This window comes from Thrips palmi, unplaced genomic scaffold (genome assembly GCF_012932325.1).
Source record: "Thrips palmi isolate BJ-2018 unplaced genomic scaffold, TpBJ-2018v1 HiC_scaffold_4, whole genome shotgun sequence".
NCBI lineage: Eukaryota > Metazoa > Arthropoda > Insecta > Thysanoptera > Thripidae > Thrips > Thrips palmi.
In genome coordinates, this window is record NW_023144631.1 from 5,667,962 (window position 1) to 5,802,319 (window position 134,358).

At 62.7% G+C, this 134,358-nt stretch overlaps 11 protein-coding genes across 11 annotated transcripts in view; 7 read left to right on the forward strand and 4 right to left on the reverse strand.

Annotated features, from left to right (window-relative positions):
• Window positions 1–34,026: 34,026 nt before the first annotated feature.
• LOC117649552 (C3 and PZP-like alpha-2-macroglobulin domain-containing protein 8) lies at window positions 34,027–50,389 on the forward strand. The gene is made up of 23 exons (XM_034392437.1): window positions 34,027–34,136; window positions 39,943–40,149; window positions 40,401–40,526; window positions 40,634–40,968; window positions 41,039–41,496; window positions 42,325–42,442; window positions 42,517–42,875; window positions 42,952–43,183; window positions 43,255–43,405; window positions 43,476–43,634; window positions 43,747–43,953; window positions 44,029–44,242; window positions 44,362–44,652; window positions 44,882–45,067; window positions 45,193–45,358; window positions 45,613–45,913; window positions 45,992–46,122; window positions 46,198–46,562; window positions 46,649–46,811; window positions 46,893–47,103; window positions 47,389–47,910; window positions 50,080–50,161; window positions 50,263–50,389. The coding sequence occupies exons 3-23, from the start codon at window positions 40,433–40,435 to the stop codon at window positions 50,387–50,389; spliced, it is 4,872 nt and encodes a 1,623-aa protein (XP_034248328.1). The 5' UTR covers window positions 34,027–34,136; window positions 39,943–40,149; window positions 40,401–40,432.
• A 973-nt stretch (window positions 50,390–51,362) lies between these two features.
• LOC117649376 (urea transporter 1-like) lies at window positions 51,363–53,978 on the forward strand. Its single transcript, XM_034392071.1, is given in 10 exon segments — window positions 51,363–51,407; window positions 51,535–51,674; window positions 51,676–51,850; window positions 52,051–52,196; window positions 52,446–52,632; window positions 52,706–52,930; window positions 52,998–53,145; window positions 53,214–53,401; window positions 53,594–53,749; window positions 53,855–53,978. Coding segments are annotated over 10 exon segments (1,455 nt in total). The 5' UTR covers window positions 51,363–51,377; the 3' UTR covers window positions 53,915–53,978.
• An 18-nt stretch (window positions 53,979–53,996) lies between these two features.
• On the reverse strand, window positions 53,997–56,402 carry LOC117649553 (facilitated trehalose transporter Tret1-like). The gene is made up of 5 exons (XM_034392439.1): window positions 56,175–56,402; window positions 55,773–55,949; window positions 55,050–55,415; window positions 54,622–54,804; window positions 53,997–54,548 (listed from the first exon to the last, which is right to left on the reverse strand). Exons 1-5 carry the CDS (start codon window positions 56,400–56,402, stop codon window positions 54,111–54,113), a joined length of 1,392 nt encoding a protein of 463 aa, XP_034248330.1. The 3' UTR covers window positions 53,997–54,110.
• Window positions 56,403–60,844: 4,442 nt separating this feature from the next.
• On the forward strand, window positions 60,845–63,044 carry LOC117649424 (ornithine decarboxylase 2-like). The gene is made up of 5 exons (XM_034392210.1): window positions 60,845–60,944; window positions 61,035–61,326; window positions 61,419–62,144; window positions 62,227–62,438; window positions 62,515–63,044. The coding sequence occupies exons 2-5, from the start codon at window positions 61,060–61,062 to the stop codon at window positions 62,741–62,743; spliced, it is 1,434 nt and encodes a 477-aa protein (XP_034248101.1). The 5' UTR covers window positions 60,845–60,944; window positions 61,035–61,059; the 3' UTR covers window positions 62,744–63,044.
• A 66-nt stretch (window positions 63,045–63,110) lies between these two features.
• LOC117649425 (28S ribosomal protein S10, mitochondrial) lies at window positions 63,111–64,498 on the forward strand. Its single transcript, XM_034392211.1, has 5 exons — window positions 63,111–63,268; window positions 63,575–63,739; window positions 63,818–63,996; window positions 64,077–64,278; window positions 64,356–64,498. The coding sequence occupies exons 1-5, from the start codon at window positions 63,254–63,256 to the stop codon at window positions 64,410–64,412; spliced, it is 618 nt and encodes a 205-aa protein (XP_034248102.1). The 5' UTR covers window positions 63,111–63,253; the 3' UTR covers window positions 64,413–64,498.
• LOC117649423 (RNA polymerase II-associated factor 1 homolog) lies at window positions 64,438–67,736 on the reverse strand. The gene is made up of 10 exons (XM_034392209.1): window positions 67,372–67,736; window positions 67,157–67,249; window positions 66,886–67,074; window positions 66,670–66,805; window positions 66,435–66,578; window positions 66,212–66,315; window positions 65,878–66,123; window positions 65,588–65,769; window positions 65,387–65,506; window positions 64,438–65,308 (listed from the first exon to the last, which is right to left on the reverse strand). Exons 1-10 carry the CDS (start codon window positions 67,440–67,442, stop codon window positions 64,860–64,862), a joined length of 1,734 nt encoding a protein of 577 aa, XP_034248100.1. The 5' UTR covers window positions 67,443–67,736; the 3' UTR covers window positions 64,438–64,859.
• Window positions 67,737–70,071: 2,335 nt separating this feature from the next.
• LOC117649221 (serpin H1-like) lies at window positions 70,072–72,656 on the forward strand. Its single transcript, XM_034391757.1, has 6 exons — window positions 70,072–70,163; window positions 70,263–70,564; window positions 70,641–71,546; window positions 71,714–71,905; window positions 71,987–72,134; window positions 72,255–72,656. The coding sequence occupies exons 1-6, from the start codon at window positions 70,145–70,147 to the stop codon at window positions 72,482–72,484; spliced, it is 1,797 nt and encodes a 598-aa protein (XP_034247648.1). The 5' UTR covers window positions 70,072–70,144; the 3' UTR covers window positions 72,485–72,656.
• Window positions 72,657–79,999: 7,343 nt separating this feature from the next.
• Window positions 80,000–105,602, forward strand: LOC117649555 (neurogenic protein big brain-like). Its single transcript, XM_034392441.1, has 6 exons — window positions 80,000–80,592; window positions 81,603–81,729; window positions 99,930–100,134; window positions 102,858–103,488; window positions 103,581–104,276; window positions 105,493–105,602. The coding sequence occupies exons 1-6, from the start codon at window positions 80,247–80,249 to the stop codon at window positions 105,600–105,602; spliced, it is 2,115 nt and encodes a 704-aa protein (XP_034248332.1). The 5' UTR covers window positions 80,000–80,246.
• Window positions 105,603–105,817: 215 nt separating this feature from the next.
• On the reverse strand, window positions 105,818–108,428 carry LOC117649418 (serine--pyruvate aminotransferase, mitochondrial-like). The gene is made up of 7 exons (XM_034392200.1): window positions 108,300–108,428; window positions 107,587–107,917; window positions 107,306–107,498; window positions 106,831–107,152; window positions 106,658–106,750; window positions 106,336–106,584; window positions 105,818–106,253 (listed from the first exon to the last, which is right to left on the reverse strand). Exons 2-7 carry the CDS (start codon window positions 107,755–107,757, stop codon window positions 106,103–106,105), a joined length of 1,179 nt encoding a protein of 392 aa, XP_034248091.1. The 5' UTR covers window positions 107,758–107,917; window positions 108,300–108,428; the 3' UTR covers window positions 105,818–106,102.
• Window positions 108,429–108,528: 100 nt separating this feature from the next.
• LOC117649419 (serine--pyruvate aminotransferase, mitochondrial-like) lies at window positions 108,529–111,093 on the reverse strand. The gene is made up of 6 exons (XM_034392201.1): window positions 110,860–111,093; window positions 110,583–110,775; window positions 109,976–110,297; window positions 109,766–109,861; window positions 109,443–109,691; window positions 108,529–109,353 (listed from the first exon to the last, which is right to left on the reverse strand). Exons 1-6 carry the CDS (start codon window positions 111,019–111,021, stop codon window positions 109,197–109,199), a joined length of 1,179 nt encoding a protein of 392 aa, XP_034248092.1. The 5' UTR covers window positions 111,022–111,093; the 3' UTR covers window positions 108,529–109,196.
• A 20,955-nt stretch (window positions 111,094–132,048) lies between these two features.
• LOC117649556 (protein EARLY FLOWERING 5-like) overlaps window positions 132,049–134,358 on the forward strand; it is a 2,976-nt gene continuing 666 nt past the window's right edge. Inside the window, exon 1 of the mRNA XM_034392442.1 lies at window positions 132,049–132,701. Coding sequence (XP_034248333.1) covers window positions 132,151–132,701 — 551 coding nt within the window. The 5' untranslated portion in view covers window positions 132,049–132,150. The remainder of the gene's footprint in view (window positions 132,702–134,358) is intronic.

Below are 134,358 nucleotides of genomic sequence, written 5' to 3' on the forward strand. Positions count from 1 at the left end.
TGGCGGCCCGCCGGGGTGCGAGGGAGACGGAGCGACGACGCTCTGATCACTGTTCGGAATCAAACTGCTCCTCTCCACGTCCTCGCCAGCCGTGCCGTGCCGTGCCGTGCCGCGCCGTGCCGTGCCGTGCCGTGCCTGCGAGCGTGTTGCCGGCGCCCCGGCCGTGTTTCGAGAAACTTCTGGCATCGGCACGCGCGCCTCCGCCGTGCTCTGGCGCCGACAGCAGACTTGATCCTCCCAGCAAAGGGTGATTTTAGGAAAAATTTCCACCCCGGAACGACGATTGGATTTCGGGTTCCAACGGCGGCGGCACAGTCAAGGCCGAGGGCTGCAGGGCTGCTGGGGCGGCACCGCGATGGATCGCTCCCCTGATGACTTTTGAGCGGGGAGGGGAGGGGAGGGGAGGGGGGTCGCCGCCAGCGCGCCAGCCACAGTCCCCGCAAAAAGTGCGCGCGGCCTGCGGGCAGCCTCATCCCGAACCGCCGTCGCTCCGTCTCTCTCGCACTCACGGGCAGGGCCGGGCAGGGCCGGCAGGGCCGTGCGAGAGACAGAGCGCACTGCTGCTGCCCCGCTGCTGCTGGCCGCCCCCAAGGACGTCGGCCTCACCTGCCACTGTGGAACCTCGCTAGCCAATCCGGAGGCGGGAGGGGGAGGGGGAGGGGGTTCATTTAGAGTTAGAAAGGGCCGAGCCGATCGTGCCGCGCACGTGTCCCACTCCGGACCTTTTTTTTTGCCTCTTTGCCGTCGGGGAAAGGCAAAGGGGCAATGAGGTTGTTTAAAAGCGTCACGACCGCAGAGGGCGGGGCGGGGCGGGGCGGGGCGGGGCGGGGCATTTCACACGCGGCTCTGTGTGCGTCGCTTGCCCCGGCCTTTTTATTTAAAGTGACCATAGAGAGGCGAGCGTTGAACCGGGCGCGGAGTGCCGGAAGGAAAGTGAGGCAAGCCGCGATGGTTCCGAATGGTTCCGAACAGGGTGCTTTCGTCGCTCTGCCTCCCTCGCACCCCTACGGAACGCTCCGTGACAGCGAGAGAGACAGAGTGACGCCGCGAGCGAGAAGGCCCAGGGATGGTCAACAGAGTGGCTGGGGAGCGCGGCCGACGACGAAATGGACGGAATGGGCGTGTTCGGAGGCAGCAGTGCAAATATGGAGCGAGCCGGGCAAATACTTGGGCGGGGAGGGCGGCGAGGCCTAATCTCGAATCCACTCCGCGTCGCGAAAAGGGCGGGAAAGGGCCGCCGGTTTGAATGCCTCGCCGAGACGCCGAGGTGTCCAAATCAGAGGCGCGGTACAGCCCTCCATTCAGGGCCCGTACGTCATTCTCTGTCACTCCGACTAAACTTCTTTTCTTTTCGCCCGTCTTCTCCCTCACTTGTCCGCCATTCGTCTGCGTCGAGGCTCCTTGTCTCAACTTCGAGCTCTGCCGGGCTCTGCCGGGCTCTGCGGGGCTCGGCCGGGCTCTGCCGATCAAGGGAAGTGGTGCCTTCTCACTCGCACTCGCAGGGCTGCCTGGCAATGCCTGGGGCTCCGCGTCGCCCCGACGTGTCGCGCGGCTGAGCGCGGCCAACTCGGAATGGAATAGGGATTTGGGGCGATACAAAGAGGGAGGATAGCGCGTTGCTCGGTGCGTTCCGTACGCGCAGCGCTTCGCCTGGAGTTTCCCATGTTTGGGCGGTTTCACGGTTTTTTTTTATTTTATTTTTTTGTACGAACGGGTAGCTGCGGCTGCTGCGCTGTTGCCAAGTTTTCCGAGGGGGGCGTTGAATATTTTCGCTCCTTCCATGCCCTCCGCAACTGTTTGTGTAATGATAAATACGTGAAATAAAAAGGGGCCACCCTTTTTTTTCGGCAGTGTGTGTGCGTGTGTGGGAATTCGCGGGCAGGGCGCACCTGTTTTCTTTTTGATTCGCCGAAGCGATAGAGCTCTGCGGCAGTTAGAGGCTGAGCCGGGTGAGCCGAGCCGAGCCGAGCCGAGCCGAGCCGAGCCGAGCCGAGCCGAGCCGAGCCGAGCCGAGCGGCGCAGCGCGTCTTCGTCTTTCGGCATGCGATCCGAGTTAAGATGGATCGCCCCCATTCCTCGGTCTGGAGATAAATAGCGAGATTGGAAGCGTCGGCGCGGAAAGGGAGAGTCTGCCGCGCAGGCAGCGCGCCGCCCCCGAGCGTCCTTCTCTCTCGCTCTCCTGGGCCGCGCCGTCCGGGTGCGAGAGAGACAGGCCGAGAGGCCGGTCGGTCAGGAGCAGGAGGGGGCCGGACGGGCATTGTATTGCTCGCTTATGGCCCTCGTGGAGCGCGCCTCCCCCTCCCACCGTGTAATCGCATTCCTGTAGGTGCTAAAAAAACGCTCTTCAAGTGTTTTAGTTGTTTCGGGCGCCGCCATGTTTCTCGGTGCCGCTCCTTCCTCCTCCTTATTTTAAAACTCTTGCTGCTGTTTCGGGGCGTTGCTCTTCGAGTCCCTCGCTGCTTGCTTCCTCCTCGGGAATGCTCTGGTTGTTTTTGTTGTTGTTACTTTGCTCCGCGCTTTTCGCCTCCGATTTTTATTTCCCTGCTATATAAAAACAACAAATGGGGGCGCAGGCGGTTGCCGTTCTGTTGAGGATCCTATCAAAGATTGCCGCGTGAAAATATTTGTGAACCGGCTGATGCGTCCTAGAGATAAGCCCGGGAAAACAAGGCACGCATTCGCTGTTTGCGTAGTGGGGCGTGGCAGGCGGGGCGGGGTGGGGCGGGGCGGGGCGTGTCCCCCTGGCGAATCTTCGGTCGTTATTGTGACATCAGGCGGCCCTCGGTCCTTGGCGGTCCTTGGTCCTCGGTGGACGCGAGGCTGCGCGACGCTGGACGCACGGCCGCAGGGCGGGGTGAAATGGTCTGTATAGCCGCACTTACGTCCAGGGCTGCCCGGGGCTTCGCGGGGCTGCGCGGGCACCACACTGCCAGAGACAGCAGAGGACAAAGTGTGGCTGCCCTCGGCCCTCTCTCTGTCCTACAGGATAAACCTTTCATCTTTGGGGAAATAATTCAAGCTCGCTAAAACCGACGTTGTGAATTCGTTGTCGAGGGCCGGCGGGCCGGCGCGGCGAACCCTTGCCTTGCCGCTGTCAAGCGACATGGCGGAGCAGAGGCAGGCGGAGCAGGCCAAGGTGTGCGGGGCCGCGCTGGGCGGTGGCCGTCGGCCGTCGGGTTTGTGGCCGGCCTGTGACAGCTGAATGCCCCGCCGCGCCATTAACCCGAAAGGAAGGCATTACGAGCCGTCTCTCTCGCGCTCGCGGGGCGTGCCGTCGGGGTGCGACAGAGACAGAGCGGCGGTGCACTGTCGGGAGTCGCTTCGCCGGGCCATCCTCACGACGGCCACCGCCGTGCCGCCACCGGGTTATAGTGTGCCGGTGGCGGTGTGCGGCTCATGACTGTCGGGATGCGACGTCCCGACGTCCTGCCCCGCGGCCTACACGTCGAGCGTCGTGTGGCCGTGTGGCGCCGCGTGCGCACAAAGCTCCCCGCCGTACGTAGCCCCCGGCCCCGCCGGCCTTTGGGTTTGACACGGCCGCGCCGCGCCGCACTGGCTCTCGTTGGTCTTTCCCCGCCGCTGGCGCCGCACTGCGCCGTCGACTCCTCCTGGAATTAACGGCCCCGGAATTTCAACTAAAATTCCGGCCCCGTCGGTGCCGTCGGTGTCCGCAGCATTCTTCCCTCGGCGGCCTTGCCTGGTGCGCCGCCGCGCCGCCCTGGAGGCCGTCTCCGTCTCGTCTCGCTGCGCGCTGCGCCTCGAGGCGCCTGCGAGACGCGGGGTGGGCCGGCCCGCCGCACACGCGTGTCGACGGGCTGCCTACCTGCCGGGCGCCCTCCGCCTGCCGCCACGATTTATGGCCCACGCTCCTCGCGGCGAATGATTGAGATTTCGTCCCCGAATTTATCGCGTAGTACAGCTGTCTGCTCGGTGCCGCCTCGCATGACGTGCCGATGGGAGACGCGGCGCGCGGCGTCCCCGAAGGCGGCCCCGAAGGTGGCCCCCGAAGGCCCGACGCACACGCGCGAAGCGGCGCCGGCACCGCCCCGGGGGAAATCTGCCATGAAAAAGGCGGCCCGGTCTCGGAGTCTCGGCCCGGCGGCCCGGCGGCGCTCCAAAGCAGGTACTAGATGGACTGGATGCGCGCCGTGCCGCTCCGCGGGCGTGGAGTAGCGCCGTTCGGAATACGACTGTCACAATGATGGAATTCCGCCTCCGCCGCTGTAGGCCTCGCTGCCGTCCTCGGTGGCGTCCTCTGCCGAGGTCAGCACCGCCGGGCCCCGCCAATGATGGATGTGGCGCAGAGGCCTCGACCGCCTCGGCCCGCGGGGGCGGCCCCGAGGAGGAGGCCGTGCCAGTGCCACGCCGTGCCCCGCCGTGCGCGGTGATTCGGGCCCGACCCGCCGCCCGCCCCGTCTCACCTGACGCAGTGCCGAGCTCGCCGGGCACGCCGTGTCAGACCCCCAGACCGCGGAGCCCCGGGCGACAGGCGCCTCACGCGCTGAGTGCCGATGCGAGGCCTTGTGTCGAACCGCGCGTAGCAGAAAAACAAAAGGAACCCAACAGTTGGTACCATTTGGTACCACTTTTTCGAGTAACATTTGGTCTTTTTCGAGTACCATTTGGTCTTTTTCGAGTACTACTCGGTACTTTTCGAGTACCACTAGGTACTTTTTCGAGTACCACTGTCCTGTACCTTACTTGGTATTTTTTCCAGTGCCACTTGATATTTTCACACTGGCTCAGACAGAAAGCATCACGGCTGACTCCTGCGCCCGAGGCAAATCGTGTGTCACGACCTCGTCCGAAATAATTTTCTGCAGCGGGCGGGGTGGCGAGGCCTGGCGGGGCCCAAGCCCGGCGGGGCCGAGGCCTGGGAGAGGCAGAGGGGGTGGGAAGCAATTGTGCTTATCACAATCAGGGGGCAAAACATGATCTCGGACGAGCAGCAGCTCCCGCCCGGCCCCCCGCGGCCCCCGCGGCCCCGACCCCGGCCGATGGGCGCTCGCTTAGCTAATGACTTGGAATCGTGCGTGTCCCTGGGAGAGTTTCTTCCCCTCCCCTCCCTCCCCCTTCGCCCTCGCACGTCCTTTTGTTACTGCTGGCAGTGTGCATTGTGATTTGCCCAGGCGCCTACATAATTGAATGATAATGCGCCCAGGGAAGGGTGCGGCTCGGCTCGGCACGGCAAGGCACGGCACGGCAATCATGGCGGAATCGCGCTCGCAAGTTAGGTTAGGTTAGGTTCATCTGAACCGCAACGAACAGTCGACACAACACGACTTTATTATTTCCCAAGTCTATTCCGGCTGAGTACATTGTGTTTTTGTTTGTCTGGTGGGCTCCTTATGCCGCTCGTGTGTGTGGGTGTGTATGGTCTTGTAATGCGCATGTGTGCGTAGTTTGCTGAAGTTGGACCCGCCGACGGGGCCACCACTACACTGCGCAGCCCGGCGCAGCCAGTTCAGTCACACACAAACCTTCCCCTCGGCCTCGACGGCGGCGGGGCGGCGGGGCGGCGGACTACTGGGCCGGGACTGGCGCGGACCCTCGCCGAAATAAACAACTTAGAGTTTCTCAAACGGATTGCACTTGCGGGAGGCTTTAGTGCCTCTAAGAGGCCGGCCAACCCAGTCGGGGCGAAGGCGAAGGGTCTGCTGCTCAGAGGCCGAGGATTTGCGTTCGAACCTCTCAAACAACAACAGTAGCAACAACAACAGCAGCAGCAACAACAGCAATTGCAAAACGTGGATTTCTTCTTTTCCACGCGTCTCATGGGTGTATCGTCGCCCCTAATCTCCTTAGCCCTCGGATTATCCCTCCTCTGCAGATTAGCACCGTGTAGGGCAAGGGCTTTGCCGCCCGCGTCCCTTCCTGTAGGGCTGTAGGGCTGTAGGGCTGTAGGCCTGCCCCTGAGGCAGTGTAGGCTGCAGGGCGGCAGCCCGCGCGGTATGCGTTACAATGGTTACAACCGGGGCCGAGCCGGACCGAGCCGAGCCGGGCCGCCAGACGCCGCTGGGCTGGGTCGCGTGGTATGGCTGTGCGCTGCGCGCCGTCTGCTGCTGGCTTGATTTACAGTGCCTCGCTGACTTGTGGGGTCCGACGGTGGCGGGGCGGGGTGGGGCGGGGCAGCAAGTGGCTCGGAGGGGCGCGAGGCGAGGCCCGGGTTCACCTGGTGCTGTCAGTGCGCATCCAGCTAGTCAAGTCCCTCGGCCAATTTCCCGTCGGACCTCGCCTTCCGCCGTGCCGTGCCGTGCCGTGCCGTGCCGTGCCGCGACTCCCGCTGGGCCCACTCCCGGCCCGGCCCCAATCGCAGAGCCAGCGGGACTATGGCCCTGGCATGGCAATGTCTTGGCGGCCTCAACTTCGATACTCGCTCCGCTCCGGCCCCGCTCCGGATGCAGCAGGGCCGGGCCGTCGCCCTGAAAGGTCTGAAGCCTCCGAGTACCAGCCGAGTCATTCACTTCATTCAAGTCTTGCTTTTAGGACTTGGTCTTGTCCGCTTTCTGCTGCTCTCGACTGCTGCGCTGCGGGGGGTGGGGGAATGGAGGTGGGAGTCCCAGCCATTAATGCAGGCCTAGGCCACCTCTGTCTCTTTCGCACTCGTGGGCCAGCCCGTCCGGGTGCGAGAGAGACAGAGCACCGCTGGGAACGCTCCTTCCCAAGCCAGACCAGAGGACCGCCCTGCTGCGCCGGCAGGAAGTCCCCGGAGGTCCTGCAGGCGTTCACCTTATAGAAGTCCCTGGCCGACATATTGGCGCCGGTGGCGGGGCGGGGCGGGGCGTGGCGGGGCGGCGCACGTCCCGGCAGAGATCTATTCCCTTCGAACACGCGCGCGCTGCGAGGGAAACATTTCTCTGTCAAAAATTTAATACTCGCGTCGCACGTGCCCTGGCATGGCACTGGCATGGCCCTGGCGCGCACCGCGACGACTCGACTGCACGTGCCGAACATCCATCGACACGACTACCAACACACGCACACACACGCGCAGCACTCCGACACACTTGAGACCTTGGAGACACAGTCGGCGAAAAATACGCCCGGACACTGTTAACTTCCTCCGGCAGCCGTTCCCCTTAGCTACGGAGGCTTCGTTTTCTTCGCATCACTACAGTGACCACTTCTCTGAGGGTTTTAAGTGAAGATTTGAAGAGTGTTTGTTGGTGTTTGAGAAGCGCCCTGCAGTGCAGAGTGATTCCAAAATGCAGTGTACACACCCCTATGGTGCCACATGCGTGTGACAGAGACACAAAACGTGTCCTCTCGGAATCAGGCGGCCAGACAAAGCCGGACGGCGTCTCGCCCCAAATCCATCCAAATCCGGGCCGCCGTCGCAGCTTCGCGCTTCGCAGATTGAACAGCGGCTCGGATCAGCAGACGCTGTCTATGCCGTATAAAACCGCAATTTATATGGAAAACACCGTCAAGCTTTTCCCAGGCGGCCGCCGCGGCGCCGGTGCGAGGCGCGACAGCGCCTCAGCAGTGGTCGCGGGTTCGACTCCCGGCGACATCCTTTGTGGTGTTTTGATTTTTTTTTCAAGTTTTACCAGTTTACAGCAACGAGCTAGACATGGGAGCGACCCAAGACTCTTCTACTGCTTCTCGTTCCCCTGGTTGTGTCCGACGGGCAGGTGCAGGACGGCCTGCCCGGTCCGCCGGACGCTGATGCAGTCCATGTAGTCCCGGGTGATGCCGGGCTGTTGTGCGGCCCGAGGCAATGCTGGCTTGCTGATATTAATTGCGGGGGACCGCTGGGGCGTGACTGACGCGGGCGTGGTGGCGCGGGGAGGGGCGGGGCGAGGTGGTTCTAGCAGTCTGGCAATTGGTTATACGGTTGACAAGGCGGCAGTTTGCATGCGCGCTGACCCTGCCACCGCGCCGCAGCAGGCACTGACGCCGGCCTGCAAACCACCACGGCCCGCCTCGCCTCCTCCATGCGGTGCTCCTGCTGCCCAAGGAGTCCATCCCGCAGGACTAGAGACACACCTCGTGATGAATGTGGGGCACACAGCACACCGTCATGTCGGAGGGGAGGCCCGAGCTCCACACCATCCACACCCCGCGCGCAGCCTGGGCGCAGCCCCTGACAACTTAATTGGATGCCGTTATCCTCCAGAACTAGAGTCCTACTGGAGGGGATCTCTGCCGGTTCCCATTGCAGCCCGGCGGAGCAGAGCCCGGCAGAGGGAGAGCGAGCTCCCCTAGCTCTCCCGAATTTAGATATTGATCGTGGCGTTTGGAGGCGGCTTACCTGTCGACGCTGCGGCCGGGCCGTCCCAGGCAGGCCACGCCAGGCCACGCCAAGCCAGGCCGTGCGCGCTATGGATGCACGCCGTTTTGCTGGGGATTATAAATGGACGTGCGGGGCCCCGGGCCGTGGCTCCGGGCTGCAGAGTCCTGCCAGTGTCCGTGTTCCGTGTTCAGCTATCGGCCGCGGCCGCACTATTGACAGGACACGCGTCTGACACTGAGGGACGAGGACACGCCGCGGGCTACACACACACACGCACGCACGTACACGACGTGCCAGTGGGGACATTTTTCTCGGCACGCCCGCCTGGGGTTGCCGCTGGAGTTAGTTGGCGGCGGCGGCGGCGGTTTTCTGGTTTTATTGGTTTTGTTGCAAGGCGCCGCCTGCGTACGACTTTGAAGTGGCGTCTGCTTTTACTAGGGTATAAAACGGAAACAAGCGGCCCGGAAAATGCCGGAAGACCCAAGAACGCGACGCCCCCTCTTTTTGCGCACCAGATTTCCCGCCTTATTTTTCCATTGTTTACATGTATTTTTTGTCGCTGTAAGCCATGAATTGGCGATGAGAGTACGTCGGGCTGGAGGGGTTTGGGAAAGAAGGGGCCCGCTGCTAATCGCACCTATTTTCCCCCTTTTTTCCTTTCTCTGCCCTTGTTGTTTATTTCTTTCCACTCAGTTTTGTTCTTTGCCTCCCTTTCGTTGTTTTTTTTGCGTTCCATTTCGTACGCGCGCCGGCTTGGCCTGGGAACTGGATGTGCCATTCGAATCGCTACGCAAGGGCGGTGACTGTTTTTATTCTATTTTGTTTTATTTGATTTCGCCTCCCGTTTTCCTTTTTTTTTCAACAGAGGGGGTCTGATTTCAGGGTATTGGGAGGAGCAGAACAGGAGTAGAGGGGGCTGGGGGAGGTAATTTGATCTGGCTTAAAAAATTTATACTCGTTTCTCTTTTTACGGTAAAACATTTATAAATCCATTTAAAGCGCGGCGCAATCGACGCAATCCACGGGAATACTGACACGAATGTGCGAATCGCATCGCAGCGACCGGAGCGCCCGGCATGACGTGTCTCCCTAGTGAGGACGACCTTGTCTCGTTTTGCAGTGCAGGCGAGCATGAGTCCGGTCCGAAATGGCATACGATCATGTGTGGTCTAGCCCTTAATGGTAATGCGGAGTAGGCACCCTCGACACCGCCGTGCGTGGCGGGACTGCCTACGCTGCCATTACCATTAAGGGCTAGACCACACATGATGTATGCCATTTCGGGCCCGACACATGCCCGCCTGCACTGCAAAACGAGACATGGCCATCCTTACTAAGGTGACACTTTATCCTGGCGGAGAAGAACCACCGACGGCTACGACTCCCACTCGCAGTATGGCCAGTCAGGGTGAAGGAGTACATCCCCCTCGAAGGGGGTTATGCAGGCCGCCACCCCGGAACAGCCTCTGCGAGCACAACCGGTTCCGGTGCCGACCGCAGGGGTCAACAACTGGAGTATGTTTTATTTATTTATTCATTTTTACATTTTCTTTTTGTAATTCTCAAATCCTCGTTAAAGCGATAACTCGGGCCACATCTGGCGCGCTGAGCTGCGGAGAGTGTCGCTCCGCCAAACGGAGTCGTCCTTATTTCTGCCGCGAGAGACAAAGAGAGCGCAGCGGCAGGGAGAAAAAGTGAAAAGGCGAAAAAAATAAATTGTGGTAGCGGCTGGCGGGCGCGGCCGGCCGGTCGCTTGCTTGCTCGAGTTAAATAAATTGGGGAGGCATGCAGCACCAGTCATGAGATGCAAACAACGGAACGAGCGGAGAGATTAAATGGATGGAGACGTCGTGGAGGGCCCTTCCGCTCCCCAGACCCTTCGCCCAGCCCTCTCCCGACGCCAAGCCCTCCAAGGGCTCCAAGGGCCCCAGCCACGCGGCGACGCGGCGGACAATGTACTCTTATTGACTTTGCGGGCCGGGTTGGCCGGCCTGGGCCATGCTGTATGGGGTTATCATTCACTCACTGTTCGAGTTGCTCCTCTCCCCTCACTCATTCCGCCTGTTTAATCAAAAGCGTGTCTTTCCTTTCTCATCCGGTCCTTCTTGCTTTCTCATAGCAGCGGAAGGGCCCAACCTTGCCCGGGCCCCGAGGCCCCCTCACTCATCTGTCCGCCTGGTCCAGGCCAAAGACCCCCTCCCCCTCCCCCCTCCCCACCGCGCGGCCAGTGAGGCGCACAAATTTCGAGCCATGCATTTTAAGCGACCTTTACTGTCTCTGCGGCAATCTTGCCGCGTCGCATCGCGTCGCATCGCGTCCCGCCCCGTCCGCACTCTCGGTAGGCGTGCCTGGATAGCCCGGGACGGCCTGGACCTTCCCAATGGCGCCGAGCCCGGCCTTTGTACCAGCGTTATCAGCTGCAGCTATCACCCCCTCCTCCCCCCCCCCCTCCGCTCCGCCCATCTGTCCTCCAGCGCGGAGCCCCGGGCCCCGTAGGGCAAGCAGTAGGGCCCCGGCCGCACCGGCCACTCGGCCCGACGCTTTCCCGCGCGTGCTACACTTCAACGTACCGAGTGTGTGCGCCAACACACGCGCGCGCGCGCACACACACACACACACACACACACACCTACACACACACACACACACACACCTTACAAAAGGCGCGTCGCGCTTCCTCCCTTTTGCGGTTTTTCCCGTTTTTCGTTTCTTTCTTATCATCATTTTTATCGCGATGGCTCCCGCGTTGTATTTCAGCGACGAGATAGCAGCGGCGCCGCCGCCCGGTGTCTTGGAGGCTAAAGCGGCTACCCTTATTGTTGTCTCTCTCGCACCTCCAGGGCAGTGCAGCGTGGAGAGTTCCTCTCATTGCTTTCTGGCCAGCGTATCCAACCCCTGCTCCAGCCTCGGAAGACTCCAGCAGGCACTCACACACACTCACACACACACAGACGGGCCGCAAACAGGCGGATTGATGTTTTGGACGCATTGGTAATCACGTGCTGGAGCCGTGCAGACCGCACCGGCAGCAGACGGCTCGTAGGCACGCAGGGCCGGCGTACGTAGGGTGTGCGCGAAAACAGGAGCGTGAGTGTGTGTGCGTGCGTGAGGGGGCTTGCACTCATTTTCTCTCTCGCCTTTCTTCCCCGCCTTTCACCGCGAGCTGCATACACCGGGCTTATCTCCCTCGGCGCGTTGCGCCTCAATCCAACGCCACTCGCGCCTCACCACGCCGTGGAGGCCCCGGTGCAGGTGCAGCAGTGACTCGGACCACATGTGCCTCAAGAAGTTTCCACCGCCATAAAACCCGTCCGCCTTCGTGCACTCTCTTTTTCCCCCGGACCGACCCCGCGACGGGGGTTGAACCGCACGCGAACGCGCGCACACACTCGCAAACAAAAACGAAGGCGGGGTATAAAAATGCGGTATTTACGAGGACCGAGCGCGGTGAGAGGTGAGGTGGGATCTTGCGTGTTTGTGTTTGCGAGGGAGGGGCGGGCGGGGCAGCTCTGCTCTGCCGGTCAGAGGCTGCATTAACACAGTGGAGGAACTGGAGAACATATGCACGGAGCTGCCAACAAACACACACACACATGCATACACACGCGCGCGCGCTCGCGCATTGCTTGTTATACCTCAGCCCTCTCATCACGCCATAATAATTTATCGTGGGCCTCTTCGTACCTTTTCCCACCTTTCTCTGCATATCTCTCTCCGCGCCCTGCTCCGCCGCGGGGTGCTCCTCCCCCCCCCCCTTCTCTCTCTCTCTCTCTCTCTCTCTCTCTCTCTCTCTCTCTCTCTCTCTCTCTCTCTCTCTCTCTCTCTCTCTCTCTCTCTCTCTCTCTCTCTTTCTCTCTCTCTCTCCCGGGCAGGCCGACTGGTGCCACTCTGGCCTGCCGGCGCTCGATCCGTCGGCCGCGCGGGGACGCCGTCAAAATTGTTGGCTAAACAGATGCGGTGTCGACCGGCTGGAAAAGTGGCGTCGCGGCACAGGCGTGGCTGAGGCTGCTCCAGGCGGTGCCGGCCGCGTCGCCGCGTCACGTGGCCGCGGCCGCTGCAGCGTCGAAGCAGCGCCTCCCGACGGCAAGGCACAGCGGCAGGAGGGTGTGCTGCGGCGCGGAAGGCCATTTCCATCACCTGTTCTTACGCTCTGTGGCTCATTGGGGGTCGGGGCGATGAAATCGCTTTCCTGGGGGTGTCTTCGCCCCTGGCCGCCGTAGCCGCCGCCCTCGCCCTCCAGTGGGGCGTCGCGTGGCCCCCCTCCCTGCCCGCCCCTGCAATCGACACGGCCCAGCACATTCCGACGCCCACAGAACACTCCCAACTCCATCAGGCTGCCTGGGACCTGGACCTGGACCCGGGCCGCGCTGGGCCCCGGCGGCAGCCCCGGCACCAGGCCTACGCAAACTCCCGCCCCGCCCCGCCCCGCCGCGCCGCCGCCGGCCCCTGGTGAGAGAAAATTGACTGGGCGAATGTAAATTTCGCGTTGATTAATAAACGTCGCGAATGGAACGCGCTCGTGGAAATGAATGTTTGTGGACGGCGGCGACGAGTCCGGATAGCGACGGGGGGTCCCAGACCGGGGAGTGTTTACCTGGTGTAGTAGCGTATATTATCCCAGCAAAATACAGTTTGGGATGCAAAAATGGCCGGGGCGCAATCGGCTTTCCGTTCGCGGTAACTATCAGCTCTTTTTTCCTGTGGCTGTTGTTGCTGTTGTTCCAGGAAGGGGTCCTGGACCCTGGACCCGGCGGAGGCACTGCGAGTTACCGTACTAATAGACTTTGGGCCCTTCCTTGGAGCCCTGCAGGCTGGTCCCTGTCTCTCTCGCAACCTCCCGAAACGCCCTCGGAGTGCGAGAGAGACACCCCTGCTGGGAATCAGCAAGCAGGCCCAGACCCAGCCAAGCCCCTTACTAGCCGCGTGCCTGGCCCGAGAAGTTCTCTCCGTGTTCCCTTCGTTCGAAGCCAGGCAGGGCGGCCAGGCAGGGCTTGCGGCCAGAGGCGTCCCATTAGGACAGCCATCCCATTCATCGTCGTATCTCCGACCTTTATTCGAACCAGCAAACGTGTGCCATTGTTTGAGAGGCCGTGGGTCTGTGGCTCCGGGGCGGCGGCCAGGTCAGCTCAGCCATCAGGCCCAGTCCGAAGATGCGCTGTCTCTCTCTCTTCCCCTGCGTGCCGCATGCGGCCCGCCTTCAGTGCGAGCGAGACAGAGCGACGAAAGCGCTGTCCGGAGTGAGACGCAACCGCAGCACGCCATCGCCACGTTCGGCTTCTTCTCCTCATTGCCTTTTTTCGCTCGTTCCTCGGCTGCTCTCCTTCAGAACCAATTCCACCCAGACCGCGGGGCGGAACCTGCCACTATCATTTTCGCTTGCGAACAATGTTAGCATTCGCAATGACCGACAATGGTGAAAGAAGGTTCGGAGAGGTGCTGTGGGAGTGCCTTGTGTCCGTCCGTCTGTCCGCCATCCTAGCTGCCTGTCTGGCTGCCTGCCTGGCTGCCTGGTTGCCTGCCTGCCTGGCTCCGCGGCCGTCCCAGGGGAGGCCGTGTTCGATGTGATTGCGGGCGACACGTGGAGACGTCCTGTCCGCAGGGCTGCCACCGAGGCTGCCACCGAGGCTGCCACCAAGGCTGCCACCAAGGCTGCCACCGAGGCTGCCACCGAGGCTGCCACCAAGGCTGCCACCAAGGCTGCCACCAAGGCTGCCACCAAGGCTGCCACCAAGGCTGCCACCGAGGCTGCCACCAAGGCTGCCACCAAGGCTGCCACCAAGGCTGCCACCAAGGCTGCCACCAAGGCTGCCACCAAGGCTGCCACCAAGGCTGCCACCAAGGCTGCCACCAAGGCTGCCACCAAGGCTGCCACCAGGCTGCCACCAAGGCTGCCACCAAGGCTGCCATTACCACTGCCGGGGAAGACGAGTTTGCGGTTGTCAAACTCACTGCAGCCCACGGCCTCGGCCTTGGAGCGCCCTCGGCGTGGAGCCCTGTTCCCTGGGGTCGACGCCCCGTCGGGGCCCTGTCCCGGGGCTCCGTGGTCGCACTTTGGGACCGCGCCGAAAGCGTGCAGTGTGACAGACAGTGTTTGAGTTTCCCTTTTTTTTTTCGGGAAGAGCTTCGGCCACATGCACCGTAACGACGCTCTGCCAATTTTACCACTGCGTCTGTCTTCTTCGTAAAGCCACATCCCTATATCCGTCTGAAACGCGGAGCCATCATCCCTAGTTTTCGCATTCACCGCGTTGAACCTGACTGTGATTTCTGTGTGTGTGTCCGCGCCCTAACGCGTGCGTTCCGTTTGTTGCAGGTGAGTACCTCCTACTCCTCGTCGGCGCTGCCAGGGGGCTGCCAGGACGCGTCCCGAGTCCTGGGAGGGAGTCCTGGGAGGGTGTCCTGGGGCTCTTGGCTGTTGAGTGGCGCGTGAATATGCATCAGGCGGCCCGCTCAATCAGGGCGCCGTTTTCGTCCTCATTCTCGCGTAGGCTTACGACACTCGCGGCGGTAATAACACGAGTGGGTCAGTGTGCGTGCGTCCGTGCGTGTGTGGGTGTGGGTGTGGGTGTGAGCGCGAGCGCGCGCGTTTGGCATAAATTTTGCAAATTTATTCGCCCTCCGTACGGCCGTAGTGGCGCTCGCTTTAATGAATATAGATCGCTCGTCAAAGTTGGCGCTGCCATGCGTGAGTGTGTGTGTGTGTGTGTGTGTGTGTGTGTGTGGTGTGCGCGCGCGCGCGCGCGCGCGCGTTGCATACGCTGGCTTAACAAGCTGACAGTGTGGTGGGGTGTCGTCATCTATGTGCTTCTCGCTGCCAGCCCTAACATGAGCTCGATGGTAGCAGAGGTCGAATTATTTATAATTTTTCCACATCGCACAAGAGCTGCTGCTTGAGAGCCATGATTTACTACCGACATCCCTTTGCCGCGGCCCTTCACTTTATTTAAATTAGAACGCTTCTTTTCCCCACTTCTTCTTGCTTTTTGTTTTCCAAATATTTGTTCTTGTGATTTTGTTTGAATTTATGTTGAGCCCAGCCTGAGTAATGGCCGCGTCCGTTTGACAGCGGAAAACTGTAGCCCGGTGTTATCATTTGTATTGTCAGCAACAACTTTCTTTCGGCCGCATGATAAACACGAGGCGCGATGGGGGCGAACAGGCAACACGCGGCGGGGCGGCCTTGGAACACCTTGGAACGCCTTGGAACGCCTTGGAACGCCTTGGATCGCTTTGAAACGCCTTGGATCGCTTTGAAACGCCTTGAAACGCCCGGGAACGACCCGCTAATAATATATATCGCGGCCCGGTGAAAAATGGCGTGTCAATTTTCCGCCGCGTCATAATATCTTATTCCCGCTCGCCTTTTAATCTTTTTCTGTTGTAACTTTTTTACTTGCGTCTGCCCGCCCACTGGATGAAAACATCTCGGAGCCGGTCTACAGCAGACTGAGCCCTTCTGAGAGTGTGAGAGAGACCGCGACTTGGCTTCGCCTTCTGCCGGCGGCGGCAGATAATTTGGGCGACAGGTGGCGCTGCTGCGTCGGCGTGCTCGTCTCGGCCTAATAATGACGCATTACGGGATGAATCGGGGCGCCGCATTCAAACAACAAACAACAACAACAACATCGTGGCGGTCGTGAATTATGTAAACAGGAGGAACCGTGGCTAAAGGCTAAAGGGAGGGAGCGAGGCTTGTGAGTATGTGAGTATGTGTGTGTGTGTGTGTGTGTGCGCGCGCGCGTGTGTGTGTGTGTGTGTGTGCGCGCACGCGCGCCCCCATCGTGCACTTTGACCTGCATCAGGGTAAGCGTTCAAGCAGGGGGCTCTTGGCTTCAGATCTGTGCGCTTGTGAGTGTGTGAGCGCGCACGAGAGAGAGACTGAGTTTCTGTTTATTGAGAGGAGGCTGCTGGCGCGGGGGATGGGGCTTTGCCGGCAGTGGCGGCGGTGGGAGAGGTTGACATTTTCGAATGCTCTCCGCCTAGGCCTTGATCATCACCAGAGAGATCCAGAGGTCGCCGCCAAACCGCTCCTGGCTGAGACGGCTGCTTGTGCTTGCTCTGTCCCCCCGCCGCGGAGAGATCGGTTTAGGGCGGGCCGGCGGGGGCGGCGGGGGCGGCGGGGGCGGCGGGGAGGTGAGGTGAGCGTGATATTGGCCCGGCGAGGCTGCCTGCACTGGTGTCTGCCCCTCGCTGCCGCCCCTACCGGCCCCGCCCCCAGCTCGGCGTCGAGGCCGTCGAGGTTAGCGGGGTTTGCCTTTGCCCTCCGCGGATTGGGGCATCGGGGCAACCCGCGGGGCAACCCGAGGAGAGGCGCTCTCACGATGCGCTTTCACCGCCTTATCGCCATTAACGCCGCATTCGCGAACTAGCGCGTCCGAGCGCGTCGCCCTGTCTCTCTCGCACGCTGGCGGGCCGCCCCGTGAGTGCGAGAGAGACGCACCGACGGAAGCGCCGTTTGGAATGAGCCTGCGGGATCCCGAGGCCACCGCCACGGCCACCGCCATGGCGCGCCAACCACAACAAGTGATGCGCTCCAGATGTGGTTGCCATGGCAACTTCCTGCCCTTAATGCGGGGCTTTCGCGCCGCGCGCCTTATTGGCAGTGTACCCCGCTGGAGCTGGAGAAGCAGGCCGGGCGGCGCGTCCACTGTAAGCCGTCACGATGCATATTTGAAACCGGTATATTTTTGAGCTCGGTGGAAAGAGCGGTCGTGAAATATTTGCCGATAACGGATGTAGGTCACCGTCCATCAGTCACTGACTCTTCTCCTGCCGAGGGGTTGGCTTGGCGTGAGCCTAGCGCTGCCGGACGCAGCAGGGGGCTGCGGTGTTGTGTTTCGCCGGAAAACAGCCGCGCCTTGACGGACAGCCTCACAGTGGGCAGGAAGACCGTGTAGACGGCCAAAATCCTTGACGCGTTTTGAGCTCCGATGTCGCTGAACAGGGCTGGAACCGAACGTGTGACCCCACCGATAGATTCCTCGTGCGGATAGCAATCCATGGCCACACGTTCGGTTCGAGTCCCATTTTGCGACTTTGGAGCTCAAAACGCGTCTAGAATTTCGGCCGCCTCTACTCTGGCCCACTCTATAGAGTGTAGTGGCGCGAGATGCTACGCGGCGCTGTTATTGCGCTGATTAAAGCGCTTCGCTCGGCGCACTTGAAATGCCTTTGGTGGCGGAGACTGGCGCTGTTCCTCAGCCACCAAGTTTCTTTCGGCCCGCATCGGTGGCACTGTTCTGCCAACGAAGCGGATCGGGGTGCACTGCGGAGCGAATTTGATCTAGGGACCAATATCAGGGGTAACTTTGTGAACCAAGACAGCGAGCGCTCTGTGTACCAACTGCGGAAGGTTTTAGAGCTTGCTTCTGTTGTTTTTTGGATGTGCTGCCTGTCCATGTGCGATCTCTGGGCGTCTCATGGCCGTCGTCCCGTGCTCACCGGACGTCGTGGTGGCGGGGCGGGGCGGGATGGGGCACAGTATTGTCCCTACTCGGCCGCCGTCTAATGGCAGCCCGTTACCCGAGCCCCGCGCCTCCTCGCCACTTGAGTATCGCGTCGCAATCCCTATCGTAAAATCGAGCGGCCCGTCTCCGGTGGCGTCTGGGACAACAACAACAGTGGGGAAGTCTGGAACCGGAGCCGATATAGGCGGCCCCCGCGTCGCCCTCCAGGCGCCCTCCAGGACCCCGCCAAGACCCCGTCCACGACCCTCGACCCGGAGCCCCCACCACTATTGGCCGCTGTGTTTGGGTTTGGACCCGCAAAGTGAGTTTGGCTCAAAGGGCTCAAAGGGCGGCCGGCCGCGGCAGGCCGGGCTATGTCGTCGTGTGTCGGCGTGTCGCCGTGTCCGCGGCCGTGTTTAATATCGCCACTCGGGCCGACGTACGTCTGACCCGCCCCACCCCGCTCCGGCCCTGCTTTGTCGTCCGGTCCGGCCCGGCCAGTCTCCGTGGCTTTTCTTTCCATATTTCTGGCCCCCCAATCTCCGGTTCTCAACGCAGCCAGCCCCAGCGTGCTCCGCCTCGAGATCTAGAGAGCTGGCCGCCCCGACCTGTCCGCCACGGAAAAGCACTGTCAAGGCAATGCCGTGCCTGTGGCGTGCGGTGGGGCTGGCCTCTAAGGCTGGCCGCGGGCCCCTTTATTCACGGCGCCACTCCGCGACACACGGCTCGTGCGTCACGTTCGCGGAGCACTGCAGGCAAGGCAGACTGATGCCGAAAGTGTCGCTCCGTCTCTCTCACTTCCACGTGGTGTCCCGCACGGGTGCGAGAGAGACAGAGCGACGAAAACGACTCTCGCGGAATCAGTCAGCCGCGGAAAGCGCGAGCAGCTCACGGAGCACTCGCCAGCTCCCAGTGCAGCGGGCTCAACAAAACGCAGGGCGGACAACACAACAGATCGGACCAAAGCAGACAAGTGTTCGTTCCTCGAATCCGGGCAGCGGGCGAAACAATTTGTCCCCGCCGGCGGAATGGTCATGGACTCGGCGTCGCGCTGCAGCCCCGCCTCCGCCTCCGCCTCCCCGCCACTGCAAAATGCACTGCCAGCCGATTGCTGGCGCTCCTATCTCCACGGCCGGCGACGGACGAGCGCGGCACGCGGCACACGCAGCCCTCGCCAACTGACGCCACCCAAATTGGGTCCTATCGTTCGGATTATGGCCGCTCTAAATGGGCTGCGCGGTGACTCCGACCTGGTCTCCGGTTGTGTGTGTGTGTGCGTGGTGTGTGTGTGTGTGCGCGCGTTGGCGCGAGCGTTTACTAGTGTGCACTTGGTGTGTGCATTCGGGAGCCGGGTGTGTGTACGTGTGTGTTTGATGTAATGTGAACCAGGCGTAATGGGTGTGTGCGTGGTGTTGCCGCGGCAGTGTGGTGCCGGATTAATCAGCGCGTGGAGGTTCCGCGGAGAGCCGCGAGCGTGTATCAAGCGGCCCGGCGATTGCGCGCTAAAAAGGCCAAGCGGTGGGGATCTACCCCCCGCTCTCCCGCCCGCAAACCCCCAGGGAAGTGCCAGCTCGGTGTAAAACGATTGGTAGCATCGAGTGTATTGAGTGGAGATATCAGTTTGGTATCGAGCCCGGCGTGCCGTTGCGGGAACGGCGCTCTCGGTGGTGCCCAGGGCGATGCGGCTGGAGCCTCTGCTGGAGCCGCTGGAGCCGCACGCCCTTCCAGACCTCCCAGACCTGCCTAACCGAAGCGGCGCAGCGCCTTGGAATCTCTCCAGCGATTTTGATGTGTGTGGAACCCCCTCGGGGCTCGCGGGCGGGCGGGGCGGGGCGGGGCGGGGCGGGGCGGGGCACCCCTCTGCCGGTGCGGTGGGCCGCGGTGGGTCCCGCCCCGCCCTGTGCTCCAGAGAAATAAAACATTTTAGCGGGAAGGCGTAGAGCAGTGGGAGGAGGGGGTGGGGGCGTTCATGCTTGGCGGGGCCTAGAACCCTCATCGCCCAGCACGTCAGGATTGTGTGCTGGTATCGGCAAGCCGGGGGAGGGAGTTTCAGCCCTGGGCCGAGCCCTGGGCTGCCTGACTGCGGTCTCCGCGCGTGTGTGAGTGTGCGTGCGTGTGTACTAATACCACATAACTGGGGCAAGTCTGTTTGTTCAACTACGCGCCGTTTGTTTTTCTGACGGGGAAACCTGAGAAGCCTGAGAGTGGCCGGGGGCTGCCGGGAGGGCGCAGCGGACTTGGCGAGTCGAGCCAGCCGCCGCGGGTCTTCCTCGACTAGACTTGGACCACGCCACTGGAAGGCACATTCCGAAAAACGCTTTGGTCGCTCTGTCTGTCTCACACTCGTGGGGCGTGCGGCGTCCGGCTGGAGGTCGAGCGAGACAGAGCAGCTCAGCCCGGCCAGGCAGGCGAGGCTGGCGAAGGCTTCCGGGCAGACGTGTTCCTGAGCAGCATTCCAGGGGCATTCCAGGTAATGATAGGGAGGGAGGGGGGGGGTACAAGTCGACGGCGCGTCAGAGCAGGCAGGGCAGCGCGGAGCAGAGCGTCGGAGCGGCCCGATATCCAACCCTCCGGCCTCGGCCTCCACATACCGGGCTCGCACCCCTCAGTGCGTGCTCGCCTCGCGCGTGTGTGTGTGTTTCTGTGTGTTGGTGTATGTGTATCTGTGTTTCTGTGTTTCTGTGTGTCGGTGTGTGTGTATGTATATTGTTCACTCGGCTCTAGTTCGCACCTTTGACTTCATTTTTTCACTTCGCCGTGGTCGCGGCCCCCTCCTGTTGGTTTTCCTTTCTTTTCTTTCCTTTCCCTCCTCCCTCTGTCCGGTTTGGTGTGCGCCGCGCTGCGCGCTGCCACTGCCCCACTGCTCCAACAGGGTGGCTAACTTGTTAGCCCTGCCATACATGTAACGCCAGCGCGCGCGCCAACTGGACAAATATTTGGACTACTCAATTTCGCGGTCAGTTGGCACAGCCTGGCCGCCCCTACAGTGCTCCGCCGGTCTGTCTCCCTCGCACCCTCACGGGACGCCCCGCGCGAGTGCGACGAGGACAGAGCGGCATTGGTCGGACGGGACCAGCCATCCCCCGGCGCGCCGCTGCCCGCCCCTGTCGTCCACCTCCCAGCTCTTTCTCGTGAAAATGTTATCCCGCCGCTTGAAAACATTATTCAAGTCGACCTCGGCCCTTGGCCTCGGCCTTGGCGTTGGCGGAGTGCTTGGCGTCGGAGGCCCAGCGCCTGTCACGGAGAGCGTAGGCAGGCCCGCAGCGCTCGCGCGTCTGGCGGCCCGGCCCGCCCGCCAGGCGTTTGCTCTGGTCGGAGCCTCGCGAACGGGCAGAGTAAGGGAGACGATGCGATGACGACGGAGAAAAAGAGACAGACAGCATATGCGGCCGCAGAAGACGCGCGCCTGTGTCTGTGGGTGTGTGCATGTGTGTGTGTCTTGGGCGGATCGGCGCCTCGAGCACGCCGTCGTGAGCACGCCGTCGTGAGCACGCCGTCGTGAACCGCTCAAGTCGAAGCACCGCGACAGTCAATCGGTATCTGTCTGATCGTACTCCCCAGCCAGTCTCTCGCTCACAGACACTCACACTCACACACACAATTCTCTCTCTCTCTCTCTCTCTCTCTCTCCTCTCTCTCTCTCTCTCTCTCTCTCTCTCTCACACACACACACACACACACACAACCGGCGCTGCTACCGCGATGAGCTGTGCTGCCTGGCTCCGCGGCTCCGCCTGGCAGACGGGGAGAATGCTCCCTTTATATGTAAACACTTGGACTCAAGCGGCCGGAAGACCGAGCCGCATTGGCAGACATTGGCAGACATGGCGGAGCGGCGGAGCAGTCCTTGCGCAATCACATCTTTACGACCCAATGCCTCTGCCCCTTTTCCGGCCAGTTATCATGCGCAGTGTGCCTTTTCACTGAGTGTGTATGTGTATGGGCGTGTGTGTGTGTGTGTGTGTGGCGGAGGCGCTGGCAAAAGCACGGCCTGGTGGACACGGTACTGGACCACAGTCGTCTCGGCGGAGTGGAGGTGGTGGGGGGCGGCGCGGGCGGCGCGGTCCGCAGCAAACACAATCCACTCAACTCTGTTTGCGCCGTGTTCTCCTCTACCTGCGGCCGGCCCTCCTTGGAGTACGGCGGCACGGCGGCGGCCTCGACGCCGGCCTCGGCTTTCCGAGTGTCGCCGCCCAGGCATGTATATGTACGGCCTGGGCTCGGCTGGCTCGGACACCGCCACCACCAGGGGCTGTGCGACCCTGCCTCTCGCGGTGCGCTCTGCATTTCGGACTGAATAAACAATGGGACGGAGCTGGAAGGCCGTCCAGCAGACGAGGCTGGCAGCCAAGGCGAGCTGCGGGACGCAAACGTCTTGAATTTTCCCCCGCTGTTTGTTGCGACCGGAAGCGTTGCCCGTGGCGACGCGGGTTCGACAAATGTCATCTTAATTTCAAATTGTGTCGGGGACTTGTTTGCCTGGCGCCCCCTGGCGGGGGACGCGCCGGGAGCCAGCACGCGCCTCGTTGGGCAGCATGGGGCTGTCCGGCGACCGTGGCGCGCCGTGGCGGCAATCCCAAGGACTTCGGCGGCCCTCTGCGGGGGGCGGCGAAAACCCGGGACGTTCTGGAAATCCGGATACCGCCTTACAGCGCGCCGTGCGCCGTGCGGCGCCGTGTCGTTGCGTTGACCCCTGCGGTGAGGCCGGAGGGACTGAAGGGGGCTGACGCGGCTGACGAGGGCCGCTTCGACGCGGGCCTCTTTGAATTAATCAGACATTGAATGAGGGGCTGATTGAGCGACAAGGGGTCGCCGTCGGTACACTGGTGGTGGCCCCAGTCAGCCTGCCAGCCAGCCAGCCAGCCAGCCAGCCGGACGAAATGAACTTAACCCCCCGCGCGCAGTTATTTTCCCCGCCTTTGCTTCCCGACGGCCAAGTTGGAGGGGCCGGGGACGGGCGGTGCAGCACGTCGGCGTCGCCGTGGTGGCGGACCTCCAGCCAATGGTGATTAGCAGGCGGCGGCCGAAGGGTTTCTAATTGAATGAGGGAGGGATCAGGCCGACGGCCAGCGGGGTGCTGGAGCGGCTGGGGCGGCTGGAGCGGCTGGAGCGGCTGGAGCGGCTGGAGCGGCTGGAGCGGCTGGAGCGGCTGGAGCGGCTGGAGCGGCTGGAGCGGCTGGAGCGGCTGGAGCGGCTGGAGCGGCTGGAGCGGCTGGAGCGGCTGGAGCGGCTGGAGCGGCTGGAGCCCGAGCACGTACGGGGAGGTGGCACGCCGCCTCGCCGCGTAGTTAGGGACTGCGGCACTGCCCCGACTGGGCCGACTGGGCCTGCATGCCCGAAGAGCCTCCCTCCGCCTTGTACTTATTCGCAACACTGTTAAGGCTCCGTTTTGCCGCAGTTTGACCGCGGCGGCGGCTTGGCGATGTTCGGCGGCGAGAGGAACCTTTCGTATCCTTGCTGGCGCTGCTGGCGCTACCCGGCGGCGCGGCAACTACCCGCAGCTGGCCTCGGCGCGGGAATGAACACGCTTCTAAACCAATTAATTAGTTAATGCCGCTGGCGCCGTTGTGTAATCCACAGCACGCCGGCGACGCGCGGAGGGGCGGGGTGGGTGGGGCGGGTATTAGCCCGGTCGACGTGTCCGCTGGTCCGGTGGCACCGCCACAGGGCTAGGGCTGGCGAGGGCTGGCAGGTAGTTAGGGGATGCACTCCGTAGAAGTTGCTCGTCGCACCTGGGGGCGGGGGAGGGGGTGCGGGTGGAGGGGGTGGCGTCACCAGCCGTGCGGAATGGAAACAGTCGCCCCCGTCCGCTCGTTGGCTCGCAGTTTACGACAACTCAGGGCGTCGTTAGTACTTGTAGCGCGCCGTGTCGAGCGCCCCGTGGCCCCCGTGCCCCCGTGCCTCACTCGCAGTGGACACGCGCGTGGGGGTGGCGCGAGTGCGCTGGGGCCACCCATCTCACGAATACCGGACAGCGCGGGGCCGGGGCGCGCTGAAAGACACCGCCAACAACAACGTGGGGCTTTCCCGTTGAAACGGCACTGCTTCGTGTGGCAGCGCGCACCGGGCCAGAACCGAGATTTACTGCAGTTTTGTTTGATGCAAAAAAAAACTTTTGCTTTACGGAACGCGAGCGGCACTTCCCTATTCGGAGCGTTGATGACAATGCCCCAGACGCCGCCTCGCTCTCGTGTCCGCCACTGTAGTCGCCATAAAAATGCACCCTCGACCTCGGCCTCGGCCCGCCCGGCCCGCCCTGGCCGCCTTCGGAAGGGGGCGGATCGGATCGCTTTTCGTTTGAGTTTCCTCCGGCGTTGCGCTCCGTTCGTCTGCCGGGCGGGGCGGGCCGGGGCGGGGCGGGGCGGGCTCGCTGCCCGCACCCTACACACGTATTTCTCCACCCGGCCCTCCCTGACCCCTTTGTGCTCGCTGCGCGCCGCGCCGAGTATCGGACGCGCTCCGGCGACTCTATCGTTCCCCGGAGGAGAAGAAGGGCTCCGTCTTGGCGGTGCTGCGGGCCCCGGCCACGCCCCGCCACGCCCGGCCGGGGTGCGGGCACGGCCTCGAGCACGGCCTCCACCACGCCCGGGTGGGGTGCGGGCACGGCCTCCCTGGGCCTCGGCCACGCCCCGCCGGAGCACATGCAGTATCTTATTGGCCAGTCCTTTATTAAAGCGAGAGCTGCTGGCTGCGGTCGCGGTCTCGGGATGGCGCGGCAGCTGCGGCCGAGCGAGTGAGCCGAGTGTCCGGAATGGACACATTCGCGGCCATTCCGACATTCTGCACTGCAGCCCCCTCGCACAGTGGGCCAGAAGACCGGTGGAGCGGCCAAAATTCTAGACGCGTTTTGAGCTCCAGAGTCGCTAAATGGGACTCGAACCAGACGTGTGACCCCACCAATGGATTCCTCGTTCGGAGAGCAATCCATTGGTGGGGTCACACGTTCGATTCAAGTCCCATTTAGCGACTCTAGAGCTCAAAACGCGTTTCAAGTTTTGGCCGCGCCTCCGCCGGTCTCTGGCCCACTGTGCAGCGCACCGCCGGGTCGTATGCAGCAAGCTCCTTCCTTGCATCGTGTGTGCGGTGTGTCGTGACTGCTCACACACACATTCTACCACGCTGTACCGTACCGTGTTTGAGCTTCTGCGAAAAGCAATCCCGTCCCGTCCCGGCGAACTGCTGCTGCAGCTGACCTGTTACGCGCCTCGTATTAAACATGGAGCAGTCCACTCCGTGACGTAATTGCACGCCCAGGCGGGATTCGCTGCCGAGGCACGGCGCGGCACGGCGCGGCACGGCGCTGCAAGCAGCGAGCGGCAGCAAGACGGAGTGGCGGAGGTAAACTTACTCCGAGCGCAGCGCTCCCTTTTCCCCTCGCAGCTCGCGCAGCCCTCGCACTGCTGCGTCGCCTCTCCCTCGCCGTACCTCGCCGGTGCGACTGACGAAAAGAAGTTTCGCCACCGGTTGAGGAAGCGCGCATTTTAATGTTGTACTTTAACTTTACCTCGGTTGCAGTCACGTCAACAGTTTCCGAGAAAAACATCGGAAGTTCTCAGGCTACGGTTTGCTGGAGGATTGACTATGCGGCCGCACTGTTGTTCCCCGGGGCCGGCCACCCCAGCCACTCTCCGCTCCACTGTTCCGCTGTGCCACTCCACTCGAAGGCCGGCGGCACCGCGGTGCGTCGGCAGAACAACGAAAGAACAGGGAAGCGCGTGCCAGCAGCCCTCCCTATTCCACTGTAATATCGGCAGGGCAAACGACGCTGGTCCGGAGAATAAAAGACGAGGCGGAGTGAGTGAAACCTCAAGCCGGGGCCGGGCTGGCGGAGCGCCGAGCTGCAACCTGAATTTTTCATGGCGTTTGCCATAGAATTGCCGACTGCCGGAATGAAAGACTCGGTTAATGAGACAGTCCTCACCCGGGAGACTGGCCCCCCGCCCCCTTTCCCTTTCCCTTTCCCCAGCGGTGCGACAAAGTAGCAGCATTGTGACGAGCCGATAGCAAACAAGGGCGCTTTGCCGCTTTGTGGGAATGAACAGAGAGAAACGGGGGGCCTTCCGTCCCCGCCGTGCGCCGCCGTGGGTCGGGCCGCCAAAAATCATAGCCCTCTTGTTTTCAAGTCGGTTCCGCTGACCCCGCCAGCCGCCGCGCGGTGGACCAGAAGACCGGCGCAAGGTGGCCAAAACCCTAGACGCGTTTTGAGCTCCATGGAGTCTCTAAACAGGACTCGAATCGAACGTGTGACCCCACCAATGGATTGCTCTCTGAACGAGGAGTCCATTGGTGGGGTCACACGTTCGGTTCGAGTCCTGTTCAGCGACTCTGGAGCTCAAAACGCGTCTAGGGTTTTGGCCACCTGCGCCGGTCTTCCGGCCCACCGTGCGCAGCTCTCGGCCCGCGGGGCAGGGCAGCCGGAGGGCAGCCGGCGCCGAGCGCTTCGCCCCGACGGTGATTCTGCGACGTGAAGTAATTGCGGCGTCGCGGCGCGGCTCCGAGGGGCGGAGGCCAAGCGAGGCCAAGCGAAGCCCAGCTGCACCTTTCAATAACTTAGTGGCTCCGCGTGGCCCCGCCAGGAAGCCCAAATAAAGACTCGGCCTTTGCGCTTCACTCACGGCCGGGAGAAAGCGGAGGGGTTCCCTCGGCCGCCCCGCCCCGTCCCGTCCACCGTGGCCGTGGAGGGCCTGCAGCCAAGCCGCGGGTGCCGCCAAACTGCTTAGTGGTCCTCTTGACGCCGAGGCCGAGGTCCCGGGGACGTCGCCGCGCCGTGCCGCGCGCTGCCACCATCGCCGGCCTCGCCGCCGCCTGGGGCACCTCCGCGATAAGCCGATTACCCCAATGCTTTGTTGATTCACTCACTCTCTCACTCCGCGGCAACTTTTCTGCAATTTCCCTCCGGCTGGCAAGGCAAGCAAGCGCGGAGCCGCGCGGAGCGGAAGCGGCAGTAGTAGTGTAGTAGTAGTTGTGAGCGGGGCGCCCGGCCGCGCCCGGCCGCGCCGAGTTTAGTAAAGTAGTTGGGCGAAAGTAAGGCACTTCTCTCTCTGGCTGGCACTACTTTTACTTCCTTCAGTCTCACTTACGGGCCCACTGGCACGCCGTTGGAGTGAGCCTGGCCCGCCCGGCCCGCCCCGGTACACGCGCGTGACGTCACGACAACGGCGTGCGCCACCGGTTCGTTTTTCGCAGTCCCGCGAGACGGTCGGGGGTCGTGACGTGCTTCGTGGACAGGATGTGCTGCAGCAAGGCGCAGTGAGGCTGGAACAGCAGGACGACTCGCACCGTGTCCCCAGGCCACTCAGTCGTCGTGGCCGTGACCTCGCCACTGTGTCTCATCGCCGCCCCCCTCTCTCCCCCCGGACTCCCTGGACCCGCCCCTTTCACATGACGAGGAGGACGCCTTGACAACAGCCGTGGGGGGATGGGAGGGGTGTGGGGGCTCGCTGCATAAAACATGAGGCAGCAGACTACGCCGTGCCTCCAGCAAGACAGCACTGTTCAGGTAAGGGAGGCTGGTGCCCCCCTTCCGCTTCTCCGCCCCCCCTCCCCCTCCCCCCCCCCCAACACGCGAAGCGCCTTACACTACTCCAGAAGGGCCAATGCCACATCGGAATGGTCCCAGCCGGAATTACAAATCCGATATCTGTGTGTACGTGAATGCGTGCACATGTGTGTGTGAATGTGTGCGTGAAGGGGGGGGGCAATTGGCGTTTTGGCGTCGGTGTTCTGAGCCGCGGCAACCCGATGAGGGTTTCGTGTTCGAGCGACGGACACCCCCGGCCCGCCTAGCAGCCAGCAGCATCCGGTGGCCAACATCCCCCGGGTATCAGGCAGACTGCTTCGTGTCGGCGCCGGTACCCTCCCCGCCCTGCTGCCCCTTCTGCCCCTGATGCCCCCTCCCCTGCCGTCAATCGTACTCGCAGACGCGTTGCAGTACGTCTAGCGCACGCGGTGCGTGGCGCGTGGCTGCGCGCCTTCTCCGGATGGCGGGGGAGTTTGCTCGCTATCCCAATCTCCCTGTCGCCTCTGTCCCAGCATGAGAGAAGGGCGCCCTTCTCTCATGGTCCCAGCAATCGCAGCGCCACACAGTGGCCCAGAAGACCGGCGTTGGCGGCCAAAACTATCTAAAGACGGCCAGACGCGTTTTGAGCTCCATAGTCCCTAAACAGGACTTGAACCAAACGTGTGACCCCACCAATGAATTCCTCGTTCGGCTGGAGTCACACGTTCGGTTCCAGTCCCATATAGCTAGCTCAAAACGCGTCCGGGATTTTGACCGCCTCCGCCGGTCTTCTGGCCCACTGTGCGCCAGCGCGCCGAGTGCGTGCGGCGTGGCGCTACGTGCACGGCCTCGCGGGAGGCAGGCCGAGGCAGGCAGAGGCAGTGTCTGGCGGCGGAAAGATTCTGTCCGTCGGTCCACTGTCAGACTCTCCTGCGTGACGCGAGTGACGCCTCCATCCGCCGCGCCGCCTCCGTGCTGCCCGTCTTCATCCACGTCGCGCCCCATCCGCCGTCTTCTTTTCGAGTCGGCCCGCTCGCTTTTTCCAGGTACAACGAGGCTTGATTTATTCGTATGCAAATGCGCGCTGTGCGGCGCTGTGCGGCGCTGTGCGCCAAGGCGGCCTTCTTGGTGTATGCGCGGCATCGCGGCACCGCGGCCGCCTCGCCGCCGCTCGCCGCGCACCTCGCTCCAATATATGCACATTCTCTCGGCGCTGGATTTATTGCGCGTGTGGAGCTACGACTTGTTTCTGCGCCTTTTGGGGATTGTCCACTTTTCACGTAACGCGGTATAGTAGATACCGCACGCTAGCAGCAGGCCAATCCTGAACAGCGGCAGGGTCGACGCTCTGTGTCTCTCGTTCTCATGGGCCGTGCCGTAGGGGTGCGACAGAGAGCGAGAAAGACAGAGAGGAAGAGAGCGAAAGGTTGGTGGCAATCGGACTGCATGGGTGCGGGTTACTACCCCCCGTACTCGCGGCTCCTGTAACACGCCTAGCGTCGTCACCATCGTCGCTTGTTTCGTTTCTGTCTTACGTGAGTGCGTTTCAGTTGTGGGCCGTCAGAGGGCGCTGATTTTGCCGCGAACAGACAGACAGACAGACAGACAGACAGACAGACAGACAGACAGACAGCGTGGCGATGGCGCTGACGCAGTTGGACGTGTAGGGAATGGGGAATGACGGCTGGCCAAACTAACCGGCGGGGCGGGCGTGGCGCGGCTCGGCTCGGCGAGCAGCCCCTGTAGGCCCTGTAGGGCCTGCAGACCACCAGGACGGTGGTGGTGCGTGGGGGCCTGGGCCACGGCCTGGGCCACGGCCTGGGCCAGGTAGTACAAGGGTACGCTGCAACACCGTGATGGAGAATAGCCCGGGGGTCGAGGGTAGCAGTGGCGGCACCGCGGCGGCAGCGCGGCAGTCTGGCGGCCCGGCGCGGCCATGCCATGGCTCCACCGGCTCCACCGCGTCGCCGGGGGTTCTCTAAATCTCGGCTGACAGGGAGTTAGGCACGAAGCGCCGGCCCGGGGCATGGCGCGGCGCGGCGGCCGGGGTCAGATCAAACTGCGGCCTCTCTAGGGGACGCTGGGGGGCTGCGCGGGGGCTGCGCGGGGGCTGCGGGGGCTCGGAGTTATCCAGAGCGGCCCAATCCCGCCGCAAACTCTCCGGACGAGTCGACGGCGTCCTCGGCGTGGCTGGGGCAGGGAGAAGGGGAGGCTGGATCTCGATCCACTGACGCTCGCTCATTCGCAGAAACGGGTTGTTTCCAAGTGCTTTTGTCGTGGAATGTTTTTTAAGCGGTCTTGCTACCGCTTCTAGCTCTGTTTCTGTGAATCGGAGGGGGGCTGTACCGCCATGCTTCGAGTCGGCTGTCTCCGAGGCCTTTTCCGTGTTGACTTCCCTGTGGTACTCCCGCCAAGCCACGCACGACGCGGCCAAAGTTCCGGCGCGGATCGGGTACCGCGGCGCGGCGCACCGCGGCACCGCCAAAGTTGTCCGCGAGCCGCTTTTGTGTGTGTTGCAGCACGGCAGCCAGGCAGCAAGGTGGGGCGGGCGGCCTAAGTACAGGCTGCTGTGTGGTTCTGTTCCCGGCGCTGGCCGCGCGGCTGCGGCGTGTCTGACAGCGCGCCCGGCTGCTTCCGAACAACGCCCTCCCTCTCGCCGTCTCTCTCGCACCGCTGCGCGACGCCCCGTGAGTGCGAGAGAGACGGAGCGACGCGGCGCGGCCACAGCAAGAAGCGCGTTGTTGCGGTGTCATTAGCGGAGCTTACCAGGCGGCCGGGCGGACAGCGCACTGCGGTGGCGCCGCGCATCCACGCACAGACACCGCCTTATTCTGCTATTCTGGTATTAGTTTTCAATAACGAATTAATTACGTGCGTGATTGTTTGTAGTTGCAAACAAGCCGATAATGAGCTGCTGATTGTAGGGAGTGTGTGTGCCAAAGGCCAATTACTAGGAATTAACGCGCACCCCGCCCGTCCGTCTGCCTGTCTATCTGCCTGCCCCTGTTTGCGGCGCGCTCTAGTTTGTGTGCAAGGTGATGATGAGTTCGGATTCGGCGAGATGGATCTCCATTAGACTGATTAAGGCGGGTCGGGTTGTGGGCCTCGGCGGGCCTCGGCCCCGCGGAGAGGCCGAGAGGCGCGGGCCACTGCACACGGCCCCGGCCAACTCGGCCTCGGAAAGGTGTTGGCCCACCTCCAAAGGCGTGGCGCATGTTTTATGCGTCTGGCTATTGGCAGGCGATTTGCCAGCAGCCCCCTCCCCACCCGTCCTCCGGCTCGCCCCCACGCCCCCTCCCCTTCGCCGGCCTCCGCCCGGCACTCTCATGATGGAGAACGCATAATTTGCCAAGCCGGCCGCCGAGTTTATTTTTCAGCACACGTCGTCCCGACCGACCCTTCAGCGCCGCGCTGGGCCGTCTGCCCGGGCCCCGGCCAATCGAACTCACTCTCCGATCATTCGGTCGGCCGGCCGCCGAAGCACCCCGAAGCAGCCGAAGCACCGCCGGCGCGGAGCTCGGGTCCGAGGCCAAGTGGCGCCGTCCTTTCCTCCTGTTAATGCCCCCGGGCCGCGGCCGCCCCGTGGCCGCCCCGGCCTGCAGCTGCAGCGCGGCCTCGGACGCGGCTTCGGACGCCGCCCTCCGGAAGCCCTCACGTACGACCCTTGCGAGGCCGGCCGAGGCCCGTCCCGTCCGCCCCGTCCGCCGGAGGGAAGTAATTGGTTCGTTATCGCCTCTCCACCGCGCCGGCCCGGCACGGCACGGCACGGCACGGCACCGGCCCGCCGGCCTCGGCAGGTAAAAACGACCACTCAGCGCGCCGCCATGGCGCCGAGGCCGTGCCCGCCGTGCCCGGCGAGGAACAAACGAATTGTGAAATCGGCTCGGGTCTCGCCCATTAACTCGCCTGCAAGAAGTATCCGCGTAAAAAGCGCGGGGCCGGCGCTGCTGGTGGCCTCGGCCTCGGCCCCCAAATTGGCCTCGGCAGGTGCAGGGCGCGCGGGGCGCGCGGGGGGCGCGGGGCGGACGGGACCCCCACTCAGCGCCCCACCTCGCTTCATTGGCTCTCGAAACAAAACGCCGCGAAATCGGTGCGCACCGCGCCGCGTGACCCTGCCGCAACCCCGCCATCATTGGGCCCTGGCGGAGGCCGTGGTGGAGGCCGTGGTGGAGGCCGTGGTGGAGGCCGTGGTGGAGGCCGTGGCGGAGACCGTGGGAGGGGGCGTAAATGAAGGCGACGGCGGCTGCTTCTTACCCAGCACGCTGCGTGCGCGCGGCCCTGAGGGAGGGCAGGGAGAGGTCCACGCCGCGTCTCTTTTTTCCCCTCGCACGGCACGTCGCGCAGAGGCACGCCCTTCTGGTGGGGCGGCGGCCTCGGTGGCCTCGGCGACGGCCTCGGCGGCGGAGCGGGGCGTTAGGCAACACTCTGCACCCAGCGAGGCGCCCAGCCCATCCCAGCCTGTCCGGCAGCGCGAGGCGAAAGCGACCCCTCCTCTCTTTTTTATCCGGGACCGTCCGGGACAGGGTAATTGCAGAGAAGGGGCGGGGCGCGCATAAAACAGGCCATCTTAGTACTCCTCGAACGCGATCGCTCCACTTCCGGCCGGGGCGGGCCGAGGCCGGCGAAGACGGGGGAAGAATCTTTGAGAGGAAGCAGCGGCCGTGCTGTGCGGGCTGCGCGGGCCGCGCCCTCCACTGTGCAAGGCCCAAGGCCCTCGGCGAGGCCTCCGCTGTAAACTTTGACGGCCGCATCATGGCGCATTATGGCCACGCTGCACCACTACTTGGGCCGGGCCGGGCAAGGCCGCCGCGGCGTCTGCTGCACCCGGCTGCACCGCTACAGTGCGCTGCTGATGCGGTTCGCGGCGGGCTGGGGGCGGCGGCGGCGGGGACGGCGGCTGAGTGTTTGCTGGTCTCGTTTCCGCGTACGCTGTCTGTTTGTGCGCCCCGCGCTCCGCTTCGCCACGCATGCCAGTGTACTTACCGACCGGCCCGGCGGCCTACACTCCGCGAATCTAATAAAGCAGCAAAAGCAGGCACGGGGAGAATGTCGCCGCGACAGCGAGGCCGCCCGGCTGGCTGCGGCGGCGGCGCGGGAATTAATGTGGTTGGGCTTTCGCGCGCTTATTAAATCTAATTTTTCACGCCTCCTGCCTTCCTGCGGTGCGTTGCGCGTTGCGCGGTGCATGGCCTTCCCGTTCCAGTTTCACATTGGCGCAGTGGTGCCTCCCCGCCGTGTGACGTCACTCCCGGCAAGTTTTCTTCTTTTTTCCGCCTCCTTCGGCGCTGCTCGCTCGGCCGCGCCGCGCGCCGCCAATCTCGAAAGATTCCCCGGCTTTTGTTGCTGTTGTTTTGGCCGAGGCTGCATTTGTTGTTGTTGTTGTTGTTTTGCTTCCTTATTCCCCTCGCCGTGTCCGGGACGCGGTCCAGGAGCCTGCCGGAAGCCGCGGCCACCACTCTGCTGCGCCGTGACCGGAAGGATGAGGGGGAAGGGGAGGGGGAGGGGGCTTCGAATAGCCGCGGCCGCCACGGGTGGCTAATCAAACGGATCGACTAGTATCGATTCCACAAACAGAAAATGGTAATTCATCAGCGAAACCGGGGCGAGCCGGCGGGGCGCTGCTGAACCGTGTGGCCTGGGTGGTGGCCTGGATGGTGGCCTGGGTGGTGGCCTGGATGGGGTGCACGACGGTGGCCTCGCTGCTGCTGCGCCGCTCCCCGCCCACTACGTGTGCACGGCGGCTACGCCACTGCCGGCCCCGCCCTCTGTCGTCCTCTTGACAAATTACCTCGACAACCGCGACGGGCTTACATCATATCCGGGCCCAAGGAGGGGCAATTTGACAACGTCTTGGCTCGAACATCAGCGGAAACGGCGGACAATGAGCGAACGGAAAGGGAGGGGGGCTGCAGGCCGATTCCGAACAGGGCGCCGTCGCTCGGTCTCTCTCGCACCCCGACGGCACGGCCCATGAGTGCGAGAGAGACAGGGGGTTGAAATCACGGCTCGGAATCTGCCTGCTGGCTGGCGAGGGCGGGTTCAACGGTTCAACGGCAGCCCCATCGGTCCCGCCGCCGCACCGCTTCCGTAGGGACCAGTAGGGACCATGGCTGCTGGAGTCCAAGTTCGCAAGGTTTCGTGTCGTGGCCGTCTGCTGTCTCTGGCTGACGGCGTTGTGGTGCCCCCGCCTCCAAGTTGGCCCGCATCATGTAGCGGCCCAGGGCGTTCCGCGGGGCGTTCTGCGGGGCGTTCCGCGGGGCGTTCCGCGGGGCGTTCCGCGGGGCGTTCCGCGGGGCGTTTCGCGGGGCGTTCGCGGGGCGTTCCGCGGGGCGTTCGCGGGGCGTTCCGCGGGGCGTTCCGCGGGGCGTTCCGCGGGGCGTTCCGCGGGGCGTTCCGCGGGGCGTTCCGCGGGGCGTTCCGCGGGGCGTTCCAGGGGCGTTCCAGGGGCGTTCCGCGGGGCGTGCTGGCGTGGTCCCGGCGGCCCGGATCGGCGTCCAAGACGGATGGCCACCCTAATGGTTGTGGATAACGTGCCGATTCCTCTGTTTATCCGCCCGAGTGTCTGCAGACTGGTTCCAAAAAGTCGTTTCGCCGCTCTGTCTGTCTCTGTCGCACACTTGGGATGCCCCGCTGTGGTGCGAGAGGGACACCACCGGCATCTCAGCGCGTGTATCGCCGCCTTGGCGGCCAATCCGTTCCAAATAAAGAACAACATGAAACAGCCAAGTTACTAATTTGTTTCTTCCTTGTCTGCCCTGCAGAGGCTTCTCCGTGGTGGCCCCCGAGGTGGGCGTGCCGGGCAGGCCCACGGCCGTGCTGGTCACGCTGCACGGCGGCCCGGACGCAGTCACGCCCGTGCCCGCCGTCACGCGCGTCACGCCCGTGCGCAACGTCACGCTACGACTCAGCGGCGCGGGCTCCAAGGTCTACGTGCAGAGCACCGCGCAGATCCAAGGTCAGTAAGACAAATTTTGTTTCACTTGTAATTTTTTTTTCAGTCCACCTAAGCGATCGCATTTGGCGGTTCAATTTTTTGTCTCGCCTTCCGGGCGTCACCTTAGCACCATTTTGGCTGTGAGGGGCGGTGCGCTAAAAGGAGAAAGACGAAAAATAATCCGAGATGAAAGGAAAGAGAGCCTGTTTACCGTGTAGTGGTATCCTATGTCGCCGTGCTGCGCGCTGCGCTCTGTGTGGACCCTCCGGCCGTCCGCCTGCGCGCCACCCGAGCCACGCAGCCAATGCCGAGTCCTCAAGTCCTCCAGATTTCCTGTCGTCGCTCCGTCTCTGTCGCACCGACGGGGCACTCCGTAAGGGTGCGAGAGAGACAGGGCGACGAACGCTGCAGACGACGGCAACTCACAGACACAAAGGGCCCCGTGTTATGGCGCGTGCGGATTCGGCAAAGAGACCGACGAGGACGAAGGACGACGAGAACAAGAGAGAGAGAAAGTACAAAGAGGACGCAGCGGTTACCTTGAAGGACAACAAGGCCCTACCGCTGGCCATCGCCACGCTGCCCCGCCTAATGTGCCTCTAAGCTCCCCCTCAAGTTGATGCTGCTGTTGTCTCCCGGGCGACGTGAAGGAGGTCCTCCTCCTGGAGGGAAAGGGAGGGTCCCCCACGCCTCCGCCCCGCCGCCGTCTCTTTGAGAAGGTCAAGCCTGTTGGGATTACACCGGGGTCGTAGCGCGACGGTGCTGCCCCCTGCTAGGGCCCTGGCGGCGGCCGGGGTAAACATTTTGCACTTACCCCCGGCGCCACCGCCAGGGCACCGCCAAGCCACCGCCAGGCCACCGCCACCGCATCGCCCGGGCTGGATTTCACTTTCCACCGCGCGGTGCGCCCGACGGCCTGACGCGCTCGCCCGGAACAGCGCCGCTTTGGCGGCGAGGCAGCCCGGCCCATGGCCCGGCCCGTCTCTCTCGCACTCACACGCACCGCCGCGAGTGCGACAGAGAGAGAGAGAGAGAGAGAGAGAGAGAGAGAGAGAGAGAGAGAGAGAGAGAGAGAGAGAGAGAGAGAGAGAGCGACGAATCACTGTTCGGAGTCAGCCTGCGGGAGTCCCGTGGCGGTTCCCGTGGCGGTCCATTCCATCAAAGGCCTGTACAGTGTAGGGCAGGCGGCAATACGCGCGGCGCGCGCACAATCAGCGGCCCTGATGAGAACGCCGGCCGGGGCGGAGCGGTGGAGCGGCGGAGCGCGCTTTTCAATAAAAGGCCGCGGTGATCGGACCGTCAACCTGCCGGCCGGGGCGGGGCGGGGCGGGGCGGGGCGGGGCGAGGTGGGGCGGAGCGGAGCGGGGCTGGGCCGACCCCAAAACGCCGCCTCAGATTTTCTTTCACGCTGTAGCGAGGCGGGCCCACGCCCAATTCATCATCCCCTTTCAACGAAAACTAAAACATGGCGTTTCTTTTATCAAAGTTTTCCCCCCTTTTTACGGTTTTTGAAGTATAGTGTTTTCACCTGCAAGTTGTTATCCTGACTGCAGTGTTGAGCGACGCCAGCGCGTTGCTCGCCTATTCAATGTAGACCCATGAACTTTGTGTAATTCCGATTCCGGTTATGTGTTTTAGAGGCGTTGCACGTCGTAACGGCGGGGATGCGCTGCAGGGCAGGGCGCCGTCAGCCAGGCCGGCTGGCTCTGTCCGCGGTGCTTTCAGCGCGCCGCGCGCCGCGACCTCCGCCAACAAGTGCATAACGATGCCCGCGGCCCTTAGTGCACGTGCAGCGCGGTGCAGCGCAGTGCAGCGGCGCTTAGGCATCTCGCCGTTGTTGTTGTTGTTGTTGTCGTTGTTTTCCCTCTGCTGCAGCTATTGAAAGTATAAAGCGGACCACAAAGGCGGCGCGCGGCGCGCACACTGTTGAGCGCGCCGTGGGGCCGCGCGGGACGTCCGGGCTGAAAATATACTGTAGGGACACGAACGGGAAAGCCTTTCTGGGCTCGGCTTTCGCGCCTTGCTCGCTTTCGCCTGCTTTCGCCTCGGCTTTCGCGACGACGCGGCTCGGCTCGCCTGAATGTGTGTCGCCGTGAAGTGGCGCCAACTCCATGGCGAAACAATGGGCCGGCTGCCTCGCCACGCCGTGCCACGGCCTCCACGGCCTCGCGCTTTCGCCACCACGAGGAGTGCCTGCCCATGCTCGCTGCTCGCTGCTGCTCGCACAGCGCGACCCCGGCCCGCGCCAGGGCACGGCGGCACGGCCCGGCGGGGCTCGGTCCGACTCCCCGACTCGGCTCGGCTCGGCTCGGCACCGAGAAGCACTCAGCTCGGCACACTACTTGGCCAAATCCTGTCTGCGTGCTGCCTTCTGCACCCGTCGACGCGAAATGGATTCGCTCGGCCTGCTGCCAGCCCCGCCAGCCCCGCCAGGCCCGCCAGGCCTTTTCGAGGCTCGGTAATGGAGGGCATTGGAGGGCGCCGTCGACGCGGTCCGTGCACCGATGAGCATGACGACGACGCCGACGTCGATGCCGAAGAGCGGGGCCTTCTCCGCCGCGCCGCCCTCCGAACACCTCGTCGAGGAGGAGAAGGAGAAGGCGGCGGTGGACGGGGAGAAAATTTCTCCTGAGGGTGCGGGGCTGCCGGGGCCGGCGGGGCTGGGGTCTGTTGGCATTCATTGCTGGCCCTTGTTGTCCGGCGGGGCTGGCGGGGCGGCGGGGCGGCGGGGGGTCGGGCAGAACAAGGCGGCTAGCGGCGCGGCAACACGACCGCAGCGAGGAGCTGTAGCGCTCCAGGGCCCCGTTCCAGTGTACCAGCGGGGCCCCGCCGGGGCCGGCAAGGCCCCTGGGGCTCGGAGCGGGGCTCGCGGATGGTAAAGACAAACCCAGTGCACCTAGACGACTCCCGCAGCCGGGCCGGGCCGGGCTGGAGGAAGTTTCCCGGCAGGCTGGCAGAGGCTGGCTCTCCTCTCCTCGCCGAGTAGGCTAGAGGGAGACTGTTGCGCCCACCGCCGCCTTCTCGAGTGCCGTTTGGCGCGTCTCCACCGAGGTCTCTAGTCTCTCCCCAGGCGTGCGGCTGCTCGCGTCGAGTCCCGCTTCTAGTGGCGGCGAGAGGCACGCGGGGCGCTTCCAAGCGCTTCACGCAACTCGAGCGCTCCGCTGCCAGCCCCGCCAGCCCCGCCAGCCCCGCCAGCCCCGCCAGCCCCGCCAGCAGTCGGGCTAGGGAGCGAAACCGCAGCACTGTCTGTGGTGGGATGAAGGACGAGGCGGGGCGAGGCGGGGCGAGGCGTCCTGTCCATCTCTGGCCACTAGATCCCCACGACGACTTGTGGCCAGCCGGCCCCGCCGGCCCCGCCAGCCCCCCGACAGTCCGGCCGTCTGAGGTCGGCTCAGTTCTTCCTGCCCCCTTCCGCCTCTCCCCTACCCCCTCCCCCGCCGCCTTTTCGCTGGACGCCTTTTGAATGGCCCCGTATCGGCCGCAATCCCCTCGCTGAGCCCCCGCAGCCTGAGACCCGTCCAAAGCCCCCGCCCCGCCCCGCCCGGCCCCACCCGGAGGACTCTGGCAACACACTGGCTCTGCAGCACGGCAGCACGGCAGCGCGCTGGCCCGGCACAGTGGGCCAGAAGACCGGTGGAGGTGGCCAAAACTCTACACGCGTTTTGAGCTCCAGAGTCGCTAAATGGGACTCGAACCGAACGTGTGACCCCACCGTTGGATTCCTCGTTCGGAGAGCAATCCATTGGTGGGACCACACGCTCGTTTCGAGTCCCATTTAGCGACTCTGGAGCTCAAAACGCGTCTAGAGTTTTGGCCGCCTCCACCGGTCCTCTGGCCCACTGTGCCCGGTCTACCCAGCGGCGAGTCCCCCGGCGATCGGAAAATGCGACAGCGGTGCGGCACAGCGCTCTTTCAACAAGCCCTCGTCAGCCGCTGCTTGATTCGCTGCGAGCGCGGCGAGCGCGGCATGCCGCCATTGAACAACGCTCTGGCGCACCGCCTCGAGGCACGGCAGCGGCAGCGGGGAACGCACCGACCGCGCATTCAGCGACACACACACACACACACACACACACACACACACACACGTACACGCAAGAGGCACACGCGCGCATTCCCTCTCTTCGGGCCACTCGGTCTTTTGCAGCGTAAACGAACACGGGGAGCGCGGGGACGGCCGGGACGGCGGAGGCCCGCGTCCTCGTCGCCCTTTCCCCTGCCGTGGCGTCCTACAGGCTTGCCCTGTCTCTCTCGCACTCATTGGGAGCCCCGTCCACGTGCGAGAGAGAGAGAGAGCGACGATACGCCGCGCGGTGCCCTGGTGGTGCTGCGGGCGACGAACGCCTGCGAAGTCGTGGGTAGGCCACCCGGCGGGCGGCGCTGCGTGGAGCGCGGCCGGCTGCCTACCTCGCAGGCGCCTCACTCGCCTCGGCGACCTGCACGACAACGGCGACGGTCTGCGACGCCGCGGCCGCGTCTTCCAAAACCTCGGCACGCCTCCTTTGGGCGTGTTTCGCGTTCTTCGCAGTGTGCCAGTGGCAAGGCAAGGCACGGCACGGCAACGCCAGCCTCACGGCGAGTGCAGAGCCTTGTCGTCGCTCCGTCTTCTTGCCAGCGACCGCGCCGCGCAGCGCCGCGAGGCCTGGTGGTATAATGTCCCTGTCATTTGATTGATTAGGCAGGCGGCCCCGCCTCCGCCTCCCTTCCACTTTCTTTCCCTCTTCTTTTTTGCGGGGTCTTCTTCCCTGTGCGCGCCTCTGCTTCCCCCCCCCCCCTCGCCCCCGCATGCCGGCAGAGCGTCACCTAACGGCTCCGTCCTGCTTCGATCTTCGATCTCGCGCGTTCCCTTTTTCCGGAGCTTTTTTGCCCGCGTCTTTTCCCCGCCCGAAGCGTTTCCGCCGACAATGAGGAAAATGAAAGGACAGCAGTCGGTCCTCGCCGGAAGGTGGCGCTGACCTCGGCGACGGCAAACAAGGGGAAAGGGGGGGGGGGCACTTGGCGACCACAACACGCGGGCAAAGACACAGCGGGCCCAGATGAAGGCCGCCGAGGACGGAAATGGCATTTCAGGAAAGCAGATTAAATGGAAGCCGCAGGACGGGAAAAGAGGCAAGGCCGTTCGTGTGTGTGAGTTGAGCCCGGTCCAGCAGGCTGATTCCGAGAGTCGCTCTCGTCGCTCTGTCTCTCTCGCACTCGCGGAGCGTCCCCGTGGCGGTGGACGACGGCCGCGCTGTCCGCGGACGCAGCTGGTTGTAACTCAGCCGCCAAAGCCGCGCGCTTCTCCCTTTTGGCTTTGGCTTCGAGACACGGCCGCGAGTTGCAGCCGCACCAGGACCGGGAGGGACTTGACGTTGGCGGCGAAACAGCCAAGCGGAACAGAGCCAAGCAGAGCGGCGCCGCGCTGCTGCAGCGGGACGGGACCCTCTTGAAATAAGAGTTTCATTACCAGCAACCTGAGCACACCGCGGTGCGGCGGGGTGGGGCGGGGTGAGGCGGGGCGGGCGTGGGCAGCGCCGGCCAAGGCGAAATGTGATAAACACTCCCAGCGTTTTACTCTCGTCCGCGACCCGACGTCGCCGCCCCTTTCAACTTCTTCCTCACCGCTTTCTTTTTATTTTCTTTCGTTTCCACCCCCACCCTCGACCCACCTCGCCCCGCGCCGTCGGCGGACTTGAAAAACTGGAATCGGAATAATTACGTCGACGTCTGCTGCTTACTCTCCGCCCTCGTTATGGATGTCGGTCGTCTTTCTCTCTCTCGCTCTGCGTGGTGGACGTTGCCCATCTCTGTCGCTCCCTTTGTCAGAGAGCTCTCCGTTTGTTCGCAGGTCGCGGCATCATCCCGCTGCACGTGCCCCAGGACGCAGCGGGGCTGTGCACGCTGCAGACCATCGTCGAGTGCGCCGCGGGCTCCGCGTCGACGGCGGCCTCGGCGCCATGCCCGCTCACGGCCACGGCCGACCTGCGCCTCCTGCCCCCCGTCAGGGACGTGATCGTGCGCTCGGACCGCGCGCACGCCGCCCCCGGCGACACAGGTGAGTCAGAGCCGCGCGGGCACCCATTTTCCAAATGTAACCATTTTATTTTCGAAAGTACTACTTTAGGATGACGTGGCGCGAGTTCACAATGGAACACCTCGTCCGTGCTTTACGGCGTGGGATCAAGCATGCCACCCTCTGTAGAGTTAGGACGTGTTCCTGGGGCCGCGGGACGTCTTGGCCGTGGCGGCCGCGTCGTCACCCCCTCCACCACACACCACCACACGCCTTGGCTTGCTCTGTTCCAGTGGGCTTCTGGATCCTGGCGCTGAGCCACGACATGACCCTGCCGTCCGACGTGCTGGCTAGCGTCTCCGTCAAGGACCCCGCTGGCACCAAGGTGGCCGTCTGGGAGGACGTGCCCCTGGATCAAGGTGGGCTCACCCGCTCGGCATTAGCGGCAGTGAAATTCTGTCGAATTCCGCGCGTTGAGACTGCTTTGGTGTGCGCTAAAACGGCTAAAACCCTACCCCCTCCGCAGGCGTCCGCAGCTTCTCCTTCTCGCTGTCCCCGGGGGCGTCGCTGGGCCGGTGGCGGCTCGAGGTGGCCGTCGAGGACGCGTCGTTCGGCGCCGACCTCAACGTGTCGCTGACGGGGCCGGACGAGGCCTGGAGCTGGGGCTGGGGGTGGTCCTGGGCGCGCTCCATGGCCGCGCAGCAACAGCCGCAGCCCCAGCAGCAGCCGGCGTCCGCTGCCTCAGCGCGCTCCTCCACGGCCGACAACGAGGTGGCCATGGCGGAGGAGCACTTCGTGGAGCTGCGCTTTGGGAACGGCATGCGCCGCGTCTACAAGCCCAACATGCCGTTCATCGGCAAGGTCAGTAGCCTGGAGGGAAAAGCACCAACAACTCGCCGCGGCCAGTGTTTGAACCCTCGACTGCCCGCAGGTGGAGGCGGTGAGCTCGGAGCGGTCGGTGCGGGTGCGCATCAAGCTGTACGACAACACGACCGCCATCTACAGCCAGGACGTGGAGATCAGCAGCGGGGAGGCCACGTTCGTGGTGCCCTCCATCATGGCGGACAGCTCGCGCATCGCGCTGCAGGCCGAGCTCGTGTCGGTGGAGGGCAAGGAGATCGAGTCCCACTACGTGCTGGCCCGCGAGGACATCTACCGCTGGAACTCGTCCTCGCAGTGCTTCCTGCTCGTGGAGGGCGTGGAGAAGACCATGGCCGTCGGCGAGGAGGCGCGCGTGCGCGTGCTATCCACGTGCCCGTGCCGCACGGACCTGCACTACGTGGTCACGACCCAGGGCCACGTGACCTACTGGAGCGACCAGCAGGGCCAGCAGGGCACCACGCTGGACCCCGCTGACGGCGGCGGCGCGGCCTGCCAGACCAACATCACGTAAGCCTCTTCCAAACAAACAAAAAGGAGTTTATGTGCGCTTCTTGAACACCGACGGAGTCTTCTCCATTAATTACCGGGGCCCATAAACCCCCGGCTGTGAGGCCCAGCTGGCGGACACAGTGCTGCCAATCACCCCCCCCCCTCCCCGGGCCTTCCCTGCGGCCCTTTTGACCAGCAGGGCGTAAGAAGGCCGAGGGAGGGGTGGATGATGACGCGCTTTGGACCCTATGCTCCTGACTCATCCTCTTCCCCCGCCACGGCCTGTCCTTGCAAGGCGGATCAGTGCCGCCCCTCCTCACCAAGGCCCTAATGGAGCTATCGGTGACCGTGACGTATCTTGTAATACCGCCACCCCTTCGACGGCCACCCCCTCGACGGCTACCCTTTCGACGGCCACCCCTCCGGCGGCCGCCCCTCCCTCCACAAGCAGTGCCGCCGCCGCCTCGGCGACACCGGCAACCTCATCTGAAAGTCAGGCGAGGCGGAAAGCCAATTTCACAGACCGATAGAAGCTCATTAACGCCATGCTCTCGCTACCGCCGCGCCTTGGCCGCGCCGCCGCGCCGCCGGGCCGCATGGACCCTGCCGCGCGGCACACGGCCGCACACGGCCCCGAGGCGGACGCGGAGGCCGTGGCGTCGTCTGCTGCGCCCCGCTGCCTCCAAATATGATTGCCCTGAGGAAGCACAGCACGCGGCGCAGTGGGTGGGGCCCATGGGTATCCCCCACCCTTCTTCGAATCACCACGCTTGATTTAAAATTCCCCGCCAAAATGGATCCGGCCCCAGGCAGTGTAGCAAACGGCGCGTGACACGCGTGTTCCAGGTTCACCGTGGACCCCACCATGGCGCCGGTGAGCCGCCTGCTGGTGTACTACGTGACGGCGTCCGGCGAGCCAGTCAGCGACGTCACTACGTTCGACGTGCGGCTCCTGGACAAGCGGGTACGTCCTCTTTTCTAGCGCGGCCACCTCCCATGCGAGCTTTGCCCTAACGCGACTGCCCCTCGTCTGCACAGATGTCGCTGAGCTTCGAGCAGAAGCCGTCCTGGGCGCCGGGCGAGACGATGGACGTGGAGGTGCTGGCCGAGGACAACTCGCTCATCTGCCTGGTGGGCGGCCGCGTCCCGAACGGCGGCAAGCCGGGGCCGGCGCCGGGGGCCTCGGAGGACTCCGGCCGGCCGAGCAGCCGGGCCGTGGACTTCCTGGACGCCGGGCTGAGCCTGTACGAGCGGCAGTGCGTGGCGCCGGGGCCGGGCGGCGGCGTGCGCTTCCACCAGGCCCGCGCCGACCCGCACCCCTCGGGCCAGGACGCGCTCAACGGGCTGCGGCGGCTGCAGCTGGATCAGCTGTGGCTGTGGCACTGCATCAACTACACGTGAGTGGCTGCACGCTGCAGGGAGCATGGGCCTGCTGGACTTACCCCTGACCTGGCGTTGCCCGCTGTCCGGCAGGAACCGCGTGGCCGCCGAGGGCGTGTCGCTGACGGTGCCCGAGGGCGCCGGCCAGTGGACGCTGTGGGGGCTGTCGCTGTCGCCCACCTCCGGCCTGCGCTTCAGCGACGCCGCCACCTTCACGGTGTTCCGGCCGCTCGGCGTCGACTTCCGCCTGCCGCGGTCGCTGCGCGTCGGCGAGGTGCTGGAGGTCAGCGTCAAGATCGCCAACAACCTCAACTCCTGCGTGGACGTGAGTGCAGCCCTGGACCGTCGCTGACTTTCTCCTCCGAGAGCTCCTCCTTCTAAGCGCCTTGCTTGCAGGTGTCGGCGCTGCTGTCGCTGAAGGACGGCGCGCACTTCCAGAGCAGCGGCCTGGGCTTCGTGTCGGAGCGGCTCCGACTGGGCCCGCACGGCGCCACCTCGCTGGTGGTGCGCGTGCAGGCCACGGCGCAGTCCATCAACAACCTGACGGGTACGTCCCCGTTCCCCTTCTCGTCGTCGCGGTGCTCGAGCACGTGGTGACGTCCTTGCTCTGCCCGCAGCCGAGGTGATCGCGCACGCAGCCAGCAGCTGCCAGGCGCCCGCCGTGTACGGCGCCGAGACGGACGCCACGGCCAGGGTGGTGCGGTTCGCGCCCTTCCGCGTGCAGCCCGAGGGGCTGACCCGCGTGCACACCGAGAGCGCCTACTTCTGCGCCAACGGTGAGTCGCGCTCTGGATTTGGCCAGGCATTTGCCGTGCCTTGTCTGTTCATTTTGTTCTACCAGTGTGCTGCTACGTGCCACGTGCCTCATGACTCCTCTTCTCTTCCCAGAGCGCATCATGATCTCCACGTCGGAGAACTTCCGCTTCGACTTCGTCCCCGCGCCGCGCAACCGCGAGGCCGTGGTGCTGGAGGTGCGGGCCGGGCAGGGCGCGCGCGTCGCGCTGTCCGACCAGATGACCCCCACGGACTGGATGTACCAGGTCGTCATCGGGGACGCCGACAACACCATCTCCTGGATCGGCCGCGGCAAGCATGGTGAGTTACGCCGCTGAGGCGCTGCAAATTATTCAGTCTCTGTCACTTTTCCTTCAACGACCTCTTCCTTCGCAGAGTACTCTGTTCATCTGTCGTCCGCCAAGACCCCGGGCATCTTGTCCGCCGTGAAAGAGCGCACGTTCTGGGTGTCGTGGGAGCAGAACACGGTGCGCTTCGGGCGGGGCGCGCTCGTCGGCAAGGACCTGCTGCTCAAGTGGCGCCTCGTCAAGAAGATGAAGGTCAACCACATCGGCTTCGCCTCCAGCTGGGGGCAGACCGCCGACTTCAGGTCAGTATTGGCGATTCAGAGTCAGGTCGTCGCGGTGGCGGGTCCAGCCAGAGGCCTGGCCCGTCGGTGTGCTGCTCGGCTGGTGACAGGCTGGTGACGCTCTGCTCGTTCTGCCGCAGGGTGTGGAACTTCAACGACGAGGCGGGCTACTCCCAGGTGCTGCACTTGGACGTGCCGCGGTCCGTGGTGCCGGGCTCCGAGAGGGGCACCTTGTTGGTGGCCGGCGGCATGGCGCTGCCGGGGGCTGGCGTCGGCGCGGGGGCGGGCCACTCGCGTACGCCCCCTCCGCCCGTCACTGGCGGCCAGATCCCGGAGCCGCTGCAAGACAACGACCTGACCACCGCCGAGGACGGCGCGGGGCTGCAGCAGCCCTTGCCCGGGCCCGGCAGGGACCCCGCCGACAGCAGCAGGTACAGTCGAATTCCGCCTGCCTCTTGTTCCATTCCACCCGAGAAGTACCGCAGCGCCGCCAGACTTGGCCAGAGTGGCACGGAAACACCCGCGAGTTTCGAGTGGCGCGGCGCCGGCACGTCGTGTACAGTGGTAGGGGGTAGGGTGGCGGAATGCGGGGTGGCGTGGCTCCCTGCGGCGCACACGTCCCTTTGAGTGAAGTAACGCCCTGCTCGGCCTGCTCCGCAGCCTGGCCGCCACGGTGTCCGCTTTCGCGCCGCTGCCCGGACTGCGCCACCTGCCCGCCAACAGCTCCAGCTCGGCCGAGTACCAGCAGCGCGTGCTCGACTCGCTGCGACTCCGCCTGCAGGACCTGGTGGCCTTCCTGCACCCCGACGGCTCCTTCGGCGACCACAAGAGCCACGGCAGCCACAGGTGCCAAAACTGGTTTTATTCCGCATGCCCTGTTGTGTGGAATTTTCTTCCTTCGGCAACGTTTTCTTTGAAGCGCCTTACAGCTTAACTGGAGGAAAATGAACTGACACCCACCGTGCTTCCAGGAACACGGTGGCGGTGCTGGAGCTGCTGACGGAGGCGCAGGCCTACTTCTCCGTGGATGCGGCCCTAGTGGCGGACGCCAAGCGCTGGGTGCAGTCGCGGCAGGCGGACGACGGCAGCTTCGCGTCGCCACTCGCTGACCTCCGGGACGGCGCCGAGGACGCCGGCGTGGCCCCGCCCGCGCAGCAGGCCGCCACGTGGTCCGCGACCACGGCCTCCACCAGCGGCCCCGCGGACCCCGCCAACGCCTCGGCGGACGCCCTGCTGGAGCTGGAGCAGCGCATCGAGACGACGGCGGAGACGCTCGTCACGCTGCTGGAGGTCGGCGTGGAGACCGAGGTACGTGTCGGCAGAAAGGAAAGCCCCTCCTTGGATCCACGTCTGTGCTAACGTCTCGCTGACGGCGTTGTTCTTCCCCGCAGCGCGACTCCGAGGCCGTGGTGCGCGCGCGCTACTTCCTGGAGCGGCACATGTTCGCGCCGCGCGGCCCCGTGGCGCTGGCCGCGCTGTGCCTGGCGCTGGTGCGGTCGCGCTCCGACGTGGCGGGGGCCGCGCTGGCCCGCATGCGCGCCGCGTCCGTCAACCAGGAGGGCGACTTCTCGTGGCCAGTGCAGCAGCAGGACCCGGAGCAGCAGCCGGGCGGCGGACGGTCGGGCGCGGACTGGCTGGCCGACGACGCGCTGCAGCAGGACTCGTCCTCGCGCCGCCGCGACCCTCTGCGCCGTGAGTGTCCGTCTGTCAGTTTGTCAGTCTGTCACGTCCTGGAGCAGGCCGAAGCTGACCGCCGCCCTTGTGTTGCAGTGAACGTGCGTGAATTCCGCGCCTCGCTCTACGCCCTGCTGACGTACTCCTACCGGCGAGACCTCAGCGCCGCCGAGCCGGTGGCCAGGTATCTGTTCTACAGAGCACACCTTCTGGACATCCACCCCGAGGTAGGACTATCCACCAAACCTGTCGCAACGAATTTTAAAAGTGTCCAACGAATTAACACAACATTCCTGTCGCAGCTGACGTACCTCTCCGTGAAGGCCTTCTCGGCGTTCGGGCAGCTGGCACGCGACGAGCACCGCTCGCTCACCGTGTCGCTGGCCACCTCCGGCATGGAGCTGACCGACACCCTGGAGCTGCGGCCAGGCTCGCCGCCCGCCTCGCTCGCCCTGCCCAGCCTGCCCACCAAGGTGTTCGTGTACGCGACGGGCGCGGGCTGCGCCACGGTGCAGGGCCTGGTGCAGTACTCGACGTACCTGCCGCGCAGCAGCACCCCGCTGCTCGACCTGTGGGCCGGCGTGGAGGACGAGATCCCGCCGCCGCGGAACTCCCTGGAGGAGCTGGAGGGCAAGCAGCCCATCCTGCGCCTCAAGACCTGCTTCAGGTAGGCCGGCTTGCTGGCGCGGCGGATGCCAGGGTGAGCCTCCTCTGCTTGGCGTGGCTTGGACTGACGGCGTGCCGCTGCTGCAGGTGGAAGGGGGCGCGGCCGTCCGGGGTGCTTCGCCTGGACGTGACGCTGTTCTCGGGCTTCGAGCTGCTGGCCATGAACGGCATCTCCGTGGACGACACCGGCAACGAGACGGACGTGCACCACGGCGCGCGCGGCGACCGCGTCTGGGTCGTCATGAACAACGTGAGTAGCGTGGAGCGTCTCAGTGTTGCCTTCGGGCCTTTGTCTTTGTCACCAACACTGACCAAACTGCCCCTGCCGCAGGTGAGCTCGCGGTGCGCGGTGTGCGTGCACTTCGCGGCGCGCAGCTCGCACGTCATCTCCGGGCTGCGGCCCGCCTTCGCGCGCGTCTACCCCGCGGCGCGCTCCGACCTGGCGTCCGAGACCTTCTTCCACACGCACCGCGGCAGCACACTGCTCACCGGCATCACGGAGGACGACATCGTCACCTGGTTCGGCCGCTCCGAGGACGCTGGTGAGTGCCTCCTTCTCCCGATCGTGTCCACTGGTAAAACTAAAGCGCAGTTGTATGCTCGAGTCGGGTAGAAGGTTACGCTTTGGAGACGTTTCACTTGAAATGAAGCATAGAAAAGGAATTCCCCATGCATTTATATGGGGGGAATCTGAACGGATGAGCCTGCTACACTCCTTGATATGGGTTCCGCTCGAAAACAGAGTGTGACACTCCGCTTTAGTTTTACCAGTGTCCTTCTTGAACTGCGCGAGGACGACCGAACTTCAACCGAGCCGTTTGTTACAGGCGAGACACCGATGAGCTCCAGCTTCAAGGGCATCTGCGAGTGCGGCAAGAAGTGTTCCAGTGACGCGGCCACGCCGGCCAGCCGCGCGCGGACCACGCCAGTGCAGGCCGTGGCGACGCCCACCGCCGAAGCAGCATCGTCCACGACGACCACGGAGGAGGACCTGACGACCGTGGACGTGGCGCAGAGCACCCCGACGACCGAAGCTGGCGCGTCGACCACCCCGCCATCGCCGTCCTCCGCGCCGTCGTCCACGCCGCGGCCCGCCCTCCCCGCGCACAAGGCCGCCGCCGCCTCCGTGGGCCGCGACCCCGCCAGGACGCCGCAGCCCGTCAGCGCCCTGCCCGACCTGCACTACGAGATCAACCGCGCGCACCAGCACGACGCCAACGAGGCCCTCGAGCTGCAGCTGCTGCCCGACGAGAAGCCGCACAGCACCGCCAAGACCCCCATGCCGCCGCGAGGCAGGGCCACCAACGTGGCGCACCTCACGTCCACCACCATCAGGGCGCCGATGAGGGGCAAGGCCGCCCAGGCCGCCCAGGCCGCCCCCGCCAGCATGCACTACCACCACCAGGCGGCGCCGAGGGCGGAGGCACGCACTCAACTCGCAGCGCAGCCAGCCGCACAAGCCGCGCCTCAACCGGCACCAAGGCCTTTGCCCAAACCAACAGAACAGCCGGCTCCAAAACCATCTGCACTTACAACAGAACAGCCGGCTCCAAAACCATCTGCACTGCCAACTGAACAGCCGGCTCCAAAACAATCTGCACTGCCAACTGAACAGCCGGCACCACAACCGTCTGCACTTCCTACAGAACAGCCGGCGCCACAACCATCTGCACTTCCTACTGAAGAGCCACCTGCACGACCCTCTCCACAACCAGCGGCCAGGCCTTCTCAGCGACCCACAGCGCAGCCGACCGTGCGGCCCTCGCCTGCACCAGTCTCTCAGACCGTCGCTCCTCGGGCGCCGGCTGCACAGTCAGTGGCAGTGCCGCAAGGAGTGCCAGTGCCAGTGGCAGTGGAGGTGCTTCCCGCGACGAAGCCAAGCGACCCCCACAGCGACCACGTTGCCAGCACGACGAGGACCCCCGTGAAGCACTCCACTCCCATCGTGCCGAAGCAGTCACCACCACAGCAGCCTAGCCGCGTGGCCAGCACCGCGACGCCCGCCGTCGTCCCCAAGCCGACGTCCACAGAGGCGTCGGCGTCGGCGTCTCCCGCCGTCAGCAAGAACCCCTTGAAGAAAAAGGTGCCGGCGGGTGGGGTGGACCGCAAGAAAGCGTGGCCGGTGCACTCCGCCGCCATCAACATCAACACCCCGGTGCAGGCGGCCGGGCAGCCGGAGCACCCCGTCGTCCCGGACACCGACGCGACGACGCAGCAGCCGGCCACCGGCACCCAGGCCGGGGCGCACGGCGCGCACGGCGCCGCGGAGCGCAACCCGCTGTGGGGGCTGCTGAGGGAGGTGATGGGGCCCGAGAACGCCAACCCTGCCGACGCCGAGGTGATGCCGTCGACGATCAGCGAGGAGACGAAGGACGAGGAGCAGCAGGATGAGGACGAGGCGGAGAAGGAGAAGCTGTCGTTTGACTGAGGAGAGGAGGCTGAGTTGGTTTCGCGTTGGACGTCCCCTCGAACCCCCCATCGACGTGGGAGGGGATGAAAGGAAACAACCATTCGCTCAAATTGTAAATGGAACTATTTAGTGTACAGAGATGATGTTTTTTAAGCAACACTGTAAACAACAAATTATTGTTTTTTACCGTAAATGTATGAACCACTACTACAGGCACAGTCATAACTCGTGACAAGTCTGCAGATCACTTGTATTTAACAATTTTAAGTGCCAAGAGGCTAATTTCTTGTTGTCCTAGTTTGTATTCCGACAATGTAATTTATTTACCTGAATGACCTGCTAAATTGATGTCTTGCTATTTCTATGTTTTGAGTGCATTGAAACACTGTAAGAAAACTCCTATCTTTTTTCATTTTTAAAGCACCACCTGAAATTTTTCATGTTCATTCTCAACTTTTACTTTTTGTATAAAATATGTTTAATCAACGTAGTTACAATGATACCCGTAAATGTTTGCTACTGATTTTCCAGTGTTCTTTGAGGGTAGGTTAATTGATACATCTTCTATGATTTCTTGTAACTTTTATTTATTTTTATTTTGTTTGATCCTCAGCACATTTTTACACATGCTCATGCATTTGTCCTCTATATTAACAAGTTTGGAGTTCTATATATTTTCCAAAAGTTGCCAGGCTGCTAATCTACAGCAGTTGACCCTAGTATTTATTGTAAAATATCGTAAAACGTCCTTTTGCTGCCTTTGTGGCGTAGCATTATAAGCAATATTCTGCATGACAGATGCATATAGGGAGAAATATGTTAGTGTTGTAAGTATTATTTATGTGTGAATGTGGAGTGAATGTCCTGATTAATGTATTGTGTGTTAACCCTCTAAGAATTTTATTTGTTGGTTGCGTTTCTATAATATAATCAAGTTGGTACTACAGAATGCCATCTTGCCTGGACTGAAATGGGTACGTTTGTGATTATGGGTAGGGCAAAATATTAGCATTAATTGGCTTACAGCAGCTTAACGTGTGAACTGCCTTAAACAAATGAAAAGTAAAGGCTTTGTGCCAAAATCCACAGCTATACTAAATTCTTTAAGATGAAGTTCATTCACCTGTTGATTTTTTGATGTGTTTGGTTTTGGAGTCATACTCACGCTGTCATAGAGTATTATTTATTAAGTATGCATGGTAGATTGGTTCCATCTTATTTTTAATAGGAAAATTCTAGTCAATTTACACTTTTGAATGTGACACTATCATTAACAATTTTTACATTAAAGAAACCTGCAGACACGAAATGTAGACGAAACAGATGAAGGAAATGTCTCATATTGCATCAAGTGTGTTGGAAGCTTTTTCAGGCGGAACCCACATGGTGCCTTACCATCTAGTCAGGAAGTGACATAAAGTAAAGCTAGTTGTTCTGGTAGTGTTGTTGCTTTGTTGAGCTGTGCTCAATAGAAAATCAATATTGTTAGTCTGATTGTGAAGTGCTTAATTCTGTTTTATGAGTGCAAGAAATTTTTGTATGATACTGATGGAAATTGTTTATACGGTTGAGATTTCATTCCTTTTGTGTCTGATATAACCCATATGTTAAGCTACAATAAAAAATGATCAGGATACTGTAGTTACAGTTTGAAAAAAAGCACACTCTTAAAAACTCGATTTTTGTCATGAACAGATCTGTTTCCCAGTAGGAGTGTTAGTCAATTCAATTTTTTTTACTACATCATGATTTATGTATGTAATAATTATAATTACTTGTACCACAACACCATTTAAATTAGCATAAGAGATTATATGTGTTTGCCAAAAAGGTGATTTTAAGAATTTCCGTGCTTTTGACCACAGGCCACACCACCTCATCAAACTCTCATTAATGCTCAAAACGAATTTACAACCTGTTATATTTACCTTCCTTTTTTAATAGCACCATTTTTAACACATGTGTGCACAAATGCCATGTTACAAAATTGGAACTACATGAATAAACTACTATCATTTATCCATTCGTTTGTTTATTTGCTCAATGACCACAACACCCAAAGCATAAAATGGGATGAAGGGGAAGAGGGAAGGACTGAAGGAGTGCGCTCAGTTACAGGAGCTTCTTAAGCTGCCCGTCGGCCAGCAGCAGCAGCTGTACTCATAAAATCACTGCTATTCGGAGCTGGGTCAAAAAGTGGACCGCAGAAGCTTGACAAAAATCGGCGGTGAACTGTACTGTCGTTTTGAACTTTTTTTTTTTTTTTCAAAGTAGTCAACTTGAATGTGCTAATGATCTAGCGGGCTTCCTGCCTGCAGTGCTCGAGCAGGGCACAGGCGAGCCGAAGGGTGGGGGGATTGTCGCACCGCGGCGGAGGCAGAGCCAGTGGACCAGCAGCCGTTCAACATGTCGGACAACAGGAGGTTCGGAGTGCCGGTGAGTTGCGTCCATCGAGCTCGACATTTGGCCGGCTTGTTTCCTGTTTCGGTCCTCGGGACGGACGTCCCTTGCCGCCCAACCCCTGATGCCCGCGGCCTTAACGCTGTCCGTCGTGCATCCCCAGAGGGACGGCAACTGGCTGCACTATGTCGGCGACTGCGGCGCGGTGGCTGCCTACCTGGAGACCAGGTCCACGTCCACGGGCTGGGTCATCGTCATGTTCTTCGACGCGCTGCTCAGGTCCTTCGGCCAGGTACCAGCAGGCCGCGACTCCGGTGGTCCCCGTCGACCCCTTCTTCTTCTACCCCTCGTGTCCGCAGCTGGTCCTGGCCAACAACCCCGTGAGCGGCGCCGTGCTCCTGACAGCGCTGTGCGCCGTGCAGCCGTGGGCCGGGCTCGCCGCCATCACCTGCGCCTCCATCGCCGTCCTCGTGGCCGCCGTAAGCACCCGTCAGCCTGTCAGACAGCAGCCTCATTCCGAGCAGCGTGTCGTTGCTCTGTCTCTCTCGCACTCAGAGGGCTTCCTGTAAGAGTGCGAGAGAGAGAGAGAGAGAGAGAGAGAGAGAGAGAGAGAGAGAGAGAGAGAGAGAGAGAGAGAGAGAGAGAGAGATAGTGTCGAATCACCGTGGTTCTGGCGCAGGCCGCGGGGCAGCAGCGCGCCGCCGTGAGCGCGGGGATGGCGAGCTGCGCGGCGGCGTTGTTGGGGGCGGCCACCGTCAGCCTGCTGCAGCCCGAGGCGCTCAACGGCCGCGTGTGGACGCTGCTCACCGTGGGGGCCGTCGTCAGGTCAGTGCCACCATCGAGGCCACCAACCTGGCGGAGGATCCTCTATCTTAGAGTTGGGCCTTTAGTTGGCCTGCCTCCTGCTTCCTTGGCTGGCTGGCCCCGGATTACTTTCGCCCTTTAACGGCTTTCTGTCAAAATTAACACTCCGCGTGCGGAGAGAGTGGTGAGCGCCATGCTGCAGCGCTGCCGCGGGCGGGTGGGGGAAACGGTCCGCATGCAAGCAAAGCACCCCGTGGTCCTGGTCCGCAGCGTGTACGTCACCTCGTCCTTCAGCACCCTGGTCTCGGCCGTGCTGCCGCCGGCGTGGTGGGGCGGCGGCCGACCTCGCCGTCGAGGCCGCGGTCACGAGGAGGGCGACGAGGAGTCCGCGGGGACGCCGGCGCCGGGCAAGGGGCCATGGCCGCCGCTGTTCGCACTGCCGTACGGCCTCCTGCAGGTACAGTCCCCCGCTAGACGTTGCCTGGTTACCTGCGGTGTACACACCTCGCCAAAATGCGCGTCTCTTCCAGCTGGTGCTGTTCCTGTGCCTGCTGCACTCCCAAGACGGGCTGGCGCTGCGGCCCGCCGCCCCGGCCTTCATCGAAGCCGACGTGCTCGCCGTCAACGCCACGCACCACAACGCCACGCACCACAACGCCACGCTCAACCCAACGCCCGCTCCGGCCGAGGACGTTGACGTGAACGTGACGAGGGTGCGCGAGTTCTACGACATCGACCACCTGGACTGGGGGCAGGTCAGCCAAGTCGGCTTTGGGCGTCGGGCATGGCAAGTGCGGCATAACCAAACGCGTCGCGGTGCAGATGTTCCAGGGCGTGCTGGTGTCCGCGTCGCAGGTCGTGGCCCTGGAGGACCCCGCCGTGTCCGCCGCGGTCTACATCGCCCTGCTGCTGTTCTCCCCCGCGGCCGCGTGCACCGCGCTGGCGGGCGCTTTTCTCGGCAGCATGGCCGGTACGTCCCGTACACTGGTAGCCACCGAGGCAAAGTAGAACGCAGCAAGACGTGCGGCTTGCCCCCAGGCGTGGTGCTGCTGGACCCGCCCTTCACGGCGGTGTACCGCGGGCTGTGGGGCGTCAACGGGCTGCTCAGCATGTGGGCCGTGACGGCGCACTCGTTCGTCGTGTCCTGGCACAGCCTCGCCGCCGGCGTGGCCTGCGTCTGCCTCACCGCCGGGCTGCAGGCCGCCGTCGAGCCGCCCCTCAGGATGGTGAGTGATCGACCACCGTCCCCCGGACGCCCAACAGGCGCGGATCCAGGGTTTTCTTTAGGGGGACGGCAGTTCTTGCGGTACCCGAGGGGCAATTACCCCCCCCCCCCTCACCCTTTCTCCTGGATCCGCCCCCGGCGGCAATCCCGACTGATAGACTGAACTCGGCGCCTCGCCTCTCTGCACCGCCAGTGCGGGCTGCCGGTGCTGCTGCTGCCCCACAGTGTGGCGGCCCTCGCCTTCCTGCTCGTCGCCTCCTCGGCCAAGACGGGCTTCGTGAGGCCCGCCGTGCTGTCCTTCCCGGAGAAGCACAAGTACGACTTCTGGACGGAGCAAGAGGAGGACGAGGTGGGCTACATCGCGTCGTCCCAGGTGGACACTCAGATCCAGCCTCGGATCCACCGCACGTCCCTGTGAGAGAGCCGACGCGACTAGCCCTGTCTCTGCTTGCAGGCCTTCCAGGCCGACTCTAGGGAGCGCTTGCCGACGAAGCGGCCCGTCGGCCCGGACTGACACGCCGCGCACGCCGCGCACGCCGCGATCCCAAACGTGTCTCGATTTCTTTTTGTACTGCCCGTGTAAATGTAAACTTTCATAAATTTGTTGAGTGATTTTATTATTTTTTCGTCACACTTCCATTTGTACTTCATTAAATCACGATCTCCAGCACGTCTGAGATTCACTCTGCAGCCACGCCCGCCAACACGTGTCAGTGTTTGCGGGCCCCCGAGTCGTCGAACGAGCCGTACTTCCGGCGCGCCGTGTTGCCGGCGTTGTCCGTCTCGCCGAGCTTGTCCTTCGCGCCGCTCAGCTCCTCCTGGATCTGGTCCAGCGTCTTGCCCTTGGTCTCGGGGAACAGCAGGCCCACGGCGGCGACGCCCACCAGGCAGCACGCGCCGAACGCCCAGAAGGACACCTGCACGCCGAGGCTCTCGTTGACGATGGGGAAGAACTTGGTGACGAGGAAGGCGCACACCCAGTTGGACGCGTTGGCCACCGAGGAGGCCACGCCCTTGACGCGGTCCGGGAAGATCTCGCCGACGTACAGCCAGGCCACGGGGCCCAGGCCCACCGAGAAGCCCATCATGTAGACGCACGACACGAGCACCGGCACCCAGTCCAGCGTGCGGTCGCGCGCCGCGCCGCGCTGCAACAACAAGGCCGCCGTCAAGCAGTGCTTTGGAAAGGCGATTTAAAGTACACGTCTGAATGCTGCTCACGTTGAGGTAGAAGTAGAAGCCCATGGCGAGGGAGCACAGCCCCATGATGCCGGCGGAGGTCATCAGGAGCATCTTTCTGCCCAGGCGGTCCACCACCAGCAGAGCGACGAGGCAGAAGACGATCTGCGCCGAGGCCATGACCAAGGTGGCCTCGTCCGCGGTCACGAACAGAGTACCAGCATCCTGAAAATTGGCAGGATAGTGAGCAAAGTACATTGGGCGACCGAGATGATCAAAAACAGAGCGCAGACACAATAAGATGTTTAATTTTCTTGGTCGGCCAGAGGTGAGAGTTGGGCTGCTTGCCTCCCAGGCGATAACGTGACGCTTCTCGTCCGCCGAGGGGTAGGCAGCCCACCGACCTCGTCCCCGACGACGAGGAAACAAGCGTTGATACGGTCAAACTTGGTGAAGGCAGCGAGGCTCACCCTGAACAACTGGCTGGCGTAGAAGGTGACGCCGTCGATGCCCGACACCTGCTGCAGCACCATGGCGCCCACGGCGAGCCCCATGCCGCGCCGCGTCGCCCTGGAACTGAAGGCCGACGCCAGCGACACGCCGCGCGCCTCCTCGGCGTACGTCTTCAGGGCCACCTCCAGCTCGTCCAGTTCGGCGTCCACGCCGCTCAGGTCCAGTGGGTCCAGGCCGCGGTAGAAGGCCAGGGCCTGGCGCGCCTCCTCGCGGCGGCCGGGCCGGCCCAGCAGCCACCGCGGCGAGTCCGGCAGCCACACGAAGAGCAGCGCGAAGGCCACCGGCACCGCCAGGCAGCACACGTTGAGCCACAGCAGCGGCAGCTGCGCGGAGAACACACATACGCCCTCAGTTCACCGAGCGCCTGCGGGCGGGCAGGGTAGGCCAGCCCGTGACACACGCGTGCACGCAAAGACTCGGGCTGCCTACCCTCGCAGGCGCTCGCGGCCGAAACCCTGGAAGCGTTTCGAGCTCCGGAGTCGCTAGACAGGACTCGAACCAAACGTGTGACCCCATCAATGGATTTCTCGCTCGGAGAGCAATCTATTGGTGGGGTCACACGTTCGGTTTGTGTGCCATTCAGCGACTCTGGAGCTCAAAATGCGTCCGGGATTTTGACCGCCTCCACCTGTCTTTTGGCCCACTGTAAGTTCACAGACTCGACTTGACTAGAGACTCACGTAGGCGCCCAGGAGGTACACGACCAGCACGCCGATGCAGACGAAGAGCTCCACGTAGCTGCCCAGCGCGCCGCGCACCGCGCTCTCGCCCACCTCGGACGTGAAGATGGGCACCAGCACGCACGTGGCGCCGAAGCACAGCCCCACCAGTGTGCGGCCCAGCACCAGCATCCACACCTACACAGTCAGCAGTCAGTCCCGGACACCTCCACCTCACTGTTTGTTGTTGTCAGTTCATGACGATGTCCAGGCTCATTTTGCTCACAAGACTTTCATCAAACTTGTTGATGACACTGTTATCACGCCGAATGCAATAATGATATAGGAGCTTTGGTGAAAAAGGCCTCCGTTTGTAGTGAAATTGTCATTATTTTCAAGCGATGGACACACTGTTGGACGTACGTTGGTGGCCCAGGCGTGCAGCGCCCACCCGGCGCAGAAGATGGGGGCCAGCCCCAGGCACTCGGTGCGCGGGCCGAGCGGCCGCAGCAGCACGCCGACGAGCAGCGAGCCCACCATGGCGCCCAGGGTCAGCGCGGCGCCCACCCACGACCACTCCTCGGTCGTGAGCACGAAGCCCTGCGCGCCGAACTCCACCGCGGCGGCCGCGGAGGTCCACCCCAGGGACATGCCGCTGCTCAGCGCCAGCAGCGACGCTGCGGCAAAAGCGAAGGGGGGTCACCGCGGGCTTCACCGCGGGCGCGGGTTCGAGTCCCGGCGCCCTCCTCAACTTACCGATGGCCGCGGCGAGGTGCTGGGTGGCCCTTCCGCCCAAGGCTGCCGCCAGGCGGCGCGGCGCGGCCGGCTCCAGCATGCTGGCCGTCGTCTCCGGAGACTGGAACAAGGAGTCGCTGTCTAATCCTGGGGGAGGTCCATGCTCTCGGACTCCACTTCGCCTACTTGCAGCACTCGCGCGCGTTAGCTCCCCATGCCGGTCGCGGCGTCACACACACACGCACACACACATGCACGACGACGCGCTCTACCGGGACGCCAATGCAGAACTGCCCTGTGGTCTGCGGCCAGCGGTGCTGTAAGACTCGACTGGTCGAGTGACCGGCCGGCCGGCCTCAGTGGGCCTCAGCCCCGCCGCGCCGCCACCCGCGGCCCTCGCCGCTCGCCCGAAAGCACTGCTGCCAACTGTTGCACGCGACTTGGAGAAAACCGCGGCGATCGACTCGTATCGCGTGCGTTCCAGGCGCACGACTAGTACACTGGCGGGCACACCACCTGCTTCAACGCCGCGTCGGCATGCACTAGGCCGGGTCACCGCGTCGTCCATCCGGCCGTGTGGTTGGCAGCGCTGGAGGCGCGGGCCGGGCCGGCCGCTGCGCCGCCGGACACTGACCCCTCCCCTCCCCCTTTCCCTCCTTCCTGGCCGCACCGCGGTCCCTGCAGCCGGCAACCTGGGCGACCTCCTGCAGAGCACGGTGCACGGCCAGGGCCTAGAGCCTCGAAGGGAGAGGGGCCACTCTGGCCGGACTAACCAATCACAACGCTCGCTGGGCTGGACCAACCAATAAGAGCGCGATGACGTCACGTCACCTCTCGCCCTATGAGGTTGTCCAAAGGGCCTCGGCCAGTGCCAGCAGCAGAGTGTTCGAGAGGAGGCAGCCAAGAGTGGAGCGGACGCCCTGTCACCACCGTGCGAGCTGCGAGCGCGCTAATCCCTGTGCAATGCGTCCTGCTACGCGGACGGGCGCGGCGGTCCTGGGCTCGAATACTGCTCAAAGAGTTTCGACTTTTGGCGAGTGGTATGACTAAAAGGCTCTCCTTAGCGGTGGTTGGCAGCCCGCGACTCCGGTGGGACTCGTATCGGATGCCAAGAGAGGCCAGGCTAGCCAGCGCAGCGCGCGGCGCGCTCGGAAGGCTAAGGCGGCCTCCACAGCGCCAGAGCACTGGCCGCTCGCGTCGCTTGCGTCGCTTGCGTAACGAAGTAACGACGAGGAAAGGAAAGAAGACGGCTTGCTTCGGCACGCCAGCATCGCGCTTTGGCAGGGTGGCCAACCAGCGTCGCGTTACCCGACACTCAATTTAGACCCTTTCTAGGCTGCAAAGCTCCTTCCTACTCCAGGACGTCGCAATTGGGACGACGGATTGGGTTTCGCTCTCGGTGAGGCCCGCCGACCACCCACGCGTCGAGGCCGACTCAAACATGAGGTCCTTTCATTCAGGGAAACTCGTTCACAGTTTTCGACGAGTTCGTATCTTTCGCGGTGTGCGATAGTAGACCGCAATCAGTTGCACTTGCTCAAGAGGCTGTGCGTCACTACCTACTCGTGCTACCGACTGAACTGTGTGCATGGCACACTCTAATGCACAGTTCAAAGAGCAGCGTGCGTGGGTGCACACTGCTCCTCGGCGTGTGCTCGGCATACGCGTTATTCTTAAGCGAGTGCCTTGCAGTGTGCTGGCTCGGTCAGTCACACTGCCAAGCACAACAAAGTGCATCACACTCTCGTTGAAGTGTACACGCGGGCCTGCTCCAGGTGGGCTGAGCCATGCCGGCCTGTGCATACACAGCTCAGTTCGCAGCGCTCTATACTCACTCAGCAAGCAGAGGGACGGTGCTGCATGCAGGCGCCTCCCGTCCAGGCGCAGGCCCAGGAGCGCCAGGAGCAGGCCAAGTTGGCGGCGAGGCCCGGTGAGGCTGGGTGTCGCGGGGCGCAGAGGCAGCGCAGAGGGCAGCGCGACGGCGCACCGGTCCGGAAACGACGCTGTCCTATTCTGCGACTATCCGCCCGGCCCTCGTCTCGAGAGTCGGCCGGAGTTAATCCCAGAGATAAACCCGAGCCGGGGCCGAGGATTTGAGATTGGCGGAGCGGAAGGCGAGGCTGGCGGGGCTGGGGGCGCCCGGCGCGTAGGCAACCCTTCGCGCGCCTGGCCAAGGTGAGAGAATTAGAGTCGGTGGATGCGGGCAGGCCTCGGGCCCAGAGTGCAAACAGCAGAACAAACACAGATATAACAGAGCTTGGACCCGATATAGCTCGACCGCCTCGTCTCCTCGTCTCCTCTGCTGCGGTTGCCTAGCAACCTGAGCGGAATCCTTAAGCGTAGCAGGCGTAGCGGGCAAAGTCAAGACTCGTGACATGGATGACGACGCAGTACGCAGTCGCCACCACCCAGAATACCCAGTCACGAGCTGCCCCCTTTCGAGAAGCCGTCTTGGAACTAGGAACGAGCCCTGACACACTTCCGATGACGTCGCTAAAGTCGTCTTAATTGTTGGCAGCCTTGCCTGGCCTTGCCTCATTGCGTTCATCCGCGGGGCAAGGCGCGTCGCGGAGTCGGACGGGGGGGGGGGGGGGGGGGGTCATCTGCCTGCCGCGGTCGGTCCGATGACCAGTGACGGACCGATAACAGCTCCATATTTCCTCCGCAGACTGATTCCGACCAGTAAGTAGCTCTGTCTCTGTCGCACTCGAGAGGGCGCTCCGTGACCGCGAGGTGGCGTCTGGCGTGGCGTGCGAATACACCCGCAGCAGCCGGGGCATGGGCCGTTGGCACCCGGGACAACCACCTTGCGGCCACCGTCGCCACCACCGCACCGATCTTGGCAGAAGAAGGAGGAGAAGAAGAAAGAGGACGAGGAGGAGGAAGAAGAAGTCGATGAATTCGGGGGCGACAAAGTCGCGACCCGGGCCGCGCGAAGTCAACAAAAAACAAAAATATTGTGGCGCACAGCGCGCGGCCATTGTTTGGCGAGGCGGGAGGTTAGGTTAGTCGTGACGACAGATAAAAAGGCAAGCGCTCCCCCTCCCCCCGTAAGCCCTCCTGTTTTCCTCCCTCCCTGCCCCCTGCCCCCCTCGCCCGGGACGCGGGACGGGCCGGGACACGGCGGCGCGCGAGTCTTCCGTAAACAGGCTGCGCCGAGGGCCAAGCCAAGGGCTGCGCCCCGCGAGGTGCGGCCGTCGGTCTGTCTCTACTGCACCTGTACGGAACGTTCCGTGAGTGCGAGAGAGACAGATCGACAGCCGCACAGGGCGGGGGCGGGCAGGAAGCGGTGAGGGGAGAAGCCTACCAAGGGCCGCCCAGGGCCGCCGACTCCAGGCGCGGCGATGACAGTGGCGCCACAACACACCAAGTTCGTCCTCCTCTGGCCGACAACTGACGAAAGTGTCATTGGGCTGAATCAGGACTCCGCAATGCGTGGACTCCGTGGACTCAGCCACCGCCACGCCGTCAGTCTGTCCAGTTGGCAATTAAACCCCGGCAGAGGCGACCAAGGCCCTGATTGAGGTCCCCGACGGCGACGCGTCCTTCCCCCGTCAATCAGTTCACCGACGGCGACGTCGCCAGCGTCATGACGTCCTTTATTGTTGGTGGTTTCGTTGTTTTCGTCGCGACGCTGCGACGCTATGCGTCCTCGTAAAGCAGTCTCGCAACAACGACGCTGCACCCAGCCATCCACATCCACCGAGCCGCAGGCCCCGCAGGCCGCATCCGTAATCCGGCCCTGGTCTTTGTCGCGCGCCTCGCTTCCTTATTGTTGTTTTTCTTGCCGGGATAATCCGGACTGCAGGCGGTGCAGGCCGCGCGCGATGAATGACACGCTTCGCCCCCCCCCCTCCCTTCTCCCTCCCTGCCCCCCTTCCCCTTTCCAGCCCCCCCCCCCCAACCCCTTCTCTCCAAAGTCAACCCGATTTTTCCGACTTTTAGTATGACAGCCTTGCATTGCAAGTCGTCTCTATCGAATAGAGTATGGTGTCGCACGGTGAGGAGAAAAGCGGACGCTGGCCGCATGCACGCCCTTGCCCTCCCCTCCGGCACATAACACGAGTGCACGCGCACGCACACACACGCACACACGAGGAGCGTCGTTGGCGTTACGTCATCCGCCTCTTTGATCAACACGGCGGGGTCGTCGGGCGCAGCGCCCCGCCCCGCCCCGCCAGGGCGTGCCAGGGGGGCGGCATGCGGTGCGATTACGCGGGATGCGAGTTTAGTTAACCAATCCTAGGAGGATTAGCTGGGGCGCACCAGGCGTACAGTGCGGCGGCGCGGCGGCGCGGGCTGCAGAGGGGCTGCGGTACAAAAGGCGGCGGCGCGGCTGCACCCCGCAGCACAACCTGGGCAGGCCTGGGCGCAGCACTACGACAGCAGCGGCAGCGGCAGCAGCACGCCAAGGGCACCGCGAAGTGAAGGAAAGGGCGGGCACCGCGACACTGAAACGTAAGCACGGCAGCGAGGCCGGCCTTGCGAACGGCAGTCAATGGGGCTGGATGAATGGATAGACGAATGAATGACTGAATCGGTGCGCAGCGTACGCAGCTCCACCGAGACCACCATGCAGGGCCTGATCGAGCCGGAGGACTACGTGCACGTCCTGGGGCCGAAGCACTCGGTGCTGGACGAGCTCCGCGCCGTGTGCCACACGACGGGCCAGGAGGACGCGTTCTACCTGTGCGACGTGGACGACATCGTGCACAAGATGCAGCTGTGGCGCCAGCTGCTGCCCCGCGTCCGGCCGCACTACGCCGTCAAGTGCAACGCCAGCCGCGTGGTGCTCAGCACGCTGGCCGCGCTGGGGGCGGGCTTCGACTGCGCCACCAAGGTGAGCGCCGTGGAGGCCGAGGCCGAGGCCAGCACACGCGTCGCTCCGTCTCTCTCGCACCCCAAAGTGTTACCCAAGGGACCGGCTTGCAGGGCGAGATCGAGGAGGTGCTGAGCCTGGGCGTGGACCCGAGCAGGATCATCTTCGCGCACCCCGCCAAGCCGGCCACCCACATCCGGTACGCGGCGGGCTGCGGCGTCAACCTGGCCACGTTCGACAACGAGGAGGAGCTGTACAAGATCCGCGCGCTGCACCCCAAGTGCAAGCTGGTGCTGCGCATCCGCAGCGACGCCGAGGACGCCATGGTGTGCCTGGGCGTCAAGTTCGGCTGCGACGCGGAGCGCGAGGCGCCGCGCCTGCTGCGGACGGCGCGCGACCTGGGCCTGCAGGTGGTGGGCGTCAGCTTCCACGTGGGGTCGGGCTGCCGCGAGCAGAAGGCCTACCGCGCCGCCATCCGCGCCGCCAGGCTCGTGTTCGACGCGGCCGCCGGCCTGGGCATCCGCACCATGAAGTTGCTCGACGTGGGCGGCGGCTACCCCGGCGAGCCCGCCGACGAGCAGGTGTTCCTCCAGATGGCGGACGCCATCAACTCGGCCGTGGCCGAGTACTTCCCGTCCGCGGACGTGGACGTCATCTCCGAGCCCGGGCTGTACTTCGTGGCGTCCGCCTTCAGGCTGGCCGCCAACGTGCACTCCAAGCGCGAGGTGCGCGGCGACGCCGGCGAGCTCAAGGGCGTCATGTACTACATCAACGACGGCGTCTACGGCTCCTTCTTCGACGTCATCAACCGGCGCCGCTTCCGCGGGGAGCCGCTGGAGGTGAGGGGAATCTCCGGAAAGCCCTTGTCACTCCCCTGGAAGTGCCCTCTCTGTACCACCTGCTTCGTGCTCTACCCCGCAGCCCCACGACGGCGCCGAGCTCGTCCCCAGCTCGGTGTGGGGCCCTACGTGCGACGGCATCGACAAGGTGGAGGACGACGTGAAGCTGCCGCAGCTGGAGCTGGGCAGCTGGCTGGTGTACAACAACACGGGCGCCTACACTGTGGCCATGGCGTGCACCTTCAACGGCGTGCCCGTGCCCAGGGTCCACTCCGTCGTCTCCACGGACACTTGGTATGCCTCCATTGTAAAGAAATCAAGTGGGTGCCATCGTGTTTCGAAGCTTATTGACGCGCTTGACTTCCCTCAGGATGCAGCTGAGAGACCGGGCGCCCTTCAGCGACGCGCACTTCGTGCCCAGCCTGGCGACGGGCCGCCGGCACACCAGCGCCTCGCTGGTCGACTCGCCGCGGAGGCTGGCCCTCCAGCTGCAGGTGCCAGTGCAGTACCAAGTCCAGTACCAGTCCGCGGACCCGCCCATCCTGTGCAGGCGAGGCTCCATCATCGACCAGGCGGACCTCAGCCGGCCCATCTTCTAGGGGCCCAGCGGCGACAGCTCTGCTCCGGTGGCGGATCCACAGCCTGTCTGAGGCGGCACCAAGTATTACTTCTTGCCTACTCTCAGGGGCAGAGTGTGGGCTTTGTGCCTACTTTCCAGGTGGCTATCCAGAGGCCAAGGTTGTTCAATTGTCCTTTTTCCCCTCTACTGGATCCGCGCTTGCTTTATGTTCTCTGCGCCGGCCGCAAGAACTGTAGGCCTGGTTTTTTTGTGATCTCGTTTACTTTTGTTGTGATTTTATTTTATATTTTTAAATAAATGTTTAAAAGAAAAGCTGTCTATATTTTTTTTTCATTCAAATTCCCCTTTGTTTGCCTTGAAAGAAAATTTGAATTGCATTCAAAAAATCGCGCCATTTCCCACCAAGTCGCAGCCAATGAGAGCTCACTTGTTCTGTAGTAAACGGCTGTCTGCTAGAGTTGTGTTCAGATTAAAATTCCCTCTTATGTCTCGGGACCTTCGGACATAATTCGTTTCGTCGAATTTAAAGATGTTTGCTGTGAAGGTTTGTAGTTTGATACATATTTTACACCATGACATGGCCACCTAACCACTGGTTTGTCAAAACACTTTAAGGAACCGTGAGCCTCCACACTTCTTTTTAGGTTAAAGCGTCCTATGTATTTATCTTCTTTTTTAGGAAGAGCACTGACATTATTTTATTTGAATAACAAATGGAGTGCTTAAGAATAGTTCTATCTCATCTGAGTCAGCTCACCTTTTCCATAATTTAATCTTACTAGTTCACATATTTCTAACCAAACCAAACATTCCAATAACCAACCAATTGTTACTCTGTTTATTAATTTAGCAAGCAGTAAGGTCTCTTGGTCGCCATTGGAATTCAAATGTGGTGCCAAGGATTCCTACGAGCGCATCTATTGCGATCTGTAATGGGCCTTTGAAACCTCAAGCGTTCACTGCTTTGCGCTCATGCCTTCAACAAACGAGAGGCTTCGTTACTACTCCTGAACAGGTGAGTTGCTGTCAGTTTTTGTAACTAGCTCAAGTTTTTATGTGTTGCACATTGTTCAATTGTTTTTTTACTTTTCAGGCAAAACAGAAATTGGCTGTCCAAGGAACTGAAACAACTCCAGTGGAAGCTGCCGAGCCAGACACACTGTACCACATGATAGAGATTGAAATAAGATGTGGTGATCGTGCTGTAATTAGAAGCTACAACACATTTATTGTTTTAGCTGCCAAGCATTTAAAGCTCAACATTGAGCATAGGTATGTGTAGTGATTGAGATGCTTTCTCACTAATAGCGCCCTGTGACTGATTTAAAAAAATTTATACATTGGCTATACAGTGAACCAGCTAACAAATATCGTGTGAAGAGATGGATTGTATTGAAGTCACGACATGTGCATAGAAAGCACATGGTTACTTATGAGGTGCGCACCTATCATCACACACTTCGAGTTGTCAGACTTACTGGGTCTACTGCTGATACTTTCCTGGAATATATCCAACGTAATTTGCCAGAGGGTGTTTCCATGAGAGTTGGGCGGGTGAGTACTGAGAATAAGAAGAAGGTGCTCCCTGTGTTAGTTAAGCATTACTTGATTCAAATCATTTTATTTTTCAGGTACGAATGGAGAAACTCCCTGAACATTTGCTGACCCCTCCAGCATTTGACAATTAGTAACTGAGGTATAAAAAGGAGATAATTTGTGTATACTTGTCTATTATTCTTTATTAAAAAAACAAAACAAAAGAAATTACAGAATTTGTCTGGTTGTTTTCCTTACGAGAAACACAATGTAAGTTTTCAGGAGACATTTCCCTTTGTCAAGCTAGAAGTTCATTGTACACTTTTCCTTTTCTAATAAGGGAATGATGAGTAAAATGGTGAACTCAGAAAATAATTAAGATGATCATAAAACAATGTGAAAGACAGGTGAAAGAAAATCCAAGTTCGAAAAGTGTCTCTATCACATTTACATTGGTGAACAAATCTATCCTTCGATACAGAGACGGCCAAAGCCTCACTAGAAGACCGTTCTGCCACACAAGTCAGCAACTCTGCTAAAAGGGGTGCCTTCTAGTGAGGTTTGACTAAGTTGATTTGATAGAGAAACGAACTCTGATCCTAATCGCTATCGCTGCCACTGGCACTGCCCGACCCACTGTCGCTCCCGCTGCCACTTCCAGACCCACTGCCACTGCCCGACCTGGACCTAGACCTGGACCTGCTCTTGGCTGGGCTGCGGGAGGCGCTGCGTGCTGGACTAGGACTGCCCTTGCTTCTGGCGGGGCTGCTGCCCCTGCTGCTGCCACTCTTCTGACTCCTAGCCGGACTGCCACTTGCACTCCTCGCGCTCTTGGGACTGCCAGTGGCACTGCGCTTGGGGCTCTCGGAGCCTGACCTCGACCTGGAGCCCGACCGGGACCGAGAACCTGAGCGAGATCTGGACCCAGACTTTGACCTCGATCTGGACCGCGACCCAGACTTGGAACGCGACCGAGATCGGGATCGGGATCCAGAGCCGGATCGAGAACTGGAATGGGCTGATCCCTTCTCGTCATCACTTCCACTTCCTGAAAACAAAAATTACCGGTTGAGCAAAAAAAAATTTACAAAGCACTTTGAATGAACATGAGAATGGGATGACATACTTGATCCAGAACGGCTGCGGCGTCGGCTGGCACGACTTGTTTGGCTACCCTCACTATCACTTCGTTTGCGACCCTCTCCTCCACTTGTGGCACCTTTCTCTTGGGTGTTGTCTGCTTGTTCTATGAAACGAAAAAAAGTAAATTACTTAGAATACAAGTTGTACTTTTTCATTGAATTTTAAATTCTTTGTAAAAACTTACCCTCTTCCTCCTCCTCCTCTTCATCATCTTCCTCTTCCTCCTCCTCATTGGGAGGTTCCAGTTGACGCTCCCGATATCTTTGCATTTTGTACTCTTGGGCTGAGAGTGGGCAATGTCGCACAATCAACCGTGTATTGTTAGGTGCTGAACCCGCCTTTTGACGACGTTTACTGAGACGAACGCTAGAAAATAGAACAAGACAAGATAAGATTAAGAGCACCAATTAAGAGGTCTAGATATTTCCTTGGTGTCTTAGAGACAGAGTTACTGAAATTTTGAGTGGTACCCACCGAGTTTCTAATTCATTGTAATAAATTCCATCCTGACGCATAACAAGGAAGTAATTCTCCTCGTATCCTTTGCCAGAAGTCTTACTCTTGACATTCCAATTATATTCTCGTGCCATTCTGTACTCATATTCTTCCTCATCCTGATAATCACGTTCAGCAATAAAGTCTGCTTTACGTTTTTCAAGGGTTTCTTCTGTTGGCAAGAAATATGCCACAAACTGTTCTCCTGTTTCATCTTTGACACCACTGGGGATTGTGAAGAAAATTTTAAAAATTAGCCAAGTGATGTTAAAGCACACTAAACATGGACAGGATGAAAAAAACGTTTTCATACCGAATCATGGCTTGGGACATCATTTCTATCTGTGCAGGAACTGGCCGGCCAATAGGAGCTGGGTCAGAGTCAAACATGACTTGAGCACAGGGGTACTTCCAAACCTAAAAAAATTTAAGAAAGCACAAAATTAAATGAAGGATGCAAATCCTCACATAGAAAATTTTGTAAAATAATAACTGCCATACATGCATCCCACAATATTTATAATCAAAACTCATACCTTGAAATCTGGGAAGACAGGCAGAATTTCAACTGGTACAACTCCAGGCTTACTGTAGTGCTTCTCAATTGGTACTTTAGCATCTTCAAAGGTCTTTTCAATGGCACGGATTTGAGCTTCACGATCCATGGCCAAAGTCTCCTCCTAAGTTGCACAAATGCAAGATAGATTAATAAGAGATCTAAAATAAGTAGTTTTAAATAAAAAGTAATGGATACTTATGGAAATTACAAACCTTCATATCCTTCTTGATACTGAATCCAACCTTAGCCTCAACCTTGTCCATGGACTGAGGCTGGAAGCGAGTCTGTTCAGTAGAAATATACTCCGTACGTCGCAACCAAGACACAGCTTTGGCATGATGGCGAGACCTAGATTACAAAAATATATATCATACGTAAAATACGGAGGGTAGAAGAAATGCACAAAAGATTAGCAATGATTGAATTACCTTTTGGAATCCTGCAAAGTGGGGGCATCTTCCTCAAGTAGTTTTTCATCAGCAGGGTCAAGAACAGCACCAAATTCACACGCATAGGTATCTTTGTTGATCAGATCTATGGTCACCCCTAAGTCGTGTTCTGTGAGAACTTCATATTTATAGTTGCGCTCTAATGATGTTGGGTTGTACTCAATAAACCTGAAGAGAAGAAAAGAAATGAAAATTCCCACAGGAAGGTGCAAGCATACACTCCACGAGATGAGTATAGAGGAAAACTTACCGAGTTGACGCAAATGGGTACTGAATGAACTTAGGATCGAAGGGAATATCAGGCAACGTATTACAATACTTCACCCTGCATACTAGCTCAGAACTGTAAAGAGAGGCATGTTGTGAGCAACAACAACATTCAAACAGAGTAAGCCAATGTAAAGTTGAATAGGATTGAAAGGAAGCTGCAGTATGAGTTTCTGCTATTGTTTCTGTACCACTCACCGTCTCTCTCCGGGCCTGACAGGTACCTTCTCTCGTTCGGCGTTCACGCCAACTTGAATAGTGGGAGGCATGATGAATTATGAAGTATTGACAAGAACTAAAGCAAACTATCCCTGCATTTCACAACATATCGGCTGATACAAAGATTGTGGACCAAGGTGGAGAAGAACGAAACCACAGTTCGCTGTCTTTGTCTCCCCGCTACCTTCAATTAAACTTGGGATTTCATCCGAAGCCAGCCCGGGTCGTAATTAGAAGAAAAGAAACCAGAACTATATGTTTACAGTACGAGACTCCTGTCAAGTTGGTCACAATCTTTAGAGGTTAGGTTGACGCCACCGGTGTTGTTGTTTGTCGTCTGTGTTGGACAAGGCGAAGGACTCACAAGGCGCCAATATTTAAATATTTAAATACGTTTGTTCTGAATTACACCCAAAACGCCCCTCTCGACCTGAAACCTAGTGCCCCACTCTATCAGTAATACTGTGTATTCAATTTTCCACAGAAAGCGTAAAAGGAATGTGGTTAATCGTTGTTAAAAAGATTTGACGGTTTGACTTGACGCGCCCCTTGCAGAGCAGTAAAGCTACATTGCTATTGCCATTGCTGTTGCGCCGACTAGACCGCGTTGTGAGGCTATAAAGGAGAAAGAACTCAGCGCTATCTGGTGGCCACCATTGGAACTACTATTTAGCTAGAGTTCCTTAAGCGGCTGGTTTGAACTTGGTGTGTGTTCGCGTAGGGCGCCGGCTGCGTTTTGTTTGATGTATTACGCTCGTCGAGGTTAAATTTTCCATGCTCCCGTCTAGTGTACCCGCACCTGGCCGTAGATGGCCGTAGCACCCTTGCACGACCCCATGCGTACTCTCCGGCGCCTAGCTGTTCGGCAACACTTCGTACCTCGAAGTTCGAGTGGTGGCTCTGGATTTGAAATGACCGGAAATGACTGTGTCTGATCTACGGAATGGTCGTGCGTTGTTCGCGAGGGAAGACCCTATCTCTAATTTTGTGCGGGGATACGCAATATCCTGTATTTTCCACAAGTCTGCCTACTTCAAAGCGTTTTTTTTTTTTTTGCATCTGGATGTGAGATGTTACCAAAGAGATGTTGAATTGTAAAGAGTTGACCGTCGGTCGATAGTCTTAGAAGTAACCGACGCCTCCGTGGCAGCTCATGAGAGCACACGAATGACGCGGTGCATATCAGATACGAGAGGCTCTGTGGTCGCTTGCTGCTGCCTGGAAAGCACCGGTTCTCACATCTCACAACCCATCCAAGTTGCAGGCGGTCTTCCCTACTGTGTTGGAAAGTGGGAGATGAGCCCCCCATTTTTATTACTTCCTAAAAAAAGTGTTTTTGTTGTTTGCTTTTTTTTATTTTGAGAATGTAAAGTAACTTTCGCGGCCCCGAGGCCCGAGTCGCGAGTCCCGATTCTGCCTCGATTTGAGCCGAGCCGCCGCGGTGACCAGTGCCAAACGTCTTCTCCAGACTCCAGGCAGCGCTGCGCCAGCACTGGCCAGCAGCAGCAGCAACGCGACGGCGGAGGGCCGCGTCCAGGGCGTAACGGCCAGGGGCTTGCGGTGTCGTGGCGTCCTTGTCGCTCGCGCTGAAGAACCCCGGAAAGGTGGCGGCTGTCCGACGGAGTGCGACGCGGTGCGACGTCCGACGAGGACCCCAGTGGGTGGTGGCGCGGGTGCGGGCCGGCGGGACGGGACGGGACGGGACGGGTCTTCGAACCGGGTACGGGTACGGCGGGGTGGCTCCAGCTATCCAGCCCGCTCGGCCGCGGCTTAGGCGACATGACAGGCCGGCCGGGGTTCGCGTCGTTCGCGTCGGCCGGAGCCTGGTCGCCTGGCCGCTCTGTCCGCCTGTTTGGCGTCGCCCGGACTCCAACGGGAAGTGGCAGTTTTAGCGCACCATCAAGACAAGAAGGTTATTGAGGTGCTCCGGCCGTCCGGCTATCCGGCCACCAAACAGGGTGCCTGTCGGCCTGGTTCGCTCGCCACGCGTGCCTCCTTGGCGGCCAGGCTCTGCGCGCCGCGTTGTCCTCCAGTCTGTCCGCCAGCCTCCAGGTCGCGTCGCGGCGTCGCGGCCGCGTGACAGACGAGGGCTGACGGCTTGGCCAGGGCTTGGCCCACTGATTCGCCACGACCCGGTTTTGGTGGAGTCCTATTCCGGGGTCCCGGTTTACGAGCACCGAATCCGAATAGGTATTTGCCGTTCAAACCGCCGTTTAATTTTTTGCTGGACTTGAACAAAGCGACGAGTGGACGCCGAGCAAATACTGGAAGCGGCTACGTCGTCGGGCAGGGCAGATGTCGATGCACCGCAAAGCGACCGCAAAGGCCCAAGGACCGGCCGCAAGCGGGGGACTTTGAACTTGAACCGGTCTGCGCGCCGGGCTGGCGCGGCTGGCGGGGCTGGCGGTGCACTTGGGTGCAGTGCATGAGCTAACTGCAGGTGACATCACTGCGCATCCCACAGGACGTGATCGAGGGCCAGTCGAGTTTGCAGGACGCTGGGCAGGCCAGGGCCAGGCGAGAAAGGGGCGAGCGGAGAAAGAGGGGGGCGCAAACCGGCAAACCGGTGCGGACGGACGACGGACTGGTCCAGGACGGTCCGCGGGGCGAGGGGAGAGGGCAGGGCGGCAGGGCAGGGCGGCAGGGCAGGGCGCCGAGGTCCATATAGCGGGCGTCACCCGCGCCGCGCCTCCACTCAGGACAAGCCGGACCCGCGGATCAGAGCTGAGCAGAGCGAAGCGACGGCATCGACATGAAGATCGCACTGGCAGGCAAGTACTTGGTCGAGGGTCGGTCTGGGCGGGGCACTGCATGCAGTGCAGGGCCTTCCCCGGGATGGCCGCGCTGACGGCTCCCTTTGTTGTTCGCAGTGGTGTCCGTGCTGGCGGTGCTGGCGGCGTGCACCGCCTACCCCTACGCCCCGAAGCAGGCCACCACGCCGGGGGCCTTCATCGGCGAGGGCATCAACGGCATCGCGGCCGCCCTGCTGCAGGACTCGGCCGACAAGAACTGCAACGCGGCCTACTCCCCGCTCGGCTACTCCGCCATCCTGGCCGCGCTGGCCGAGGGCGCCAGCGGCAAGACGCGCTCTCAGATGCTGTCCGCCCTCAAGCTGCCCCAGGACAGCTCGCTCACCAGGGCCACGTACCGGTCCGTGCTCAGCAGAATGAGGGTGAGTTGGGGCTGCTGGTTCGAATTCACCGTGGTTTTGTGTCGTTTCCGTGACGAGACCTGACTTGGCTGCGCAGGAGAAGAACACCGTGGGCAAGCCCGAGTTCCGCAGCTGGTTCTACGTGTACGCCAAGAGCATCCAGCTCGAGGTGCCCTTCACCAATGTGCTCAAGGACCACTACCTGATGGACGTGCGCGACATCCAAGCCATCGAGGAGGACACGCCTGAGGAGTTCTTCGTCAACAAGGACGACGCACCCGCAGCCGCGCCTGCCCCGGAGGCCCCCGTTGCCCCTGAGGCTCCCGCAGCGCCCGCCGCTCCTGAGACTCCCGCCGCCCCTGAGGCCCCGGCCGCCCCCGCCGAGGCCAGCGAGGACATCCAGAAGCAGCCAGCCCTGGACGAACCACTGGCCAAGCCCACGGAGGAGATCAAGGAGGACGTCAAGGAGGACGAGAAGAAGGAAGAGCTGCCCGTCGAGGCTGCGATCGCCCAGGACGCCGTCGTCGACGCCATCGACGCCATCAAGGCCGAGATCCCCGCGAAGGAGGCCGAGGCCGCTGACGCCGTGCCGCAGCAGGAGGACACGGCCAAGGTCGGCGAGGCGGCGACGAGCCACCACGAGGAGGAGGAGGCCGTGGAGAAGCCGGCGGCCGTGGAGGACAAGGTGTCCCTCGCCAAGTTCGGCAAGGACGAGAAGAAGCCGAGCGGCGACAAGAAGAAGGACGACAAGAAGAAGGGCCGCGAGGCCGAGGACACCAACGGCCGGCAGCCCAGTGGCGGGCCCTTCCTGCTCACCACCTTCAACGCGCTGTACTACCGCGGCACCTGGCAGGTGCCCTTCGACGCCAAGTTCAAGGACGACTTCTTCGTCGGCGACGGCCGCGGCGAGACCAAGGAGGTGACCACCATCCGCACGCAGGGCGCGTTCCGCATCGGCGACATCAAGGAGCTGAACGCCACCGCCATCGAGCTGCCCTACAAGGTGCGAGACAAGACACGTCGCGGCAGTCAAAACAAAATATTCCTATCATGGACAAATTTATTGAACTAAAATAGCTCAAATTCCATTGTAGGACATTTCGAGTGTGCTTCCCCCCAGGCTGGGAGCTGTTCGTTAAAAACAGTGTTGCAACAAAATGATTTTCGCAGGGTGACGGTGGACGCTACTCTCTGCTGGTGCTGCTGCCGCGTGTCCAGGACGGCCTGCCCAAGCTGACCGAGGCCCTCACCAAGTACTCGTTCCGGTACCTGGCCAAGAACATGCGCGAGAAGCAGGTGGACGTCGCCATCCCCGAGTTCGAGATCGACTGCATTTCCCACCCGCAGCCCGTCTTCAAGAAGGTGCGTCACGGCGAGCAGCCCTTGCTGCCAAGGGGTTCGGCCCCGAAGCCCACGCTAACGCGGTTCTGCTTTTGCTTGCAGCTGGGCATGACCTCCATGTTCGAGAAGGAGGCTGCTGAGTTCCCCGGTATCTCCAAGAGCCAGCGGCTGTACCTCCAGGACGACGGCATGGCCCAGCTCGTCAGGTTCAAGGTGGACGACAAGACCGCCATCGCCAACTACCTCTCCGGTGAGTTCGGCCATTCGGCACCCAGCCGAAGCGATTCTGCAGAATCGTTTTGTCGCTCCATTAGTGCGACACGACAGGGACTACGTACTTGCACACTAACCCGCAACGCTCCTCTTGCAGCCATGAGCATGTCCACCCGCAGCGGGCTGAGCGTGTTCCACGCCAACCACCCCTTTGTCTTCTACCTGCGCGACAACCTGGACAACCTGACCATCCTGGTGGGCAGGGTGACCGACCCCACCAAGCGGCCCGACAACAGCGCCTTCGAGAACCTGCCCCAGGGGCCCGCCGCCGAGGTACCCGAGCCGCCCCAGGAACCCGAGCAGCCCGAGCAGCCCGACGCCGAGTGACCCGACTCGCCGTCGCCTCGCTTCGCGCTTCGCCCCCACTGTGATCTCGGCACCGCCACCGACGTCCCCTCCGAAACAAAAACGGGATCGACTGATATTTAAATGACCTAATTTATTTATTTTTAGTTGTTTGTTTGTGCGAAATACAAAGAGAAACTCTGCAAAAGATGAACTCTAGCGGATCGCTCGGGCGGGCACTGTCCGCCGTGGAGGTAGGCAACCCATCGGGCGTGTTGGCGAGCAGGCGCGCTCCCTGCGCTCCCGTGCAGCCTTGGCAGTAGGCAACCCATCGGGCCTGTAGGCGAGGCGGCGTCCCGGCCGCGGAGGCGCGGAGGCTCGTTTCAGGACTCTCTCTCCCCGTCGCACTCATGGGGCGTCCCGTAATAGTGCGAGAAAGACACGGCGACGAATCAGAATCGCGCAGCTATACTGAGCGAGACGAGGCGAAGACAGGAGGAGGATGATTCCGGAAGTGGAAGTGGTGGCACTCGGTGGTTTCCGGTACTTTGGGTACTTCCGGTTCAGGCCGCTTCGTTTATTGTTTCCACAGTGGATGTGAGGGGCCCGTCTTTTCTTAAATCTGTCCTCACCCCCCCCCCCACACACACACACACCGAGGGGGAGGCGAGCAGGCAGGTTGCCGTCCTTGTGCGTCGTGATCACTAGAACCAGTGAGAAATACTTTAGAAGACTTTAGACAGCTTTAAAAGAAAACTATAAGTAGTATTTGTCAACGGAATCAAGGGATAAACTTTAGAAAAATGCGGAAAGTTGCGATAAATTGAACGCCAGGCGCCTCTACGCTCTATATTATCATTATATCATCTTGACCTATCGATATCATCGGATCGTTTTTTCGAGCTGATTTTGGCGGCCCGAAGTATTTTTGATGCATACAAACCTCACTAAGTAACAGTGAGAGGCTCATGCTTGACAGTGGAATACTGGCTTTCCCGACCCCGACGGTGAAGGCAGAACCTACAAAGGGGAAAACTGCGGCACCACGTGGCCAGGGCAAAGGCAGATGTTCTGCATCCCGTCTTATTTTTTTTTCTGCATCTCGGCTGAATTTGGCAACGTGGCAACACCGGGTGCACCCTGAAGGCCCTGAAGGCCCTGAAGCAGTTCATAACCCAGGTTGCACGTGGCCCTCCAGTGTCAATGTCTCGGTTTTATTTGGTTTCCCGTTTTATCCTCGTTGTTTTTAGGGGGTTGCTACCGCTTAGTCGTCTCGTCGCTTTGCCTCCCTCGCTCTCGTGGGGTGTCTCATTGTGGTGGGGGAGGGAGACAGAGCGACGAAACGACTCCCTGAATCGCTGGGCAGAGGGCCGAGCGGGGCCCAGCGAGCGAGGCGCGTGGCGGCCATGCAGGCATCCGTCCAGGTAGGGCGACTTGGACGCGATCCACACGCCGAAATTCATTTCATCCGGCCAAGGCGAAGGCAGGCCAAGGAAGGCGACACACGCGCGGCGCGCGGCCGACCCGCAACGCCACGGCCCGGCCGGCAGCTGCACGACCGGAGTTAGGGCCGGAGCCCCCCGGGGGGCGGCGGGGGCCGCGGGGGCGGCGGGGGGATGGACCCAGAGCACCACCTGCTCCTCCCTGCTCCACCTCGCCACCGCCCCGCCCCGCCTGGCCCCGCCAAGGGCCGCCAAGGGTTTGGTTTGGAGGTTTGGAGTTTGGCTGCACTTGGCTGCAGCCTGCCTGTTGCTTCTTTTGGGGAGAAACTTTATACCGGCAGTTCTGGATGTTCTGGATCAGAATGTAGGTTGGCCTGTTTGGCCTGCGCCACGCCGCGCATTCACGGCGTCAGTGTGTCGGCGTCACAACCGCGCTCTTGGCCAAGTGTTCGGCCGCTCACCGGTTCTCTGCTTCCCCGTCCGTGACATGTCCATGACTAGTCCGTGACATGTCCACGAGCTGACCGAGGCTGCTAGGCGCCTTTGCGGCTCGAATCTCGACCGAAATCATCCTTGGATTCCGACTTCTGCGAACGTGGGTCGATTTGAGATGGCACCGATGGCACGCTTGCCTCCTTTCGAGGAACGTTTTTCGACGGTGTGTCGTGCGTTGGTTGGCGCTGTGCTGCTCCAGCACATTCAGGGGGATGGTGGACGCGCGCAGCAGAAGGTTCGTCTTTCAGGAGGCTCCGTGCGCGCGCGTGTGTGTCTGCGTGTGTGCGCACTCGTGTGTGTGTGTGTGTGTCTCAAAAAGGGGCACAAAAAATGACCAGGGAGCTGTGTGATGGCTGCGGGCTGCCCGTCCGTTCGTTCTCCTCTCGCTCTCTCGCACGTGTGCGGCGCTGGAGCCTGGAGCACGCCATGAGCACGCGGAGCGGCAGAAGGTGGAGGAGGAGGTGCAGCTGGGGGCACGACACCAACGACACCAAGGACGGCACCAGGTGGCAGGGCCAGGGGCACCAGGGTGGCACCAGGGTGGCACCAGGGTGGCACCAGGGTGGCACCAGGGTGGCACCAGGGTGGCACCAGGGTGGCACCAGGGTGGCACCAGGGTGGCACCGGGAGGCGTAGGCGCGACAACCCCTGCGCTGAACCACCGCGTCAATCAATACTCCAGTCGCGGAAAATTTTCCACTCAGCTCGCGTGCCTGGAGTAGCGACGGTGCCTGAGATGCCTGAGACAGTCAGTATACCTGTCGAAGCTCCGTACCTGGTCAATGACGGTCAATGGCAGAAGAACAAGAGGGCGGTGTTTCTTGTTCTTGTCTCGCCGCTCACACTCACACCACCTCACACCTCCCCCTTGTCCTGTTGCTTCACCTCATTATCAAGCGGGTCAGCAATCTTTGAGCCCAGCAGCCTCTCGCACGCCAGCTGGCGAGCGTTCGCCCCCCCCCCCTCTCCTCCGGTCCTCCAGGAGGTCCTGGGCCGGTCCTCGCACCTGGCCTCCTCAACCCCAGGCAGGGCGCAGCGTGCAGCCGCCAGGCCAGCCCCGCTAGCCCCGCTAGCGCCACTCCACGCCACTGGCGTTGTTTGCAGTGCACTATCGGACCGATCACACATCGGGGTGCGCAGTCATGATCCGCAGCCGCGTCCGGCTCACTTCCGGTGGGGTGAGTAAATACCGGCCCTGGACCGATTTGGATCCGATTTTTGGGACCATTTCGGAGGATTCGGAGGTCAGTTTTCGGTGTTTTCACTTGTCTTGTGGTGTCGTTCTCTTGTGCTCGGCCACGGCACTGGACACCACGCGCTCCGAATACACCAGTCACCGGCTCGTGCGGGCAACCGGACCGGGCCTTTGATTCTAATACAGTTCCAGTCCGGCGGGCATGAGCAGGCAGCCCCACCCCCACTCGGCCCTCGGCCTTACATTACTCATCGGAATCAAGGAACCAGACGGACGGACGGACGGACGGACGGACGGACGGACGCAGGCGGACTGGCGCGCCTCGACACACCTGCGCACGCTCCACGACGGGCGGACCGACACCGACGGACACGGCGCGCGCCGCTGCCCTGTCAAAAACACAGAATGATACCGGACGTGCGTATTCATGTTTCCATTCGCGTTATGTATCACAGAAGCGGAGCACCGGGTTACCCGTCGCTCTGTCTCCCTCGCACACATGGGGCGTCCCGTATGGTGCGAGAGAGACAGAGCGACGAAAACGACTCTCGGAGTCTGGTGGGTTGTCGTCGTTGTCTGGGTCAACGGTCGCGCCACGCGCCGCGAGGCGGGCTTGGCTGGCTTAGGCCCGCTCAATCGCAGCACAATGCAGTGAGTGTGTATGATTGGCGCAGCTGAGCATGTCATCGCTCTGTCGCTCTGTCTTTGTCGCACTCATGGGGTGACCCGTAGGGGAGCGAGAGAGACAGAGCGTCGGAATCGTTCGGCAGATCCTGCGCGTGATCCTGCGATACCGCGAAGCGTCGTACTCCTCGTAAAGAAGGGGGGAGAGAGGGAGGGGAAAAGAGAGAGAGGGAGAAGGACGTGGAAGAAGGTGGAGAATAAGGTTGGACTGCACAAAGAAAACGCAACAAAGGGCATGCATCCCGTCCTGTGCGTCCTGTGCCACCCCCACGTGGGCTTTACAAATCCCTCCTCCTCTCTCCTCTTCCTCCTTCGCTCCTCCTCCATGCCCTGGCAGTGCCCTGGCTGGACCACTCCTTGACAATGGGCCGAATGCCCCGGAATTGTGCTGCAGACTGATTCCGAGCGTCGTTTTCGTCGCTCTGTCTCTCTCGCACCTATGTGGGACGCCTCGACGAGTGCGAGAGAGACAGAGCGACGAAAACGACTCTCGGCCACTCGGCAGTCTCTGAAACAAACAGGCGTCATCTCGCCTCGCTCGCCTTGCTCGGCGTCCATCTTCTTCTTCTCCTCCTTCTCCTTCTGCTGCTTGTTCCTCCTCACTTTCTCCCTCCACGACCTTCGCATGCATCCATTTATCCGCGACACCGATTCGACTCAAAGGCACAATTTCGGTTTTACCTGAATTCAACACTCAGAGAGGCCATCAACTGCAGACCGCATGGTCAGTGCTGGTCAGTGCAGTGCAGTTTGTAAAGCGAAGCAACAAGTTGGACCCCACTGCACTGGAACTGCAGTAAGCCTTTCTGGCTCCAGCGGTACTCTTAAATTCGAAATAAGGTTTGTATGAAAATTCAAATACTGTACACAGTTTTGTTGGAAAAGCAGCAGCGTTTGCAGGGTGGGTTGCCTCCATTGCTGGCAGAAACGGGAGGAGTAAACTATTTTTTCCGCCCCTTCGATTAAAAGGGTTGGAAGAGCTACCTGGAAATAACAGTCGCTCCAGACCTGAGCAGCAGCAGTTCTTCAAATCGCCTGAGGTCACTACCGCCCCCTCCCAGCCCTTCACTCACAATAACACACACACGCGCGCACACACACACACACAAACACACACACACACACAGGCACACACACACAGACGCACCCCTTTATCGTTCCAATTAATACGCGCGGGGTTCGCCGCCGACACGTTTCATGATGGATGTCCGCGGGGCGCTTGGGGCGGGCTGACTGCAGGGCTGCGGAGTGCGGACTGATTCCGAACAATATCACCGCCTGTCTCCCTCGCACTCGTGGCCCGTCCGCGGGGGTGTGAGAGAGAGAGACGGAGTGAGGCTGCTGGGCCCTTGCCGCGGCAGTCCGCCATTTGGAGTCCGTCCATGTTGGCTAGGATGGCGATGGCGGGCCGAACGCGGTGCGGGCCGCGGAGCCGCAGAGCCGCGCCAAACCGGAGGCGGCAGCCGAGATAGTGGCACTCTTCTTCGCTAAGCACCTGTCGGTTGCCAGAGGGACGTTCCGAAAACAAGTGAGTGTTCCATATTTCGAGGCTGCGCCGCGGCTCCACTGCGGCCGGTCCAGAACGTCCAGGACCGTTCCCACGACGCGGCGCGAGGCGGCGACGCGGCGACGCGGCCATGGACGACGACAGCGCGACAAGTGCTCGTCATTCCCACATGTTTTTGTTTCTGGAAGGGGTTGCGCTAATGCGTCGATCATCAACCCCTGTCTTCCCACTCCCACGCACGCCGCGTCGCCCCGCCTCGCCCCGCCCCGCCGCCGAGGACGTGTCATCAGCGATCCTCTTTGTCCTGCTCGGTGTTGACGATTGCGTGCGGAGCGATTTGCGGGTTCTGTGGCGATTTTGCGGTGGGGCGGGCGGGGCGGCGGCCGTGCCATCGGTTCCCACCGCCACCCCCTCCTGGAGGCCCCCGCGACGATGGGGTGAGATATGCAGACCAGCTAGGGAGCGGGGGTGGGGGTCGGAGCCGCCGAGTTCTCACCAGGATGATGGCTTCGATTGACTGGTCGGTGCAACGCATGCGGTTTGGCGGTTCGGCGGTTCGGCGCTGCAAGTGCGCGCGCGTTGCTCGCAGCGCACTGGTTGCAGCACTGTCAAGTCGAGGACTCGAGGGGGTGGCCGTGAGTCCGCTGGGACCGGCGCACTGCAAGAGATTCCCATGAACCGGCGAGGGGTGCGTTTGTAAAATCCAACAGACTGACTCGCGCTTTCTCTCTCTCTTTCTCTCTCGCACTCGCAGGCTGGGGCGCCACCGCCACTGTCTAGTATCTGCTCGGCCCGGCACGACAGTTGCGTGGATTCAGCAGGCGAGGATTGGGCACTCGTCGGAGGCGGCCGGGGTGACGTCTCATCGGCCAGGGCCAGGGAAAGGGGGTGGCCGCCGGTTCTCACTGACTCAGTCAGGGAAGCTCCTGCGACGAGTGGACCTTAAAACCACCCCATCAAATCGCTAATCTTGATTTCTTTCCCATGTGCAAACTCTACAGAACATGTCAGGCGCGGATCCAGCGGTTGGGGCGGGGGGAGGGGGAGGGGGGGTCACAGAAGTTGCCTACATACAGGGGGCAACGTGCGACTTTTCGCTTACCTTTCAGGCGCCTGGAACATGTATCCGTGACACAGGAGTATGCAAAGTCTAGGAGGACTCGATCACATTTTACGTAACACATAGTTGGTAGCGTCCCGCCGGCCGCATGCGGTGCTGCGGCGCACCGCGTGTTCGCGAGTCGCGGCGAGCCGCCGTGCCGGACGACATGTGGGCCACGCGACAGGTCTCCCTCTTTCCCTTTTTATATTTGTCACTCTGATTATCTCGCTGCATGAGTAACGCGTCCCCATAAAAAGAGCCAAAGGGTTTCGCTAAAAGTCAATATTATGAAAACAGCCGCCGCGGCCCGCGCTGCCAATATATTCATAATATAGGAAAGGGGGTAAACGGTTCCCCGCGGAGTGCCTTACAGTGTTATAGTTTTGTGGCCGCGGTGCTGCGGTGCCGCGGCTGCGGCCGGGCTAGGCCACTGCAAGTGCGGCGAGCACCCTCGCGGCCTCCGCGGCCTCCGCGGTCCACTTGCCACGGCGGGGTGGCTGTCGGCCGTGCCGCGCATGCAGCGCGTTGAAGACTCCCCCGAGACCGCGGCACCGCGCCGCGCCACGCCGCCACGCCGCGCAACGGATGCATATTTTCCTCCCCAACGACGCCGCAGGTCCTAAAATCATTTTTTCGACGATAAATGGCTTATCTCGTTGTTTCCCCCCCCTTATCCAGCTGCCACTCCAAATCAGAGCTGGCTGGCATGTTTTATGTCCGCGTGGGCGCGTCTGCGCGTGTGTGAGTGTGTAAGAGCGTGTGACTGGCAGTACCAAGCGCAGTACAAACACTTGCAACTTGCAGTGGCTGGAAGATCGCAAGTGCAAAGTGCATCTAGAATGTTAGAGCGTCTCGCGGATTTCCTGGGGTTGGGTGTCACCCTTAGCAGTGTCGCATGCGTGACTTGCAGCGTCTGAGGAAGTAATGAGTTTGCGCTGGAAAAACAAAAGCTCCGTTTCCATCAACGGACAGCAGAAGGGTTGCATCTGGGGTGGCGCGGGGCTGCATCGGCAAGGTGGCGCGGTGGTGGGGGGTGGCAGCGGCGGTGGAGGGGGTGGCCGTCCTGCTGCCGCTTGAAGCTGCGCCGCGCGCCGCCGCCGCCGCGCCGCTCGCTCTCGCTCACTCAGTCAGTGAGGCTTGAACGGAGCGCTCGTGCCGCTACGCGACGGGTCGGGCCGGGACGGGACGGGACGCGATCGTGTTGAATCTCGCGCTCCGCCGCCAGTGTCAGTGTGTGAGTGTGTGTAAAGTGCAGTGGCAGTGCGTGGGAGCCATGACATCCCAGTGTTGACCAACCAGTGCTCCGCGGACTACCCCGCGACGCGCTCCCCCCGACCGCCTTGCCGTTTCAACTTCCCCCGTCGAAGACAGCCTCGACGATGGCGTCCGCCCAGATGGACCCCCAGAGCGTCGAGTACGCCGTGGTGACGCTGCTGGAGCGCGTGGACGCCCTCCGGCGCGAGGGTCGCGGCGTGCCGACGCCGCACCCGCAGCCGCGGCCCACCGTGCAGGCGGAGCTGCGCACCCTGGAGTTCTGGCGCGCCACCATCTCGGAGTGCCTGGCCACCTTCTTCCTGGTGTTCGTCGTGTGCGGCGCGGGCGCCGGCGCCTCCGGGTCGGCGGGTGCTTCCGGCGCCGCCCACAACAACGGCGCCCTGCTGGCCACCGCCCTGGCGGCCGGCTTCGCCATGGCCACGCTGTACCAGTGCTTCGGGCACATCTCAGGTGAGTGGCGTTGGCGGCAACCGAAATATTGATGCCTCTCGGGAAATGCTCTCTGGCAGCCGGCACTGTGGCTGCAGGCTGGCTCCGTCGCCCTGTCTCTCTCGCACCCTTACACGGCCTACGCGTCTCCCATGAGTGCGAGAGAGGCAGAGCGACGCAAGTTGAGAATGAGCGAACCCTTGCCCTTTGGCCCTTGGCCCCGTGGCCGGGCCGGCAGCTGCCTGGCAGGCCAGTGGCGGGTCTGGCGGGCAGGTCTGGCGGGGATGAGAAATAACCTCATTCCTGAATAAAAGAAGGAAAAGAGCAGCGAGAGCGGAAACGCCGCGCCCTTTGTCTGTGCCGCGCTGCAAAGCGCTGCAAAGCTGCAAATAAGCCCCGCTTTTAATTCCGGCCCGCCCCGCACAGGCACGTCCTGGACGTCCTGCCTCGCCTCGCCCCGTCTCTCTCGCTCTCGAGGGGCGCCGCGGCGGGCGCGAGCGGGACGGACGCTGGCAAGGGGCCTGGCGGGGCCCGGCGGGGCATGCTAAATGGCGTGCGAACGGAGCCGAACCGTAAATCATTTTCCAATCGCACTGCGCTCCTCCTATTTCAGCGCTACTGTCTCTCTCGCACCTACGGGGCGACGCGTCGGGGGTGCGAGAGCGACAGACCACTGCTCCGGACAGAGCCGCGGCCTGGTCGCCAAACTCCTTTCGGGGTTCGGCCGCGAAGCCGCGCCACAGTGGGCCAGAAGACCGATGGAGTGGAGGCGGACAAAACTCCAGACGCGTTTTGAGCTCTAGAGTCGCTAAACATGCCTCGAACCGAACGTGTGACCCCACCAATGGATTCCTCGTACGGAGAGCAATCCATTGGTGGGGTCACACGTTCGGTTCGAGTCCCATTCAGCTGACTCTGGAGCTCAAAACGCATCTGGAGCTTTGTCCGCCTCCGCCGGTCTTCTTGTCCACTGTGCGCGCGGCCCCGAAGCTCGGCGACGACGTCGGTACATCAACTGGTGCTGCTTGCAGGTGCCCACGCCAACCCGGCGGTGACGGCCGCCATGGCCGTGACCAGGAACGTCACCCCGCTGCGCGCGCTCATGTTCGTGACGGCGCAGTGCGGCGGCGGCATCGCGGGCGCGGCCCTGCTCTACGGGTGAGTCACACTTCTTGTCTCCCTCTGTCTTTTTCCCGGCCGCCCCCGGCGGGACTCGAACCCTCACCCTCGGCCGCGCGTCGTGTTGTCCAGCGTCGCGGACGCGGCTCGTCATGAGCCGGGCGAAAGACGGCGGGCTCCAAACATTGAAATTAATAACAATCCTTGAAAGGTCACACAGCGTCTCATCCCCCCCCCTCCCCCCGCCTTTCACGTGGGAGTATTATCGGCAAGACAAACACGGCATGGCAGTGTGGGAACGCGTTGATCTCTCGGCCAGCAGGCCGTCTGGAGGTGCAGTGCGGGGAGGGGAGGGGGAGGGGGAGGGGATTCTCTCACGTTTGGGGCGCATCACGGTCCAGTCCGCAGGGGGGGGGAGGAGGAGGCGGGACGCCTTTTTCTTACCGGGCGCGGGAACTTTTTGGTCGGATGCTTAGTTTATTGGATGATTGAACGAACTGTGGCGTGGAGAGAAAATAAAAAGATGTAAAAAGTGATGTATGCTGCGGACGGGTATCGATCCTCTTTCCCACGGCGCGTCGCGCGAGGTGCGAAGTCACGTCGCGGTTCAGCGAGACGCTCTCCTCTGCCCTATTGCTGCGTCTGCTGCGTCGAGGGCTCATTATGGCTGTGTGCGTGGGCTGCGGCTTTCACGCACACTCACTCGCACACTCACACACGCGCGCTCACACACACACACACGCACATTCCGCCAGGTCTTTATTATGCCATATTCCTTCCTTCATCGAATTACCGGGACGGCCATAAGCCCGCCACGAGTCTTGTTGTTGTTGTTGCCTTTCCATGGAATTCATTATACGTGGCCCCATCCAGCATTATCAATAGGGCGCCACGAGGTACGACGGCGAGGTGCACCGGGGGTCCGCGACCCTCCTGACGCGGCCTGGCGGTGCCTGGCGGCGGCGTCCGGGCGTCCGCGGTGATTTACGCAAATTGTGGTCAGGCCACAGGCCAGCCACAGGCCAGGCCCTCGCGCGTTGCACTTTATTGAGCCGGACAGATAGCTTTATGGGGTGCGCGATTTGGCGTGTCTGTGTGAGAGAGCGTCCGTCCGCGTGCGTGTGTGAGCGTGAGGGTCCGCGTGCGGTTATTACCGCTAATCTGCCCGTAAGTCCGCCACGACGGCCGCGCTGCCCCGCGGCCCCGCGGCCCGACGATGGTGGCGCCGGTCTGCTTTGCCAAACTCCGCGGCACCAACAAGTGCGTGGGAACCGAGAACCACCACTGCGCCGCTTCCCTTGTCGGCGTGGATGGACTCGGCTGGCCACATATCCGGCAATCACGAGCTGGCCGAGACCGTACCCGGCGCGCCTGCCTGCCTGGCTGCCTGTCTGCCTGTCTGCCTGGCCGGCCGGCCGTTCAAAAGTTGGCTAACCTGCTGATTGATAGTCCGACCGGACTGGCTGGTAGACGCGGCGCGGGGCCGCGGGGCCAGCATCGCGGAGGGCTGGGGCCTTCCTTGCCTTCTTCGCCATCCTCCACCAGGCCATGCCTGCCCCTTCCGCGGTTCACACGGAAATCAGCTTCTCGTGTAACGACCTGGCCGAGGCGGCGGCGTGGCTCTAGGCGTGGCGGGCCGTCCTCTGTCGATTAGTTGACGTCGGCGTCGTTCATCGCCATCGCGGGCCTCGCGGCCGGATAGAGTTATTGGGCGCACCGCGCCCTGCCCCGGCCCCCGCGGGGGGTTTCACTTTGGACGAGACGAGGGTCTCGGCCGCCTTGGCGGCGCACTGTCGGCGCGGCGAGGAGGTGGCGGCGCTGCGTGTCGCGGCGTCCCGTCCCGCCGCGATGCGCGATGCGATGCGCGAGCAACAGGGAGGGGGGCGAGGCGCGACACGGCGCAGCCGCGACGCGACGAGGCGCTGCCCGCGCTGCACCGCCGCGGATCGCGGCATGGCGGCCTCGCGTGCGCGGCCACCTCCTCGCCGCGCTGCCGGCCGGCCGGCCGCTGCTCTAGATGGTGGCCGCGACGCGCACCGGCAAGCGCGGCGTCCGCGAGCTGCGCGTCGTGGAGGCCGAGCCGAGACCCGTTCGCATGCCGTGCCAATCCTGCGCAAGCTGGTGGTGGGCCCTGCCCGCCCCGCCGCTGGGCAGTGCTGACGGACGAGCGGCAAAGGCGTTCCCGCGGCCCTCTGGGTTCTGGTTCTGGCGCGGACTGACCCTTTCCGTGGAATCTTTCTACTGAGTCATGACGGAGCGGGGCGGGCCGGGGCCGTGGGGCTATCAGCATCGGCTATTGCTTTTCTCGCTCGACTTGACACTGGCACGACGGCACGGCACGTCGTGGGACCAAGTGGAACGTACCCCTTGAGTTGGGTCGGGTTCGGTATGTTTGTAAGCCAGCCCGGCCGGACGGATGGGAGTGTCCAGGGTGGGTCCTCGCGTCCTCCCTGCTCGGCGCCGTCGGCACACTATCGATTCGTCGATTCGGGACATGCCGGGACTCGCCCGCACCGCGGCAGTCCGCTTTATCTGAACAGAGAAAGTTTGGCTGCTTCCTGGCTGGCGCTGCTGGCGCCATGCGCATCCTGCCAGCCAATCCTGCCGCATCCCGCCACATCCTGGCCGTGTTCCTGGGCGTGTTGCTGCAGCGTGGAGGCCGAGTGGGAAGGCGCAGTGGATCATCGACGGGTTGTCATCGCGGTCGTGAAGTGGTCGTTCGCGGTGGACGGGCCACGACCCACGCGGGCGTGTGAGTCGGCCAGGACGACGGCCAGGGCGGCCTGGACGGCCCGGATGGGACGGGATGATCGTCGTGCGTTATTTACTGCCCGCAAAGTCAGTCTGTCTGTCTGTCCGTCCGTCCGCCGGCCCCTGCGTGCGACCGTCAGGTCGGCCCGCCTCATCTGGCCGAAATATTCGCCCATATCTCAGCGCTGGTGGCTCGATAACGTGGTGGCGCGCTGGAGCGAACTGGCCGCCCTACCATGCCCCACCACGCCCCGATAGAGACAGTGCACGCCGTCGCCGCTACGGGCCCTACGGACGCGCCATCCCGGACGGGCCGGCCGCCGCGAGCCGCACTCGGTTCCCACGATCCGCCCCGCCTCGCCCCGCCTCGCCCCGCCCCGCCCCGTACTGCCCCGCACCGCCCCGCCCCGCCTGTCAAAAAGCCCTCGGCGGGGCAGTGAATCGCGCGACTGTACACGTCTTCTCGCCCGGCTGCTGCTCCACGGCGTGCCTCACGGTGTGCCTGTCACCCGGGGCGCGTCATCCTCATCGAGGGGGCGGAGGGCAGCGCTTCCCACGGCAGGGGCACGCCGACGACGACCGGCCGCCGCGGCCACGGCGCTGCCCTGCTCGTCGGGGATGCGCAGCCCCTGCCGGCACTGCCGCCACCCCCCACGGCCGGACGGCCTGCCTGGCGGCCGTCGTGGCCGTCTTGGCCGTCTTGGCGGACTGGCCGCCGATTCACACGGTCGAGACGCGCCGCCGCGCTGACCGACTCGTCCTCTTCCTCCTTCTCCTCCTCCGGGCCGTTGTGGCGGGAAATTAATTACCGCCTTTGGTCGTCCCGGCGACTCGGCGCTCGGCGCTGCGATTTCAGGAATGAACTTTTGGCGGCCGCCCGCCGCCCGGGCGGGTCAGACCGCCGTCAGCCCGGCGCGCCACGCCACGCCGCGCCACGCCACGCCACGGCGCGACAATTAACAGCCGTCGCACACAAAGTATGTAAAATATCCAATCCGACTGATAGCGCACGGAGCACAGAATGCGGTCCACGGTGGGAAGTTTTTTCACCGCGCCGCCAGGCCAGGCCGCCACTGTTTGTCTTCTCGTCTTCTCGTCCGCGCGCCGCGCAGCCGATTCATTTGGAGAGGAAAGGATCGCGTCGCGGGGGAAATTAATTGGAGCGCGGAGGCGACGCGTGATGATGCGCAGGGCTGTGAGTGTGTGTGTGTGTGTGTGTAGTGTGTGTGTGTGTGTGTGAGTGTGAGTGTGTGTGTGTGTCCAGGGACGTCATTGGTGGCATTCCAGCCCTGTCGAGGGCCGCAGCGTCCACAGCCCCGACGGGGCCGATGCGTCGGACGGTCGGATGGCCGATGCGGTCCGTGTTGACACGCGCAGCGCGCAGCCTTGGCTTCTCAGCTCCTCTCCTTTTCTGCCTGTCTTTGTTTTCACCCACCCCGCTTTCCCGCTTTTCTTGTTGGCCGTTGACAGCTGCCGCGGCGGCGGGGCTTAATTATGGCTTTCCGCTTTTTCCCCGTTTCATTTTCCTCGACGTCTTCCTCCGAGCATAACGCGCTGCAGCTGGCCCCGCAGGCCCTGCCACCGATCCTAGAAGACGCTTTTTCCCCTCTCTCTCGCTCTCCGACGGAGCGTCCCGTGGGTGCGACAGAGACAGGGAGCTGGTCGTCCGTCAATTAGGCAAAGCAGGGCGGCGCGTTGCCGACACGGTAAGGCCCGCGGTGGGGCGGGGCGGGGCGGGGCGGGGCGGGCCGCGCCCTGCTGCTGGCCCTGCTGGCCCTCCGGGTCCTGGTCGGTGGAAGATCAATTTTTACTGTTCTTTAAGCGGCGCGCCGGGCCCGCCGCTTTGCCTAGCGGGGCGCCGCCGCCGCCACACACACGAACCTGTTTTATCAGTTTGGCTGCTCAAAAAAATACTAACGCCGTGTTTACTGGCCGCGGCACTGCTGGACGTCGGTGAGGCGAGGGCGAGGGCGAAGCGCCGAACGGCCCGCAGGTCTGTAGGCTCTAGGGCGGCCCGGGCGGCCCCGACGGCCCCCACGGCCCCGACGGCCCGAGGATTCAATTCCAGTAGCCGCTTGGCGGCGCGGCGGCGGACTCGCTTTGGGAACTGGTCCTTCAGGACCTGGTCCTCCGGGCTCCAGGCTCCAGGCCGCTCCAGGCTCTCCGCAGCCTCTCCTCCTGTCGCGCGGCTAACGCTTATTCGTCGCGAAGGCTTCCGCCCCGACGCACCGCGGTGAGGCGTGCGAGGCGAGGGTGCCATGCACCAGCAGGAATGCTCGACAATCCAAAAAGTAAATCCGAAACTCTGTGCACGTGTGTGCATGTGTGTGTGTGTACGGAACGCGCGTGGCTGTGGCATTCCCCGGCAGTGGCGCAGTGTGTAGGGTTACCATCCGGCGGCAGGCCTGCTCGTGCTGGTGGCAGCCCTACAGTCCTAGGCGGCAAGGCAAGGCCTGGGCAAGGCGCCCACGTGCACGGCGAGTGTCGCGCCGCGTTTTTATGTCGCCACGCGGCGCGGCACGCATGGTGGCACGTCGACGGCGTCTTCATGACGGCGACATGCGCGCCGGCCGGAAGTCCTCCCCCCCCCCCTCTCCACGCCGCGCGCCGCCCCTCCTGCATTTTGAGTCTCGGAGAAGGGCGAGAAGGGTTGAGGCGGCCAGCGGGCTCCAGCGGGCCGCGACGTCGGCCTGGGCCTTCCTTGAAGGCCTTGGAGGAGGAGCCGAGCCAGTGCCGGACGACGGTGAGGGGGACAGACCAGCACCTCCATTCCGAGCAGTCTGTCTCCCTCGCACCCTTACGGAGCGCCCCGTGAGTGCGAGAGGCACAGAGACGGCACTGCAGCGCCAGGTGGTCAGCAGCAAAGCAGCGAGGCCGAGCGAGGCAGCAGCCCCTAGGTCATTAGCAGTGGGCTAGACCATGGCTCCCTAACTCCATCGCGTGTGCCCGCCGTGGAGCCCTGGGCCAACCCGCCGCCACGCCCGTGTCCGGGACGATCCGGGACCGGGAGCCGCGCCGCTAGTGGGCCAAATCGGTACTCCATTGGGGTCAGCGTTCGCCCAGACGCCCAGTTCGGGTCGGGCACGCACATTTGGACCTGGGCCGGGCCGGCCGCGGCCCCCGTGGAGCCGCGTGGAGCTGTTTGGCGGCATAATGATGTTGCCGCTGCCGCTGACTGTATGAGAAATTTGTCTGGGCGCGTTTCGGTTTTGCTTTGGGTCGATTAGGCCGCGAGTGCGTGTGAGTGTGTGTGTGTGTGTGTGTGTGTGTGTGTGTGTGAGAGAGAGAGAGAGAGAGAGAGAGAGAGAGAGAGAGAGAGAGAGCGATCGGCCGCTGGTACCGTAATTGGCACCCCTGTCCTGTCCGAAGGCCTCCGGGAAGCCCTTTCCTTCCAACGCGTCGCCTCCGAGCATGTCTTCAAACTGCGCAAATCTGAATAATCCCCCCTGCGTGTGTGCGTGTGTGCGCGCACCGACGAGCTGAGTGAGAGTTCGGACATCTCGCTGCGTCGCGGCCACCTCGACGGCAGACAGCAGCGGGGCTGCGTGCGTTTGCGTGCTGCAGATGTGTGGTCTTGACCGTGCTGACGAACGCACACACACACACACGCACGAAAGCAGGACACGCACACACAATCTGGGGGTCGCAAGCGGGGCTGTTTTTTGGGCGGGAACGTGCAGAGCGACGACGCCAGGTAGAAGCGGCAGGAAGATCCTTGTTGGCTGGAGCCCTTGTGTGTGTGCGTGTGTGTGTGCGTGGGCGGATGGGTGCGGGTCGACGGGCACCTTGACATACCTGGAGTCTTGGCGGCACACCCACCCCCACCCTCCTTCCCCTGCGCTGGAAACGAGTACAGTAGTTTGATTGGACAGGCTACCCTCCCCTCCAGGGCCTCCACGGCCTCCAGCCAGGCCTTAGGCAGCGGTTCCCAACCTTGGGGTCGCGACCCCAAATGGGGTCGCGAAAAAATTTCGAGGGGTCGCGGCGAGGTGGTTGGGGTCGCCTGGGGTCGCGGCTGTTTCCCGGCTGGCAGAATTGTTCAAAACGGTCGAAAATGCCTTTGAAAACTCGTGTTTTAGGCCGACTTTAAGCAGCAACTGCGTCTGATCCGAGGCGGTATTTCGCCCTCCCTCAGCGGGCATTTGGTCTTTGGATCTTCCTTTAGCATGCCTTTGTTACGGAGTGCGATTATCGGCCTTAGTTTGGGAGCAGTATTGTCTCAAAGTGGATCAAAATGGCATTCAAAGGCATTTTTTACTGTTTTCATCAACTTTGAGACAATACTGCTCCCAAACTAAGGCCGATAATCGCACTCCGTAACAAAGGCATGTTAAAGGAAGGTCCAAAGACCAAATGCCCGTTGAGGGAGGACGAAATACCGCCTCGGATCAGACGCAAAGGCTGCTTAAAGTCAGCCCAAAACACGATTTTTCAAAGACATTTGTGACCGTTTTGATCAACTTTGTGGCAATACTGCTCCCAAACTATGGCAGATAATCACACTCCGTAACAAAGGCATGCTAAAGGAAGGTCCAAAGACCAAATGCCCGTTGAGGGAGGACGAAATACCGCCTCGGATCCGACGCAGTGGCTGCTTAAAGTCGGCCCAAAACACGATTTTTAAAATACATTTGTGGCCGTTTTGATCAACTTTGCGGCAATACTGCTCCCAAACTAAGGTGGATTATCGCACTTTGTATCAAAGGCATGCTAAAGGAGGGGTCGCGTGGGGTCGCGAAATTTTTCCTGGGGGTCGCGGAAATTTTTTGTTACAAATTTGGGGTCGCGAACCGAAAAAGGTTGGGAACCGCTGCCTTAGGCTGATCAGTCTTCAGGGACTCCCTTGTTTATCACTGCCCAGTATCGGCAGGGCCGCATGTGGGAGCAGTATCAGTGTAGTGTGACAAGTGGAATGCGTGGCGCTGGCAGCAGCCTTTTTATAATAGGACCTTGTCTCTCTCTTTTCCCGCACTGCCCCGAAAAGCCCGAGAGTGCGAGAGGGGCAGAGCCCGGCACAGCGACGAAAGCTCTGTTCGACACCAGCCTGCTGGGAGTTATCGGCTCACAAGCTGCTCGCGCTCACAGCACCTCCGCAGCCCTTCGTCGTCGTCGTTGTCGTCGTCGTCGTCGCCGTCGTCGTGGTGCTGACTCGCGGGGCGTCACTTCGTCAACGATTCGCGCCCCGCCCTGTTTGCGCACCGACTTGGCGAACACCCTGTGGCAGCAGGCCCTGCTTGCCCTGCTTCAAAGACGCTGCTCTGCAGGCTCTCCAGGCTCTGCTTAGCGAAGCAGCAGGCTCCAGACTCCAGCACTCCTCCAGGCGCGCGCGGCGCGTCTCGAGGGGCGAGGAGAGATAGTGTTTGCGTGCTGGAGCCGCTGGGGCCGCTGGGGCCGCTGGGGCGGGGCCGGCGACAGGGTGCTCTGCTTTGAGGAGCCGGCGATCTGCATAGCCGCTGGCACCGCCTTGGCACCGCCTTGGCAAAATCGGCTGCGCGGCGCGCCCATTTGAATTTGGCGCCAAGCTTTCCGGATGTAGTTTGTGTTTGCCGCGGCCGGCTAAGTCTCGCGATAGGCCTCAGACCAGACCGCAGGCCGCAGGCCGCAGGCGGGCTGACCGCAGGACGCGCGCCGCGTGGACGCCGTGGCCGCCGAGCTCGGCAACAAGACGCTCCACTTTCTCGTCACATGCAAATTCCGCTCTATCCACGATCAATCCGTCAGCCCGCGACGCCGCGGCGCCCCGCCCCGCCCCGCCCCGCCCCGCCCCCGCCCCGCCCCGCCACGCCCGCGACCTGGATCTCGCTCGGCCGCGTCCGGCGGTCGCCACGTCGCCCCGGGGCCCGCCGCCGCGGTCTTGGTCCTGGTGTCCTGGTGACGTGCCCCCGGGAGTCTCCCCTGCTTTGCTTTTCAAAAGAAAAGCGTGGCGGTAACAAAGAAGGGTGTCCCCCTGTCCAGCGGCCTGCACGGCCTCCACCAGGCGCAGCGGCAGCGCGTCAACGTCTTTGCAGGGATGCGTAAGGGAATCGGGTAGAATCGGGTGGCGCGGGGTGCGGGGGGATTTGACTAAGGCGCGCCTGGCGTTCGTCTCAGGGCGAGACTGAGACCGTTGCGCGCGGCGCGGCGTCCCCCTCCCCTCCGCCAGCAGGCTGATTCCGAACACGGGTCTGTCTCTCTCGCACGCGTGGGGCGTCCCGTAAAGAGCGACGCAACGCTGTTCGGAATCAGTGTGCTGGATTGCCGTTATGGGAGCCAGCCGCGCATGCTGCGGCAGCGCAGCTACCCGGGGGGATGGGCTCGGGGATCGCAGACGTACCCCTCTGGCTTCTTTTATATCATCGATGCGTCTATTTTTTCGTTCGGGGGGATCCGAAGGCGATCCGATGGCTCCGAAGGAAAGGGTGAGGCTTTGCAAGGGGGGAGGGAATATTGCCCGTAGAGTGAAATCTCTCGACATGAAAAAAAAAGTTGAAGGTTTTGTTTTTTGAAAGGTCCGCGCAAATTTCGACGCGCGTTTATTTAGCGTGTAGGCTGCGCCTGTGCGGGCTGCGCGGGTGATCCGTGTTATGTCTTCATCGTGTGCGATTTGTTTTTCGCGCACCCCTTCCCTCTTCCACCCCCAGCTCATTATGTATTCATCCCATCCTGCATGCACATTCGCAATACTGTTGTTGTTCGCTCTCGCGAATAAAAAAAAAAAATAATACGACACGCGAAAAGAAAATGATTAGCATCTCGAGAGGGGCTGCGGGGGCCTTTTCTGCAGTGAGTGTGTGCTCGGGAGTGTGTTTGCGATTACCCGAATCGCAGCGACAATTGGATTGGCATTGGGGTGGGCGGGGAGGGGGAGGGGGCGGAGGGTGGCGACGACCGCGGATCGGATCACGCACAAAGAGCGCGGGCTGCTTGATGAGGCCCGCGATGCACTTGGCGCACTTGCTCGTAAAAAAGCGGTCGGATCGTAAGTGGGCGGGCGCGGCTGGGTGGCTGGCTCCACTGCGGCCCCCAACAGATGCTGCGCATCTCTGCCGGTGGCGACCGCCACACTGTGGCCACAGCCGCCGCCGCGATCTGCATTTCCCTATTTGTTTTGCATTTGTCCTCCTGGTGCTCCTGGTCCTCCTCCTGCGCGAGGCACTTGACGGAGCGCGGCGCGGCGGCAAACAGTTTTTTCTGCCGAAGATATTGGGGCGCCTCGCCTCGGGGGCGGCGTGGGGGCGGTTTGTTGTTCCCGACAGATGGAGGCGGCTCAGCCTCCGCCGCGGGCTTCTTGGGGCGGACGGGGCCGTCGGCGGATTATGCTGGCGTGTCACCGCCGTCCTCCTTCTTCCCTTTTCCGTTTCGGGAAAAAAAAGCGCGGGAAAAAGGAGGCGGCGAACCTAAGCCGGCCGATTATTAATCCGTCGAGATGATGACGGCGGGGACGGGGGTCTTCTTCTGCTCCTCGCCGAAAGGGGAGCCTTCGCCGTGTCACCCAGCTGATCCCTGGAAGACACCCCCCCCCCCCCCCGCCCCAACGGGCCGCACTGCTGCGCCACGCCGCGGCAACGGCAGCGCCCTCTACATTTATGTTTATAGTTGATTCGTTGATGATTACGGTGTTTGTGTCCGAAAGTCTGCGTGGGGGGCAACCTCGTGATTTTACGCCAATTGAGTTGGCCGCCACCCCATGTGTGTGTGTGTGTGTGCGTGTGTGACTGTGTGTGTGACTGTGTGTGTGACTGTGTGTGTGACTGTGTGTGTGAGCGCGGGGTGGGGGTGCCTTTATGACAGTCGTCATCAAAACGCGGTGGTGGTGGTGGCCATATGTGAGCAGGACCAGCAAAGCGCTTGTCGGATGCGTGTCAGATCATCGCCTTGCCCCCCCCCCCCCTCCCCCTCTCTGTCCTCCCTGTCTCTCTCTCTCTCTGTCCCTCACCATCGCCTTGCACGTGGCGGTCTTGCGGTGGAAGTGCAGTGCGGAATGATGGAATGACCGAGGCTGCACTGTATAGTTTCCGGACAATGGCACAGACAGCACATGCACCACTTCCGCCTACTCACTTCCAGTGGCGGCCCGCAGCATAAGGTCCGCAGGCCGGAAAGGAAAGGAAGGATTACGTAGTCTCCGTTTTTGTGTCGGCAGAAGAAAGCGACGCGACGAGCGACGGGCACGCGTCCGCGGGTCTAGTTCAGACCTTGGTTCAAACGCCGCGCTCGGCGCGCGGGCTCGCTGCCTTTCCCCACCCGCAGTGCACACGCGGACACTTTGCGAAGTCACTCCGGGACGTGGCCGTCGTCAGCTTGGGCGTGCCTCTGCGCGCGGCTGCCCCGAGGGCTGCTCGCTCGGACGGCCGACGGCCAGGACCGCCCCGCTGATGAAGACCTCGCCGATGTGGCCGGGGAGAGGGAGGAGGAGGGGGTGGGGGAAAGGGTTGCACGGAGGGTGGACGCGCCATTAGCCAAGTCGGGTGGAAACGCGGGGCACGCGAAGCTGTTGCGGCTACCCGCGACCCTTTCCCCTCCCCCTCCCCTCTCCCTCCCCTCCCCGCTCCAGTCGATTATTCACTTATGCAGTTTACTTACTTTTTCGGGCCCGTTGGCCCCGAAACGATGCAGTGCAGTGATACACGCACTGCGCGCCGCGCATACGGGCGGCTCGAGGCTCGCGAGGCTCGAGGGGTCGCGGTAATCCCCTTTCGAGCTTTTTATTGGGCCGCGCGAGAGGAGAGAGGCGGGGCGGGGCGGGGCGGGCACGCTCAGGTGGACCGCGCCTTTGTCGTGTGTGTGTGTGTGTGTGTGTGTGTGTGTGTGTGTGTGTGCCACGTGCGCCAAGGATTTGCATACAGTGAGGGCGTGAGTACGCGGACACATGTGTGTTGGAAAGAGTAACTGCGGAAGATGGGGGCAGTGATACAACGCGGTTTTTTCACCTCGTCACATGTCCTGCATGCAAGCACTACTACTTATGGGATGCCTTCCCCCTCTCTCCCTCTCTCTCTTTCCCTCCTCTCTCCCTCTCTCTTTCTCCGTGTAATGCGTGTCATATGCCGCGCGCGGCCGGGGCTGGCCGGGGCAGGCCATGGCAGCGGTGGGTGGGGGTGAATCGACACTTCATCGTGAAAGGCGCTGTTAATTGAAAGCGATAGGGCGATTTTACAGTGTCCGACAAGTGCGGCGCACTGCGGCGCACTGCGGCGCGGGGTGGCGGTGGCGCGGTCCGGTTTGGCGAGTGTGGTGGCGGTGGCTCGCTGGCTTTACAATTGGTTCTGCGACATTGCCGGCGCGTCGTCCGCGTCGTTGTCGCCGTGTTATTGCAACTCCTCCGCGGGGACCTCCGCGACGACGGCGAGGGTCGCGGCCACGGCTTCGTCACTTAATCGCGTGGGGGTCCGTTCGCAAACCGCGTAACGCGCATGTTCTTGGCGCAATCTGACTGCCCGATGCAACGGGTTCAAGACCCCAAGCCCAGCACGCCCAGCACGCCCCGGCGTGGGAGTGTGAGCGATGCGAGCGTGACCGTGCTCTTTCCTCTCCAGAACTCGCGGCGGTGGCGGTGCAGCAGTTAAACTGTCGTAAAAGCGCCCCCGTCTGGCTGCCGATTTCTCCATCAGTGTGTGAGTAAGTGAAGGGCGTAAAGTTTTAGTACCGCTCCGTTTTCTCGTTGCCAGTCTCGCCAGAGCATTGTTGTGGCCCGCCCCGGCGGCGTCGCCCTGGCGCAGCGCGCAGCCAGCAGTCGACGACCAACTGGCGTGTAATCTAGAAGAGTTTCCGTGACTCTCGATCTCTCGAAAGGCGAGCGATCGAAGTCGAACAGGCCCGCTGCCGCAGCAGCACGGCTCCGGGTGCGCGATAGGACTGGTCGTGACGCCGTGTGTCGTGCCGTGCGTGGCGGCGGTCACGCGTGGTCACGCCTGGTCACGCCTGGTCACGCTCCCGGTGGCGGGCAACGGCACAACGCTTGCCGCTGCGACCACCCGGATGGCTGGCCGTGCCGATATGGGTGCAGAACCGAGTGCCTGTCGCTGGGAAGACCACTCACTTCCTCCCGGTGGTTGTGACGGATCGCTTCGGCCGGTCCACCTGGCCGGTGACGTCCTCGACGGGCACGTGGCGCGGTCCAGACGCGCTTATCGGCTGCTTATCGGGGCCGCCTGCCCCTTCCTCGGACGGCGGCTATGTTTGCGCCCCCCGCCCCGCCCCGCCCCGCAAACATTTGGACAGGGCCTCCTCAGCTGAGGCCCGAGCCCCGCTGAGTTCGTTTCAGAATAAAAGGTTGAGTTTTGTTTGAGGTATGACAGCGTCGGTGGGTACTGACTGAGCGCGCCGTCGTCGTCCTGCCGCAGGTACTTGATTGAGGCGAACAGGGCGTCCTGCTGCGGCGATGGCCAACCTGGCGGAAAGGCGACGGCGGGCGGTGGTGGTCGGATTGCATTTCACACCGCGGCGGGGCGGGGCGGGGCAGTGATTGGGGCCGTGGCGTTGTGACCGCCAGAGGTTCCCGCGCTGAGGAACGAGGGTACGTGGTCAGCGCGCTGCCGCCGCGTAGCCGCGTGGCTGCGTATCGCCCTTATTTGGCGGGGCCGCGTCGTTTCCAGTGCAACCGCGCGCCAAAATTTTTCATACTTGGATGTGCACGGTGGAGCACTCGGCACCCGGCTCGGCTGCGCTCGGCTCGGCTCGGCCCACCGTTACGGAGACGGCCTTGCGAGGCTGTCTGGCTGTCGGCGTGGGAACCGCGCGGCGCCGCGGTCGGTTCACTGGTAGTCGGGGCACTGCACGCCGGCCGGAGTCTCGGCCAGCCGGCGCCTGGCTGGCTGGCTGCTTGGCTGCCTGCCTGCCTGCAGGTGGCCGTATCGGCAGGGCCTAAATGACCCCGCGCTCAATTAAGTTCCGTCCGTGGGAAGCTGCGGGCCTGCGGGCCGCCAGTCGGACGGACAGTCGGACGGACAGTCGGACGGACAGGCCCGGCCCACAATGTTGCATTCTGGTTATTGGCGGGCCGCGGCGTTTCGTTTGCCGAATTATCCGGTCCGGAGCGAAGGAGATTTGAACGCAAGAATGCAGGACGAGAGCTCGGCGCGGCGGCGCGACCCCGCCCTGCCTGGGCTGGGGCTGGGAGTGCCCTGGGTCCCGGTCCCCCGCCGTCCAGGGCTGCCCTCGCGGCCCCGCGCCCCGGCCGTCCCGGGTCGCCGGTCGTCCCGTTGCCGTGCCGCGGTGCCGCCCGGGCGTACGGCACACGGCACGCCAACGGTGTGCCACGGTGACGGGCCGGCGGGCCGCGACTGTGGGAACCACGGCGGCCGTGCGGCCAAGTCAGGCCAAGCAGGCGAAGAGCGTCTTCGTATTAAAATGTCACACCGCGCGGCGAGCGGCGAGCACGGCCTGGAGCCACGCCATGCCGTGCCACGCCACTGTCAGCGTGGAAGCCGGGAACGTCGTCGTCGCCGTGCTCTGCATTGCCATTGCCTGGCACTGCCTGGCGTTGCCCCCTTCCGCCCCTTCCCGACGACGACTTGTTTGGACGGCTCGAGATACGGTCGGACGGTCGGACGGACGGGAAGAGATGCTGCAGTTTGCTCTACGCCGCGCCGCCACCGCCGCGCCGCGTCTCGCCACTTACAATTTCGTTTTATTTCGCGATGAAGACCGCAATGCCAACTGCGGACTTCTCCGCCTCCGTGATTGAGTTGGAAAGGGGCAGCACTGTGTGTAAGTGTGTATGTGTGTGTGTGTTGCGGTCGTCGTGCTGTGGTATCGCGTCGGTGTGAGTGTGTGCGTGCGTGTGTGTGACTGTAATAAACTATCAGTTGCAGCTTCACCCCCACTTTACAATCAATCGCTCCCGCACTTCATTTCGAACCGCGAGGGGTGGCGCGCTGCAGCGCATGCCCTGGTGCCGAACAGCGCTCCGGCACTCTGTCTCTCTCGCACCCCTCCGGGACGCCCCGTGCGTGCGAGAGAGACTCCCGCGCGGATGTGTGTTATGTCGGTCGCGTGGCGGGGCGGCCTGGCGGCCTCATTGATTCATGTATTGGTTCGACGATAGTGATCGCCAAGCGTCTCATCCTCGATACACTTGAATATGGAACAGGGCCGCGAATGAAAGGAAAGAGTGGTCAAGCAGGTCGACGAGCACGCTTAGCGTGTAGCGGCGGCAGCAGTGCGTTTCGGCCTTGGCGCGGCGGGGCGGCGCGTCTTGGCGCGACCCCCTTTTTCTTCCTCCCCCTTTGCTCTTCCTTCTGTCCCCTCCCTGTCCCATTCACTCGCCCCCTTTGTGACGCGGCAAGGGTATCGCCGATGACGTCTCCGCGCCGGAAATCAGGACTTCCGGTCGGAGATGCCCTCCCTCCCCGTCCGCCTGCTTCGCCGGCTTCCTGTCGCACTCGCGCGCCACCTGCGGCATGCGTAATTTTTATAGTGATTTGGGACAGTCGTGTTGGCACCCCTCGCAGCGCCGCAGCGTCATGCCGGCCAACAACAAGTGCAACAACTTGCGCGCGCGACGCGGCGCGAGGCGGAGCGAGGGCTGCCAACCCCCTGATATCGTAAACAGCGAAAAAAGATAAACAAGAAAGTGCCGCGACCATTGTCCGCGCTGGCGTCGCGGAAAACGCTCTCTCCGCGGCCAACCCCCCCGACACCGCGGACACCCCCAGGGGACGAGGGGAGGGGAGGGGAGGGGTGGGGGTAGTCGTCGCCATAAGCGGATCCACGAGTCTCTTTTTGTCAGTGGAGGGGAGGGGAAGGGTGGGGGAGGCGCTTATTAGTCGCATTGTCCGCGGTCGGCGAACAAGTGCCAAGTGCGTTGGGGGCAGCATCTGGACTGGGCGCGGATCATGTCGTGTGTGTGTGTGTGTGTGTGTGTGTGTGCGTGTGTGTGTCCGGAGTGGGTGGCCCCGCGGCTTGGCCGGGCTCTTTAAAAGGCTTTGTAATTGATATTAAATTCATGTGCTGCAAGAGGAAGAGGAGGGGGAGGGGGTGACGCGTGTCCGAGCCGGGGCGGCGTGTGAGCGACTTTGTGGAGGAAACAACAGAAGGCGAAACTAAATTTGATGATTTTTTTCTCATCTTTTGACGATGACGACGATGGGGTGGCGATTGTCCCTCTTGTGATTCTGATCTGACTCAGCACACAGCACCGGGCGTTGACGTGCGCCCTGCCGGCCTTTTGGCGCCCCGACCGCCGAAACGGAAATGGCCATTTCAAAAATGCGCGCCAAATCGAAATCGGCGGCGGCGGCGTTCGGCTCTTGGCTCGTTTGGCTTCGTTTGTTTTTTCAGGCGGTGCGGCAAAGTAGGCGCATAAATGTAATGGCCAGAGGCCAGAGGGGCCGAGCCGAGAGCGGCAGGCACGGCAAGGCTTGGAGGCGAGGCTTTGCCTGGCTTTGCCTGGCTTTGCCGCGGGCCGGGCATTGCTGTCGGGCCGTCGCGTCGTCGTCCGCCTCCCGGCCTCTGCGTCTCGAAGTCTCGAAGCGCATCGATACATCGAACCGATACACGGATGCGCGTCGCTGCGCGTTGCGCGACCCTTTTAATTCGACCGTCAATCTGAGCAATTCGAAGCCATTCGACCGCATTGCGCGGATTGCGCGCCGTCTCTCTCTTTCTTTGCGCGGATTCCTGGCGAATTTCCTTCCAGCCGTGTCGTTTGTCCGGCGGCGTCCTGGGCGTCCCGGTGCAGTGGCCGCCGCCGCCGCCGCGCCCTGCGTGTCGGCGTGTCCCCATCCGCGCCGCGGCTGCGCGGGCACGCCGTCGGCGGCGGCCTCCACGGCGGCTAAGCGCCCCGACGAGCCGCCCCGCACGGCCGCCGCCCTGCTCGCGACAGTCCTTTCCACCGACCAAGGTCCACCGGGACGGGACGGGCTGGACCATGGCCGCCGCAGAACCGCCACCGTGTTTTCAGGACGGCCCCCGACGGCCGCGGCTCCGGCTTGCGGTGTGTGAACCTCGACGAGGGGACCTTTCCGCGGGGCCTCCAGTGGCCGCACTCCAGTTATGTTCCAGGCGGGACGAGGCTGCTGGAGATGCTCCAGTGAGCGTCTTCGCGCTGCTGGTATATGTCCCACCTTTCTCACGGGGCCGAGGTGGCCGGGAGGCTTATATGTGTGTGTGAGTGAGTGAGTGTGGAGGAGGGGCAGCATGATCCCACTGCGAGCAGCTCTGCGTATAGCACTGCGTATAGCACTGCGCACACATTTGGCCGGACAGTTTGAATGGCGAGAGCATCGCGAAGACTTCTGCCTCCGCCTGGACGCCCCATTGGCTTTCCCATGAGGAAGCAGCGCCGCGGCGGGGGTGTGGCCGGCCGCGCTGGCGTGCCTGGCGTGGCTGGCGTGGGCCGCCGCCGGGGGTCACAGGTCAGCGGGTCAACAGACGAGCCTTCGTGATTGGCGGTCGGTACGTCGGTACGGCGGTACCCGGTCGGAGAGACAGCCTGCACGACGGCATGCTCGACGACAATGGAGGCGCCCGACTCCTCGAAGGGCCCCGAAACCCTGGACGCCGGCGACGCACTCCTCGGCGACGAGGTTGTTTTTCCACGCCGTCAGGACGCCGTCCGCCGGCGAAAAGCATTCCGACGTAATTTGGCTCCAGGGGCGAGCAGCGTCTCTTTCTCTCTCACACTCGTCCGAGTGCGAAAACGACAAAGACGGAGCGAGGAAAGCACCGTTCGGAAACGCCGTCGCCGCGCTGCAGGACGAGGACGCTCCGGTGACGCGGCTCCGCGGCGCGCCGCCGTCTTCGCGTCATGGTGGGAAAGGAAAGGTGAAGAGGAAGAGGGTGTGAGGTTGGATTGGTTGGATGGCGAATGGCGGTCCGAAAGCGGTTTCGGCTTCGGCCGCGGTGTCGCACCGGGGCTTCTTGGCGGCTCGGCGCGGCGTGGCGCAACGTGGTCGCGGTCGGTGCCTCGCCTCGCCGCCTCCCGCGGCGTCGCGGGGCGTCGCGGGGCGTCGTGACGTCCCAGCGGCGTGGCGCCAAAAGGTCACCCCACGCAGCGCGCACAGCGCATCGCGCATCGCGCGCATCGTCCAGCAGGCTCATTCTGAGAGTCGTCTGTCTCTCTCGCACCTATACGGGGCGCCTATGAGTGCGAGAGAGACAGAGGCCGTCCCGCAACTGGACGACTTATGGAGACTCCAGGAAGAGAGGACAATGCAGCCAGCGCGCCCTCTCTCTCTTGTTAATCAATCGGGGTTAATAGACGGGGGCGTATGGCGGCGCGGCGTCCGAGTGATCCATCTTGGCAGACGTTGACGCTGTGCTGGAGCCATGCTGGAGCCTTGCTGGAGCACGGCACGAAGGGAATCAATCAGTGGCGCAATCAAGCATGCCGCGGCCCCGCAGTTCCCACGCCCTGGCCCTTCCCCCTGCCTGTCTCTCTCCTCCTTTCCTGTCTCCTCGAGTCCGTGCCGCGGTGCCGCGGTGCCGCGACTGCCCGTAGCGCGCACCGCGTCTCCGTTTGCTGTGGCGCTGGCTGGGTTTTGACTTGGCTGTGTTCCCTGTTGCAGAGTGACGGTGCCCGGCTACCCGGCGCTGGCGTCCAGCGCGCCCCACCCGGGCCACATGTCGGCGTGGGAGCGCTTCGGCGTCGAGCTCATCCTCAGCTTCCTGCTCGTGCTCACCTACTGCGGCGCCACGGACGGCCACCGGCGGTCGCTGGGCGGCGGCGGCCCCGCCATCGGCGCGGCCTACCTCGCCTGCTCCCTGGTCTCGGTGAGTATGCGCTTGATGGCGGCGGAGAGTGCGTAACCTACCACACGTTCGGCGCGGCAAACTCTGCGCAGCCGTTCTCGGAGGCGTGCCGCGTGCCTGTCCTACGGCGAGGGCGTCCTCGGAGCGACCGCACTGCTTTCCTCGCTGTCTCTCTCGCACATCGACGGCAAGCGCCTTGAGTGCGAGAGAGACACAACGACGGGAGCAGTGCTCGGCTGACCACGCGCACGGGCCGCTGGTTTGATGCGGGTCTCGTCGGCACGAGCCTACACGAGCCGGCCCGGGGCCGGGGCCGGGGAGGAGCATGGCGTCGGGAGAGGCGTCCGGCACCACGCCGACGGCACGCCGGGAGCTACCCTTTGGGCCGTGACGGCGGCAGTGGGCGGGGGGATTGCCCTCAGATTGTGCTTCGTCGGCAGGCAGGCAGGCTGCACGTGAGGAAAAAGAGAGGGGGTGGGGGGGTTTACGTCCCGGCAGTCTCGGCCACCTGCCGCGGTCCGGGCCTGCGATTGGTGGGCGCGTTCAGCCCCGCTGCACGCCAGCACGGCCTGCACGGCCTGCACGGCTGGAGGGTGGCGGCAGCAACAACAAGAGGAGCTTTTTTGAGGTTTCTTCTTTCGAGCCGTCGCCGTCCTCGTCCTCGTCTTCCGCCGCTCCTTATAATACAAAACGGAGCCGATCGGCGTGGCCGCGGGCCATTAAGGGGCTTCCTTGCCCAACAACAACAACAACAAGAGACGCTATTTCTGGCAAAAATCCTCCGCAAACCGGGGGTGGCTGGTGCTACGCTACGCAGTGCGACGTCTCGGAGGGAGGGAAGCCCGCCGAAGCTGGGCTTGGCGCGAGGGAGGGCCTTACACTACTGCTACGCCACTGCTACGCCACTGCTACGCCACTGCCGCCTCGTGATGTATGCCGCGCGTTGCGTTGCGTTGCGCGGCGCTTGGCCTGCACGAGGAGGAGCAGGGAGAAGGGCAGGTGCGAGACGGGCGACGCGGCGGCGACGCGGCGACGCGGACCGAGAAACCAGTCGTGCGCCGGTCGGCCGGTCGGCTGGCCACTGCACCTGCCCGTCTTGTTGTCTCTAAATTATAATAAAGAGCGATAAAAAGGGGATTCGGGCTGCAGTGCCCGCCGTCCGGCTGTCCTGGCCGGCGAGCCTTGGCGTGCCCGCCTTGCCGCCTTGCCGCCGTGCGGACGTGCTAACGAAGGGGGCAGCACAGGGGCGGCAGGTGCAGCTGCTCCTGGAGGCTGGCTGGAGCTGCTGGAGCCAGGAAGGGGCCCCACCCCGCCCCGCCCCGCCACGCCCCGCCACGCTCCGCCCGCAGGCTGCCGAAACTGAAACGGAGCCGCTGCCGCTGAATGCGCGCCAAGCCGCTGGAATGCGAGCGTCTGGCCCAAAGTTTTTCTTTCTCTTTTGCTTTTCTTTCACTCTGCTTTTTACCGTTTGGCGTTTGGCAAATTGCAAAGCGGAGTGAGAGGAAGCAGTTGGTTGGGGAGCCGGCCGGGGCCTCTCGCGGCCTCGCGTCGCAGGCCCTCCTTATTTTGGTTGTAACTTTTATATCCTCTTGAAAACGGAGATGAACAACATGCTTCGTATCTCCTTTGTTGGGGCGGACGCGTAGGGAGAGCATGAGCGTACAGTGTGGTGTGCAGGCCCCCGAGCACAAACACGAGGCACTTGAAGCGGAGCAGCGCGGCCACTCGTAAGGCCGTTCGGGGAGATCTTATGGCCCGCGAGCCCGTCTCTCTAAACACCACCCCTTCAGCCTGAAGCCTGAAGCCTCCCGGGTGGCGGCTGTGCTCGGCAGCCACGGCGGGGCTGGAACCATAACAGCCCCTTCCGCCGCGGTTTTCCTGGAAGAGCAGCTCTGAAGCGTTGTTTCGTCGCTGTTTCTCTGTCGCACTCGTGCGGCGTCGTGTCGGGGTGCGAGGGAGACAGCGCGACGGAACGAGTCTCAGTCAGTCACTCGCTCGGCAGGTCCGCCGGCACAATGCAAATGACTTTCTTTCCATGAGCTCCTCCGCGGAATCAAGTCCTGCAAGCATCCTGCCCGGGTCCCGGTATTTAGCACAACATGCGAGTAACACCAGGGGCCCCCACCAGCGACGCCCATCCGGTCTTCCCGGTGCCGGCCCGGTCCCCGGCTGCCTTGCCGCCCCGCAGGGCCCCGCCCCGACTCTGGCTGTCACGCCGAGCGAGCAGGATGTTTGAAAAATGTGCCACATTTGTGGAACGGCGCGGCACGCCGCCGCGTCACGCGTCCCGTCCGCCACCCCGCCACTCGCACTTGTTGGTGTTTTACGGCGGAGGGCTGGGGCGCTCGCTCGCGGTGTAGCGGCCACTTCCGCCGCGTGGGCCGTGGCCGTCGACTAGGGTCGCCACCGTCGTGGTGCCCGTGCGCAGGCTGCGCAGGTGATCTTGATGGTGGATGTACCGGTGCACGCACCCCCGCCCCCGCGCCCCCGCCCCCGCCCCATACGGCATACGGCACCCTCCGAAACTAAAGCAGCGCCTTCCTGTGGGCCGTCTGGCCTGCCTACTACACTGCTTGTGCAGGTGCGGCAGCAGGGACGCAGGCAGACAACCCCATGTCTGCCTGGCTGCCTCGCTGCCTGCCCCTCCCCCTCCCCGACACACGTTTCCTGTTCTGATTCGCAGGGGTGGTCCCTAAATGATGACGTTTGCCAGCTTCTGACCGCGGCGTTGCTTGTTGTTGCAGATGCCCTCGCTGAACCCCGCCCGCGCCCTGGGCCCGGCCTTCGTGATGAACAAGTGGGAGAACCACTGGGTGTACTGGACGGGCCCCGTGCTCGGCGGCGTGGTGGCCGGCCTGGTGTACGAGTTCATCTTCAGCCCGCGCCGCCAGCCGCGCCGGCCCTCGGACTCCATCGACGGCGACTCGAGCTCCATCCACTCCGACGAGGACCCCTACGACGACCTGGACAAGGGCGGCAAGATGCACCACGGCGGCGTGATGCGCTCCGTGCAGCCCGGCGGCGACATCTACCGGCCCGTGGGCCCCGTGGGCCCCTCCACCCTGGGATCCCCGGCGCCCGGTGGCCTCGGTGGCCTCGGTGGCCCCGGCAGCTACTGCCCCAGCCTCACGTCGGCCAGCCTGTACGCGGCGCCGCCCTGCAAGCTGGAGCGCGTCGAGTCCCTGTACGGCGGCACCAAGTCCCTGTACGCCAAGTCGCCGCCGCTCACCCGCGCCAACCTCAACCGCAGCCAGTCCGTGTACACCAAGAGCCCCGGCGCCATGGGCCCCGCCCTGCCGCGCCCCGGCCCCCTCGTGCCCGCCCAGAGCCTGTACCCCATGCGGCTGGGCTCCTCTGGACCTACCCCCGTCATCGGTAAGTACACAACTACTACTGTAGTGCCTCATACGCAAACCCCTCGGCTTTGCGGACGCCTTAGCTCATGGCCCGAATCTCTATCGTTACAGCACCTCATTGCCTGGCCAGCCAGCAGCCGCAACAACAGCAACAGCAGCAACAACAGCAGCAGCAGCAACAGCAGCAGGAGCAGGTGCTGAGCAGCGCGACGCACAGCAGCAACACGACCACCAACCAGAACGTGCAGAACCAGCAGAACGCGGCGCGCCACGAGAGCGTCTACGGCGTCCGCGGCGCGGCCAGCGGCGCCGCGAGCACAGGCGGTGGCGTCTACGGCGTGACCACCGTGCCCCACCACGTGCCCAACCCCGCGCCCAGCCCCGGCGGCTCCTCGTCGGCGGCCTCGTCGTCCGGCAAGCATGAGCGGGAACGGGAGCGCCGGCCGGAGAGCGTGTACGGCATGGCGGGCCGGCGCCAGGACTCCAACGACTCGTCGTACGGCTCGTACCAGAGCTCGGCGGAGAGGGAAAGGCCCGGCACCGGCGGCCCCGCGGAACGCGACCAGCGGACGGCAGCCTCGGGCCACGCCAGCGGCGCCACCACCCCCGCCAACGGCCTGGCCAACGGCCTCGCCAACGGGGCCGCCCCCGGCGCCAGGCCCAACTACGCGCACCTGCCCCCGCTACCCATGGGAGGGCCACCCCAGGGCGGACAGGGCGGCATGCCCATGCCCATGACGGGGTCGCTGCCCGTGTCCATGGGCGGCAAGTGCGTGGTGGGCGGCTCCATCACCGTCACCAGCAACGGCAACTACGGCGCCGTGCGGCACGCGCCCCACGGCATGGCCGCGCCCCCGCAGCCCCACCCGCACCAGGGCCACCACGCCAACGGCCACCACCCGCACCAAGGCCACCAGGGCCACCAGGGCCACCACCCCAGCGGCATGCACCACATGGCGGGCCACCAGTTCGCCGTGCACCACGGCCTCCACCACGGCCAGGGCCACCAGGGCCACGGCGCCATGCAGGCCAGGCACTCCCCCAGCGCGGCCGCGGCCACGCAGTACTGACGAAGCCGCTCCGCCGAGCTGCTGGACACCGACACCGGCGAGGTCCGCGACCGCCTGGTGTAGGACTGCAGCCCAGCTCGGCTCGCCCTCAGGGACGTGATACTTAGGGCCTTGGGGATGCTTCAGGCTCCTGCCCTGCAACGCATGCAATGCCACCAACCCGCCGCACGCGGCAGTGCACGGCTTTACGCGACCGGGGGGCTTGGAACTTGAAAATCGACAGGGATCTTCATCTTGGAAACGCCGCGAGTTTCAGAAACTTCGTCCAATCTTTGGATCATTATTTCACGTAACTCCCTCCGTTTGCGAGATGAACTGACCTGAGTAATTTCTGACAAGTTTTGAGTCCCCCAAGAATCAGTAAAGCTGTGTTCTGCGGGGCGGCGTCACTTTGAATCCCACCGTTATGCGAACTGATGGTTTTGCTGGGGCAAAGCTGTTCCGGGAAGCCTCGCGTGCGAAGCCTCGCGTGCGAAGCCTCGCGTGGGTGGGCCTCCAAGTCAGATTGAGCTCGAATGTGCCAAAACGATTGTAAAGCGCTGCTTCAGGAGCAGCGGATAATTGACTGAACCCGTTTTTGTTTTTCTTAAATGTTGTGTTACATGCTCCATTAAGTTGTTGTTACCCATTTCACCGTCCACACGTTCTGTTTACTAAAGTGGCTTCTCTCCAAGTTTGGTTTGTCTTTATTTCATTTTTGTTTGCAATCAATGCAACTGTTTTGTTATGATTATTTTTGTTTTGAGCCATGGTGATGCCAAACTTTGTTTCAATTCTTTTTCAGGTGTTTCTGTCAATTCTCAGTCTTGACCCTAGCTAATGTGATTATTAAAATGTTAGTAAAATTATCAACAGATGATGTAAATATCGTGGTTTATTTAATACGAATTGTGAGTTCTAATCTTTTGTGTATTTCAAATTTTGAATCTTGTCATTTTTGTATGTATCTTAAGAAATAGACCAAATACCATCTGTATTTGTTAGCACTTTAGTGAATAATTGCCCACGATCTAAACTCGTGGTTGCAATGCTCCGAGTGAACTGTACTATTAGTGCATCCTGAAGATAGTATCGATTGTTCAGCACTTATCTTCGAAAAGTCGTTTTGTTTGTTAAAAATTTAAGTATTTATTGTAGTTGTTGTGATATATGTACGATATGTGAGCTTACAGAAATGGTAATATGTGACTCAATTTGTAAAGATTGTAATAATTTGAAACCTGTATTATTGTGTGTACAAAGAAAAATGACGATGATAATACTAATAAAAAGTCAAAACCAACAGTAAAGTATTTTATTCCATAGTGTTAAAGTCCCTAAAAGGAAAATATAGGCTTACACAACATCATCAGATATTTTAAGGCCTCAGCAGACCTGTGGCGTTCGAGTAAACGACTACAACGAACACGGTACCCTGACTGCAAACCTCAAAGCAGGCAGTGTCCTGTTCGAGGCAATCGCCCTCGACTTAGAGAGTATGGGATGGAGTAGGAATCAACCGTAGAGGCATCACGCACCCCGCCCGCAATGTGGCATATCCATTAAATCTTTGTAAAATGCGCGCTAGGCTGCGGCGATGGGGTTCTTGATGACGTCCTGCAGGACGTTGACGACCCGGTCCACGGCCTTGGGGTTGGCGTTGGTGCCCATGAGCCCCACACGGAACGCGCGTCCAAACGTGGGGCCGAGTCCGGCACTGAGATCCACGGCGTGCCTGCAAGGAGTAGCGTACAAGTTAGAATCACGCTGAAAGTGGAGACATTGGGACACTGCACTTGAGACACGACAAATGAGACCTGGCCATGGCGGTGCGCAGGAGGGTGGCCCAGTCCATGTTGTCGGGGAGGAGCACAGCGGTGACGGTGGCCAGGCGGTGCTCCGGCTTCTCCACCAGCAGGCGCAGGCCCAGGCGCTCCAGGCCGTCGTGCAGCCTCTGGGCGGCGAGCTGGTGCCGGCGCCAGGACGCCGTCAGACCCTCCTCGGCGACCAGGGCCAGGGCCTCGCGCAGCGCGTAGAACAGCGTCACCGGGAGGGTGTGGTGGTAGCTAAGGGCACCGCAGTCCTTGGTTGACAGGGGTCGATACGCGGTCGCGGTCCGATACAACAACGGCAGCTCACCTCCGCTTGCCGAAGCAGCCCCAGCTGTCGCCGATGCTCAGGACGTCGTAGTAGAAGACCGGGCACGGCGTCTTCCTCGACTGGATGTGCTCCCTGCAACCACGTCCGAAGACGAACTTTAGATCGGGCGCCAACGGCAACGCAAAGCGCGATTATCTTCCTGTTGCACTCACATTGCCCGCGGGCTGAAGGTGATGGGGGACAGCCCGGGCGGCGCGTTGAACACCTTCTGCGACCCGCTGTACACCACGTCCAGCTCCCAGCGGTCCGTGTAGAGCGGCGTGCCGCCCAGCGAGGCCACGGCGTCCACCACGAGCAGTGTGCCGTACTTGTGGCACATGGCGCCGAAGCCCTCCAGGGACTGGTGGACGCCGGTGGAGGACTCGCCGTGCACCACGAAGAGCAGCCGCGGCCGGTGCTTGGCGACGGCCTCCTCGGCCGCCTCCAGGGTCAGCGGCTGGCCCGGCTTCACGTCGATCGGCACCACGCGCGCGCCTGCAGCACAGTCAGGCCGTTAGCGAGCGCCGGCAACATAGGCCACCCATTCAGCGCGCGGACCGGGAGGGTAGGCAACCCAACCGACTCACTGCTGCACCTCACAGAAACATGCTAAGAGTGGTAATAAGAGTGGTAAGGCTCGATGCGTACCTTGTCGTGTGGCCATGTCGGAAGCGCGATCGAACCAGAAGCTGTTCTTGCACATGACCGCCGTGTCGCCGGGCTCCAGGATGTTGGCCAGCGCGGCTTCCATGCCGCCGTGGCCCGCGCAGGACAGGCACAGCGTGACGGGGTTCTTGGTCTGGAAGGCGTACTGCAGGCCCTCCTTGATCTCGTCCATGAGCTGCGCGCGGAGAAGAAACAAAAATAGTTCAATTTTGCTTTTGATTCGTTTCTGCCGTGCGCGGCGGCCCACGGACGCGGACTCTCACCCGGAAGGTCTCGGGGTGCATGGGCCCCAGCGAGGGCAGGCCGCCCGCCTGCGCCGCCCTGGGCGTCAGGTTGCTGGGCCCCGCGGCCATGAGCATCTTGTTGGGGACGGAGAGCGGCGTCTCCAGGGACGCGGGCGCGCGGACGTCCTCGGTGTTGGCGGCGTTCACCATGGCGGCGGGGCTGACGTTGCGGGCAGCCAGCTACTCGCGGACTGAGGACTGAAGCCTGCAGCAGCCGTCGCAGGACACCTTCGGCGAGACTCGCGACAGTCGGACTTTGCTCTCCGGTCGCGCGTGTGGCGGTGAAGTCGGGGGCGGGGCTCCGGTCGACCTGACAACAGGTGACCCGTGCGCAGGGTGAGATAGTGGAAAACCACACTATTACCTTACGTTTGGTTAGCCTGAGCACCTCTTTATTTCTTTGTGCAAGATAAGCTACTCTGTAAGACTCGTACATACACTGAAACTCAAGTATGTACTCTGTGCCACACTTTGAGCACGTGTTTGACTCAGTGAGCATGGACGCGGGCACGTGAGCATGTGGGTATGCTGTCATCAGCCCCATTGCCAGCATGCGCTTCATGGCGCCTGCTTACCGAGTACAGACCGCAAACTGTAAAAATTTGACCGAAAAAGTAGATATTTGTTTGGTGTGTGTGTGTGTTCATGGTATGCCTCTGTACGTCACTTGTTCGACCAGGGCCAGGACTCACCTTCCTCCAGCGTGTCCTAGAGACCCTAGAGTCTCTAGCGTGCCCGCGGCGCGACTGGCGGAATGCTGCTTGCTGCAGTCCTGGCAGACTTTAGCAAATGCGCGGTCGAACTGACGCCACGGCAGACAGCGTGTAAAGCGCAGTGTCAACTGTGAGGGCAGCGGCTGGGTACTATAGGACGAAATTTGAATGTCCTCGGGGAGCACAAGATAAGGAATCCGTTACAAAGTAATGTATAAATATATATATTGCTGTTGACGTACAAATTGCGAAAGTCCATCGGTCAGAAATTGTATTTCCTTCAAACTTTGTGGTATAGACTGTCTACAGTATCTTGGTAGCAGTACGAGGTGTATTTCTGTAGGTGAAGAGAAAAGCATCGATCTTGTGTTGCAAATGAAGGCTTGCCACATTTCCTAACAGTGGGCCGACGTTGCCTCTCGGACCATTTCATTAAATTGTTGCGTGGGATTGTGCAGGAACTGTCGCGGATTCTTCTTATCTGCATATTTGCCGCCGGGTCGTCGCGCCGGGAAGGCGTCCAAAGCCCTCCCGTCCCGTCGCGTCCCGCCCCACGGCCCACGCCTCCGAGGCGTGGCGGCATTGGAACGTGGAACGCTCAACGCTCGTCGCGCCGGGATATGCACTCGCGTATCGTGTTACTATCCACGTTATCAGCGTCTGTTACTCTTACTTTTTCCACGTGGGGCCAATTTTCCGTTAAATAAGGACATTTGGTGGCGTCATAGCATGATGGGTCGACGTGGAACGTTGTTAGGGAATCGGGTCGCAGCTTTTGGCAGTGCACACCTCGTCGATTCGTCGTGACGAGTGACGAGCGTGCCCGTGGGACTTCCCCAGCGCGGCACTGCACTGGCAGTGACGACGGTCGGTGCGTCACAGGCTGCTCTTCGGCATGGGGTTCCTGATGGCGTCCTCCAGGACGCCGAGGACGCGGTCCACGAACCTGGGGGTGGCGTTGACCCCCATCAGGCCCACCCGGACCACCTTCCCCAGTGTAGGCCCCAGCCCGCCACTGATCTCCGTGCCGTGCCTATTAACACGCAGTCCATTAAAACGTCTTTTGAAAAAAATTCATCGGACAGAAGTAGAAACTTTTTAAAATTCGAGAAGACACGAGACCTGGCCATGGCGGTGCGGGTGACGGCGGTCCAGTCCACGTTGTCCGGGACGAGCACGGCGGTGACGGTGGCCAGGCGGTGCTCCGGCTTCTCCACCAGCAGGCGCAGGCCCAGGCGCTCCAGGCCGTCGTGCAGCCTCTGGGCGGCGAGCTGGTGCCGGCGCCAGGACGCCGTCAGACCCTCCTCGGCGACCAGGGCCAGGGCCTCGCGCAGCGCGTAGAACAGCGTCACAGGGCACGTGTGGTGGTAGCTGAGGCAGAGCGGCGTAAGGCGGACTATCTGGCATACGCCCCCTTGTTGTCCGAGGGGACTTGGTTCACTCACCTCCTCGGCTTGTCGAAGCAGCCCCAGTACTCGCCGACCTTCAAGATGTCGTAGAAGTACACGGAGCACGGCTGCTTTCTCGACAGGACGCGTTTCCTGCAAAACCACCATAGTTAGTTGTCATCGGAGACGTATACGTGGTCCACTGCCAGTGCCCCACAGAGTCCTATAAGAGTTCCAGGACTCGTCTGGGACCCTAGTCGCACTCACATTGCCCGCGGGCTGAAGGTGATGGGGGAAAGCCCGGGCGGCGCGTTGAACACCTTCTGCGACCCGCTGTACACCACGTCCAGCTCCCAGCGGTCCGTGTAGAGCGGGGCGCCGCCCAGCGAGGCCACGGTGTCCACCACGAGCAGCGTGCCGTACTTGTGGCACATGGCGCCGAAGCCCTCCAAGGGCTGCTGCACGCCGGCGGAGGTGTCGCCGTGCACGAGGAACAGCAGCCGCGGCCGGTGCTTGGCGACGGCCTCCTCGGCCGCCTCCAGGCTCAGCGGCTGGCCCAGGGGCGCCTCCGCGGCCACCACGCGCGCGCCTGCAAGTTTCAAGGCTTTGTCACGGCTCTGTCTGAGAAGTGAGACAGAGACAGGGCGACGGAAAGCATCTGCCGGCCGAGTCGCTCGAAGTGCCCGTAGAGCATCGAGGAAGAGCGCCGAGAAGGCGGGCCACCCATTCGGCTCGCCACCGAGCGCAGCGAGCGCCGTGGCGGTAGGCAGCCCAGTCGGCAGGTGGGTGTACTATCTCCGTGTGCACACATCAGCATCAGCTGAGAGGTAGGTCAACTCATCCACGCCGTGTTTTGGATGCGCAGACGACTAACCTTGTCGCTCTGCCATGTACGAAGCGCGGTCGAACCAGAAGCTGTTCTTGCAGATGACCGCCGTGTCGCCGGGCTCCAGGATGTTGGCCAGCGCGGCCTCCATGCCGCCGTGGCCCGCGCAGGACAGGCACAGCGTGACGGGGTTCTTGGTCTGGAAGACGTACCGCAGGCCGTCCTTGATGTCGTCCATCACCTGCGACGCATTTGGGTTGAGTTGCTACAGCAGGGGCACTCACAAAGAGGCTAATTGACGCTGCGTCCGCTCCATGGACTTTACCTGGAAGGTCTCGGGGTACATGTGGCCGAGCAGGGGCAGCGAGCCGGCGTGCATGACTCTGGGAGGGGCGTTGCTGGGCCCCGCGCCCATCAGGGACTTGTGCGGGACGCGCAGCGGTTCGGCCAGCGACGCGGGCGCGCACACGTCCTCGGTGTCCGCCATGGCGTCGTCGTCGTCGGCGTCCTGGTGGCGGTAGCGCTGGTCGTGGGGCGCGACGGGCCGCTGGGCGGAGACTGGGGGACTGGCCGCCGCAGCCGTTCCGCCAACGCACTTATCAGTGCCGGCCCGGTCTGTATCTGCGCGTCCTCAAATCAGTTGCGCAACATGAGCTAACTCTCTCTGGTGTGGTCAGTAAGGTTCGCTTCTCCTCTTGTTGGAGGTGAGACCTGCCTGCTTTCGTGTACTTGCTCGTCTTCGAATTACTGCCGGTGCGACCTACCTGGTCTAACCAGCTGCCCTTTACTCCTAGGGCGAAAAGGGAGTGAGGGAGGGGGTGGGGTAGGGCGGTGACATGACCCCTGTGACCCTGTGCCTGGCCATAGCAGCAGTCCCACTCGCCCTGAGCCCTCCCTGTGGGTGGACCCGCCACTCTCCACACTCCTAGTGGAGGTGTAGCGCGTCGATACCCCTGGCCGAGAGAGACTCTGGCATCGCCGCGCGGCCGAGAGATGGCGCTGGCTGCACGCGGCACAGGACTCGCGGCTCGCGTGGAGCCGGCCGGCAGCAGGGCACAAAGCCCCCTCCCCCTCCCTCCGCGCTGCGCACTCCGGCTTGCCCGGGGTTCGTTCGTTTGTTCGTTTTCGTTTCTCGTCAGTCTCTCACTTGTTGTCGTGGCGCACGCTTCGTCCCGGACCCCCGCCGTCGGGAAGGCTGACTGGCAGCGCCAAAATCGGAAGGAAATTCTCTTGCAGAGCCCGATTGTGTCGGTGAGAAAACCGGCGGGGTCCGTTCGCGGTCCGCGGGTGTCGTCTCCGTCGGCCGTCCGAGCGCGTCGCGTCCGTCCGCGCCCCAGGCCGAGCCGTGCCGCCAGCCCCGCAGGATGGCCACCTGTTGCCGCCGATTTGTTTTGCTCGCGGTCCGCTCCGCCTCCCCCTAACAAAGGGCTTCTTCGCGGCCCGAGCCTTAGTGGCGGCGTGCGAGTGTGTGTGTGCGTGTGTGTGTGAACCGTTTGGATTTACTGCCCGCTCTGGATTAGATTGGATGCGAAACCTCATCCGGGGCACCGCCTCCCGATGACCGCCTCTGGGCTCATGAAATAGGTAAGTCGCAAGTTGCACGCGGGCTGCCTTTATCGGCCCTGCCGTCCTGCCAGCGTGGAGTCGTTTCGTCGCTCTGTCTCTGTCGTACTCACAGGGCTCTCACGGGTGCGAGAGAGACAGCGACAAACCGCTCTTGAATCGCTCGACTGCGTGTGCGGTTCTAACCCCTGCTCGCTTGAAATGTGTAAGCACCGTAGGCACTGTTGGTCTGCTCCCACCAGGGCGGGGGCTGCGGGGGCTCGTCTCTCCCCTTGCCCGCCGCCCTAACCTGGCATTCGGGCCGCGGGGCGCGAGGAAGACGGTGACAGCACTGACAGTTGGTCGCGGCCGCGGTCCAGGAGTCCAGGTAGTTGGCTTATTTGGCCGAATGTCCGCCAGCGCGCGTAATCTCTCCAGAATGGCTGGGCATGGCCGCCTCGATTCGGGACTCGCTTCGTTCGGAGTTCGGAGTGATTCGGACGGATGTGATGGAGGCGTTTGAGTTCGTGGAATCGGAGGCTGCCCCTGCTTTGTCGGTCGGTTTGGTCGGTCGGTCGGTGGGCTGGCTGCTCCGCTGCGCTGTCCTGGCCGCACAGCGTTTCGCTCCGTCCTTGTCGCACTCATGCGGCATGCCCCGTGAGTGCGAGAAGGACGGCGACGAAGGCGCTGTTTGAGTGTTCGGGCGTCCCGCTGCCACCTTCGGGCCGGGGAAAAAGAGCAAAACATTGGAAGGAGGAGGGGTGGAAAAGAGGGGGAGGGGGCAAATTCGCTAACCCAACAACCTAACCTAACCCCGTGCTTTTGCAGTGTAGGCCGCCACGACCTCCACGTCTAGCCCTCGGGGCTGTCAAAGCAGCTCCTTTCAGCCACACTCTGTGCGTTTGCGAGTCCGTGCTTCGTGCGCATCGAGCACGCTGCGGCTCGCTGTGCATAGACCCTGCTGCCGTGCGCACTGGAACTGGTTTCGTGGCTGGCTGCTTACTGCTGGCGCTTCTGGCAGGCGGGGAGCCAGGGAGTAGGCCTCAGCTTGCTCAGATACTGCAAGTGCGTACTGGATTGTGGCGGCGTGGCGGCCCGCGGGGGAGCCTCTGGCGCGGCGTGCCTGGCGGGCCTGGCCGCGCTGGCGATGGCCACAAAGGAAGGCTCGCTGAACCCGGCTTGCGATCGGCAAGACGGCCAAGACGGAGGGCAGAGAGCAGGTGGTGGTGGCCGTCGAGGCCCCGCCCGTGCCGCCTGTGCCGGGCCGGGCAGCTGACCGGTCTGTAGCCGGCCGCGTTGGGTCCACGCCGACGGCCGTCCGGGACCGGCAGCTGGAGAAGCTGCCGGAGCCTGTCAGGATGCTGCGTGATGCACCTGCCCCGCCACGCCACGCCCTGCCCACACGGACCGGGCCCAGTATCGCCGAGAAGGCGAACCCGATCAAGTTTTCGGCTGAAAAGCAATTATGCGTTTGACGGTCCGGGCAGGGCCTGGATGCCGTCCTGGATGCCGGGCTGCACGCCGGGCCGGGCTGCGCTGGCTGGGCTACCGCGTCAAAAAGCAAGCTCCGGCGGATTGGAGATACTGGGCAAACCGATCACGTCACATCGGGGCCGCGAATCCGAGGCGGTGTGGCGACGGGGCCGGCGCGCGACACTTATTTTTGGCCACGTCTGGTGTGCGGTGCACCACCGCGCCGTGCCGCCGTGCGCCGGCACCGCCCTGCCCCGCCACTGCCCGTCCGCCACCTGCCGATTGGGCAGACAGTGGACGCGAAGGGGGCTGCACGCTGCACGCTGCGCCTTGTAAAAATAGAAGCAGAACGATGCAATCGGCGGCAACAAGAAGATGGCCGTCGCCGCGGACGACCCTCGGGGACGGCGGCGGCCTTGGCGGCCTTGGCGGCCGGACCTTCCTCCACACCGCGATGCCGCGATGCCGACGACGCCGTTGTCGGAGTGCTTGTTTCTCTTTTTACCAGGCGGCCGGGTGCGTGAAACGCATTGCGCACTGCCGCCTCATTCCGATCCGCCACTCCGTCTCTCTCGCACTCGCGCGGGGCGCCCCGTGAGTGCGACAGAGACAGCGATGGAACAATCTTTTGGAATCAACAGGCCGTGCACAAGCGCCCTGTCGCCCTGTCGCGGAGCGGGCGCGGGGCGAGGCGGCGACGGCGGGGCGGGGCGGGGTCGGGGTCAGGGCAGGACGTAACGCGGACACGGTCTGCATTGCGTCGGCGGGGTGTGGTCCACGCAGTCCAGGCAGCGCAGTGCGCCACGCACCACCCAAGCAGCGGCGTAGCTATGCCCGCGCATTCAAGTCTCCACCAACCAGTGGCGGCGCTCATGGAAGTTCACAACGGCATGCCTTCGCGTCGCCGCCTCCGCCCTCTGTCTGTCTATCCGTCCGTCGTCCGTCCGTCGCCAGGCTGCCCTGTCCGTCGTCCGTCCGTCACCAGGCTGCCCCGTCACTTGGCCCGCCCGCCCGTCCGTCGGCCGAGTGGCGACGCGGCCACGCGGCGACGCTATCGGGGCGCCATCGCGACTCGCGACTCGAATCGAACTCGCGGCCTCATTATGTCAGCGCCGCTCGTTTGAAACTGAGCCAAGGCCGCGCTGCGGTGCAGTGGCTGCAGTGGCTGCGTTCTTCTCGCTGCGCACTACTCTAGACACCGCGTCGGGGCGGATGAGTCCAAGTCGCGACGGTCCGGGGTGGCGCCGGCGCCGGGGGCGACGGGTCAGCGGGGTCGGAGGTCCTGGTCGAGTTCTTGGCTGTCTTGGCTGGGGTCCTGGTGGAGGTCCTGGCGGGGGTCCTGGTCGAGGTCCTGGCGTAGGTCCTGGTAGAGTTCCTGTCTGTCTTGACGGAGGTCCTGGTGGAGGCCCTGGTGGAGGTCCTGGTGGAGGTCCTGGTGGAGGTCCGGGCGGGGGTCCAAGTGGAGGTCCTGGCGGAGGTCCTGGCGGGGGTCCTGGTGGAGGTCCGGCGGAGGTCCTGGAGGAGGTCCGGGCGGAGGTTGCGGGGTGCGAACGGTGCGAAGACAGCGCGCAAAGCCCGCCGCCGAGGCTGGGGGGTCCTTGTAGTCCTACTGCGGGATTAGGCTTAGCCGGCGGGGCTGTAGTGTGCAGGGCTCCAAGAAGGCGGGGTCGGTGACGAGGGAGCGATCTGGGCGAGGCGACACGGCGCGGCAACACCGGATATTGCTTGGGTGTCGGCGGCGCGGCGGCGGGGGAGGCGGAGAACCCCGGCGAGAAGGTGGCGGCGTTGACGCGAACCTCGCGACCCTGAATCTCGTGAACCTCCTCGCCCTGTTTACCGTCGGAAGCAAACTGGATCCGCGGGGCGCCGCGCTGCCGCGTCCTTGTGGAGGGTGGCGAGGGGCCGCGGCGAGGCGCAAGGCGAGGCGCCACCTGCTGGAATGCTGTGGGACCGCCCCGCCGCGCCCCGCCCCGCTCGCAGTGTGTGCGCTGTCTATCTCGCCTGAATGGGGCTTTGACGCCGTGGGGCTGCGCCATGCTGTATGCATGGTGTGTTGTGCCCCCCCCCCCCCGTCCCCGCTCATCTTTGCGAGCCTGATAACCTTTGCCCCCATCCCCGCTGCGCAGACACCCCCCCTCCCCCTCCCCCCGAAGTGGCGCCGTGTTGTGTCTACTCGAGAGCCGCACAATAGGTTCTCACGCTGCGAACTTGTCATTTTCGTTTTCTTTTGTCGATTTCGTTTTTCATAATCGATGCGGCGCGCTCTGGGACGGCGGGCCAAGCGGGCACGCCCCCTCTCCCTCTGGGCCTCTGGGTTCGTCTCCAGTCCCTCTCGGCCCGATGCCCCTGAGGGGTTCAGCTGGCCCGGGGTGGCGCCGAAGCTGGATCGGGATCGAACATCGGAAAGGCGTTTTCGGTGGTGCGGGCTGGCAGACTGCTGCAGCGGTCGCGGCGGTCGCATTGCAGGGATGGGATGACACTGCAAGGGGAAAGGAAGGCCTTCTGGACGGGAGGTCGGTGCCATCTGGCCAGCGGAGCCCAGCGCATCGTGCCGCGTCGTGCGCCGGTCCACCTGTCCCTCTGTCTGGCCGCCCCATTTTTCCGTCCACAGTGCCCTGCCCAGTGGCCCCAGTACAGTGGCCCCAGCGGCCCCAGTGGCCCCGGGTCGTGGGATCCGTTTCGTGACGCACTGCTACGCACTGCTGCAGACCCTGCAGGCCCTGCAGGCCGACAGTGCTTTCGTCGCTCCCTCGCTCTCATGGGGCCTTCGGTGGGGGCGAGGGGTCGGCAACTCATATATTACTTCGTACGCGGTGGCTATATTACCCTTATATTACCTGTATATTACCATATATTACTTGCATATTACCACAATTTCGCCTCTATAATACCCTATATTACTATATATTACTTTGTATTACTTTATATTACACATATATTACCTATATTACTAGTAATATACGTATACTCCCTCGTACACGGCCAAGGGAAGTTGCCGACCCCTCGGGTGGGGGTGTGAGAGAGACGGGAGCTCTGTTCGGAACCAGACTGCCGGACTGCTCCAGCGGAGCGATGGGACAATGAGCCCTAATAGGGCCGGTGGCCGGTCCAAGGCACAGGTACCCCTAAATTCGGAATGCGTTGTACACTTTTAAAGCCCCCCCCCCTCTTTTCCTCTCTCGGCATTCCCCTCCACACATGCCACGCACACTTGTGGAGCTTCGCCGTGGGGTGGGGGTGGCTCTCCTCTTTCCGAGTAACTTAGCGGCGTTTTGTCCCACGGCGTTTCCCTTCATTTTCCCTGATTTATAGCCTGTGTGTGTGCGCGTGTTCATGCGTGTGTGTGTGTGTGTGTTTCTGTCGTGTAGGTGGAGTCTCACTCACCTTGGTCCTCCGGGGCGGAAAGCGTATTTGAAGGCCCGGCGTCGGCTTTTCCCTCAAGTGCCGGCGTGCCCCCCCCCCCCCTCCCCTTCCCACCGCGCCAAGCGCAGCCAAGTGCCCAAGTGCCGTGCCGCACACGGCCCACCCACTCCACACACGCTTAGGACGCTGTGCGAGGCTTGCGAGGCAGAAGAGCTTCGCAGCGTCACAGACGCCCTGCAGACGCCAGGCCGGATGCTGGCGTGCTGCATCTCCCGAGAGTGTGGTCCAAGCCCGCCCCCTCCCGCTTGGCGTTCTTTGGAACTCGGTCAGGTACCCCCTCCGCCCCCCTCCCCCCTCCCCCTGCCGCCGAACCGGCTCCAGCCGTTATTAGCGAACCCCGAAAAAGGCGGCTGTTGCAGCCGGCTGATTCCGGCCCGCGCTTTCGTCGCTCTGTCCCTCTCACACTCACTGGGAGTTCCATTGGGGGTGCGAGAGAGACAGTGACGGCCTCGTTCATTGAGTGGCTTTGTTCCTGGTCCTAGACGGCCGCCATGAGGCCATCAGAGACCATGGGCTTGGACTGCTTGAACGGCCGCAAGTCCCAAGGCTAACGGCGCCCGGTCCTCCTCCAACTTGGCCGCTCCCGACGACTCGGGATCGCCCTCGTCCTTCGGGACCTCCTTCGGGACCTCCTTCGGGAGGAGAGGTTTTCAGTTCGTTTTATCTCGAGGGCCGCATCACATGGCGAGGCTGCGCCCGAACCCGAGCCGAGCCGAGCCGAGCCGAGCCGAGCGTGTATGGGCCGCGGCTGCCGCGGCGCAAGCAGGCGCGAGTCAACGGCCTCTGCGTACGGCTAGAGGCCTAAATACTCCGTAGTATATAGGCCTCTACGTACGGCTGGCCAGGCTGGCCGCCCGGCAATGCGCCGGACTGTGGGCAGCAGGGCAGGCGCCGCGGCGTCGTGGGTTCGACTCCCGGCGGCCCCGGTTCGGTTTCGACTGCCGACGAGAAAGGCGAGGAGGCACTTGTTGATCTTGACGTGACCCGGGGCCAGCAGGAGGGGCGGGGGACGGACGTCGCGGCAGCACGCTGAGCTCTCCTCGGAGTGCCTGCGGGTGGAGGAAAAGCAGCGCGTGTCCCTGGCCGTACCGCGTACCGCACGGCACCGCACCGCCATATAGGCCCACCCCGAGCCGGAGCCTCGGCCTGGCCCTGCTCCACCACAGCCAGCCTGATCAATCTCACAGAGTCCACAGCGTTCCAGGAAAGGGGTGGGGGAGGGGGAGGGCATGCTGCTGTGGTTATAGATTATTAATGGGGCGCCCCGAGGCTTAGAGCAGGTGGCCCTCTGTGTGTGTGTGTGTGTGTGTGTGTGTGTGTGTGTGTGTGTGTGTGTACCTGTGTCCCAAACCACTGCAAATCCCTGCCGAAAGAGTCGCGCGCACGGAATCCAGGTAAATACATTCCCGGCAGTCATTTCTATCGGAAGACCAAAACAAAAAGTTAATTGGTGAGATTGGATTTGTATCGGGCATCGACTGTACAGTGTGGCGACGGCGCGAAAGGCAACCGGAGGGAACCACTCGGCTAGGTCGTCGGCCCGTTGATGTGTTTTCTAGCCGGCGAGTGATTTCTCAAATCGATCTCGGCATGATGGAATCGGTGGCCGTGCCGGCACAGCGCAGCACAGCGTGGCCGGCCGTGACTGGAGTCCATGACTGGAGTCCATGACTGGAGTCCATGACTGGGAGGCAGGGCGTCGACAACGCCGCGAGCGCCGCCCGCCTCACAGTGGGCCAGAAGACCGGTGGAGGCGGCCAAAACTCACGACGCGTTTTGAGCCCCAGAGTCGCTAAATGGGACTCGAACCGAACGTGTGACCCCACCACTGGATTCCTCGTTCGGAGAGCAATCCATTGGTGGGGTCACACGTTCGATTTGAGTCCCATTTAGCGACGCTGGAGCTCGAAACGCGTCTAGAGTTTTGTCCGTCTCCACCGGTCTTCTGGCCCACTGTGCGCCTGCCGTCTTTCGCTTCTCGTTATCAATTCCGCCTCCTTTGCGCAGAAAAGAGTTTTGTTCTCCTCCCTGGAGACAGACCTGGAGATCCTCCCGTTGTTGTTCCAGAGCCTTTTGATGGCCTGCTCCTCGTACTTACCTGTGCTGCACCGTGTTGCTGCACCGGCTGCACCGGCCGGGACACACAAAGCGTGATGTCGGTGGTCAGGTAAAAGGTCCAGTTTGTTTTACGTGTTGTCTCGTAGGTGCGAGCAGGAGCCGTCGTTGTTGGGGGGCCTCGCTGACGGACACCCCACCCCGCCCGGGGCGTTAGGCCGTCGGGGCGCCCTGGCCAGGCCGCCATGGGCTGCATCGGACTTTTACCTAAGTGGCATGTAATTCTGGCCCCGGGGCGCCGCGGGGCACGGCGGGTCCTTGATGGATGGCGGAAGGCTTGCCGGGGCCCTTCCCGCCTCCGCGACGCCGCGCTGTATGGCACCACAAGGGGCTCCTTGTCCGCGACGGCGCACGCGGAAGATTAGTCGCGACGAATGTCTCATCGCATTGCGGTTCTGCCACCAACGAGGTGGCGACGCAGCGTGGCTTCGTCCGGTGGCGTGGATGTCGCCAACCACCTTCGTCGAGCCAATCGCTGCTCGCCCCGCCGGGCCGACGCGGAGCCCGAGAGGGGCCGCGGCCGCCAAGTTGGCGGGTTTCTGTTTTTATTCCTTCCCCAGGAAGCATCGGGCCGCGGCAGCAGCAGCGGCAGCCACGGTGTTGAGATTAGAGGGATTACGGCCGGTAAATGGACAGAGGGATCCCGAGGGAACCAGGGAACCTCCAGGAATGCGGGCCGGACGCGGCGACGCGGGGGTCGTCGCTAAAGCCGCTGAGGCAGGCGACCTTAGGCCGGAGGCTGCGTACAGTCCGCTCCAAAAGCCAGAAATAATTCCACAGGGACAAAGCTGGAGTCGTCGGTCATTTATTGTGTCGCGCGCTATTTGTGTGTACACTGTACACACTGTACTGCAGTATTCTTCGCGCCAATTAAAAGGCGTGGCGGGCTATTCAGTTGTCACCCCTCCCCCTCCCCGTTTGCGGACCGTTTCTGCGTTTCGGCGGCGTTTCTGAGAAAAAGAGTGCCTGAAGGAGCCGTGCCGTACTGTTCGCTCTGGACTTTTATTGCGTTCCGAAAACCGCTCCGAAAAAGCGCGCCTTTTTTCCGGACGCCGAGTCAACCGGCGGCAGTGGCGGGGCGCCGCCTTCCACCAAATGGTTTTCCGAGCGGCTAAATAATAACGACAACACTGGGAACGGTCTGATTCCGAGAGTCGCCTTCGTCGCTCTGTCTCTCTCGCACCGATGCGGGACGCCCCGTGAGTGCGAGAGAGACAGAGCGACGAAGGCGCCTCTCTGTCTGCTGGCTGACAGAAGGCGGCGGAGCGCTGCGAGCGCCCTTCCCCTTTGATAGACCATTGTGAGCTATTTTTAAGCTCGCGTGAGTCAGGCCTTTGGAGGACGCGACACGACGCGCCGCGGACGCCGGCCGGTCGGACCGGACGCCGCGGACTGATGGACAGACGGACGGACAGACGGACAGCACGGCGATAAGGGTCAGCAGGTCGCAACCTGTCCGTCGTCGCGCAGCCTCGTGCAGCTCATCCTTCTCCTCTCCACCACCGTCATCATCTTCTCGCGGCTTCTGTTGGTGCAAGCAAATGCGGCGTCCGTCGTGGGGCCACGCCACGCCACGCCACGGCACGACACGACGACACAGGGCGCGGGGCTGCGTTCCCAGGCGCCCTATCAGTGGGCCAGTAAATAGACCTCCACTCCAGCCTCCCTGTGCGACGGCCAGGCTGGCCACACGGTCAGCACATACCGCGGGCATGACGACGAGGCGCAACGGGCGCAACGGACACCGCCAGCTAGACAAGTAGACCCTGCAGCAGACTGGTTCCGAGAGTCGTTTTCGTCGCTCTGTCTCTCTCGCAGCGACACGGGACGCCCTATGAGTGCGAGAGAGACAGATCGTCAGTGTGCCCACGGCGCCGCCGCGGGCCATGGAGAGGGTCGCCGTCACCGCAAAGGTGCGAACATGGAAAGATGGGTGCGGTGACCCGAGGGCCCCATGGCGGCCCATGGCGGCCCATGGCGGCACGGCACTGCACCGCAAGTGCCTCAATCTTAGTCAAATGAGTGTAGCGGGCCGGGCGGGGCGGGCGGGGCGCCGCCATGTGGCCGCGGCACCGTAAGGGGAGGAAAAAATAGCTCGAGGAAACCGCGATGAGAGAGTTTGCTTTTGCCATTAAAATGGCCCGGCCCCGGCTTCCAGGTTCCAGAGGTTCGAGGCCCGGCGGCGGCGGCTCTCTGCGGCCCTGGCGCCTCCTGGCGGACTGTAGGTCTTCCATTCATCCGCGGACGTGACGGTTGTATTTGCACGCCTGGGCCGCGTGGCCGCGCCCGGGCCCACAGAGTGCGCTCTGTTGTTGTTGTTGTTTGCTTTTCGGCCAGACAGACAATGCCCCCTGTGCGTGGATATGCTTCCGCCCGGATGGGATGTGGGGCGTCTTGTCTGCGCCCAAATTATAGGGAGCCCCTTTGTATGTGACACACACACGCGCGCACGTGCGCGAATACTGGAAAAATTCCAATGCAATCGAGATTTTTATCCTGCGGCAGTTTTTTGGGGTTTGACCCAGAAGGCAGTCCAGAGGGTTTACTGGCGGTTGGTTAGTTCGGTCACCGAGAAAATCAACTGTAGACTCTTCGATGAAAGTCTCTTGGCAGTGGCGATGCATGATGCGGTGCATGATGCGGTGCATGATGCGGTAACAGGCAGTAATCGGCGTGATGCCGTACCTGAGCGGTCCCCCTTTCCCACACGCCGTCCGCGCCGTCCGCGAAGGCTGCCGCGAGGCTCGCCACCATCAGATTGGGGCCGATGGAGTATCTCTCGAAATAATCTCAATAAGAAGAATAACAACAATAATGAAACAATGTAACGGCAACGTCGTCGATACCCGCGGCAACGACGCGCCCGCAGTAGGAGGAGGTACCGTGTATCATCGGGTGAAAGCCAAAGAAAGACTAATGTGCTGCTTCTGCTTGTGCTTCTGGAGGCTGGAGCGGGCTGGAGACGTCCGTGGAGGAGGCCGATGATGGAAATCAGCTCTGGCCCGGGCGCGCCGTGCCGCACTGTCACACATTTGCAAATGAGAGGTCGCAGTACGCGAATGGAGGCACGGAACCCCCGCCAGGCGGAACCGGCGAAACCGAAACCGGAGCATCTCTCTTCCGATTCGCGCCGCACGCGTCTTCTGCTGGGACGTCCTCGACGTCCTGGACGTCCGTGCGTGACGCGGAAATCGCGGAACTTGCGGTGGAGTGGGGGCGTTTTCTCGGACGCGCTTGGGGGCAAGATCCTTCCTTCTCCCTCCCTGAAAAGCAGGTGGTTGGTTCGGTTCGTGAATTTCGGATTTTGTTGAAGGTGCTTGGATTGCTGGGCGCGGCGTTTGTGGGTGGCCAGGCCGAGCAGGTCCCGAGGGCCTTCCTCCCGGGTCCGGGACGGGAGGCCGTCAGGTGGCCGCCCCAGACCTGTTGGTGCAGCCTAACCGCTCCGCCTCTCTCCGCCTCTCTCGCACTCACGCCGAGGAGAGGAGGGAGAGGGTCATGTGGCGGCGCCCGTTTCGGAGGTGGGCCGCCGTTTGGTTCAGTTCAGGACCTTCCACACACACGCACACACACACACGCAGTCGGAGCAGACTGCAGCAGGATCGTCTTCGCCGCCACGCCCTGCCACGCCACCACGTTACACGCACTTTGGCCCCAGCCAGCGGCCTGGCGCACGTAAGGAAAAAGGAAAAGGGAAAAACAAGAGGGAAATGATAATAAAAAGTCTCGAAGAAACATGGTGGCTGGGGAAGTGGTGCCGGAGGGCCACTTGGAGAGGAAAGCCTCGCTGTTGTTGTTGATTTTCGTTTATTTTGGAGCGAGCCTCGACGGTGTCCACGGGATTGTTTTTAAGGTGTCTCGAAAGTGCCCGTCCGGTTTTATGTCATCGTTATTCCCGGTTGCTCCTCGAAGGCATTCCGCGAGGCGGGCGCTGCTGCGTTCTGCCCGCTTCGCCTTCCCGAAGAGCAGCCAGCCACTGCGTGCGCCCCGCTAGCCCCGATTGCGTGCGGCCCGCGTGCGGCCGAGGACCGCGGAGGTCACCGGAAGTCGCTCTGAGGACGGCGACAAAAAAACGGTCAGAAGGCGGGGAAAGCAGGAGGGAAAGGGGAGGAGTCCTGGACCTCAATCATCATGCCGATGATCGCACTCACCGAATTCTATTCCACCTGGCAAACAGGGCCGCTTGTTTTTTCGACGTGTTTTTAATTTTTTCCACGGCCCACCCCGCTGAAGTCGAAAGCCCCTTCGCGTCCGAAATTCCGAGTCGCGTTCCTTCGCTCCGTCTCACTCATGGGTGAGACGCAGCGACAAACCGCTCCTCTGAATCCCCCACCCCCACCCCGCGCTGGTGGTGGTCTTTGGAGGGTTTCATTCACACGTCCAGACTTCTCTCCCGTTCCTGGAAACAGGTTGCTGCCTTTTGTGGGACACTGCAGGGCACTGCAGGGGCACTGCAGGGGCACTGCAGGGCACCCCGAGGTCGTCCAAAGGGCGGCCGGCCCGCACTCTGAGTTCCCCGATAGCCCTTTCGGTGGTCAGTGAGACATCGCGACATCGAATACCCCAACAGCCGAGGGGGGTCCCCAAATGGCAAAAGGCCGTACCTTGCCCGTTACAAGTATAGGCTGAAAGTGATGCCAAGGCAACTTCTGGATCCGCCACTGCTCGCCGTCGACCCCGGTCCGGTCGATACGCGTCACCCTGGACGCCGAGGCCTCGAGGTCGGCGTCGGCGGCAGCGAACGGGCCAGGCTGCGGGTGGAGCGCGCCACGCCGCCCGACGCCGCCCGACGCCGCCCGCCCTGGCGACGGGTGTACCCGGCTGCTGCCGCTGCTGCCCGGACTGTACCGACTGTACTCACTTTTCCGACTGTACCCGCCGCACTTCCTCGCTGGGCTGTACCGCCGGCGTAGTGGTGTGCAGTGCCGCACCGCGGCCATGGCGGTCGACGCCCCCAATTAGCCATTCGTTTCATAAGAGAAATTGAGCCGGCGCCTAGACCGGGAGCTTGGCGGACAGCGAGGCGGACAGCGGACCGCGGTGCGGTCACCCGGACGACGGACGGACGGACGGCGGACGGAGCGCGGCGTCGTACATAACGTGTCCTTACAGGGGTGTGGCCGGCGGAGGAAAGCGGGGGCAAAGGGCAGCGCAAGGCGGAGAGGGGAATAGCCCTGGTTCGAACCCACCCGCCTCCCTATTTTTTTTTCGGGCCGTCATTTACCGCAGCGTGCTCAGTAGCGCCCCCCTCCTCCCGAACCACAACAGGCAAGACGCAACGAGGAGGCGTCGACGCACCTGCAAATACCTGCAGTTATCTGCGAATAGCGCGAGTCGGGCCTCTCGGCTGCGAATAAGCATGCGCGGGATGCATATTGCAGCGCTGCTCCGCGCTGCTCTGACCGGAGGCCAAGGCACCCATCCGACCGGCGTCGTATACGGCGCCTGTAAAGCATGCGCGTCTGTGTGCGTGCGTGCGTGTGTGCCGGCGCGTGTGTGTGCGTGCGCGGGCAGGGGGCTACCAAATGAGAGGAGGGGAAACGGTAGGCAAGCGAGCGGTCGGTCGGTCATATGGGCTGGCTGGCAGCGGAATACATACCTACTGCACCGTAAATTGGTTTGGTGGCCCCGCCAGTGCCCTGCCAGCAGACTCATTCCGAGAGTGGTTTTCGTCGCTCTGTCTCTGTCGCACCTGTTAGGGACGCCCTGTGAGTGCGAGGGGGACAGAACGACTTTCGGAGTCAGTCTGCAGTGGCGTGGCCGCGTGGCTGGCGGAGGGCGCGTCGTGCGTCGTGGCCACGGCGCGGCGCTCCAGTAGTCGATGCGTTCCAATATATCATATTGCTACCGGGAGGAGGCGCCCTTTCATAACCCGTGTATCGGGCTGTGCATCACCGCCCCGCCCCGCCCCGCCCCGCCCCTCTGCATTGCGCAACCGAATGCATCTCGGCGCCGCCACCCCCGCCGCGCGTCGGCCGGGCTGCCTTGCCTTGTCGATCCCGTTGAGGTTTCTGAGAGGGTGGCGAGGCCTAATGCAGCCGTTTTCTGTTGTGCGTCGCTGTTACGCACTGGCGGCCTTGTGCTGCAGACCGATTCCGAGAGTCGTTTTCGTCGCTCTGTCTCTCTCGCACCCGTTCGGGACACCCCGCGAGTGCGAGAGAGACAGCGCGACGAAAACGACTCTCGGAATGAGTCTGCTGCGGTCAGCGGGGCCGTCGACGGCGAGGTGCAGGCTGCGGTGCGCGCCGCGCCAGCACGGCCAGCACCGCGCGCCCCGAGTGGACGAGCCTTTTTGCCTATTACAGTGCAGGGTGCCGTTCAGAACTGGACCGCTGCCGCCCAGATGCCGGAGAGAAGTAGGCCGTCCCTCACAATCACCGCGTGCTTCTGGCTTTGGGGCCTTTGGGGCCTTTGGGCTTTGGGGCGTGGATCAACAACCGCCCCGCTGGCCGTTCCTTCCACAGACTGCACGGCGGCAACGCGGCGGCTCGCTCTCTCGTCGTGAGTGGTCTCGACTGGCTGAGCACTGGAACGGTGAAGCTACCAGTGTATTATTGGTGCCGCACGCACTGGCTGTGCAACGTTCTAACGCACGCAGGTGGACGGACAGACAGACAGACAGACAGACAGACAGACAGACAGACAGACAGACAGACAGACTGACGGGCCGTCGTGCATGGTGCAATTGGAGCCGAGGCGCCTCCCCATTAGCTGCAGACTGGCTGGAGATTTGGAGGCAGAGGGCCGCATGGCCGTTAGGCCGCAGCGCGGTGCATCTTGGGACGCGCGCCGATCTAGAGGATCTAATCCAGATCTAAACCCAAGTCGGGTTTTGGCGGCGCCAAGCCGCGCCAAGCCGCCACGCTGCGGCTCGCTAGCGGGACCGACTGGCTTATCTGCAACGCGTGCTCCCCGAAATAAAACAAGCTAGAACCCGAAAGCGCAGAGCGCGCGGAGCGGACCGTCTAGCGCGCCTAGCGTGGCGTCCGGAGAGACGGGGCCGGGTCACACAGGGGCTCATGTCCTCGGTCATGACGTCATGGCGGCCCGCTGCTTCCCCGGCATGCCCTTCCGGACGGCCTGGCGGCCTCTCGGACGTCGATATCGGTTTCCCTGCATATAAAGCACAGATAAGGCCGCCCGAATAACACACGGCATTTGTTTTTGCCGTCGGCCGGGACAACGGGGCCGATGGAATGACCACTATTTCGAGCCGCTCATCGGATATCGCCTTCCCAGCGATATTTCCAACTACGCTTTCGTCGCTCTGTCTCCCTCGCACTCATAGGGCGTTCCGTGTGGGTGCGAGAGAGACGGAACGCCTGCACGTGCACCGAGGCCACGTGTCGCCCCGCCCCGCGTGCCTGCACTGCCTGGCGGGCCGGGCCGCCGCTTGGCCGCGAAGCCTGGCGAAGCCCCTACGGTGCCCCAGAGGGGTAGGCAGGCCGCGGGCCTTCAGGCGCCTTCAGGCCTCCGGGGCCGCAATCGCCGTGGACGACTCCGAGGCTAATGCCCGTCATTCATTCCATGGCGTGACACTGGACGCGGTGCTGGACGTGGACGTCGCACAGTGGGCCAGAAGACCGGTGGAGGCGGCCAAAACTCAAGATGCGGAGCTCCAGAGTCGCTAAATGGGACTCAAACTGAACGTGTGACCCCACCAATGGATTCCTCGTTCGGAAAGCAATCCATTGGTGGGGTCACACGCTCGGTTCGAGTCCCATTTAGCGACTCTGTGGAGCTCTAGAGTTTTGGCCGCCTCCACGCTCTTCTGGCCCACTGTGCGTCGTGGACACGGGGTGTGGGAGCTCGCCTTGCCCCTTGACGTGGAGACGGCGATAGGGCGCAGCGCGGCGCAGCGAGAAGCGGAAGACCGGCATCCTCACTTCCGCCGTGCCGTGCCGTGCCGTGCCGCGCCGCGCCGCGCCGAGGTGCTACACGGTGTGGAGTGGAGCACCGTGTGGAGTCCCAGACAATGCCCGCGACTCTACACTGTAGTGCGCGGGAAAAATAGTTTCCTCGAGACAGGATCGTCATCGGCGAGCCTCATGCGGGCTCGCTCGCTCTCACTCACTCGCGCGCACAGGTCGTCGGTCGTCATCGTCCCTGCGTTTCCACACCGCGCGGCCGTGCGCACCTCCACCTGTGTGGCTTGGCGGCTTGGCTTCGATCCGGCGCCATTACGACTCCAATTTGTCAGTGGCGTGCCGTGTGCAGTGTGGTGGCTATCAGTGCGCACACCGACGCACACAGACGCGCACCGAAGCGGCGGGTGGATCCTCCCGGGCTGCCGACCTGGCGGCGCGCGGCGCGGCGCGGCGGCGCGGCGGCCCGGCGGTCGATACGGGATGGATCGGGATGGATAGGCACGCACGGGAGTTGCGCAAGCAAGCCGAAGCAAGCGGTGGCGACTGGTCACCGGCCGGGGCCAGCGAGCTGGGCGGGGCGGACTTCTCCCCGTCTCTCTCACTCACGCACTCTTGCGCCTCGAGAAATCGTCGGACCTTAATCACTTCATTTTGGAATAGACCTGCTTCCTGCGGGCTAGGATCTAGGCGTTTGGGCGGGACCGGGTGAGTCCGTCTCCAAACTCCAAACACAGTGCGGGGGGGGGGGGGGGGGGGGGGTAGGCGCGGTCTGCGGTCACCAGCCGCGCCTGTCTGTGACACCTCTGCAAGAACAAGAACCCCCTTTCGCCGGCGACACCGCGGCAGGGCAGGCCGGCCAGGCCGCGAGAGTGGCGGGGCTCTCTGTCGGCGCCAAAGCCAAATAATGAGAGGTTGGCGGTGCTGTGGTTTGGCTTGGCCAACAGACGGACGGACAGACAGCCAGGCCGTGTTTACCTTTCACCTCGACCTGGCGTGTGGCTCGCGTGGCCCTGCATCCCCTGTCCGTCCGCGGGGGCGGCGGACCCGCGCCCTTTTCCAGTGGACGTGACAGTGGACGGAGGCGACCCCTCCACGCTGAACTTGGACTGGATTCGCCAGCCAGTCAGACGGACAGACAGACAGACAGACCAGTGGGACGAGGATCGATTCATCGAGGCCGTCAAATTTTCATGCCGCGGTTGCGCGCTGAGCATTATGCACGAGTGGCCGGGTAAAGGCTGCCTGCCTGTCCGGCTGTCTGGCGTTCCCGCGACACGGAACACGAAGCTCAAACGCGGACATCCCGCGGGACTGGCGGGGACTCGCCTCACCGCCACGCCATGCTCAGTGAATTAGGAACGATCGGCCGCGGCGCCGTGGGGAAGGAGGAGGGGGGCGGGGGTCTCTTTTTCGGAAAGGGGGAGGGTACCCACATGAAGTACATACATACTGAAGTACCAGCCAGACAAGCGGCGTCTCTCCTCGCAAGCCTGCTGAAGCCCCCCCGGACCGGTACTGTACACCGTACCTTACGGCGGCACGGCGGCGGCGCCTGGCCAAGTTCACACGCCCGGCGGCCCGGCGAGGCAGATCCACCGGCCGCACCCTGACGGGGGCCTCCTCGGCCTCCTCGCGGTGCGTGTCCTCATTGCTGTACTTTTTGGGGCGTTGTTTGGGCGGGTCGGCGACCGGCTGGACGGACGGCGTCCGGGGCCGCCATGGGGCCGCCATGGGGCCCGCGACGACGCGCACGTCACGTTGGCCGTCATTACCACGCGCCTGCCGCAGACTCATTCGCGCCGTCTCTCTCGCACTCGGGCGTGCCGAAGCGGGGCGAGAGAGACGGCGCCACTATGGAGTGCGTGCGGGCTGAGGCCGCCGCCACGCCGCACCACGTCGGCAAGGTACACATACACTGGCATAAGCGATGCGGCGGCGGCGGCTCTGGGGCAAGGCCGCTCCACTGGGGCTGGGGGTGGGAAAAGCAGGAGCCAAGGCAGACGCAGGCCGCGCTCGAATGCTTGAGTGCTTGAACCGCAATGGCGCCGCTGTAATAGCCGCGTGTTTGGCCGGGGAGGAGGAACCGGGCCTCAATTCATATTGAGATCAACCCTGGCGGTGGGTTGGGGCCCTGTTTGGAGACGGTCGTGGATTCGGGTTCGGATTGGGCAGCGCGCGGCGACAGTGCGGATCCGGGCCTGAATGGTAGGCCGAAAGCCACGCTTCGCTTGGCCGGCGCTGGCTCCGCCACTGGCAGTGCACACCGGCCGCCGCAGTGGCGCGTCGGGCGACGGCCACCGCGGACCCGCGGACTTGGACCGGACTCGGACTCGCGCGCCAGGCCGCGGAGCACCGCGGTGCGCGGACTGCCGTTGGCGGCTGGCCGAGCCATTCAGAACCGTCTTCTCGTGTCTCTGCCTCTCACGCACCCTTACGGAACGCCCACGGAGTGCGACAGAGACAGAGCGATTCTCCGGGAGCGGTCTGCTGGCGTGGCCCTGGCGTGGGTCGCGGAGAAAGCCATAACGCTCATGAGGAGGCGCACCGCGCGGCACTGCGGCGCCGCGTCCCCGAGACCTTTCGCGGTGCGGCCCGCTGTTCGACGCGGCCGCGGGGGACCGCTGGAAAAGCTGAGAAAAGCGCGGGGGGCCGTTTGGCGGCGCGATGGAGTGCCTGAGTGTGGTAACGACGCTGACGCCGCCTCTAAGCGGCCGCGGCCGCGCCGCCCTGGCCGCCCTGGCAGATGGCGGCGATACCGGCCGGGCCTTGGCGGCGCTTGGCGGCTCGGCGGCGCTTTCTGTGCCGTGCCTGCCGCGCTGGGCTCGCTGGGCCGGCCGGTGAGGAAACTCGGTACGGGGCGCGCTTTAAATCGTGACGCTTACGCCGCTTACGCCAGTGCCTCGTGCCCGTGGCCTTGGGTGTGCCTTCGTCGCCTTCGCCGCCTTCGCCGCCTTGGGCTGGACAAGGCCACCGCCGACATCCCCTGCTGCGCAGCACTCCATGCTGCCTCTCTCGCCCCCTAGGAAGCGGCCCGTGAGTGCGAGAGAGGCAGTGGCGTAGCAGCAAGGGTTTCGTCCGCGGTCACGCGCGCCGCTCGTGAATACGCAACAGGACTGTCGTGGTGGTTGGTGGTGTTGCGGGTTCAAATACCCGCCGCCTGCATGCGGCTTTCGCGGCCGCTCTGCGTGCGCCGTGCGCGTAGCGCGTGCCCGACACGCGTGCGGCGGGCCGGGCGGCGGGGCCCCGTTTAGTATGCGGGGGCGTGCGCGACCTGCATACTGCGGCGGTGCCGGCAGTGCACTGCTAGGGAAGTTCTCGGAAAGGCTTGGCACACTGGTGGTGAACGGGCGTTGGAATGAGGGTTTCGGAGGGTGGTCGCCGACCTCGGCGCCGACGCCGCCCCGGTCAAGGCCGCGCTCTGGGCTGTGCGAGGTTCTCATACCAGCCGAGCGATTCCAAAGAGCGCTTCGTCGCCGTGTCTCTCTCGCTCCCGTACGGGACGCTCCGAGAGGGCGAGAGAGACCGATTGACGAAAGCTTGGTTCGGAATCAGCCTGCAGCATAGCTATAGCCGGCGAGCCATCCCCTAATAGGAATACCACACCGCCCCCTTCCGCTGGATCCGCCGTGGAGGCCGCGCCCCGCGTGGCGGCGTCGTGGGGGCGTCGCGGAGCAGGCGGGGCAGTGCCACGGCCAGGTCGCAGTGCCATGGCGCCATCGCAGTGCTGCGGGGCTTATGGTGCTTTCAGCGGCCGAGCGGCGCCCCGTCACCGCATTGTCCCGGCCATGTGTCCAGCGCAGCCTCCTTTGTCTCCTCGCCGAGGCGAGGCGCGGCGCGGCCAGTCTGTCTGCTGTGCTGGCCGTCGGCCGTGTCCGCGTGCCTCTCAAATGCCAGCCATCGTTAGCCACAGACACTACCGTGGCGTGGAAATCACTCGCCGTTATCGACGGGCGGCGCTTTGCACTGCGACTGCGACGCCTGTCTGGCGGAAGAGCCGACCCTCGAGTCGATTCCGTCGTGGGGCTGACAGTGACAACGCAACGCGCGCACGGCCACGCCCCCCTCCCCTTAGGTGGCCTCCCTCCAGCCAGTTCATTTTGATAGGTCGCCGTCTCTCTCGCACACGTGAGCCCCAGCCCGCCAGCCGCCAGCCTCGTCCGGCTTCCGTGCAGGTGAGGCTGCTCCCCGTCGCCACCAGAGCCACGCCACCGGGCCGCGGCTGCCGGCCCCGCGGAGGCCCGCCAAAGGTCACGCGCCAGGACGGCGCCGAGCCGAGCCGGTCCTTGTTAGGGTCGCGGACTTTCTTTTTACCCGAGACCGGCGTGTGCATGATGGCTTGGGGGCAGGCCAGGGCGGGCAGGCCTGCTGGCGGCTGTCTCGGCGCACGCGGAGGAGGCGGCCAAGTGGCCCGTCGTCCTGGAAGAGCCCCCGTTTCGTAAGGGTTGCGCAGCCCTGGAAGCGCTCTATCTATAGATGCCATGCTGCGGTGACATTTATGAATTATCATCGAGTTTGCCTCATCCCCTTATCTGCATAACCTGACCTTCACATGTATTCGGGGCGGGGTTATCCCTGGTGGTTACGTTGACGTGTGTGTCACACTGTGTGTCTGTGTGTTGCAGGGGGCGGCAGGCCGTGCCATGGAGCCGCCGCCCTTGTACTCGCCCAGTCGCCGACCGCTGCTCCAGTTCCCGCCGCCCCCGCCCTACCCGCCTCCCGACTGCAACGCGGCCGCCCTCATGATCCCCGGCATGCCGGGCCCCGCCGCGGCGCCCGCGCTGCACCAGCAGCAGCACCACCATCACCACCAGCAGCAGCAACACCAGCAACAGCAGCTGCGGGCCGCGCACCAGCACCACCTGCACCAGCAACAGCAGCAGCAACTGCAACAACTGCAGCAGCTGCAGCCGCACCGCAGTGCCGCGGCCGTGGTGGCCGCCGCCGCGCACCACCAGGCGCAGCAGCTCGCGCAGCAGCACCGCGTGTACCAGCAGCACGCCGCGCACGCCGCGCACGCCGCGCACGCGCGCGCCCAACAGCAAGCCCACGCGCACGCCGCGGCCAGCGGCCAGGGCGACGGCCAGGGCCCCGGCAACGTGGTGCACCACGCCGACTGCCCCTACTCGTACTCGTACGCGTACTACGAGCCGGGCGCCGCGTCCACGCCGCGCCACGTCACGGACCGCCAGGCCAGGCACATGTACGTGACGCGCTACGGCACCGAGGAGAACATCTACGAGGAGATCGGGGAGGTGTCCGCCAAGCGGCAGGCCGCCCTGGAGGAGGAGGTGCGCTCCGTGCAGAGCAGGCACCGCCGCGTGCTGGGCGAGCTCAACCTCACCGTCGAGGCCATGCTCATGCCGGCGCACGAGACCACGCCGTCGGCGGCGACGGCCGAGGTGCAGGTGCAACCCCGCGGCCCGACCCCGGCCGACGACGCGCCCCAGCACCAACAGTCGCGGCCTTATGTGCCGCCTGCCCCCGACCTGCTGGAGGACCTACTGCGCAACGTGGGGCCCACCGACGAGCTGCTGTCCCCCGCGGGCTGCTCCCTCAGCATGGTGGCCACGCCGGCCGCGCCGCAGTCGTCTCCGTCACAGGGCTCGCCGTCACAGACGCCGCTCGAGCAGCAGCACGACTCCGGCTTCTCGGGGTCCGGCGGGTCCTCGGCCGCCAGCCTGGGGGGCTCCCTGCGCCGACCACCGCCTCCACCGCCGCCAACGCCCTCGCCGTACCAGTCGCCGGCCGCGTACGGACAGCTGCCCGCCGCGCTGCAGGCCGTCGCCGTCGCAGCCGCCACGGCGGCCTCGGGCGCCGCGACGCCACCGCCCGCGTCCTCCGGCAACACGACGCCCTTGATGGCGTCGCCGCAGCACGTCCACGGGGTCCACGCGGTCCACGCAGTCCACGGCCAGACGCAGTACGTGTCCACCTGCCCCGCGCACCCGGGCACCGTGCTGGCCAGGCCCGTGCCCGTGCACCGCCAGCACCGGTCGCTGGACCTGGGCCGCGACGGCAAGCCTCAGCTCCTGCCGCCGCCGCAGCATCATCAGCGCGGCCACCGACACAGCCACCAGCCCAAGGACGCAAAGGACAGCAAGGACGTGCACGGCGCGCACTCCCAGCACGGCCACGCGGACCGCGGCCACGGCGACCGCGGCCACGGCTTCTGGGGCAAGCGCGCCTGGAAGAAGATACCCGGCTTCCACGCCTCGGCCAGCAAGATCAATGGTGAGTCTTTTGTCTCTTTCTTTTCGCATCTCACATCGCAGCGCATCGCTCCCACGCGGTCGGCGCCGTTTTCGATTTCATCGGCGGTAGGTGCGCGATAGACAGGGACAGGCGGCGTGTGAGAAACTTTCCCGGTCGACCCGCGTCGTCGTCGTCCTCGCTTTCGCGGAAAACAGCCCTTCGCGCCGCCATGGGCTGGGCTGGGCGTCGTCCTCTCGCCCGCAGGCGTTCCGGGAAACGACATAAAGACTGTCTGGGCTCCGCGCTCCGCCATGGGCGCGCCACGGCCACGGCCCCGCCGGGACACTGCCGGGGCCGCCAAGGCCCACCTGGCTAATCCAGCGAGGCGCAGTACGGGCGGTTTCGCTTTGATGGCCGTGGAGGCCCGGTTGGTGGTTGGCCCGTGACAGCGCACGCACGCGCACGTCGCACGCACGCCACGCCGTGCATGTGTTTAGGATTCCGTCCACGGGCCGCCACCGCACCCCGTGCACACTGGCTTTCCCGAACAGTCGCTCTGCCTCTGTCGCACTCACGGGGCACTGATAGGTGCGGGAGAGACAACGACGAATCAGTCTGCGGGGCCCGACCCGGCCCGGTCGGCAGTGAATCACGCGGGGCGAGTTCCAGGCCTCCAGGCCTCCAGGTCGTAATACAGGTGTCAGGCCGGGTCCCCATTCGTCACGCAGGCACCACTCCTGTTACGGGCTCTACTCTAGGTGCTCGGTGCCGGCGTGCCGTCGCGCTCGGGTTCAGTTCGGCGGCTTGCAAAATCCGGACGAACCGGCCGTTGGTTTCGTTTCGGTCTCCGCGGCCCGGCGAGTCCGGAGTGGAGTGGCAAGTGGCACGGGGCGGAAGGTTGTTCTTGGTTCGTTGGCGGCGTCGGCGCGGCGCGGGGCGCAGGACCACGACCAGGGCCAGGCCAGCCGGCGTTGCGTTCCGGCGGTAAGGCGCAAGGCGCCGGTGTAAGCGGGATATCCTACTCCCCGGATTGAGTTACTCCCCAGTACACCATCCCTAGGGACAATGTACTCCCCCCTTAGGGAGAGTACACCATCCCTGGGGATAGTGTACTCCCCTACCTCGAGAGGGGGGGAGTACATTGACCCTAGGGATAGTGTACTCCCCCGGGAGTACACTATCCCTAGAGTGAAGGTACTCCCCCTCTCTTGAGG

Bases quoted from the DNA above. Each gene is read 5' to 3' on its own strand.
- LOC117649552 (XM_034392437.1), top strand. From the start codon at position 40,433: ATGACCCTGCCGTCCGACGTGCTGGCTAGCGTCTCCGTCAAGGACCCC. The intron at 40,527-40,633 runs GTGGGCTCACCC...CCCCCTCCGCAG, and splicing joins GGACGTGCCCCTGGATCAAG to GCGTCCGCAGCTTCTCCTTC. The intron at 50,162-50,262 runs GTATGCATGGTA...TTTACATTAAAG, and splicing joins CATAGAGTATTATTTATTAA to AAACCTGCAGACACGAAATG.
- LOC117649553 (XM_034392439.1), bottom strand. From the start codon at position 56,402: ATGTCCCTGGGGTGGACCTCCGCGGCCGCCGCGGTGGAGTTCGGCGCG. The intron at 55,416-55,772 runs GTGAGTCTCTAG...TTCTCCGCGCAG, and splicing joins TGTACCTCCTGGGCGCCTAC to CTGCCGCTGCTGTGGCTCAA. The intron at 54,805-55,049 runs GTGAGCCTCGCT...GCCAATTTTCAG, and splicing joins ACGCCAGCCAGTTGTTCAGG to GATGCTGGTACTCTGTTCGT.
- LOC117649424 (XM_034392210.1), top strand. From the start codon at position 61,060: ATGCAGGGCCTGATCGAGCCGGAGGACTACGTGCACGTCCTGGGGCCG. The intron at 61,327-61,418 runs GTGAGCGCCGTG...ACCGGCTTGCAG, and splicing joins GCTTCGACTGCGCCACCAAG to GGCGAGATCGAGGAGGTGCT. The intron at 62,145-62,226 runs GTGAGGGGAATC...TCTACCCCGCAG, and splicing joins TCCGCGGGGAGCCGCTGGAG to CCCCACGACGGCGCCGAGCT.
- LOC117649425 (XM_034392211.1), top strand. The intron at 63,997-64,076 runs GTATGTGTAGTG...TTGGCTATACAG, and splicing joins AAGCTCAACATTGAGCATAG to TGAACCAGCTAACAAATATC. The intron at 64,279-64,355 runs GTGAGTACTGAG...TTTATTTTTCAG, and splicing joins TTTCCATGAGAGTTGGGCGG to GTACGAATGGAGAAACTCCC.
- LOC117649423 (XM_034392209.1), bottom strand. From the start codon at position 67,442: ATGCCTCCCACTATTCAAGTTGGCGTGAACGCCGAACGAGAGAAGGTA. The intron at 67,250-67,371 runs GTGAGTGGTACA...CTCTCTTTACAG, and splicing joins GTCAGGCCCGGAGAGAGACG to TTCTGAGCTAGTATGCAGGG. The intron at 65,507-65,587 runs GTAAGTTTTTAC...TTCGTTTCATAG, and splicing joins AGAGGAGGAGGAGGAAGAGG to AACAAGCAGACAACACCCAA.
- LOC117649221 (XM_034391757.1), top strand. The intron at 71,906-71,986 runs GTGCGTCACGGC...TTTTGCTTGCAG, and splicing joins CGCAGCCCGTCTTCAAGAAG to CTGGGCATGACCTCCATGTT. The intron at 72,135-72,254 runs GTGAGTTCGGCC...CTCCTCTTGCAG, and splicing joins CATCGCCAACTACCTCTCCG to CCATGAGCATGTCCACCCGC.
- LOC117649555 (XM_034392441.1), top strand. From the start codon at position 80,247: ATGGCGTCCGCCCAGATGGACCCCCAGAGCGTCGAGTACGCCGTGGTG. The intron at 81,730-99,929 runs GTGAGTCACACT...TCCCTGTTGCAG, and splicing joins GGCGCGGCCCTGCTCTACGG to AGTGACGGTGCCCGGCTACC. The intron at 100,135-102,857 runs GTGAGTATGCGC...TTGTTGTTGCAG, and splicing joins TCGCCTGCTCCCTGGTCTCG to ATGCCCTCGCTGAACCCCGC.
- LOC117649418 (XM_034392200.1), bottom strand. From the start codon at position 107,757: ATGGTGAACGCCGCCAACACCGAGGACGTCCGCGCGCCCGCGTCCCTG. The intron at 107,153-107,305 runs GTACGCATCGAG...ACTGTGCTGCAG, and splicing joins CGACATGGCCACACGACAAG to GCGCGCGCGTGGTGCCGATC. The intron at 106,585-106,657 runs GTGAGCTGCCGT...CGGTGCCCTTAG, and splicing joins GGCTGCTTCGGCAAGCGGAG to CTACCACCACACCCTCCCGG.
- LOC117649419 (XM_034392201.1), bottom strand. From the start codon at position 111,021: ATGGCGGACACCGAGGACGTGTGCGCGCCCGCGTCGCTGGCCGAACCG. The intron at 110,298-110,582 runs GTTAGTCGTCTG...TGAAACTTGCAG, and splicing joins GTACATGGCAGAGCGACAAG to GCGCGCGCGTGGTGGCCGCG. The intron at 109,354-109,442 runs GTCTCGTGTCTT...GCGTGTTAATAG, and splicing joins ACCCGCACCGCCATGGCCAG to GCACGGCACGGAGATCAGTG.